The sequence below is a fragment of the Podarcis filfolensis genome (assembly GCF_964270895.1).
Source record: "Podarcis filfolensis genome assembly, chromosome: 2".
NCBI lineage: Eukaryota > Metazoa > Chordata > Lepidosauria > Squamata > Lacertidae > Podarcis > Podarcis filfolensis.
The window spans coordinates 110,865,793-110,991,111 of record NC_139605.1 but is presented as its reverse complement, the minus strand read 5'-3'; the positions used below and the strand labels follow the sequence as shown (position 1 = coordinate 110,991,111).

Genomic DNA, 125,319 nt, shown 5'->3' with positions numbered 1-125,319 from the left:
CCATTATTATTATTATTATTATTATTATTATTATTATTGCTATTATTAATATTAATATTAATATTAATATTAATATTATATCCCACCCATCAGAATGGCTTGCCCCAGCCACTTTGGGAGAGTTCAAAAATATATAAAAACAGAATTAAACGGCCTCGGTCCAGTATACCTGAAGGAGCGTCTCCACCCCCATCATTCTGCCTGGATGCTGAGGTCCAGCGCCGAGGGCCTTTTGGCGGTTCCCTCACTACGAGAAGCCAAGTTACAGGGAACCAGGCAGAGGGCCTACTCGGTAGTGGCACCCGCCCTGTGGAACGCCCTCCCACCAGATGTCAAAGAGAAAAATAACTACCAAACTTTTAGAAGACATCTGAAGGCAGCCCTGTTTAGGGAAGCTTTTAAAGTCTAATAGGTTATTGTATTTTAGTGTTTTGTTGGAAGCCACCCAGAGTGGCTGGGGAAACCCAGCCAGATGGGTGGGGTATAAATAATAAATTATTATTATTATTATTATTATTATTATTATTATTATTATAAACATTTAAAAAACTTTCCAATGGTCGTATAGTATATTCATTGTATACATTGCATAGTATTCATTGTATACATACGATTGTGTATCATCTGACCCGTCTACTGCAATTATTAAGTTTGCAGATGACACCACCATAATGGGTTTAATAACAGGTGGAAACGAATCAGCATATAGAGGGGACGTCCAGAAAATATCTACATGGAGCCTAGGGAACAACTTGCACCTTAATATCAGCAAGACAAAGGAGATGGTGTTGGACTTTCGGAGGAAGAGAGGAGAACTAGCCCCGCTGTACATCGGGGAGGGCTGTGTGAAGAGAGTCTCTTCCTTTAAATTCCTAGGAGTTTATTTCAGTGAAGACCTTACTTGGAAAATAAATACAACCCAGGTGGTTAAGAAAGCCCAACAGAGGCTCCATCTCCTCAGAGTATTACGGAAGAACGATGTCAACCAACATTTGATGATCTCCTTCTACTGGTCCACAATAGAAAGTGTCCTTTCATACTGCATCACGGTGTGGTACGCTGGTTTGACATCATCTGATAGGAAGTGCCTACAGAGGGTGGTGAATACAGCACAAGATATTACGCGCTGTCCCGTGAATCCACTGGATGAAATAGCGGAAGAACGTTGCCTCAGGAGAGTGAGGAAAATTCTCAGGGATGATTCACACCCTGGCCGGCACTTTCTTGATCTCCTGCCCTCAGGCAGAAGATATAGAAGCATGATTAGTCGCACCAACAGGGTAAAGAACAGCTTCTATCCATGGGCTGTTAGGCTGCTGAATGAAAAGATAACAACAGGGCAACTGACTTTCGGGTTTGGTGCGTGTGCGTCAGTAAACAAGGGGAATTAAGACTAAGAGAGCTGAGTGGGGGTGCTCGTGTACTTTCACTGTATACAAGTTGTACAAGTGACAATAAAGTACTTCAATATTCAATTTCAATATTTCAATAGTTACTTATCTCCTTGGCTCAGGGGTCACATAACTCCATACCCTCCAACATTTCTCCGATGCAAATAGAGACATCCTACCATACCCTCCGACATTTCTCAGATGAAAATAGGGGTGTCCTAGGGATAAGCAGGACATCTTGGGATCAAATCAGAAAACGGGACAGCCTTTGTAAATCTGGGGGACTGTCCCTGGAAAATGGACACTTAGAGGGTCTACTCACTCATTGGTAACATAGAGATAAACAATAAGTTTATATGCATTTTTAAAAGCAATTTTAAAGGAACTAATAAACATACAGATCACTCCCCCCCCAAGACAAACTGATTAACTCCTGGTTTTACTCTTGTCCAGTCACAGCTATGCAAAGGCCTGGATTTCTCATTTGTTTCCTAAGGTCATCTGTCCTTTTTTTACTCCTGAGGAGGGGAATGAGACAATAAAAGGATCTTCACCTCAAAGGACACGAATATACTTTTAAAATCAAATAAAAATTATGTTAGGGTGGCAAACTAAATTTTGTGAATATACTGTATTGAACTAGCCAAGATGACAGCGTCAATCAGAATGCAAACAAAACAAAAATTAAGAAAGAAATGGAAACGTGTTGAAGAATATATTGTACAAAATTATTCTATCAGAAATTTCTGGATAAGTATAGATTGAACCCATTAAGTTAATAAGTTGTTTTTAATAGATGAATGACAAAATGAACACAATTATTAGTGGGGCAGGTTTTAAGTAACAAGTTGGATATCACGCATGTGGGTGAAAGAAGTCACATGGGTATTTGGGTAAAAGGGGAGGTGGTTATAGGGTTAGATGTGGGGAATTTGTAGAAATAATGTATGTTACGTACAATGTTGAATGTGTATCACAATTAACATGTAACTTGAATTAATTTAAAATAGAATATTTGTTGAACATGATAAATAAGGCCATGGTATGTACAAGTTTACAATATGCAGAGGATAATATGCGCAAAGAAACTGGAGAGAGAGGAGCTGAGGGAGGGAAATGTAAATGGATATATTGATTGATAATTTGGTTGTTACAATTTTTCTATATATATATATATATAAATAAAATAAAATAAAAGGGGGAAAATTATTTTTTTAAAAAAAGAAGAAAGAATAGGGAAGTGCCAGCATCAGATTTAGGGTGGTGCGGGAGGTTCCCCCAGCCAAGGCAAGCAAAGAGGGTGTATAATAATAATAATTATAGTTGTTGTTTTACTAAAACCTATATTTATAAATGTACCTACTCAAAGTTAGGCCATGGTCAGATAGACAACTGAGTTGCTGCAACCATGGCATGGTGCACTTGAGAGCATGCACAGAACGGGAGGGTGCCAAATAAATATTTATGGTGGCAAATTTTGTCCTTGCTCCTGGCACCAAAATCTGCCCCTGGAAAGTGCCATAGCTCAATGGTAGAGCATCTTCTGCTTTGTATCAGAAGGTCCCAGGTTCAGTCCCTGGCATCTGCAGCTAAGACTGGGAATGTCTCCCTATCTGAAACCCTGGATTGCTCCTGGCTAGTTTGAGTACTTAGGTAACACAAAGATTGATACACCAATGGTCTGACTTAGTGTAAAAGGTGCTTCCTATGTTCTTGGATGGTCTCTCAGGTCCACATCTATCACTGCAATGACAAAGTCCAGGATTTCCATGTTGCGAGTGTGACCATGCTTCAAATATAACCAGAGATCAGATATCAAAGAAATCCCGTATTTTTCACTCTATAAGACGCACCAGACCACAAGACGCATCTAGTTTTTGGAGGAGGAAAACAAGAAAAAATATATTCTGAATCTCAGAAGCCAGAACAGCAAGAGGGATCGCTGCGCAGTGAAAGCAGCAATCCCTCTTGCTGTTCTGGCTTCTGTGATAGCTGCGCAGCCTGCATTCGCTCCATAAGACGCACACACATTTCCCCTTACTTTTTAGGAGGGAAAAAGTAGTCTTATAGAGCAAAAAATACGGTAGGTTTCATTGTGTTCAATGGTACTTATTCCCAGGAAACTGATTAGGACTGCAGCCTTATTCACAAACTGGGTAGTAGGCAGGGAGTTTAGAAAAGGGTAATTCATATTACCTTACTTTGTGTAATCACAATCTCAACAAAGCTGGCAAAGGTCAGTTGGCTAGATTTACTGAGGTATTGTTATCTACACAATTATGTCATTTTGTCAAGTTACTTCCAGTTTTGCACTCACATCCATTGTTCCATGGAATGACCCATTTTCTCCGATCAGAGACATTCACATTGTAAAGAGGATTAAAATATTTATTCCCCAAACATTCATGAATAGTACATTCAAACTGTCACATCAGATTTTAGACAACAGTGACGTAGCTTTAAAAAAAAACAACCAGTTGAGAAATTCAAGCAATTACTCTAGAGTGGAGAACAGAAGGAAAGAGAGAAAAGGAGACAAGGACCCAAACTGCTAGATAAAATAGCACTTCAAAAAAGAGAGAGAAAATGTTTCTTCTGAACATTTTATTGGCTTTCGAGAAATTGTTTTAAGTTTGGCAAAACGATTTTGTAGTGTTTAAATGCCATCTTATCTTCCTTTCAAAACTTTTACCGTTCCATTTACAAAGCAGACTATTCTGCAGATTCCTTTTAGCTAACTGAAACCAGAGCAATCAATAGCTTTCTGGAGCCCTTGAACCTAATAGGCCCCTTAAATGTTAGGAGAGAGGAACAAGGACATAGAGAACAGCAATGATTAACCCCAAAAGAGGTTACAGGGGGTAGTCTGAGTAGCTTTCTTACTTCACACAGGGTCTGGACCAGTTTAGAGGCAAACACACCTTACATCTTTGACCCTGGCTGGGCCTTCTACCAAATGAGAACCAAGCTGGCAGCACTGGCTTGTGAGCCAGACAGGCCTCAGAAAATATGCCCAACACTGCCAGCCTTTGATGCCAACCATGCTGAGATACGCTGGAATAAAAACACAAATCTATTTAAAGTTTTCTGCACAATAATAGAAATTAAAATATAACCGAATCCTCATTTTTCATAATTTAGATTTGGGCATGTGTGTGTTTTTTTGAGGTTTTTGTTGTTGTTGTTTAAAAGCTTCTCAATTTAGCCACACATCTAAATCTAACACCATCATTATATCTACAGAAACCTAGCTACAGGATGCTGTGAGCTACAATATCAATCAAGAATATGTTTGGGGGATACAGCAACAGTGCCATCTCACTGGCCGGTTCTGGATAGTCACTCAGTTTGGCTCGGAAAAAGCGGCATAAATTCTGTTTTGTTTGTCTGGGTACACCTCCTCCTTACAAAACATCTCATGAAACTCAAGAACCTTATGGAAACTGAAACACAACCTGTCATTTAGCCCACAATAATAATTAACAAAGCCACTCGGTCTAGAGTTGTTTCATAGATTTCGTCACAAGTCCACAATAAATAGTTTTAAACCAGAGATGGGGAACCTGTGGACTTTCAGATGTTGATGGACAACTCCTATCATCTCAACCATTGGCCATACTGGCTGGGACTGATGGGAATTAGACTCCAACAGCCCTTGAAGGATCACATCTTTCAAACCCCTCTTTTAAGGGTTCTAGACTTTGTTTTTTAGAAGGGGGTTAAAATCAAGGACGCATGCGCCTGTGGCACAGGAACATGTCATCTGGGAAGTTAGAAGGGAGCAATGAAACGGAATCAGGTTAAAAGGCGGTCAGGCAGACATGTTAATTTCCTGCAAGGAATCCTGAAAAGAACAAGTTTGACCTGGGATTATCAGCATAAACGCACTCAAGACCCTCACCCGGTACTTGGCATCGCATGTTAAAAGGGAGATTTCAGTGGCTAAAATACAAATTGGTGTCGTACAATTCAGAGTCTCTGCATCCATAGCTTGGCCACTCGTCTCTTTTCGGTGTCAGCCGCTCTGCCTCAAAGCTGATCAGCAGGAGGCAAAGGTTAACACAGCAGGCAGTGGAGGGAAGGGACAGAAAAGCAACCCCAAATCCTGTGCTTGTTATCTCTTGCTGCTTCGCCGTGTCTCTTTGCCATTGCTGACTGGGTTAGAGGACGACCCTGACGAGCTTCCGCTCTGGTGGTTGGGCTGGCTCCGGGTGATGCGGCCGCTGGTGGGGTGAGAGGGGGCACTAGGTGTGTGGGTGGAGCTGCCAGATCCAGTGGTGATCAACCCGTTGCCATTCTGGTTGTCAGTGACTAAAAGAAAGGGAGGGGAGGGGGGGAAAAGAAGAAGAGTTTGGATTTGATATCCCGCTTTATCACTACCCTAAGGAGTCTCAAAGCTGCTAACATTCTCCTTTCCCTTCCTCCCCCACAACAAACACTCTGTGAGGTGAGTGAGGCTGAGAGACTTCAGAGAAGTGTGACCAGCCCAAGGTCACCCAGCAGCTGCATCTGGAGGAGCGGGGAATCGAACCTGGTTCACCAGATTACGAGTCCACTGCTCTTAACCACTACACCACGCTGGCTCCCAGGATAAGGAGAACAGAAAAACCTTACTGGAACCCACAGAGATGCAGCCAACAAATCCATTGGTATTCCTGCTGGGATATAGTAAAAAGAGTCTTCTACTTGTTCTTTTAGGAACTAAAGTAGCTAGCAGATGGGAAATGTGGCGTTTTCAGTTGAATGCCAGATGCATTCAAGTGTGTGGAATACACAACGCTATATAGATCAGCTCTCACTGCTAGCTTTACAGGAGGGAGAGAAAGAGCGAAGTATTTATTTCATTTTAGAGAAGGGAAGCCTTTGTGCAACACTGTGATAGAATATACGGTCAGAACGTTTCTGCTGACAGATGCTGTTTTTAGAAGCTGTAGGTCTGATCCAATAAATAAGTAACTGATTCAATAAACAAATAATGTACCTAGTTTGGGTTTTAATTTAAAATTACCAGTTGCCAATTTAAAAAGAAAAGAGTACTAGCTTCAAAGGATTTTCCTTAGGGATGCAATAGGAAAGAGTTAAATCCCCCCCTCCACAGCTTGCTGTAATTCCAGCAATTATTAGCAACTGCCCCCCACTCCATTGATACTATTTGAATTTTAAAAACCCAAAACTGTACATTAAACAAAAAGATTTATTTAATGGGCAGTATTCAACTGCCGAAACCTGTCAGCGCAAGGGTTTCGTCTATGCAGTGTGGCTCCCCACCCTGGCCACGTTCCATTGTGCGTGCCGTGCACCCTCATCAAATTTGCCCCAGAGGGTTTGAGTAACCCCTAGGACAGATTTAGGAGGCACAATTTGGGGGCAGGGAGAGAAGGGGATAACATTCCATTGCAGAAGCATAAATCTTTGCGCTGACAGAACATTCATGTAATATCACATTGGGTACAACCCATTGCCATGTCCAATTTGACCCTTAGATAGGCCGTGAGTCAGATGTTGGCCGTTTCCAGGCTAAATAATACCACGAGGCACAAAATCCTGACACGCACGACTTGTGCTTCTCTCACCTGCAGGTATCCGTTTCGCTCAATGGTACTAGGAAGTGCAAGATCATTCGCTGCCTACCTGCTGATGACGTGGAAGGCCCTGGTGTGGTTTGGGAGGCTGTGGGCGCTGCGTTGTCATTCTGTGTCTGTCAAAGAAAGCAAAAGTCTACTGAATTTTTTTGACATATACAGAAGTTCCACAGATACAACAGCCATGGGCAGAGGAGGGGCGGGGGAAGGTTTACAGAAGTATGCTGAAATCAAACCTAACTACAGCTGTGTACACACCATATATTTAAAGTACATGACTTCCCCCAAGGAATCCTGGTAACTGTAGTTTACCTCTCACAGCACCCTTAAACTACAATATTCTTGAGGGTTGGGTGCATGTGCTTTGAACATATGATGTGTACACAGCCTGAGATGAATATATATAGAAGGAAGAGAAAAATGTTTTATAAGTCAATTGTGCAGAAAACAAGAGGTTATTGGAGGAGGGATCAGGGCTAGAGCGGTTACCATCTCCCCAAAAGACTTGCAATGTGTCCACACTCATCTAGGCAAAGCACCCTAGAGAGAGGGGGAGCACATCTACATGCTAAGGAAGTCGATTCCATCCCAGTCATCATAACTCACTCTCGAGTCAGAGCCAGTAAGGCAATCCAGAAGAACTGCCAAATCCATAACTGAGAAGACCTCCCTGTACCATTAAGAGTTAAACCAAATGGAAAAACCCTCCTCTTTGCAGCTTCACCCCCTCACTGTGATGGGTAAAATTTGTGCTTTCCACTCTTCTCTTAAGATACAAGAATCCTCCCAGGTTCTGCACCTGAGACCTTACGGGCTTGCTTCCTGAAAGATTAAGGTGTATAATCCTTAACACCCACCGTAGCTTCCATTTTCTCAGGGCAAGGAAATGCAACAGCTGCCTGTAGCAAAATACAATATAAAAATAAGCACTGGGGTATAGAGGAGAGCTGCACTGAGTGTAGGGTGGTCGCGAGAATTTGGAGTGATGCATTTCCCTGCGGTAAAGGGAGGCATAAACACCCCTTCTGATTGGGTCAGGAAGCCCTTCCTTCAAAATTCATTTCATCCCCCAGCGTTAGTTAAGAATCCTGATACTCACATTTTTGTTTTGCGACTGCTGGGCGACATATTCTGGGTTTGGCTCACTGAAATTTGGCACTTCTGAGTAAACCATACAAAACCTGGAACAGGAGGGGCAGCAGATAAAACGCAGCTGTCAGTCCACTGACAAATGTCTGTCCAGAGTAGCTGGGGAACCCAGCCAGATGGGCAGGGTATAAATAATAAATTATTATAATATTATTATTCTCCTCTTCCTACATGTATGCAGCTCTACATGGGCAGTGAGGGATGGTAACCACATGCCAATTAGCAGTAATAATTTAGGCCTGGCCCTAGATTAATGCCAGACATTAACAAACCCAAATTTTGACAATATCCTTTGAAGTTTATACTTTGAAGTTTATACTTTTATAAGAGCGGGGAAGCCAGGGCTGCAGGAGGGAAGGTAAAATAAAATCTCAAGCTGTCAAAATCAAAACCTGACAACATGCATATTTTTTTTCCAGGCTATGGGTAATCTAATGTCCATACTATTGAAAAGAAGAAGAAAATCAATTTCAGAAATGGGTAGCAGCAGCTGTGCAAGTTCACTCAAGAGAGTTTCCGTTAAAGGCAGCAGCACGTGGGAACAACCTGAAGATCCCAACTACAAGCCACTATCAACCCCAACCAATATTACTCATATAATTAAAAAGGTAAAGGGACCCCTGACAATTAGGTCCAGTCGCGGCCGACTCTAGGGTTGCGGTGCTCATCTCACTTTAATGGCCGAGGGAGCCGGCGTACAGCTTCCGGGTCATGTGGCCAGCATGACTAAGACGCTTCTGGAGAACCAGAGTAGCGCACGGAAACGCTGTTTACTTTCCTGCTGGAGTGGTACCTATTTATCTACTTGCACTTTGACATGCTTTCGAACTGCTAGGTTGGCAGGAGCAGGGACCGAACTACGGGAGCTCATCCTGTTGCGGGGATTCGAACCGCCGACCTTCTGATCGGCAAGCCCTAGGCTCAGTGGTTTAACCCACAGCGCCACCCGTGTCCTACTCATATAATTACTCGAGCATAAAAGCTCAGGAATGGTGGGTCTTTTCATAGAAACATCCTAGGGGGGAAAATGGGAATCATTTGTAAGGGAGGTAGGAAGGATGTGGCATTTTCCTTAGATTACAGATTAGTGGATGTCCTTTGAAATGCACAGAGGGGTATTTATCCTACAGAGTTAATTAAAAAATAATGAGCATTTGTAGTACAGTTATGGAGGGCAGACGGGACGCGGGTGGCGCTGTGGGTTAAACCACAGAGCCTAGGACTTGCCGATCAGAAGGTTGGCAGTTTGATTCCCCGCGACGGGGTGAGCTCCCGTTGCTCGGTCCCTGCTCCTGCCAACCTAGCAGTTCGAAAGCATGCCAGTGCAAGTAGATAAATAGGTACCGCTCTGGCGGGAAGGTAAACGGTGTTTCCGTGTGCTGCTCTGGTTCGCCAGAAGCGGCTTAGTCATGCTGGCCACATGACCCGGAAGCTGGACACCGGCTCCCTCGGCCAATAAAGCGAGATGAGCGCCGCAACCCCAGAGTCGGTCACGACTGGACCTAATGGTCAGGGGTCCCTTTACCTTTATGGAGGGCAGGGGGGAGAGATTCTTATGCAAGCAATGCCCCTCAATGTTCAATACATTTGCCAACTGTAGCCTGAACTGTTTATTATTATTATTTATTATTGTATAAATATTATTGCAGTCAGCATGCAAAATAGTCACCAGTCTTTTCTCTCTTGGAAGCTGCCTCCTTGACTTATGGTGGTGATAGCCCCTGGAGCAAATACTATCCTTTGGTGGAAATCTGGCTGTGTGTCTGAACTTCAAAAAACCAACCATGTACCAAACCTCCAATTCCAAAAAAGCAACATTGGCAAAAGCCAAATACAGGCCTTACTCTCCAACTTTCTGCAAGTCTCCTCCACGTCCAGTGTACAAGGTCAGGCAGCCTTTGAAAACAGATGCATACCTAGGAGAGAGAGACCCATAGTTAGGAACAGCACAACATCCCTCTCAAAGTGTTGGTGCTGACATTTAAAGCCCTAAATGGCCTTGGCCCAGTATATCTGAAGGAGCGTCTCCACCCCCATCGTTCAGCCCAGAGGTCCAGCTCCAAGGGCTTTCTAGCAGTTCCCTCACTGTGAAAAGTGAGGTTACAGGGAACCAGGCAGAGGGCCTTCTCAGTAGCGGCGCCCGCCCTGTGGAACGCTCTCCCATCAGATGTCAAGGAAATAAATAACTATCTGACTTTTAGAAGACATCTGAAGGCAAGCCCTGTTTAGGGAAGTTTTTTATGTTCTGTTGGGAGCTGCACAGAGTGGCTGGGGAAACCCAACCAGATCGGCAGGGTATAAATAAATAAATAAATAAATAAATAAATAAATAAATAAATATATTGTGGGATGTGTCTTGTGCAAGGAAGATAAGGGCTAAGAATGTGAACAGAAAGATTAAGCAGGTGAGCTGCCCCCACCTGGAATATAAATAATAATAATTATTATTATTATTATGCTATGTGATTGTAAGCGTATACCTGAAAAAGCCTAAAATGGGCCCAACCACCTGTTGCTTCTGGGGCTGAGGCTAAAGCTCCACTTGGATAAAGGAACATCCAATTTCCCCCACTTTCTCCTATCGCACTCCTATTGGAAAGGTTGTCCATACCCTTTGGTGAGTCGGATGATGTCTCCTGGCTGGATGAGGTTGCCAACATCGTCCCACACAGAGATGTTTATGCTGCCAGTTTTGTCGGCTACTTTACATGTCCGCACTTCATGGCCATCCTTGGTCTTGGTAACCCGGCCTGGTGGCAATAATGATAATAGTAAATTTTATTTATACACCGCCCTCCCCAGCCAAGGCCGGGCTCAGGGCGGCCAACAACCAATAATAAAAACAAGTTGAATGAATACAACTTAAAAACAAGATTAAAATACAATATTAAAATGCAGCCTCATCACAGGAGGAGAAAAGAAAATAGAAAGAGGGGGAAGGAATCAAATTGGCTCCAAGCCAAAGGCCAGGCGGAACAACTCTGTCTTACAGGCCCTGCGGAAAAAAATCAGATCCTGCAGGGCCCTGGTCTCATGAGGCAGAGCGTTCCGCCAGTGGTGAAAAGGCCCTGGGCTCTGGTTGAAGCTAATCTAACTTCCTTAGGGCCCAGGACCACTAGGGTGTTGCTATTTATGGAACGTAAGGTCCTCCGTGGGGCATACCGGGAGAGGCGGTCCCGTAGGTACGAGGGTCCTAGGCCGTGAAGGGCTTTAGAGGTCAAAACCAGCACCTTAAATCTGACCCCGTACTCCACCGGGAGCCAGTGCAGCTGGAAAAGCACTGGGTGAATATGCTCCCATGGCAGAGACCCCGTGAGGAGCCTCGCTGCAGCATTCTGCACCCGCTGGAGTTTCTGGGACATTCTGGTAGGAATGGTTAGCAAAATTCACGGTGACCAAAATTCAAGGCAGCTAAAAGGGTGTTTCTGCTTTCAGGCCAGAAGTACAGGCTGAGAAGCAGTGAGTGTTCCGTGCCAATCCCACCCCATGGAAACATTTGCAGAGCACACCTCTTTATCGCCAGAAGAAGAAGAAAATGAAACACTCCTGGAAAGGGGGAGAGGAAAGGGCACCCTCAAATTGTACGGCATTAACAAGAAAGGAACCTAGGAGTATTATTGACAATGCAAGTGATATGAATTTGCAATGAACGCTATATAATTGAGGTGACAATATTCTGACTTGCAACAGGGTGCATCAGTACGAGATGACAGTCCAAGAAACCCACAACACTCTATATAGCACAACACTTTTCTGAATCCAGATAAAAACACTGTGCTAAAAGCACAAGTGTTTTTTTTTAAAGGCAAGAGTAAAAGATCCTTAGATTCTTCCATAAGCTACACTCAGCCTGACAGGAATCCAGTCTGCGTCTGCATTTCAAAGAATCCTATTCAGAAATACTAATAGTGATCATGCAATGTCACCTTTCATTGGCTACTGATAGAAGGAAGTCCATGTGCAGCCCATAATTAATAGAATAAAATAATGTGATGGTTCTATGTCTTTTAATATGATTCTGTGAAACAAGGAAGCAGACGGACCTCTCAGCTATACGGCAATAGGTTTTTAAAGCATGTTAGCTGTTGTCATCCGCAGAGCACTCACCTGTTTCCAGAACAATGAATATAAGATTGAGGTTTTTCAAGCCTGGTTTAATATCCTTCACCAATGTTTCTGTCGTCATTTTGAATGGCTTTTGATTTCCAGTATCTTGAGTAAACAATTATTATTATTATTATTATTATTTCTTAATATCCAGCAAACAGAACAAACGAAAAAGGTGCTGACTGCAGTAGATAATAATAAAACCTTGTTATTTTAACCTTGAACAGAGGCACTGTTATTTTGTGACTTCCTCTAAGGACACAGAAAGCCATGTTTCAAATGTGTCCAAAAATCAGAAGTTCCACCATGTAGACACAAACGCAGCTGCTATTCCTAGCTTCCAGAATTAGACTGGAATTTTATCGATTTCAAGATGTTTTGTATTACTCTTTCCCCCTGTCATTCTGTGTGAAAAATTCCGCAAATCAACAATTTTGCACAGAATGCCAAGAATGATTTTTTAAGAAATCTGGTATATGTCAGTTGATATGAAAGAACAGGTGGCCAACCTGTGGACTTTCAGATATTGTTTCTGCCCCAGCCATCTTGGTCAGTCATCAGAAAATGCTGGGAGCTGTAGACCAGCAACATTTGGGGGTGGGGGAAGGTACAGGTTATCCACATGATATAGAAAGTAAAGGTAAAGGTAAAGATAAAGAGTGACCGACTCTGGGGTTGCGGCGCTCATCTCGCTTTATTGGCCGAGGGAGCCGGCGTGCAGCTTCCGGGTCATGTGGCCAGCATGACTAAGCCGCTTCTGGCAAACCAGAGCAGCGCACGGAAACGCCGTTTACCTTCCTGCCAGAGCGGTATCTATTTATCTACTTGCACTTTGACTGCTTTCGAACTGCTAGATTGGCAGGAGCAGGAACTGAGCGATGGGAGCTCACCCCATCGCGGGGATTTGAACCGCCAAACACCTGATTGGCAAGTCCTAGGCTCTGTGGTTTAACCCACAGCACCACCCACGTCCCTATAGAAAGTAGGCAAGACCAATTTATAAACAGAAAGGCAGTTATGAAAATATCCATCAAATGTGAGAAAAATATGCTATTTTGCTTAGTTCCAGCCACAGATTTTGGATTTTGCATTCATGGCATTTTGATTTTTGAAATAGATTAACATCAGATCAATTGCCCTAGTCGCATTTTTAAAAAATCTCGACAGACAGAAATGCCAATACTTTCTGGAGGTGTTGTTTTTAGTTTGTAAAAGAACCCCATCCTGACGCCACAATATTTTTAACCTTTAACTTTATAAGAGCTTCAACTGATTACAATCTTTGAACAGGAGCAGAAGATCACCCTCTTTTACACACTCCAAGATTTACAGCTAATAACATGATTTGAAGAGTGCCATTCAATGAACAAGTAGAATGTCAACAATTCCCTTCCATTTCTGTGCCTGCTCATGCGCAAATTCCAGCAACACTTAACGCACTATAGCTGCTGTTATTGCTATGGATGTGAATATTCTATGCAAATTATCAGCCCGCCCTGGTATCAGTTTAAAGGGTCCACACTGATCTTTATTACCTGTTTTGAGCACCGTACACGAAAGACTTCTTTGGCATGTGTAGAAGACTGGCTTCAAGAAAACGGGTATAGCATCCTTGCTCGCGTTACAGTTCACACACGCCTGGAAGGAAAAGACACCTTGCTTTTTTGCAGATCTTCAACCACCGATCTGATCAACACATGCAAAACTGATCTCCTGGCTATTTATTTTTGCTGTAGGTTTCCCTTCTGGCTTACGCAAAGATCGATCGGCTGATACCGTGATTGATATTCAAACGGGAGGAAAATAAGTTAAAAACTCCACGACCCTCAAGGTCCCTTTCAACTCTACAATTCCATGATTATATGATTGTAAGTAAGTAAATATACTGGTAAGCAGTTCCCCAACCGCCTCCCGCCTCCCCCACGGAACATGGATTCAACCAGCCCTGCAACATGCACCGATATTTTTCCCTGCCGTACGCAAAGTACAGGAGAGCTTATTAAACTCCCACATTCTCTTTACCAACCATTCCGAGTCTATTAATTACATTTCGAATAAAAGAGGATCACGACCACCACTTTTCCAGTGAAACAGACCTGGAGGAACGTTGGGTTGCAGACATTCCAGGAAGTATCCTGCTGCGTCCAGCGCAGCCAATCGCGTGGCGAGGCTTTCCTTCGACATGCAGGAATGTTCCAATCTTTCAACCAATTGGAGGCAAATAAAGTATTAAAGTGACAGTATCACCAACTGATGCATTTAAAAAATCGATAGCAGAGGGTGCTGTGAAATTCTTCGAGAAGAATTTCCAGCTATTTTGCACTTGATGCTCCGAAGGCTTGACTTTTCAAGTTAGTTGAACGAATCATGAATGAATGAATGCATTAAATAGATATATATTTCCAACGCAGGAAGATACTCATCTAAGCCATAGCTGTCAACTTTCCCCCTTTCTTGCGAGGAATCCTATCCTATTCCCTTTAAAAAAGGGAAACGTTGACAGCTATGATGTAAGCACTGGATTCTACATAAATATCATGGCCACTCATAGTATTTAATGAAAAATAAAGCAGAAGTGATGCTAATATGATGGCCTGGTTCTTTACTGGCATGTCTGAATTGATACACTTTTTGCACTGTGGTTGTTTTGTGTTGTCACACTTGTGTGTTGATTCACACAGCATTCATGATATGACAAAATGTGCATACATGACAATTCAGCAGATGGTGTACAGCCAGATCAGCGCATGCCACAACATTTTCAAAAGATGGTTGGTTTCTATCACTGTGAATTCCTCCTTCATTCTTGATAGAGGTACCTGGTTTAGAAACCATCACAGACCCTCCAAATGTCCCTATTTTCCAGGGGCACTCTCGGATTTACAGATGCTGTCCTGGTTTCTTATTTGATCCCAGAATGTCCTGCTTTTCCTTAGGTAAAGGTAAAGGGACCCCTGACCAGCAGGTCCAGTCGTGGCGGACTCTGGGGTTGCGGCGCTCATCTCGCTTTATTGGCCAAGGGAGCTGGCGTACAGCCCGGGTCATGTGGCCAGCATGACTAAGCCGCTTCTGGCAAACCAGAGCAGCGCATGGAAACGCCGTTTACCTTCCCGCCGGAGTGGTACCTATTTATCTACTTGCACTTTGATGTGCTTTCGAACTGCTAGGTTGGCAGGACCAAGCAACAGGAGCTCACCCCGTCGTGGGGATTCGTACCGCTGACCTTCTGATTGGCAAGTCCTAGGCTCTGTGGTTTAACCCACAGCTTTTCCTTAGGATATCACTATTTTCATCAGAGAAATGTTGGAACATATGATAAGATATGGTCACTATTTTCACTGGAGAAAAGTTGGAGGGCATGGAGTTATCTGACCCCCGAGCCATTTGAAGGCAGCCCTCTCTTTTCATTAGGTAAATTTTAAAAAGGTTGTACAATACAGGACTGAGACCAAATCACATGATTTTGTTCCTTCAGAAGATGCGGAAAGGGTGAAGTTGTTTAGAAACTTTAAAAGTTTCAACGGAGATTATGCAAGAGCTGGAAAAACCAGTTTCTTCCCCAGAACAAGGAATGTGGATAATGTCTAATTATTCCGATCTCAGAGGCTGCTCTTGTAAGGTCAAATGTAGGGTTCACCCCGATCGTGGAGGATTCGAGCCGCCGGCCTTCTGAACGAGCAATTCCAAGAAGCTCAACGGTTTAAACCACAGCGTCACCCGCGTCCCCCCCAAGATCTGCAGCCCCCGACGTCTCTCGAGTCAGCGGGATCAAACAGAACCGCGGCATTCTAAGCATCAGCCTCCATCTAGGCCCCGCCCCCAGACACGCCCATAGCGGAAAGGACCACGCCCCCACCCGCTCTTTTTCTCTGGTCTGGAGAAGGCGGAGGCAACCTAAACCACAAAGCCACACCATTGGCTAGAGCGGTCTCGGCTCGGGCTACTCCGCTGTGTGGGCGGGGTCGCGCATCCGGGTTGAATCTGGCGTGTTTCCGGCGGCGGTAGCGGTGGCGGCGGCGGGTTGGGGGGGAAAAAAGAGAAGAAAATAGAAGGGAAATTCGGGGTTGCGGAGCGACGGCAGGTTCCGAGCGGGGCCTAGCGAGTGCTTGAAGCGGGTGCAGGTGGCGGAGAGCGAGCCTGGTCTCGCGTATGCGGCGGGGTGACGTTGGAGGGCGGGCGTGTTTTTGTTTCTGAGGTAAGTGGGGGCGCCTGAGAGGAAATGAAAGGAGGAATGGGTGGGGAGGGGAGACCGCCGGAGCTCCCGTTGGCGGCGGTTATCTGAGGGGGCCGTCGCGAGGCGGGGAGCCCGCGTCTGAGGGGGCTGTTGGGAGTGTCGGAGACCCCGACTGAGGCTCCTCTTTCTCCCCCCCCCCACCCTTTGCACATTTCGCAAATGTTGGGCTGCCCCCACCTCAGTTTAGACTCGGTGGGGCTTACCTTCCCAGGAGGAGAGAAGCTGGCGAGCTGTGGCCGTTTCGTAGAACCGTGGAGTTGGAAAGGAGCCCCCGAGGGTCATCTAGTCCAACCCCCTTTTGGCCAGCTCGGGGCTCGAACTCACGGCCTGAGGTTGATCTAACTGTACCGACTTAGTTATCCCAGAGGCTTCGGGTCTGTCTGTGCGTAATACAGTGGTACCTCAGGTTAAGTACTTAATTCGTTCCGGAGGTCCAGACTTAACCTGAAACTGTTCTTAACCTGAAGCACCACTTTAGCTAATGGGGCCTCCCGCTGCTGCTGCACGATTTCTGTTCTCATCCTGAAGCAAATTTCTTAACCTGAAGCACTATTTCTGGGTTAGCGGAGTCTGAAACCTGAAGCGTATGTAATCCGAGGTACCACTGTATATCCCTGTTGGGAGTGTCGGAGACCCCGACTGAGGCTCCTCTTTCTCCCCCCCCCCACCCTTTGCACATTTCGCAAATGTTGGGCTGCCCCCACCCCAATTTGGACTCGGGTGGGGCTTACCTCCTTCCCAGGCTTGTGCTGCGAAGGGGAAAGCTGGGGTGGAGGAGAGAAGCTGGCGAGCTGTGGCCGTTTCGTAGAACCGTGGAGTTGGAAAGGAACCCCCGGGGGTCATCTAGTCCAACCCCCTTTTGCCCAGCTCGGGGCTCGAACTCACGGCCTGAGGTTGATCTAACTCTACCGACTTAGTTATCCCAGAGGCTTCGGGTCTGTCTGTGTGTAATACAGTAGTACCTTGGGTTAAGAACTTAGTTTGTTCTGGAACGAAGTGCAAAAAAATGGCTTAAAGCTTTCATGAAATATCACATAAAATCACCAGTTTGTTTCATAGGTTATTTTTAGAGTTAGAAGCACTAACTCTCGCTAAAAGCTGTACACAAGCAGTGACTTTGGCTTGGATGTTAAACTGGAGGAAGTAGTGCTTAAATAATGATAGGTGGTTGCTTTCAAGAATGGACTTGTCAATAGTTCATGTGTGTATGAAAAAAGTTGTTCTGCCTAGTTACTACTTATTTGTGTAGAAAGTATTGTTTCTGGAGCTATATTTATGTAAATGCCTCCTCCCTCCTGAAAAAAGGCCTCACTTGGCTTCTTTCAACTACAGTGGCACCTCTGGTTATGAACTTAATTTGTTCCGGAGGTCCGTTCTTAACCTGAAACTGTTCTTAACCTGAAGCACCACTTTAGCTAATGGGGCCTCCCGCTGCCACCGCGCGATTTCTGTTCTCATCCTGAAGCAAAGTTCTTAATCTGAGGTACAATTTCTGGGTTAGCGGAGTACGTAACCTGAAGCGTCTGTAATCCGAGGTACCACTGTATATCTATATGTAGTCTTGCAAACTGCCTTGAGAACTTGGTTGTGTAGTCGATACGCAATTTGGGTGCGTTTTGGGTTTTTTTTTAAGAAAAAAAGCAAGTCATCAGTATGTGGTCGTCGGGGTAATGGGGCGGGGGGACGCCTTGGCAGCCACGGTGTTCAGCGGCAAATGTTTTACTTGGGACTGAGTTGGCTTCAAATCACTTCGTGGGAGTTGATGGGAGCTTTAAAAGATGGGTTGGGTGAGGCAAGTAAGAAGAAGAAAGAAGCCCCGTGCCCTCTGCCCTAAGCACTTTGGAGAAACGGAGGGTCTTTTAATAGAGAAATATAAAGCACCAATGTAATGTGCATGATGTACATAGTCTTTTTTAAAAAAAAAAACCCAAACCACAGAATAGCAACAAGAAAGGCAGGTCCCTGCCCAGATCAGTTTACAGTAGATACACAAATGCATGCGCGTCCACATGTTTTAAGTTTAAAAAAACAATTGGTAGAGAATCCTCCACATAGTGGGATGATCTAGAAAAGTGACTGGCACTGCTTCTGAGGAAAGGAGCTTTTGGGAAGAATTCGTGTTCTGGTGAAAGAAATTCAGCACCTGATACAGTGGTGCCTCGGATTACAAACACCTCGGGTTACAGACTCCGCTAACCCGGAAGTAGTACCTCGGGTTAAGAACTTTACCTCAGGATGAGAACAAAAATCGCACAGTGGTGGCAGCGGGAGGCCCCATTAGCTAAAGTGGTACCTCAGGTTAAGAACGGACCTCTGGAACAAATTAAGTTTGTAACCAGAGGTACTACTGTAGTTGAAACTTAGAAGCCAAGTGAGGCCTTTTTTCAGGAGGAGGGAGGAGTATCATAGAACAGTAGATAAAACAGAATGATGTATGGGTGGTCCAGTATAAATTGTTACGAATGCACCATTATTTCATCAATGACGTTGCAGAATACACATGCAAACACAACAAAAACAAGTCTGGGGTGTCCCTTAGCATGTTGCAGATTTCTGATTGGTTCTGTTAGGGCTTGTCCACACCTCCATTTGCCCCCCATTCTCCCCCCAACCCCCCCCCCCCCAATTACTGTTTTCAAGGGATTGCTGTTTGTTCCAGTTCAGTGGTAAAGAGCATGTTTTCCCAGCAAAACCTGTGGAGCAAATGCAAAACGACTTGGACTCGTCCCTAAAAACACAGTATAAGTGGGAAACAGAAAGACCTGTGCTTTCTAGGCACAGGACAAGTGGAAGTGTGGATGAGCCCTTAGTTATTAAAGGATAAGGAAAGATGTTGCTGCACTCCCAACTTTTATCAGACCCAGCTTCAGTTACAGCTTCTGAAGAGCCAGTTCCCCACCTCTGGATTACAGACCTTGACTCTAGAGCAGTGTCCTCAAATTAGAATACCCACCTGTGTGGTTCAGCTGTTAGGTGACCTAGTTTTACCTGTTCAATGCAGGGGATCAAAAATGCCCAGCATATACTGCACACAAAAAAGAAATAGGAGTCCCTCATTTGCTTTCAAATGCTTTCAGCTCCAGAAAGCATGACAATAGGGTTGAAGGAAGTTGTAGTCCAGCAATATCTGAAGGGCCCTAGATTTCCTAGTCCTATGTTAGAAGGAACTAGTGGCGTGGGGAGTGCATATTAGAGCCGTGCATAATTGAGCAAGATACTGTGCTGAAGGATCTTATGGCAAGCCATTGCTTGAGGCTGGGAGAGGAGTCAAGGGCAGAATACCTAATGCTTCAAGGAAGTGTTCTCTCTCTAGTTTGAGCATAGATTACAACAGAGCTAATCGTTTTATAGGCTGTAAAGCAAATTTTTGCTGCCTAAATTCTGTTGTGCTGTAAGCAAACAGGGGAATAACCAGGACATTTCAAGGTCTATTCTCTCGCTTGAGCTATTGTATGTGGAAGTGCAACTGCAACATCTTCACAAGTCCTCTGCCCTGTAGATGTGCCCTTGATTTGTGAAATTGTTGCGCTTTAACAATTGGAATAATGAGGCTTGGAGGATACAGATAATGTCATCATTAAGCATGTAAGAAAATGGTCTGATTTGTAGCATATTATCTAAAACTGGTGAGATCTCCCTTATTTGTTGCACAAATGTTCACTGGAAAGCACAACATAACAGTAACCCATAAGTAAAACAGTGACACATGCATGGGGGATCTTTAACTCTTCTGAATGAATGCATAAGACATTACTATATCTCTTCGCCCCACCCACAAAACACCACACCTTAAGCATTTTTGGAGCAGGGTTAATGCCCGGGTTTAACTTAAATGCAAGACAGAGTTGTTCCACCAGGCCTTTGGTCAGGGCACAGCCTGACTCCCTCCTCTGGTAACCTGCACAGAGTTTTGCTTAATGGTTGCCATCAACTTGATTTTAATTAATTTTTATAGTCAAATATTTTTAGAATGTTGTTTTATTTGATTGTTTGATTATTTGAATGTTGTTAGCCGCCCTGAGCCTGGCTTCGGCTGGGGAGGGCGGGATATAAATAAAATTTATTATTATTATTATTATTATTATAAATGTGAATGGAAAGTGGTTAAGCAAAATTGGCAGCTGGGTTGCTGTTGTTGACACATTTACTATGGTCTTACAGAGCAACCACCTCCCCCCCCCCCGCCCCATAATCTGGTTCATCAGTGAGGGGCCGTGTCAACTCAGAGACCTGCTCTACTCCTGCAGAAAGCTTTGTGGGCATATATCCACCATTGGTGTATTCTTGGTGCTAGTAGTCAGTTTTGAACTCTGAAGCAGGGAATTCCAGGAGCAGGATGGAGGCTCTTTGGATCTGCTAGATCCAAGGCCCCATTTTTCCTTGGATAGACCCCAGGAACATTCCATCTGCACTAGCATGGAGTTGAAGTAACTAATTCTGTGGGGGTTGAAAATGTTGTTGTTGTTTTGCCCTAGCTGGTAGATGTTTGGACGGGGCAAGTCATCTACACACTCATCCTCACTTAGGATAGTATTCTTAAATCTACTGAACAGAATTCTGCTGTTGATGTGTAAAAAGTTACCATTCCCGTTTACTGCAACACTTTTTCACTGTCTTGGTACGTATGACAGCCGTAGGTGACTACATCATGACTTAAAAGTACAGAATATGATTTCTGTATTACTCTTGAATTAATGTGCCATATTTAAGGTTGGAATATAAATACTTCATCTTGTGTTAGAATATCCTTGCTTTGAATTAAACTTCATGTGCTAATCTAAAAAGTTATTTTCATGAAGCATTAGCTATCAACTTTAGGTAAAAGTTATTTAGCAAAGCCTGCGTAATACTAAAGTTGTGATTATGTTCTTATTTTCTGTCAACAGCTAATCTTTACTAAAGTTCTAGAGATACTTTTTCACACCACTCATTTAGTAACTTTAGTGAGAATTGATGTGCAAATAAGAAAATTGATGTGCAGTTAAGAGATGACCTAATGTGTAATATTAGAGCATTTTTCCTAGATCTGTTTGCTGTATGGCCTGATGTGTAATGTTTGATCCTTGTTTCCAAAACTGTTTGCTGAGAGAATAAAGTTTTATTTGAAAATGGCCTTCAAGATGACTGACTGACTGACTGACTGACGTAATTCCTGGCTGTGGCTTTTGTGGCACAAACCTCTGTTTTCACTGCTAGTTCATCATCTTATGTGTAAGGCAAGTGAGGAACAGCTGTCTAGCACAGATTCCTCTGTCTTTCAAAACCTCTTCTGTTGCCTTGTTACACTTTGTTTTGGTAGAGGTTTTTGCTAGTACAAGGTGACTCGGAATCCTTAAGCAGCCATTAGGATCATAGCAGTGGTGCTTTACAGCTTTGGTTTTTTAAAATTATTTATTTGTTTTGGCCCACTTGTCATCGGAATGGACAAATCTTCAGAATGTTTGAATCTGGGGTTAACCACCCTCTGTCTAGTGTCTTATCTTGTACCCTTCCATGCTGAAAATAAGTTATTTGTATGGTGCAGTAATGCAGCATAGCCACTTTTGAAAAGCTGCAGTTCAGGGTTCAAAATCCCCATGCAGCCATGAAGATCACTTGGTGATCTTGGACCAATCACTTTTTCTCAGCCTAACCTACTTCACAGGGTTGTTGTGAGAATAAATTGGGAAGGATGAGAAGTACTGTATTTTTTGCTCCATAGGGTGCACCGGACCATAGGGCGCACCTAGTTTTTAGGGGGGGAAATAAAGAAAAAACATTTTATTTCACACACCCCCCAGCCCCAAAGAGCAAAGAAGCCAAGACAGCGAGTGGGATCCATCTGCTGGCTGTCTTGGCTTCCTCTTTAGCCGCGCGCAACCTCCAGCCGGGAGAGGCTGCGCGCAGCTTTGGCAGAAGCCAAGACAGCGAGCGGGATGGATCCCGCTCGCTGTCTTGGCTTCGTTTTTAGCCGCGGGGCTGGGGAAGCCCGAGCTTCCCCCGACCCCAGCACCCAGAACAGGTCCGGGAGTGGCGGCAAGGTTGCGCGCAACCTCGCCTTTGCTCTCGGAGCTTGCCGGGCTGGGGGCGGGGGAAGCCGGAGCTTCCCCAGCCCCCAGAATGGGTCCAGGAGTGGCAGCAAGGTTGCGAAGCCTTTGGAGCGCAACGCGAGGTCCCGCTGCGCTCCAAAGGCTTCAGGCGGCTATCCCTGAAGCGTGGAGAGGGAGAGGGGTCGGTGCTCACCAACCCCTCTCCCTCTCCATTTGCTCCATAGGACACAAACACATTTCCCCTTCATTTTTGGAGGGGAAAAAGTGCGTCCTATAGAGTGAAAAATATGGTATGTATGTCAACTTGAACTGCTTGGAGGAAAGATGGAATATAAATGCAATAAATAAATTGCTGCTTCCCAGGGACAGAGAGCATGGCAGGTTGCAAAGGCAAAGGAGTAAGTGATCTGCTTGCACCAGTGCCTATGGACCTGCATCCAGTTTTATAGTCTAATCCAGCTGTGCCAACCTTATGTTTGGTTATGGCCCAGGAAAACCTGTCTCAAAGGTTAGCATAGTAGTGTTTCATAGAAGGTTACACTTTATTTTGGGGTGGACAGTGGTTAATGGCTACTTAAAATGTGTTTTTAAATGCCCCCTGATTTAGCATTTCAAATCTATTATAGAAAGGAACTTTATTGCATGGAAATCGTACCAGCTGATCAACCTTATTGGGCAATATTGCTTCATATCAAGCTTTTTGCTCTTGGGAAATTGGTGTTAAAATGCCGAAAACATAATACAGTACTAGTACATAATGAATCGTTTGCCCTGCCCAAGGGCATGGAAATGAACTACATTTTAATAACATGCCTTGCTGTCTTATAATTTTGTGCATGAAGTAAATTACTAGTGCAAAATTATGTCCACATGGCTTATGATACAGTTGATGAAATATTTTTTGTTGGGTATAAATAGCTTAATGTATGTTCTTGTCGTTGTTAATAGTAGTATAGAGCAACTACATGTCTTGCCGCAATGCTTGTAATCTGTAATATAATTTCACGTCTGGTGTTGTCTCTCCTTTTGTATGTTCCTGTGGCTACAGATCATGGCTGCAGAGAAGAATGACAACTTAGTCTGAATGAGGAAGAGCAGGAAGAAGATGGGCCACTGTGATATACTCTTTGAAAAGAGCAATCGAAAGTCATCTTTGTCTTATTGCTGTTCAGGAAGGAATTCTTCTACAGAAGGTAAAGCAACTTTGTCAGAGCTCAAAGGGTGTTTGGGGATAACACATCTGCATTTCTCTTTGTAATGAAATCTAACAGTGGCTGTGCATTCAACCAAATGGATTGATGGATTCAGTTTGTGACATATCCTGTTCTTATGGGAAAGGCAAAAGCCAAAACAAAACCCCAAGCCGGGTGCTGTTGTCCTGTATTTGTATGCACATTCTATTTTTATTTTGTCATTAGAAGCTTTTAGAAGCTTTTGTCATTAGAAGCTTTTAGAAAGCTTTGGAGAGATTTACCAATCGAAATAAGATATTGAAAGGATCTTCAATTCTACAACTATGGTGCATTCATTTATAATCTATGCTATGCAGCCCAAACACCAATGGCTTCTCTGCATTACATTGTTTGACAAACAATGGTGGATGACAAAAGTTCGTACATGTAGGACTATTTTGGTCACTTTTGGGAAGCTACATAAAATGCAGATTTCAAATTCAGCTCTTTCAGAAGCACCTGAAAACTTACTCTATAGATTCTCTGTTTCTGGAACAGGACATGTTTGAGTCCTATGGGTGTTTTCTGTACCATAATTGGCAATAACAAAGATTCCTAGCTGAAAGCCTTATTGCTTTAAAGCAAACAGCATCTGCTGAAGGTTGTTGCTTCTGTGCCAGAAAAACAATATTTCCTGTAGTACTAATTCCTAAGTGATGGCTGAGAGCCTGCCAGGGAGTACAAGAGAACTGCTAGGAGGTTAATCGCTGTGGATGTTGCTGTAAGAAAAGGGCACAATACACTAAGTTGTGGCAAAATGAGAGAGAAAGAAATTGAGCACGTGCCTAAAATTCCGTTAAATTGACGGTATAGCAGAGTTGATGGGTAGATATTTTTACGTTTAGGAAAGAATAGAATTTTAGGGAGAAAAGGCTGACTTTGAGACTTTGCTGCTCCTTTTCTGTGGAACACTCTCTTGCTGTTATTTTTAAAAGAAGTTCTTAAAGGAAACAAAGATAGAAGCCACTGAAGAGATGCAAGCAATGGAGAAGGAGGAAGCAAAGAAATCTGTCAGGAGCATAACATGAGATAAGAGACAAAATGTAGGAAGGAACAAGGCAGTGCAGAGCTTTAAGAGCTATTGGACACCATAATAGGGAGTTAGGTAAGAGACACATATTGGAGGGCACATAGTCATTGCTAGGCAAGGAAACTCAGGTGTGCAGCAGCATTTTGAATAGTGAAATAAAGCAGAATATGGAAGACCAGTTGAACAAAATACTGCTTTAGCTCACATAATTTTAATACTTGAATTACAACTTGGTGATGAAAAGAGAATCAGCAATCTTTTTTTCCTTTACAGCACTCCCTGGTGCTGTGATCCCATATTACCATTTCCCCCCCCCTTTTTTGATCTCGTTGCTCTTGGGTGAAAGTAAGCAAAGACAGCGGGCCTGGCAGAGCTTATGTTCAAACTATACATAAGCAGCTTCAAGTAGCTGTTTTGTTGACTTAGGAGGCTTATGTTTGACTAGTTGCTGATCTGCCTCCCTTCTTTAGAAATCTTCGACTTGGGTGTCATGATTGCTTTCAGAAGCATAATGTTCTGGAAGGTAATTAAAGGTTACGCTTTGGGGGGAGTAATCTGCCTGGCACTGTGAAAATAATATGCTTGGGCTGCAGAAACACTAAAATGATCTGTCATTCGTTGCGAAAACAAGCTCCTGGTCTCTGTGTTTCGTGCCAGCATTTTTCCTGAGAAAAACACTCTGTATGAACGAAGTGCAAAAAGATGACTTAAAGCTTTCATGAAATATCACATAAAATCACCAGTTTGTTTCATAGGTTATTTTTAGAGTTACAAAGACCAACACACTCTAAAAGCTGTACACAAGCAGTGACTTTGGCTTTGATGTTAAACTGGAGGAAGTAGTGCTTAAATAATGGAAGGTGGTTGCTTTCAAGAATGGACTTGTCAATAGTTCATGTGTGTATGGAAAAGTTGTTCTGCCTAGTTACTACTTATTTGTGTAGAAAGTATTGTTTCTGGAGCTATATTTATGTAAATGCCTCCATGTGTTGCCCTCCTGAAGCAGTTCGTGACAAGATGGCTTTCTTGAACTGACTTCTGCTTGTCTTGAATGTAGCTTCTGATTAGTTAAGATGATTTTTATATTGTCTTGATCTGCTTGTTGTGAAATGATGACCGCTACTACAGATGAGCTTTTGAGGTGCCAATTCCAGTTGTTATAAATATGGTCCTGTGAGCTAGATCTGAGTAATGAACTTTACACAAGGTTTATTATATTTATTTATTTAATTTCTGGACTGTTTTCTGTAAGACATTGGAAAGCAATTTGAGAATAAAACAATATATAAATGTAAAACAGTTTTGAGTCCAATACAAATGTAGATGGGCGTTTTCCTCCTGTCTCCCCAACTAAAGAAGATAAATTAAATACAGCATTCACAGGACAATAGAAGATATGCAAATTTACTTGTCCTAAGCTGTTGGAAGGGCTATTCATACTTTTTTTACTTCCATCTTTTTTTAAGTACCGTATTTTTTGCACCATAACACTCACTTTTTTCTCCTAGAAAGTAAGGGGAAATGTCTGTGCGTGTTATGGAGGGAATGCCTACGGGTGGCGGGGGGGGGGGGATCTGCTGCAGTCGTGAGCAGAGGATCCATGGTTCCCCTTCGTTCCCTCCTCCGTGGCTCACTTTGAAACAGCAAAGTGGGAGAAGAGCCGCTGAGTGGGGAGGAGAGAGGGACAGAGAGCCTGCTTCTTTAAAGGAGCAAAGCGGGAAAGGAGGGAGAAAAGCAGAGCCTGCTTGCTTTAAAGGAGCAAAGCGGGAGAGGAGAGAAGCCTTCTCCCCTTATACCCCTCTTCTTCATTATTAGCAGCATTCTTCTCCACCCAACCCACGCGTGCTCCTTCTCCCCTTAAACCCCTCTCCTGCATTATTAGCAGCATCCTTCTCCACACACCCCATGTGTGCTCCTTGTCCCTTGAGTGCTTTTCCTTCCCTCCCCACTTAAAAAGTGGTTACAAAGCACGGATCCACATGGATCCTCAGGATTTTTGCACTGGGTCACCCCAAATTCACCATCAGATCACATAGCATGTCCATGGCTACATCTTGCACCAAAAAAATCACGCACCCACTGTTGCCTGGGGCCGCAGTGGTGCAAAAACGTGGTTACAAAGCATGGATCCACATGGATCCTCAGGATTTTTGCATTGGGCTACTCCAAACTCACTGTCAGATCACATGTCTGTGGCCACAGCATGAACCACAAAAATCATACATCCACTGTTTCATTTAGAATATTTTTTTTCTTGTTTTCTTCCTCTAAAAACTACGTGCGTGTTATGGTCGGGTGCGTGTTATAGAGCGAAAAATACGGTACTTGAATTTATTTACTGGTAGACCACTATATCATTTTGCTGGTAAATTCATGTCTGCTTACCATGACCAATTACCATTAAATTCTTTAGAAAAAACAGACTCTAAAAACACAAGAACACAAACGATTTAAGGTGTACTGTTGGGAGATTGTGTAGAGAAGCTACAGATATTATCTGTATGTCTACTTCTTCTGTCTGACAACAGAGTCAAGTCATCCTTGTTCTTCGAGTTGATAACCCTATAGAGCCCCACATTCCCATAAGCAAGAGGTAAAGTCATTGACACTTATAAACTCTGAGGACTGCTTCATAGCATTAATCTATTTGTAGGTGGAGGTTGTATTGTGTAATGTGTGCAGGGCAGTGTGAGTATATTTACCAGGAAGAATAAATTGTTTAGTTTACTCAGTGCAAGAGACCTACATTTCAGAATTTTTGCTGTGAGCTGGTGCAGTCAATATTATCGTCAAACGATGAATTATTGGAGTCAGAATGACTTTAGTCCTGTACTTGAACATTTCAGAGTGCTCTGTCTTATATTTCTGTAATTGATAACATGCCTGTGTAATAAGCAAGAGAGACTATCCTCACTTTGAAATCTGGGAGGCAGAGCACTTTAAGACACTGGAAGCAGGCGCCAGTAGTAGTGTCTGTTACATAATGACTATCTGTGCCAAGCGACATCCAGACTGCAAGGTGTGCTGTGCATAAAAGGGAAATTAGCATGTGGAAGTCTCATTAGGGCAATAATTATATAGAAGTTCTTTCAGTTCTTTCAGTTTTTTATAAAAATGGAAAAAGATTAACATAGAATAGTATCCCACCTTTCATTTCTTTTAAAGGAGGCTTGGGGTTGCAACAACTTTGCCCTAACCTTGAACTAGATTTTTCTCTAGGGTATCACAGCCCATTGATGTGCACTTGACTGTTACATACATTCCTAAACAGTGAGCCGCATTGCTTCTAAAAATGTATTTGGAGGTTTTGTGTGCATTTTTTGTTTCACACATTGGTAAGATTTGCATGTAATGTGAAGCCAAACGATGCTTATGTCAGGACTGGACTTAGTGCAAATGTACAAGCGCAAGGGCTCTCAAGGGAGAAGATCGTGACCACCTTGCTCCCCCTCTGTACTTGACGCTGCAAGCTAAGCCATGGGTTGACTTAGCATGTTGTCCAATCCTGAACTTGTGATTTGTCTCTTTCTAGACAAACTGGGTATTCATCAGTATGCGGATGATACCCAGCTCTACCTCTCTTTTAAATCAGAACCAGTGAAGGCGGTGAAGGTCCTGTGTGAGTGTCTGGAGGCGGTTGGAGGATGGATGGCGGCTAACAGATTGAGGTTGAATCCTGACAAGACAGAAGTACTGTTTTGGGGGGACAGGAGGCGGGCAGGTGTGGAGGATTCCCTGGTCCTGAATGGGGTAACTGTGCCCCTGAAGGACCAGGTGCGCAGCCTGGGAGTCATTTTGGACTCACAGCTGTCCATGGAGGCACAGGTCAAATCTGTATCCAGGGCAGCTGTTTACCAGCTCCATCTGGTACGTAGGCTGAGACCCTATCTGCCTGCGGACTGTCTCACCAGAGTGGTGCATGCTCTGGTTATCTCCCGCTTGGACTACTGCAATGCGCTCTACGTGGGGCTACCTTTGAAGGTGACCCGGAAACTACAACTAATCCAGAATGCGGCAGCTAGACTGGTGACTGGGAGCGGCCGCCGAGACCATATAACACCGGTCTTGAAAGACCTACATTGGCTCCCAGTACGTTTCCGAGCACCATTCAAAGTGTTGGTGCTGACCTTTAAAGCCCTAAACGGCCTCGGTCCAGTATATCTGTAGGAGCGTCTCCTCCCCCATCGTTCTGCCCGGACACTGAGGTCCAGCTCCGAGGGCCTTCTGGCGGTTCCCTCACTGCGAGAGGCCAAGTTACAGGGAACCAGGCAGAGGGCCTTCTCGGTAGTGGTGCCCGCACTGTGGAACACCCTCCCAACAGATGTCAAAGTGATAAACAACTACCTGACATTCAGAAGACATCTGAAGGCAGCCCTGTTCAGGGAAGTTTTTAATATGTGACATTTTAGTGTATTTTTCATCTTTGTTGGAAGCCTCCCAGAGTGGCTGGGGAAACCCAGCCAGATGGGTGGGGTACAAATAATAAATTATTATTATTATTATTATTATTATTATTATTATTATTAACGACAAGCTGCAAACCAAGAACATAGTTTGTTTGCAGCTCATGCTTTATGTTGAGCAAGACAACTCTGGATTTGGAGGACACACTAAACTAGACCATGGCTTGGCTCACAGGACAGCAGGAGCATCCAACAGTTGCGGTCTCCTCTCTGGAAACTCACATGCTCACACATTTTCACTATGCCATAATTTGGCATTATTTTATTTATTTATTGCATTTATATCCCACCTTTCTTCCAAGAAGCACAGGTCTCTCCGTCTCCATTGTATTGCTACAACAACTGTATGAGGTAGGCTAGGCTGAGAGACAATTAAAAGGGGATGACAGAAAAAGGGGGATATTTTATGTGCAAACTTGGTCATTAATTCTTCTGGTTGACATTCTTAGTATGTCTCTGGGTGCTCCAATAGAAACCGCAGTCTCTTAAAAATGACAAAAGCTTTTTCTGTTTAATTTACATTACAATGCCCAGAAAGCCATACATTAAGTAGCATGCTCTTTTTCTGAATTAAAATTGGAGGCGTGCATAACTACACATGGAAAATGTCTGTAAGAGTAAGATTCACTCATGTCCTATGCTTTTGCTTGAGTCACACTTTGCCTGAGCGTGCCTCCTAATTGAAAGAATGCAAAACCAAAGCATGTAGAGACACAGTGAAAAGTCTCATTTGATAATAGGCCCCCTCTTTCCTCCTGTGTTGCTAATGACTGGATCATTTAGTAAGGGGTGGGCATCCTGTGTCCAAAGGCATATGAGCCCACCACCATGCTGAAGCAAGGCAGACCCGAATCTGATTATGCCTGAAATGGAGACCTCTTTAAACCACTTATACACCAACTTGGGTCCCGCGATACAAAAAGGGATATAAATGTAAGGGGGGAAATGATAGAATAAAACTGTTTGTGTGTTAAGGGCCATGTTCCTTTAGAAATAATCTGTTAGTGACCATAGGTTGGCAGTGAGTGGGGTCACCCCTTCTCTCTGCCCTATAGAGGTAGGGACAGATCTCACTTGAACTGATTGCATGTAGAGGGGTTTTGAAATCAGACAGAAGGCCACAGGTTGTCCTGATTTAGTCACACCCAGTGCAGATAAGTAGCTAGCTTAGAGCATGGTGTTAGTAATGCCAGAGCCATTGATTTGATCCCCCATGCCGGCCTTTTTGCGCTGAACAAGGGCTTCATGCAATCTTTCTGAGATTACCTGGAGATTCACCCTACATTTTCAGAGTTCCGGGGCTGAGAAATAGTATGCAGCAGTGGCACTATTCAACCCAGTGCCTTTTAAATTATTTCTGTTAAATAAATAAAATACAATTACCTGCTATTCTCCTTGATGTAGCAAACCAGGGCTCTTGTACCCTAAAACAGCAGGAGAGAACTGAAGGGGAAGGATTCCAGACTAGGATAGGAGAAACCACTGCTATATATATATTTTTTATTCAGAGCTCTTAATGTGACAGGCAGTCGGTCTGGCTCTGGCAACCATATTTCTAGAAATACCTCAGATTTTTAACCAACTGCTAGATTGTTGGCTTTCATATACAGCGGTACCTTGGGTTACATATGCTTCAGGATACATACACTTCAGGTTACAGACTCCGCTAACTCAGAAATAGTACCTCGGGTTAAGAACTTTGCTTCAGGATGAGAACAGAAATTGTCCTCCGGCAGCGCGGCGGCAGCAGGAGGCCCCATTAGCTAAAGTGGTGCTTCAGGTTAAGAACAGTTTCAGGTTAAGAACGGACCTCCTGAACGAATTAAGTACTTAACCCGAGGTACCACTGTACTAGATTCCCATCAGCAAACCACAAGTGTCATCATTCTTTTTGGTTGTTTTTATTATTGTGTGTATCAGCCTCACACTTACTGTATTCAGGTTTTTAAGGGGCCTTTTGTGTGTATTTCAAAATTTGTATCTCAGAAGTCTCTCAAACTGTGAACTCTACTATTGGTAGCCTAAACTCTTTCTTCTTTTTTGGTGATTAGACAGCTCATCATTTTAGCTTACAAGCTATCTCCTAAAGCAGTAAACTGATAGGCTGCATGGGAATTGTAGACTTCTAGCACTAGGTTGCAATGAATAACAGAAATGAGTAAGTCAGCTGTCTGTTGCTATTCCTTTAGCAGTTGAAGTTACTGACAATGCTGTTATTTGAAGATCAAGCAACAGCAATATTTCAGATAACAATTGCTTCAGAAAGATACCCAAATCCCTGCACTCCACTCACATGAGTAGACTGTGGTTTTTAATTGTGCTGTCTAATCCCTCTCCCTCCTGTTGTTGGCAAGGAAATGGAATTTTAAAAGCCTTACATAGCATAAGGTGCATTAGCTGATTGCAGCCACATGATACAATTTGACTACAGAAAACAGGATAATACTGTTCTATTCGTGAAAATTTGTGTAACAGGCAATATGCCTCCATGTAATACCAAAATAAGTTACAATTAAACCCATGCTTCAAGAAAAGGCAGAAACGTGAACAGTTTCTGAGTCCATATGAGACCAGAGATGGGGAAAGCTACCTATGCCTATGTGATAGTTAAAACTTGGCAGCATTTCAAGTATAGGTGTTGTGGTACCACTAAAAGGAAAGCTAAATAAGCCTCTTTCCCATAATAGGTTGAAAGGGTGGTTCTCAACTTTCCACCTTCCTAGCCCGTCAATGCATTATAATAGCATATAAGGCAGGATTTAATTTCTCCTTAAATTAACTGTCATAGAACTGCTCTTAGCTTTCTGTACGGAATGGGAGAGGGTTGGTCCAAAATAACACTGGAAAATCCATTTGGGCATTAAGCAGATATTCACTGCTTCTTTGCAGATTTTATCTTAATAAAATGTCTGTTTATTTCTAATGCCAAACCCAGTCAGTGTTTTTAAGTATGCTTTCAAATCCAGGGGCTATTGTCCTGGGTAATTTTGCATTTGTTTTTCTAGAGAAAACTTTGCTTTGGATACTACAACATGTGTCACATGTTTCTCCTCCTCATCTTTTATTTTATTTTATTCCTGCTCATCTTTTATTTTCTTGTGCCACATATCAACCTGATAAACTCCCATTTCTTTTTAGCATGCACGCAGCATGTATTATGCATTTTAGTTCCCCTGTATTGCACAGGTAAAACTAGACTGTCTAACAGCTGAACCATTCAATTGGATATTTTGATTAATAGTTTGTGAACGTCGCATCAGCATCAAAACATGTATGCCAGAGAGCTACAGGTTCCCCACCAGTGATGTAATCTCTCCACAGTTAAAAGATGTCTGCATTTTCTACTGAATAGTGTGTACCAGTCTAGGTTTCACAGTTACTGACCACTGATGTCTGAGCTTGTATACGATAAACGATACGATATACAATATCTTTATTGTCATTGTCCCATGCAGAACAATGAAATTGAAAAACTACATAAAACTACATAAAAACTACATAAAACTACATAAAAACTACATAAAACATTCATTGTAGTACCAGAGATCCTGCACAAGCATTGTACATTGATAGACTTCCACTGGACTTTGAACTAATTACATTTTTAATTGCTCTGAAAACCCTTCAGAGCTTCCTAGCATTTGGTAGATCTGAAGGAAGCCTTGCTACCTAAATATTTTGAAGGCTATACAATCTTAGGAAACTGTTATCCAGGTACCAAATGGTTGTTGCTTTGTTCTGTTCAGTTTTGCTACTATCCTACATGCAGAACAAACTATGCCAGTTCTCATTTATGTGAAGTTGAATTTCTCCTTACTGTGAGTTTTTCTTGTTTTTTTTTTCATTTGGAAGTATTAAAGGTCAAGGAACCTCTCACTATGGTTTGGCTAAATATTATACCTGCTTCTAAAGATAGAGCAAATCAAAGTGACATCTTGGGATCACACGAATGAATCATTTGCAAAGCTGGAAAAGAAGACATGGAAACTTATTTGGAACTAATAAGAGAATTCTTAGGCGGGACGTGGGTGGCGCTGTGGGTTAAACCTCAGCGCCTAGGACTTGCCGATCGCATAGTCGGCGGTTCGGATCCCCGCGGCGGGGTGAGCTCCCATCGTTCGGTCCCAGCTCCTGCCCACCTAGCAGTTCGAAAGCACCTTTAAGTGCAAGTAGATAAATAGGTACCGCTTTATAGCGGGAAGGTAAACGGCGTTTCCGTGTGCTGCTCTGGTGCCGGTTCGCCAGAGCAGCATCGTCACTCTGGCCACGTGACCCAGAAGTGTCTGCGGACAGCGCTGCCTCCCGGCCTCTAGAGTGAGATGAGCGCACAACCCTAGAGTCTGTGAAGACTGGCCCGCACGGGCAGGGGTACCTTTACCTTTACCTTTTTAAGAGAATTCTTTGTTAGCGTATTTTTAATCAAGGGGTCTGTTCCTGTGTAAAGTTAGTGAAGCCTACATTCACTGAGTGGGATGCGGGTGGCGCTGTGGGTTAAACCACAGAGCCTAGGGCTTGCCGATCAGAAGGTCGGCATTTCGAATCCCCGCGACGGGGTGAGCTCCTGTTGCTCGGTCCCTGCTTCTGCCAACCTAGTAGTTCAAAAGCACGTCAAAGTGCAAGTAGATAAATAGGTACCGCTCCGGCGGGAAGGTAAAGGGCGTTTCCGTGCGCGGCTGTGGTTTGCCAGAAGCGGCTTAGTCATGCTGGCCACATGGCCCGGAAGCTGTATGCCGGCTCCCTCAGCCAATAAAGCAAGATGAGCGCCGCAGCCCCAGAGTCGGCCACAACTGGACCTAATTGTCAGGGGTACCTTTACCTTTACCTTTACATGCACTGAAGGGCAGTGGCTCTGTAGTTCCAGTAGTAGAAGTGAGTAATGCTGGCAACTGCAACTTCCTACTTGTGGCACTGTGACAGAACAAGCTGTAGCCACTGCAATTTATTTTCCTGCCCAGCCATCAGAGGTACGTGCAGTTTGTATTCTGAATCTGGTTGTCCAAATTGACTGTGTCCGAGCCTTGTGGACCACTGTAGGATGTGTGTGTATTCATATGCCTTTCCCTGGGCAGCTGTCTTTTTATTATGGAACTAGGAAACCTCACTAAAAGCAAAAAAAACCATAGCTTACAAGAGTAGGGAAGAATGCTTGTACCTGTTATGCGGTAATACTACCTGGTTCTCAGTTTCAAAGTGTATCAGAACTTAGGCAAAGGTTAGATTCCCTCTGTAGGACTAAATTGTGTTTCTCCTCCCAGAGAAGTAGACAGATTTATTTCTTGATACACTTTCGGAATGTCATAACACTGAAAGTAGGTTCAAATGGTGGTGGGAATTTATTTACTAGGTTATTTTCTTAGACCGAGATCTCTAAGAAATGTAGTAGTGGCTATTGCAGTGATAACAAATCACGACTTCTGAGATTCAAGTCTGTTTGAAGCCTAGATAAAATACTATTTGTGTTAAGATACTTTTTAATGATTGGATTGACAGTCTTGGTAAACAGAATATGAACTAGAATGTGGGTTTGTGGTTATCATGTTTAGTTCCCAAGCAATAATATTTTTTGTTGCATCTTCTGTTGCCATTTGAATCATCAAGATGATTTAGGTTGTGTGGAAATCTTTAAAGGTATTTATGGGTTATAAAATTCAGCCAAACTATTGAACAGGTCTCATTTGTGATTTGAACTTGAGTATACTGAAAAATCCCTAGGTGTGCTGTGACTTTCAGACATGATTCATTTGGATGCTCCTTTAAAAACTTACGAACACCCTATAATTTGGGCAGCTGCCATCGGCTTTCCAGACAAATTGTTCTAGCCTGGATAGACTGTTTGGCCATGAGCTGTATATTCCTGCCGTTTTGTGTGTGCCTCTTCCCCTCTTGTTCACTCAGGGTGACCTTTCAAAGCTCATCTTTGTGTATCTATGCTATTCAGAGATAAGTAGTGAGAAGTGGCCTAAATATTGAACATGATCACTCAGCAGCAAGCCATGTTGCCATAGCCATCTCATTAGAAATGTTCCTTTTTAATCTGAGCATCTAGTATAAGCAGTATCACTGAATGTACAGACTGAACCCTTTATTTCTGATTATCAGCAGTGCATAACTTACTACAAGAGGCAAATTAAACTGGTGATCATGCTGCTAAATTGATAATGTGGACTCCTCATGTCATCTGCTTTCTGGTTTTGGGTGAGTCACTTCTCCCTGTCTTGGGTTTCCCCAACTGCAAAATGGGTTTAATTGTGTTCTTATTTGTAAAATGCATTATTTTGATGCCGTTCTGTGTCCATGCTTGAATATTGTTTTTTGTAATAATTTTCTAAAACAATCTATACATAAGCATACAATACATACATTTTAATAATAATAATAATAATAATAATAATAATAATAATAATAATAATAATAACAACAACAACAACAACAATAATAATATATTTATACCCTGCCCATCTGGCTGAGTTTCCCCAGCCACTTTGGGCAGCTCCCAATCGAGTGTTAAAAACAATACAGCATTAAATATTAAAAACTTCCCTAAACAGGGCTGCCTTTTAAAAATTGGATAGCTGCTTATTTCCTTGACATCTGATGGGAGGGAATTCCACAGGGTGGGCGCCACTACCGAGAAGGCCCTCTGTTTGGTTTCCTGTAACCTCACTTCTTGCAATGAGGGAACCGCCAGAAGGCCCTCGGCGCTGGACCTCAGTGTCCGGGCTGAACGATGTGGGTGGAGATGCTCCTTCGGGTATACAGGACAGAGGCCATTTAGGGCTTTAAAGGTTAGCACCAACACTTTGAATTGTGCTTGGAAACGTACTGGGAGCCAATGCAGATCTCTCAGGACTGGTGTTATATGGTCCTGGTGGCCACTCCCAGTCACCCACCCACCCACCCACACCTGTTAATCTTATGGAACATTTCATTAGTTATTAAGAATATATTTGTCGGCACTGCAAACCATGTATATATTATTTCAACATTTGTTACATTTTATCACAGCTATGAAAAAGCATTAAAAGATTGTATCCTGTAATTCTTCTCTATATATGTCATAAAAAGGAGACAATTTTTTTTCCAAATTGTTCTTGCTTTGGACTCCGTTTTCTCATTCTGAGCAGTTTAGTTAAATTCATCCCTGAACTATACCATACTTTCATAATTATTTTACTATCAGTGCTCGAGCACTTATGCCATAGGGCAGCTAGCAATATAAGTTTCTATTTATAAGACTCATTAACATATTGGTACCTTTGGGCCTTTTGGAGTTCATTTATTTTGTCAGTTGGCTCTAATGTAATGATTCTTTCATTCTTCGCAATATCTCTTGCTTTTGTAATATTACGCTGTATTCATAAATTTATATTTCCTGTCAAACGGAACATACTGTGGTACATAAAAGACTAGTTGGGATATTTGAGGAGATAATATTTTCTTCATTTGCTTCAGGCTTGCAATGTTGCATTAATCATATTGGGTTTTATCAGTTATTGAATATTGTTTTTTGTGCTACTTATGTTCCCATGTTTGAATGCTTCCTGACAATATTTGTTTAGAATCTTAAAACTAAGGTCATATTGGCCAATAGGACTACATTTTGCAAATGAAGAAAGTCTCTGTTACTCCTTTGATGTCATAATTCAAGCAGCTAAAGATATAGCCAACAAGCTGCCAACTTATAATGAAGAGTGCAATGTCATCTCTGCAGCAACTTTTCCCCTAGAAGCGGGTCTCTGAGTGAGCAGAAATGAGCAGTCTGCTCTTGAAGCATTCCAGGAGCCATGCAAGTCACTTGAAAGTAGCATTGCGGAAAGGTGTACCATTAATCCTTTCTCGGCCAATGGCTATATGCTTCCCTTGGGGAAGATAAAGATCTTGATAGAGGCTGGCCCTTACACTGGAAATTTGTCACTTGTCTCTATCAAGGTGCAAGAGTTTTTAAATGAATCGGACAGGGCAGTTTGTAGGACTGCAATAATAGCTCACAGTTCAGCTCAGTGCTTGTGAGGGAACAAAGGAGTAGGGAGAGTTTTTGTGTTAAAAACTGGAAGGTATGTAACTAGACTTAGAGGAGATGGTGTGACAGGATCTGTTCTGTCCCATCCCCCCAATTTCCATCTTATTCTTCTGACAATCCTCTGTTTCAGCATTATAGATTACTGATGGAGGACTGTAGCTCAGAGGTGGCACTGAGGTCAGAGGTTCTATCCCACCAAAATTGGGTAAAATAAACTTTCTGAAACGCTGAAGAACTACTGGAGGTCAGTGTAGCCGATACTCAACTGGATAGACCGATTGTCTGACTTGGCAGCTTTCTGTGTTCCTAATTTGATGGAGTACGAAACTTGGTGGACAATCTCCCTCTGTTTGCAGGTGGACAGGGTGGGATGGTGTTGAGCGCAGAATTGGGAGGTTACAAGATGGAAGGTGAACATGGCTGGAGAACGCTATATAATTAGCCATGAGAGTTCATGCTCTGATCCGGTTCTTGGAGGAGCTGTCAGTCACTCCCAAACCATGTGTTTCAAGAAATAAATAATTCAGACTCTTGGGAGACTCGGGTGTGCCATCATTCAGTTAGCCTCCTCGGGGCAGGTAATTATGCCGTGTGTCTAACTACATCAAGAGTGATTGATCCAATCTTGCTTGATATAGGGATGCACCCAAATTACCTGCCCTCAGAGGACGTCACACTCAACTCTCTATTGGAAGTAGCCTGTGCAATTTTGCTTCTCCCCCCCCCCCGCAAGGTTTGCAAGCTCATTTACAGCTCCTAGAGAAGGCTGTGAATTAATTACACTGAGCCCCCCCCATCAGCTGTCTTAGCTATGGAACTTTTCTTCTTTTTCCCCTCCTGCCATACCTGCTCTATAATTTGGTGTGAACTTAGACACACCTTGCCATCGCTCATATAGGCAAGATGTTCCACAGAAAAAAACAACAAAAAAAACAAGGTGTGGAATTAAAAAATGCAAGTGAAGAGATGAGTAATTCTGCATTGTAGAGGGAAGTGTCTAATTTGGTGTTAGTGGGTGGGTCAAACCACCCAAATCTGAATGGGCTGAGTGGAGTTGTCTCTTTGCTGCACCACACCCTGCTCTTCAGGGATTTGAAGCTTTTCTGTCAATCCCTGACTTAGAATGCAGCCTTATCAGGTTAGCTGGCAGGCAGGCAGCCTAGCCAAAAGAATGACTTTTAACTGACTCCACAGAAGCAGCAATCTGAATATGCTGGCGTCTCTTGTGGCAAGACTCCAAATCTTCTGTGCTCAACTGTTCTTCGTTTCCCCTCTCCTGCTTTTTCTAGGGTTTTGGCATCGGTGATGAGAAATGGGGTATGATGTAGCTCGTTTTCAAGGGGATGTTGATGAAGATCTTATATGTCCCATCTGCAGCGGGGTCTTGGAGGAGCCAGTGCAGGTAGGTCAGCGTAAAAATTTTGTAGTTTATTGAAAAGCTGAAGGTTTTCTATGTCAAAGCTGTATTAGATCTTTGTCAAAGCTGCATGACTGAGGGAGAATACATGTGATAGTACTCTTTGTTTTAATTTTTAAAGCTATAATCTAGTCTGATTTATTAAGCCGAAGAAAAAAAGTTTAAAAATGCACACTATATCTATGCAAATTCCACTGGAATCTGTTAAACATTGTGAGCTTTGTTTGGAGTTCAGGCTCAAATTTAACAGCCCATGTTAATCACTGAATACTAATTGGGTAGGTAGTTTATCTATATAAAAGGCAGTAGACTTCACGATAGGCTATGCACTTCATGGTATTAAAATATAGGCTATCGGAGCACGTGATTTCTCTACTATCTGTTGCAATTTTTTTTGGATTTTCCAAAATGATAGACCTAGGACTGTGAATGTTAACTAGTTAACAATTTATACACATAAGGAGAATCCTGCTGAATTTTTGCCAAAGGCTCCTCTGTTTCTCTCGGTGACCAACCAGGTGCCTTTCAGAAACATACAAGCAGGACCTAGCATATGTTCAAGCCAACCCCACATATGATTGTCACATGTGACCACATGCATCTATTTTGCTTTTCCTATGGTAATATGTCAATCAGCTCTAAGCCTGTCTTGTTCTCTTATCAGTAGTAAACAAATCACTTCTATCTGTAGCTAAAGTGAACTGGATAGGTAAAGGATTGATTTCTTTGCTGGCAAGGTATTCTTGAAAATATGAATTAAGCTAAACAGCTAGCTGCTGAATTTTAGATTGACTTGTTCGGCTTGCATATGAAAGAAGCACTGGGTGGCCGCAAAAGTGCTTTGGAATATCATTAAAAGGAAAAAACACTTAGTTTGAATTCAGCTCTCTGGCTTGCAGGTAGCTGGTAACTAGATGACGATGAACCTTCAGATACTTGTATAACTAGGCATACTGGGAGTTGTCATTCCACATTCAGAACAAAAGCTTCTGTTTCTTGAGAGGCTGGAACTGCTGGAGCATGAGTTTATTTTTGCACAGGGAACTGGCAGAAACTATTCTTATCTTAGTAGGTCTCCTTATGTAACATTTGCACAAAGAAGCATTAACCAAAAATATGACCTTGCTGCATGTTACATGGCTGGCTTTGGTGCTTGCTCCATATGCAGGTATGGGACCCTAATCCTGAAGGGGCTTTGCTTTTGCTTTATTCAGATTTTTATCCCCCCCCCCTTTCACTTCAAAATGAAGTCCCCAAGGAGCCTAATATAAACAAACATTAAAAGCAAATATCATTTTTTATTAAAAAAACCAAAACATTGCTTAAACTTTTTTTTTTTAAAAAGCAAAACGTGGGGGTGGTAGAAAATCAAAAAGCGAGAAACAATTTTCCGGATGAAGCAAAAAGAAATCACACAGTCTGCCCAGAGCCTGCTAAAACAAAGTCTTCAGAAAGCAATGGAAAACGAGCAATCGGGGCGAGATGGATCTCGCCAGTCACATCTTGTGCACTGAACAGAGAAGGCATTTTCTCTTGCTAATTAGTGACCCTGTAAAATGCATCAGTCAAGTTTAAATGCTGTTCCAACCTGTCAGAGGAGACAGAAGCTTGTATTCAACGAAATAATTGCTGTCATGGAATGACTTCCACAAGCACAGCAAAGCCCCCCGAATCTGTTCTGGGGGTTCCAGAACAGATTTCAGAGTAGTCTGGTGGGAGGAAGGAGGAGAAGGAAGGGAAGTTCTGTTGCGAATACAATGATTTTGTTGGATACAACCTACCAGAACTAGCTGATTCGCAGTAGCCATGAGAGATCAGTCTACCTAAAATATTCAAGTGTTTTGTTGTGGTATGCGTGCAAAATATTTTAGTGTTAAACGGTATTTCTGATCGCACTAGAAACATTATTCTTAGCAAGCTAGTTAAGCATGTTAAACTCAAATTGTTTCCCTCTTGTGCAAGAGACAGACTGTTTTGCGTTTAAATTTGAAGCGACACTCTAAAAACTGCCTCAGAATGCACATTGCATCTAATCCATTGTGAAACGGTTCATACAATGGAGAGCAACATGTGCTATTCAGCTGCACATCTTGATTTTCTCTGAACAGGAAGTCATTAAGCTTAGGAGAATGGGAGAGGAAATAGACCGAGAGCTTCTGAACTTTCCTAACTCCCTTTTAGATTGAATATGTGTTGTGCATTACCAGTTACCCAGCTGCCCCCGCCACCCGAGTGGTGTTATCTCTCAGCCTCTCTTCATATGGGGTCAGGGTGTAGGCTGGAGGCCTTTGCCTGTATTTCTGTTTATATGGGGATGAGTCAGTGAGCAAATGCAGCATTGTTAGCCTCTAATTGCTTGCTAAGGTTAAAATGTCCCTGTTAATCTTCTGTGTCTCCCATCTGCAATAGAGATTTGCTGAAGGGTTTCCTGGAGCATGCGCTTTGTGTGAATTGCTCACAAAGAATTTTATTTTGTTGGGTGGGGGGGTAATTATTTGTTCTATTGTTACTTGATGTATTGCATTCATTAACCTTTGCAATAACTATTACTGCCTAAAAAACGACAAACATCTGTACTGCTGAGGACACACTTATTATTCTGTACCTAGACATCCTTCCTGAAAATAAATAAAAATATACAAAAAGTCCCTGTTAAAAAATAATTGTAGACTATTAGTAAAAGTACAGAAATCTGTTTTGTTTGCCAAGATTTGAATACACTGTATTACAGCCATCATAAGGCAATAACTTTACTTCTTAGCAGACTAATTCATGAGTGATGTTTATGGGTCTCCCAAGCCAGTTGTATCACTTCCACAAGTGTTGGTCTTGTGGTCCAAATGCAGCAATGCAAACACTTGATGAATGACCATTTTGTGATTTCAGCAACAGTGTATTTTAAACCTTCTGTTGGCTTATGGTGCTCAACAGGTTGACCATTCTCAGCTACATCACTGGCTTATTTGGAAGCATATGGCACATGCTGAGTGTAGGAGAGCTTAGTGTAGCAGATGTCCAGGAAAAACCTGAGAGCACACAGGAAGAAACTAAGAAAATTGGCTGGATTCAGCTAATGAATCTTGCTAGCAGAAGCCAACTCAAGGACTTCTGCCAGCACAACAGGGCTTCCCCCCTTTCTCTACCCCCTGACCCCCCAAGTTGGCTCGGGGTGGGGGGTTGGGGGAAACCCAAGAACAGCAGATAGGCTGGAGGAGGTGAGAAGAGGGGAAATTGCTCCATCAGCACAAGCATTTCAACTTGCCAGATGGAACATTCTCCTTAGCACTATGCTGAATTCCTCCCCATTATCATAAGACAGAAAGCACGATGAGAATCAAGCAATTGCGAATTAGTTTATAGGAAATTAAACTTCTGCCTTCTGTCAGTTGGCAATGCCTGGGAGGCATAGCTGTGAGACGAGTAGCTGAGCTGGTGAAGTACATTTGTGCATGAATAAATCATCTCTGGAAGAAGAGTTATAACTACAACTGTGCCTTATTTGGAGGATTGTCTATGTTACGCCCACAGGCAGTGCAATGAAAACAGCTGGTTAAAGGGAGAGGTACTGTGCTACTTTACCCTGTGAAGTGAATTTTTCACATCATCAAGATTTATTTTAGCAATTCATTCTTGAGTTGAACACCTTGCACAGTGGTGAATGTACATCTCCTTCCATTGATCTCTACTTGCACCACACCAGCACTGAAATGGCAAAGTATGATTTGCAATAGGCTTGATATGAGATAGAGAGAGAGATAGATCACTACCTCAAAGGCAGTAGATGATTTTCATATCCTTTGGTTGATGGCAGTTGTCCTGTGTTTCTGCTTCAGTGTCTTGTAAGTTATAGCCAAAGTGAGCTATCTTCATCTGCTGTTAGTAGCTTAGATTGGCTTAAATTATTGGTCGAAGTTCTGTTCTTCTTCCAACTCTTTCTCTCTTATTTGTGAAAAACATGGAAAACAGATAAGAGCACAGGCCACAAACCAGTAGCGTGAACCTGATGTAACCTGCATTGGCATACCTTGCTCTGTTCTTTGCACAGGCCCCTCATTGCGAGCACGCCTTCTGCAATGCCTGCATCACCCAGTGGTTCTCCCAACAACAGACTTGCCCCGTGGACCGAAGTGTGGTGACCGTGGCTCACTTGCGGCCTGTTCCTCGGATCATGCGTAATATGCTATCTAAGCTGCAGATCACATGTGACAACGCTGTTTTTGGTTGTACCGCTGTAGTGCGACTTGACAACCTGATGTCTCACCTCAACGACTGTGAACACAATCCAAAGCGGCCTGTGACTTGTGAGCAGGGATGCGGGTAAGTATTCAGCTAGGTCTGACCCGATGCATTTTAATGTCATAGTTCAGTGCTTTGTCTAAGGCAGGCATGTCCAAAGTCTGTTTCGGGGGCCTAATCCGGCCCGCCAGTTGGTTTAATCTGGCCCCTGTGGCAGTTTATCTCATGGGGTAAAAACCCAACAATTTCAATCCTTAAAAAAAGCTCAAGAACTTTGGGGTAAAATCATAAAAAAGCAACAGCTTTGGTCGGCCCTCACGCATGTTCACTTCATCAAATCTGGCCCTCTTTGGAAAAAGTTTGGGCACCCCTGGTCTAAGGGTTTTATATAGCCAATAGGGACGGGACGTGGGTGGCGCTGTGGGTTAAACCACAGAGCCTAGGACTTGCCGATCAGAAGGTCGGCGGTTCGAATCCCCACAACGGGGTGAGCTCCCGTTGCTCGGTCCCTGCTCCTGCCAACCTAGCAGTTCGAAAGCGTGTCAAAGTACAAGTAGATAAATAGGTACCGCTCTGCCGGGAAGGTAAACGGCGTTTCTGTGCACTGCTCTGGTTCGCCAGAAGCGGCTTAGTTATGCTGGCCATATGAGCCGGAAGCTGTATGCCGGCTCCCTCGGCCAGTAAAGCAAGATGAGCATCGCAACCCCAGAGTTGGTCACGACTGGACCTAATGGTCAGGAGTCCCTTTACCTTTTACTATAGCCAGTAGAGCTTCATTCCCATGCCAGCGTGAACTGGAAAAATCAGCAGGAGAGAGACATTGGTTGTGTGGTCCACCTGGTCAAGCTTAATATGAGACAGCTTTTATGATGCGTGAGGCACAGTTGAGTTGCACAGTACTGGCAGCTGGTAACTTGAGACTACTGACTTCAGTCCCAGTTTGCTTTAAAGTATAGATTTTTGCTTCCGCATTGTTTGCAGGTCAGCTAACCATGAGTTTCTATTAGAAGACACCCATTGCTTAATCACCTTTCTCAATTCCTGCTGTTCCTTCTCCATGCAGCTTGGAAATGCCCAAAGATGAGTTACCGAATCATAACTGCATCAAACACTTGCGGTCAGTGGTGCAGCAGCAACAGACAAGGATAGCTGAGTTGGAAAAGACTTCAGCAGAACATAAGCACCAGCTAGCGGAGCAGGTAACAGCTTCTTTTGCAGCAGTCTTTGTGGCTCCTTTAAGTAGATAAACAATTCCTCTTTTCCAGGCAAGCTCAAATAACTGATAAGAGTTTGCGTTGCCATGAGAAATGGCTAAAGGACTAAATTACCTCTCTTGTTAGTTCAGAATTTGCCAGAGGATGAAAAATCAATGGGGTGTGTGTGTTGTTGTTAGAAGATAGGGAATATTGAGTTGAAGTATTGTGTGTTATAGCTGAGTCCTGATCTTAAGGAAGAAGGGAAGATTTCAAAAGACTCTTGCCCAGATGGATTTCAAATATTTTTTAGACTCTGGATACTTCTCAAGTTCTGAGTGGCTGTAAAATATCCAAAAGGGGCATTCACTATGTGACAGTTGGTTTTTCTTAAAATACAGAGGCTAAAACCATTCAGGTACTGAAAGTTCCTTTTGTAGCTTTGAGCAGTAATGCAGTCTAGTACTACAGGACATTATCATTGAATGGTATTTATATGGTGTACAGTGGTACCTTGGTTCTCAAACGTAATCCATTCTGGAAGTTGGTTCCAAAGCCAAAGCATTCCAAAACCAAGGCATGCTTTCCCATAGAAAGTAATGCAAAATGGATTAATCCATTCCAGACTTTTAAAAACAACCCCTAAAACAGCAATTTAACATGAATTTTACTATCAAATGAGACCACTGATCCATAAAATGAAAGCAATAAACAATGTACTGCGGTCCCACAGTCAATCAGTAGCTGAACTGGGTTCCACACAGTCACAAAAACAAAACAAAAAAGTCACAAAAATGCAAAATAAATAGCAAAAACAGACAGACCTCAGCATAACACTCAAAACAGAAGCGTGGCACTCAAAACAGAGCATGTTCAGCTTCCAAAAAAAGTTCGCAAACCGGAACACTTACTTCTGGGTTTGCAGAGTTTGGGTACCAAGTTGCTTGAGTACCAAGGCGTTTGAGAACCAGGGTTCCACTGTTCTATGTGAATGCATTTTTTTGTTCTAGTGCTGGAACCTCTGGATCCTATTGGCTGAGCTAATGAGACCCCTTTTAGAATATCAGTGATCCAAGTGGCAACTCCTGAGTCAAATTTGACTCCTTGAATGGTGCTTTCTGGCCTCCTCAGTTGCCAACCCCAGAGGTAAAAAAGGGATTTGAATGAGCAATAAATTTGACACTTGAAAGGGGAGGGGGCATGGCATGCCTCCTCCCTCGTAAAGTGTTCCTTCAGTAACACTGTTTGTGTGCTAATAAAATGCAGCCATATGGAATGCTAACATGCAGCCTCCTCTGAAGCATCCGTTTAACTGGAAACTCAAATCTCAGTGACTCGAGGGGCAGGGCCACTGTGGCAAGATGAGAAGTGGTCCCAGAAGATAAACCTATTTGGGCCAGGGAGCCCTGAGCCTGGGTTGCCAACTAGCTGTATATTGGCAAGGTGGGAAATTGGAGGAGAAAAGGGGAATGATGCCGCCTCAGAGCTAGAGAGGCTAAAGGAAGCAGGACTGATGAGTTGGCAGGAAGAAAATGGGGAGCTTGAAGTGACACAGAGCTGAAGAAAGGAGGGGTCAAGGAGAAGGTAAGAACAAACTCCATGCAGTGCTGGCTTTGCCACCGAGTTGTGGCAGGCTTATGATGCCTTCAAAAACTGTTGGCTCATACAAATGGCTAAAGTTTGCCTCTGAATGCAAGTTGCACGTACCAAGCTACAGGGGAGTACTTTTGCCTCCAAGTCCTGCTTTGTGGGTTTCCCAAAAACATCTGGCTGACTTGTGAGAAGCTAGATGTACCTTTGGTCTGATCCTTGATGGCCATTGGTTGTGCTTTTACGCCTGTCATGAAACTTTTGAAGGCATGAGAGCCCTGCCGGAAAAAAAGGTCTTATTTTCAGGAATCACGGGATGCCTACAGGGCATATTTATTATATCCCACTTTTCCTTTAGAAAGTTCAGGTCATCGTAATGTAGGGTTCTCATGTTCTCCCTATCCTGGAGAAATGGGAGATAGGTCCACATTCACTTAGCTTCAACCACGCTATGCGTTTTATGTTCCCTGAATCTTCACTAGGTCCATACCTAGCATCCCATTACCGTCTCGTAATGGAGAGATCTAAATGTCGGGGCCTTTTTTTTTAACTAGGTCTTTCTCAAAATCTTATTTGAAAAACTGCGGCTTTCATCTTCTTGTTTACTCTGTTTCTTTCAGAAACGTGACATTCAGTTGTTGAAAGCATATATGCGAGCGATACGTAGCGTCAATCCCAACCTGCAGAATTTGGAGGAGACTATTGAATATAATGAAATCCTAGAGTAAGTGCTGGAACTGAGTTTTAAAAGAGGGTGGAATGGCGAGGGTATTTTTTTGACATGCGCAAGGCCAGCATAGCTAAGATAATGTTGGAAAGTGATTGAAAAAGTGACTGGAGAAGACCTCACTGTCTTGTAATCTCTCTCTCTCTCTCTCTCTCTCTCTCTCTCTCTCTCTCTGTGTGTGTGTGTGTGTGTGTGTTCGCATTGCAAATTTGCACATTTCTAGGGATACAGTAATATACAGAGTAGGCAAGGAGATGCTTCCTATTATGCCAACTTGCAGGTGTTTGTGGGGGTAGCTGCAGGGGGAAGAGAGGAAGGGGTGGAGTTCCACTCATGCAGTGTCTCATATCACCCAAGGTGTTTCTAAACATTGGATTCCTGGAGTGTTACAGGAGCTTGAATCCATGCTGCCTGGCTGATGTGCATACAGGAGCAATAGGTGGAAAAGAAATGTTTACTATTTTGCATTTTTATTTTGAAGGCTTAGGTCAGATACCGTGTTCATAAGATGGATGGAAACAATCAAAATTAAAAATGAAATCAGTTCCATTCTAGTCTTAAACCCTTACACTGTCTCTAGAAAATGTTACAATAGCTTCTCTGTGGCAATTTTTTAGGGAAAGAAAAATCCACTGTTGTGTGTCTGCTTTTTAACATCGTGTTATATGTACACCATTGGTCAATTCCAACTTACATGATGAAGCAAAAGGAGTGTGTAGAGCAGGGTTGTTTGCAATTAAAAAGGAGAACAAACAATGGGCTATAGTAAAATATCTCATTATGTATGATGTAATGTAGAAGGGAGAAAAGGATTTAAACACCTTTCCTAAATATGGAGCCTTATTCAATATAACTCTCTTGTCTTCCAAAGTGTTGATTCCCTGAAATCCATACCAGCTGACAGTGCAGGCCCTGGACCAAGATATTATGTGCCTCTTTCAGTCTTAACCATGGGAGACGATAAGCTGCTAACAGTTTAAAGTAGCTGCAATCTCCAGTTGCAGAGTGCATTATAGGGATCAAATCTTGAAGCCTCACATTTCTCACTTCAGGGTAGATTGGAAATGAAATAATGGATTTGGTGGCAGAGCTGAAAATTGAATTCCCCTGCCTTAAGCCTTGAGACTAAACTAATAACCTGTGGTTCTCGTGGCCTTTGGAAAACCCTAGCGCCCCTTGGAAGCTTCCGAAAAGTTCAAGAACAGAAGAAGTGCTGCCTATAATACCATTTGCTCATTACTGATCTTCCTGTGTGATATACAACCATAGAGAAGTGGGGGGTCAGGGGTAGCTGGGTGTGTTTTGAGGATCACATGGTTTACCTGAGGCAACTGGAGACCCATCAGGTCTGGCCAAGGTTCCGAGTAAACTGAATGAGCCTCCTAGAACACGCCCCGGAATTATGTATAATGTGCAAGGGGTTTCTTGGAGGACAGATCAATGAGGAAAGTGTTCTCTAAAGATGGAAAGTTGGAAAACCGCTGAGCAAGTCTCTTCCCATTCCATTGTGTTTTCCTCAAAGTTGGAAGCAAAATGCCATGCATTCGTTGCATTTATTTTTCACCTTTTACACACACACACACACACACACACACACACACACACTTTAAAGTGAGTTACAACCCCAGTTAATATCTGCAGAAGTGCTCAGAATAAGCTGGCAGCTTCTGCGTCAAGACTACTATTGTAGTTTGGCCCAAGGCCAGAGGTTAGATCAGCAATACAATTTAGGATTCCTCACCTTCAGGCTTGTAGGCAACGCTCTGTGTTTCCCCTGATATTTCTCTTACATTGACTTGTGTTTTTTTTCAATTGCTTCTAGGTGGGTGAACTCCTTGCAGCCAGCCCGAGTGACACGATGGGGCGGTATGATTTCTACACCAGACGCCGTACTTCAGGCTGTCATCAAGCGCTCGTTGGTGGAGAGTGGCTGCCCCACATCCATCATCAACGAGCTGATTGAAAACGCCCACGAACGGAACTGGCCCCAGGGCCTGGCCACGCTAGAAACCCGCCAGATGAACCGGCGCTATTATGAAAACTATGTGGCCAAACGCATTCCGGGCAAGCAGGCTGTGGTGGTGATGGCCTGTGAGAATCAGCACATGGGTGAGGAGATGGTGCTGGAGCCAGGCCTGGTTATGATATTTGCACACGGAGTGGAGGAGATCTAAAGACTTAGCAGAGATGATGTACGAATGTGCTTGAGAGAGAAATATACCGTGTCCAAGCTGACTGATCTTGCCCCGCTGTGCCGTGTCAGGGCATTATTTCTCTCTGTTGATTAACACACCACTTCCTAATTATACTGGGCAGGTGCCCAGCAACTTATGCAAGATGCCGTGCTGCATTTCCCCCACCCCCACCCCCTTGTGATAATCCCCCTCCGGTTTGATGTTGGCGCAGGTTTCCAAATGTCTTCATAAAAGCACAAGAAACTCCTCTGTGCTCCGGTAAGTGGGCTTCTGCCGTAAACGTCTTTAGAGAAGTTTTCAATCTCCTGACATGAGTGCACTGGCCCAGATGACTTGGTTTCTCTTCAAAGCATCTCTGTGCAGGGCACACGCTTTTCCCATCTTGGCCCCATAGCATCTTACTTTCACGCAGTACCTTTAAGGCACAACTTTGCAGCCTTTTTGGGGGGTGGGATGGGGTGGATGGACAAGGATGGGGTACATGAGAAGGCAGATGCCAAACTGGGAATAATGCCAAATAAAATATACATACCAGTAGTGATGTTTTTGGCGTACAATGTGTTATGGAGCCAAAAACCCGACAGGACAATTTCTGCAACTTCCTTGAGATGCGTGGCCTTACGTTGCACAGGAGACAACCCTTCCTTTTCAGATAGGGCCTGGTTTTCAACAGAATTAGCATTTTTAGCAATGTGCTGCTGTTGCTGCTGCTGGTGGTGCAGAATTAAATGCACATCTCCTCGCAGAACCCAGATGTCATCTTCCTCCCCGTACTCTCAAAGTGCCGCTGGTGAGGTCAGGTTCTTTGCTGACTTCAATCCTTTCTCATAGGATGCAAGCCTTCAAGCAGATGCTCTGCTCAGTTTGAACAGAACCAGACTCCTCTGAATTGTGTGTGTGCCATTTAAGGTTGTCTCAACTTCGTGACCTTGCAAAGAAAATGGAAAAAAAATGAAATTAACCTGGATGAAACTGTCTTGTCATTGTACGTTGGCTGTTTTGATAAATCTGTGTTTTGTTTTGTTTTTGACATCTTGATGATTGTGTCCAGTATTTTTTTGTACTACTTTTGCCTTTATATGTTTCCCTTATTTTATTTTTTAAATACAGTGGTCAGGAATGTCTTCAGGTCCAAGTTTAGTTTACCTGTTAAATTTAATTTATTTGCAACCGTTTTTTACAGCCACTTTCTTTTTGTGTGTGTTGCTTTGAATATTTCTTCCTTGCTTTTAAGCATTGTGCTGGAGTTGGTGGGGCAAGGAATAAAAGCATCAATAAAAGAGCAGTTGGACCTTGCTCTGTATCAAAACACTGACAGTACCATCCCTTCTGAACAGCTTTCATTTTGTTAAGACTCCCTGAATATCCTCAGCTGAGCAGAAACTTTGAACCAAGGTTTAATTCCCTTTCTTGTGCTATTGCTGCCTGAAATGGTTGCTGTTAATATTTCACATAAGGGATTTGCAACAGTAGATGACCATAGCTGCTGCCTTCAGCATAGAGTTTGGACCACTTTGCAAGCAGTTACCATCTGCAAATGTTTGGGACAGAAAGAACTCCTGGATACTATCAACAGGAACGATGGCTGCTTGAGGAATGTTTCCTCTTCTGCCGCACTGTAAATGGATGCAATGGAATATATCATCTAAGAAGTGTTTTCCCAGTCCTGTATTATAGTAAGTGGCCTGGTTCTTCATGGTGATCCTATGGTGGAGAATCAGCGTATATTGGGAATGTGGTTTTCACAGCAATTGATAGCCGGCAACCATTGCTCTTTTTGTGGAAAGTGTGTTGGGGTGTGTGGGGGGGGAGAGGATAGAAGAGTATAGGAAGACACGATTCTTAAACCCCTTCAAAAATAATCTCCATCCCTCTTGTGGAACTTCAATCATTCCTATGAATAAAGTGCATGAATAATGCAGCTTAGCTTTTGTTTATGATCTTGAATATTCACCAAGCAGATGCTGTTTCCAGTTTCATTCTGTGGGAAATGCTTGTGCTTTGGAGATACTTAAGTCTGCAGCAATCATTCTGTTTGTGGCCTTTGCTTTTTCACAGACCTGTTCATTAGTTGCTCTGCCGTGTCCTCTGTTTTTCTCCTCCTTCCAGTTTTTCCTCCTTTGTTGGCACACTGCTTATGCTCTGCTCCCAAGTAGAACTTTGCTTCAGAAACCGAGCCTGTTACCATTTCCTATGGTGTTTCAGCTTTTACAACTGTTAACTGTATGAGCTGCCACTTAAAAGTAACTTTACAGTTCATTTATTCGTACACCAATTTTGTAAGTGATGATTTAAAAACACCTGGAATGTGCTTCAAAAGTCAGATCAGTTTTAGGGATGGAATGGGTTGTGCTCGTATACATGTCAGTGATAATGACATGTTTAGAAAGGGGAATATGCTGGTTGGAATTAATTTCTAACTCTGTCCCTGTTGCTCAGGAATTGAAAAAGCTGCTAAATCCAACCTAATAACTGTATCTTGAGCGAAACTGACTTCACTGTTTTCTCCTAACACATCTTGTTTACCTCCCCTCAATGTCCTGCTGTCACTTTTGTGCTCTGAAACGTACCATAGAGTTTGTTATGTCTCCTGGCAGTACGCAAGTTGCTGATCGCATTTTGTGTTTTGCTGTTCAATTGTGTTGACTGCACTAATAAATTGCCTTTTTCCTGACTCCTTTACAAGCTTCCTTCAGACTCAGGTGTGTTGCACCCTGCATGAAAACTTTGCAAAGCTGCTTGGTTCCTTTTTTGCATTAACCTCTCAGAAAGCTGCTTGGTTCCTTAGTAACATACTCAGGTACGACATGGGCGTGGAAAAATGCATGACTGCTGCCATGTCACAGCCAGCCAGCTCTTGTTTATCACCACTTCCTTCCTTAACCCACAAGGCACTGTAAGGGATTCAGAGCTATTTTAAACAGGGGTGAGAGATGGGCAGCCCAATAAGAACCCCTTTATCACAGCAAATCCAGTGTTAACCCATGCATACTGTTTTGCCCAATGTAGCATAAACTGACAGCTTGTAGCATAAGCTGACAACTTGGGTTTGTGGGGAGAAATGTTACTTGGATTTTAATCGACAATCAACCCCAGGTAATTGCTGGAGAACTTGGGTCCTTTTGCACGAACCATTGAGCCACAGCCCAGAGGAATTATATGGGGGGAGAGCAAAAATAGCTAGTATAAATTTACTCTGTAAGCTAAGCAATTGTAAGAAGAAAAGTCGGGCAAGAAGCAGTGTTCACCCCTGATGTTGACAAGACAACAGCTTCCATTTTGAACCCTGTGGAAGCAGAAGGAGGGGGTTGCTGGGAAAGTTGGATCCCCCAAATCGGGTATAAGGGGTTGGGAAGGATTTTTAACCCTTACTGAGTTTTGACCATTGGGATATATCGTGTTCACACAGGTGTGCCCGCAAGCTCTGGGAAGAAGTGGAGAGAAATGGACAAATGATCTTGTTTTGATATGAGCAACTATGGGGTTTGTAGCAGGTGCTCGGAATGTGTTAGGTAGGTAGATGGAGAATGGTGAAATGAAGCCATCTGCAGAGGCTTAAAAAACTGGGAGGCCCTTAGGCCCTGGAAGAGACTTTCTTCCCCAGTAGGTTTGCCAGAACTGACCTCTACGGAAAGGGAACAACAGCTCCTGCCAAATTCAAGCCAAATTCTTCAACACAGTTTTAGTTATTAGCTGCCTGTTGACATGTTGCCCGGTTTGCGTTACTTTAGCACGTTAATGCCAAATGAATTCTAGCGAAACGAAACCATTGCTTTCTGCTATAAAGGTTTGATCTGTTTTTCTGCCACAGCTGCCTTTGGGTACTGTCAATTAAACTGCTGACAAACACTAACTAGGGTCAAGCTTAAAAAGAAGAAAGCGTCAGTGGGTACCTTGATCATTTGAAACAATGTGTGTGAAACAGGTTTTCTCGCTTCCCTTATGTATATATATTTCCATTTATATCCGGTACAGCCTGAATTTGTTTTCTGCCATTTCAATGGAAAAGGTAATTTTCATTCTTTCTCCGCTTAGAAACCGGGTCTGTCTCTCCCTGGATGTGTGAAATAATAGTGGGTTAAGATGAATACGTTCTTAGAAGATCCTTGCTGTAGCTCCTAAGATGGGATTCTGATGGCTCTACTTTCCCATCTCTTAGCAAATGGGTACCTTATCATGATTTCTCAAGTTGAGGCCATATGCAGCCACCTGGGAGCTTAGTACAGGCATAAAAGCATGGAGACTGAGGACAGGGTAGAAAATAAGGCAGAGAGGTGAGGCCACAGGAGCAATGGATGTAGCCACCCAGTGCCTTTTAGTTTCTCACTAGGAAGTTGGTGTGTGCTTTGTAAAGTGGAACTTGAGGCTTCTGAATGATGTCTTGGCAGTTCTGCCTTTTAACTTCATGCTTTTGGGTTTTCAGATGATCAGGAATTGGTATCTCGACTCCAGAAGTACGTACAAATGATACCTCTTTTCTTTTGCATCCAGTACCTTCCAAGTGGCGGCATGGGAATGGCGGAAGGCCCCCCCAAATAAAAAGGTCCTGCCTTATGACTCCTGCAAATATTCAGTTGAAAGCTACAAGCCGCTATGCCTGAGTTAAGTGTCGCGATCAAGCACTGCAAAGAGACTGGCACGTGCCTTTAAAACAGGATTGGGGGCGCCAGTTGCCTTCCTACAACTGCCATCACCCTGACCATTGGCCACGTGGGCTGGGTGGGGTTGGGAACACAGCAACATCTGCACTGTTAGGTGCTCCCAACAATTTATAGGGCACCCCTATAAATAAATAAAAAGGGACGCGGGTGGCGCTGTGGTTTAAACCACAGAGCCTAGGACTTGCTGATCAGAAGGTCAGCAGTTCGAATCCCCGTGACGGGGTGAGCTCCCGTTGCTTGGTCCCTGCTCCTGCCAACCTAGCAGTTCAAAAGCACGTCAGAGTGCAAGTAGATAAATACCGTATTTTTCGCTCTATAACACGCACCTGACCATAACACGCACGTAGTTTTTAGAGGAGGAAAACAAGAAAAAAATATTCTAAACGAAACAGTGGATGTATGATTTTTGTGGTTCATGCTGTGGCCAGACATGTGATCTGACGGTGAGTTTGGGGTAGCCCAATGCAAAAATCCTGAGGATCCATGTGGACCCATGCTTTGTAACCACGTTTTTGCGCCATTGCAGCCCCATGAAACAGTGGGTGCGTGTGTTTTTTGGTGCAGGCTGTAGCCATGGATATGCTATGTGATCTGATGGTGAATTTGGGGTGACCTAGTGCAAAAATCCTGAGGATCCATGTGGATCCGTGCTTTGTAACCACGTTTTAAGTGGGGAGGGAAGGAAAAGAACTCAAGGGACAAGGAGCACGCGTGGGGTGTGTGGAGAAGGATGCTGCTAATAATGCAGGAGAGGCTCCTCTCTGGCTTTGCTCCTTTAGAACAAGCAGGCTCTGCGTCTCTCCCTCCTCCCCGGCAAGGAAACCATGATAGTAACCACTCTGAGACAAATCAAGAAAAATTGCGACCAACACTCTCCCCCAACAAGCGCAGTGAGGTCAAAACACACACACACGCAGAGAGAGAACTGGCCCTAAAGTCACAGGGGTGCTGGGGGAGTGAACGGGAAGCAAGAAAAGGAGAAGGAGCCCTCACACACACAGAGACACACAGAGTGTCGATTCTAAAGTCGCAGGGGCGCAGGGAGAGTGAACGGAAGCAAGAGAAGGAGAAGGAGCCCTCTCTCTCACACACAGAGTGTCAATTCTAAAGACGGAGGGAGAGCGCAGGGGCGCAGGGAGAGTGAACGGGAAGCAAGAGAAGGAGAAGGAGCCCTCTCTCACACACACAGAGTGTCAATTCTAAAGACGGAGGGAGAGCGCAGGGGCGCAGGGAGAGTGAACGGGAAGCAAGAGAAGGAGAAGGAGCCCTCTCTCACACACAGACACACACAGTGTCAATTCTAAAGTCGCAGGGGCGCAGGGAGAGTGAACGGAAGCAAGAGAAGGAGAAGGAGCCCTCTCTCACACACACAGACACACAGAGTGTCAATCCTAAAGTCGGAGGGAGAGCGCAGGGGCGCAGGGAGAGTGAACGGGAAGCAGGAGGAGGAGAACGATAGCTCAAGCACACACACACACAGCCCCTACAGTGGCTAATCCAAAATCGGACAGCAAAAAACTGCAGGCAGGGACAGAGAGCATGGGGTTGTTTTAAAGCAGCCAACCCCGCTCTGCTTCTCTCCCTCCTCCCGGCTAGGCTGGCTGAAAAGCTTTGCTGCTACTTAGCAGCTCAGTGGGGAGGAGAGAGGAACATAGAGGACGGGGTTGTTTTAAAGCAGCCAACCCCGCTCTGCTTCTCTCCCTCCTCCCCGGCTCCGCTAGCTGACAGGAGCCGCTTACTGTTTCAAAGCGAGCCACGGACTGCTCACAACTGCAACAGATTCCCCCGCCATCTGTAGGCATTCGCTCCATAACACGCACAGACATTTCCCCCTACTTTCTAGGAGGAAAAATCTGCGTGTTATGGAGCGAAAAATACGGTAGGTACTGCTCCGGTGGGAAGGTAAATGGTGTTTCCGTGCGCTGCTCTGGTTCGCCAGAAGCGGCTTAGTCATGCTGGCCACATGAACCACAAGCTGTACGCCGGCTCCCTCAGCCAATAAAGCGAGATGAGCGCCGCAACCCCAGAGTCGGCCGCGTCTGGACCTAATGGTCAGGGGTCCCTTTACCTTTACTATAAATAAATAAATCGGTTTTTTTCCTCTTGGCCAACACATGAGAAGTGTCATAGCAACAAGGCTGAAGATGTGGCTGTGTTTGGATTCTCTGATATGCTCTCAGTGCTGTGGAGTTCACAAAACATTGCCTGGACCACCCAGTCCTGTCCTTGAGCCCTGCCTGTTCATTGGAAGCAGCTATCCCAGAACTGGGAAAAAATCAAGTATTTCAATTTGGGGGGGGGGCTGATTGGAGGACATGTGTGATGTATCATGCAACTTAACACATTGGATTTGGCCTAATTCACAGTCCTTCAACCCTCCAGTAAGCTTAGCATGAGGAAGGTTCAGTGGTGCAATGCACGCTTTTGAAGACAAAAAAAAAAAAAAGCTTTAATAATCAGCAATTGTGTAATGCTTTCTAAAAGGTTCCAAAATGTTCCAGGTGCACCCTTGATAATACCTGAGATTTACTCTTAACTCTTGTTGTCTATGAGTAAATCTTTAGTAGCATATCCATCCTTCTGAAAATGGCTCTACAGTGGTACCTCGGGTTACATACGCTTCAGGTTACAGACTCTGCTAACCCAGAAATAGTACCTCGGGTTAAGAACTTTGCTTCAGGATGAGAACAGAAATCGTCAGCAGCAGAAGGCCCCATTAGTTAAAGTGGTACCTCAGGTTAAGAACAGTTTCAGGTTAAGAACGGACCTCCGGAACGAATTAAGTACTTAACCCGAGGTACCACTGTACTTGTTTGTATATTTTTCATCATAAAAAACTTACATGAATAGGAAGGACTCATGAGGCCAGGGATGTGACAACTTCAGCTGTTATGTACTGCTGCCCTCTACTGGGAATACTGTTAAGTACACCTCAATTTTTATTTAAAACATTTCAAAGGCACTTTTGATAAAAAGTCCCAAGGAGCAACTAACAAAATACCATATTTTTCAGTGTATAAGATGACCCCATGTATAAGACGACCCCCTTTTTTAAAAAACGCAAAATTAAGAAATTAAATTGTTTAGGTTTTTTTTGGGGGGGGAGGTCACTTTCGCCAATCGCTCACCCACCTGCCCGCCACTGCCAATCTCACACCTCACCGCAGCCACCACCAACAGCCCTCCCGCCCACTTGCCACAGCCGCCAATCGCCTGCCCGACTCGCCAGAGCCACTAATTGCCTGCCTAGTCGCCACAGCCAATTGCCAGCAGGCCTTGCCGCAGCCACCAATCACCCGCCCAATCGCTGCTGTCAATCTCCTTGCTGCTGCCATTAATCGCACGTCCCCCTTCTGCATTCACCATCTATGTATAAGACGACACCCAATTTTTGTCCTTTTTTTATAGCAAAAAGCATCGTCTTCTACACGGGAAAATAAGGTATCAAAAAAATCCACAATACCCACTAAAACATTTACAAATCTCAAAAAGAGAAGCAGTAAGCAACAAAATTACAGCACATCCATAGGCAGGCCGTGTAGTTCATGGAACCAACCAAAAAAGTTTTTTAAATGCTTCAGATGTAGAACAAAGCAGGGGCAGACTTTGGGCTTTAAAATTTCAGCGACGCCCTGTGTGATGCCAAAATTCAGTACCCCCCCCACCTCTCATTCTAAGTCATTGTTGCATTTCCCCCTTAGGCACTCAGCTTGGTGCCCAGCGCAGGCGAACCAGCCACACTCCCCTAAACGCCTCTCGCCAAGGGCATCGGGGTATATGTGCAAGGGGGCACTTGTAGAAGCTGAGTTAGGAGGCGTGAGTTATGTGTGAGTTGGCGCTGTGGGTTAAACTACAGAGCCTAGGACTTACCGATCAGAAGGTCGGCGGTTCGAATCCCCGCAATGGGGTGAGCTCCAGTTGCTCGGTCCCTGCTCCTGCCAACCTAGCAGTTCGAAAGCACCTCAAAGTGCAAGTAGATAAATAGGTACCGCTGCGGCAGGAAGGTAAACGGCGTTTCCGTGCGCTGCTCTGGTTCACCAGAAGTGGCTTAGTCATGCTGGCCACATGACCCGGAAAAACTGTCTGCGGACAAACGTCGGCTCCCTCGGCCAGTAAAGCGAGATGAGCGCCGCAACCCCAGAGTTGGCCACGACTGGACCTAACGGTCAGGGGTCCCTTTACCTTTATGTTTTGTTACAGAAAAATAGGAGTGATTGGCTTTTGCTGCCCAAGTCCATGAGTCCCCTAAGTCCATGAGATAAATGGATGGAGGCAGGAGGCAGTGAAAGCAAGGCAGATCTTTATTATTCTGTTGCGACAGAGTTCCCTCCCCTCCTAGCAAGGAGGCAAGAGAGACCCAGAATCAAGAAGAAACATCTCATTTCAGGGTTTGCATTTTGGTGTGGAGAAGAAGCACATCCCCTCTGCAAAGTCAGAAATTACATCACACACAAGGTGGGATTACTGTGGCTCAGGCAGGCCAAAGTGTGATATTGCTGAGGATTTAGCAGGTTTTACATAGTTCCAGACACAGTTTACACAAAACATTAGCATTTGATAAGACAATCAGGATGCCAGTCAGACATTCCTCAGTGCAGAGCAGGCTTCCTCAAACTTGGCCCGCCTGATGTTTTGAGACTACAATTCCCATCATCCCTGACCACTGGTCCCGCTAGCTAGGGATCATGGGAGTTGTAGGCCAAAAACATCTGGAGGGCCGAGTTTGAGGAAGCCTGATGTAGAGCACCTGGGCAAACAATGGCATTTAATATAAAGGAGGTTCATAGATACAGGAGAGGAATCCCTTCAGGAACTTTCCCTGATTGCTCTCTGCCTTTCTCAACCTGTGGGCCCCCAGATGTTGTTGAACTACAACTCCCATCACCCCTAGCTACCAAGGCCAGAGGTCAGGGATGATGGGAGTTGTAGTCCAACATCTGGAAACCCACAGGTTGAGAACCGCTGGCCTACATGTTCTCAGGCAAAGGGAATTAAGGAGGTAGAGGGAATATTGAGAGCCTTTAGGAGAGCCAAGATGGCTTTTGGATTGCTCTCCTGTACTATTTTAGACACGTGGTTTATATACATGTGTATGTGTGTGTGTTTACCTTGTGCAATTATCAACATTTATTCAATGTTTGAGACCTTAGAATTCCTATAACACTTTCAATGTATTTTTACACACACACACACACACACACACACACACACACACACCATTAAAAGAATTGGTGCAGACTTCCACGACTTCGGGGCAGTTGCATTTAAGCCAGTTATTTCAGAAAGCTTACCAAAATACAGCAGCCTTTGCCTTTTCCCAAATGGGCCAACGACACTTGAAGGACCTAACCATCTAGGTAGGTCCCCATCTGATACTGTAGCCTTATGAGGCTTTGCCCTCGGGTGGGAAAAAATATTGCGCCCGGGAAAGGGAAAATGGGAGTCAAACAGACACTCAAGGTATAGTTTTGGAGAAAAAGCTTTATTTCTACCATCCATGAACTGGTAGAAGGAGCAAGTGTGATAGTTCACAAACAAGCACGGGTTCACAGCCATTTGGACAGAGTATATATTCCCCTTCCAGTTCCCTCCCCTTTCTCCTCCTTCAGGAGTCCTGCCCCATGAGTTCCTCTGAGCATGAACAGAAAGCTCCTGTCTTTGGGACTATTGTGGACTCTTGGCACCCTTCCCAGGAAAGGGGAATGAGAGCGGTTCAGCATGTCCAACATATGTTTCTTTTCTCTTGCTCTATTGGCACAATTCCTGGAAAGAAAAGTTGCAAGTTGAATGTACCTTTTGGCAAGGTCAGCTAGCCTGAGAAGCGACCTTTGTTACAGCAGAGCGAAATATTTCTGATGCTTAGCTAATGCCTTTTAGCTGCTGAGAAAATGATTTTGAGAAGCTTTGAGCCTGCTTTGGGGGGGTGGTGACTTCGGGCCTAGGTGGGGCACCTGTCCTCACCTTCCTTCAATACTAGGAGCATCAAGGACGCTGCCAGAGTCAAACGACAGCAGGAAAAAGGATTTTTTATTTTGTGAAGCAATTGCTTGGACACAAAGGCACAGACCATCTCATGCTCGGAGTCTGGCCCCGAATTCTAAGCGAGCCAGCTTTTTATACATTTGCAGAATACAATACCACCTGATTTCTTGTAAACCACCTGTTTTCTGGGAAATCGAAAGTTATAGTAAGTTCCTATTACCAAGTGAGGTCTTGCCTCCCTCTTTCCTGCCATGGCCCACTACACCACAGCCATTTGCATTCCTGAGTTTGCTTATCTCTTTACAACCTTGAATAATAAACATTTGAGCCTGTTCCATCAATGCCAGCCTTGTTGTACTGACAGACTTCCCCTTTCTCAGAAAGGCCTTGGGGGGGGTTGCTATGGCCCTACACTCCCTACTCTTATTTTGGGAAAGATTTTGCTCAGAGAGCAGAATCTCATCCTCCCGTGGAAGACTACCATGATACGAGGAGTAGTTATCTCCTGTCAAGTTAAGTGTTGCACAGAGACCACCATGTCAGGCGAAGACATAATCTAGAGCAGATTCCATCTGGTTTCATTCAATTGCTGTGGTATCAAATAATAACACGGTATGTTGTAAACGGATACCTTTGCGTAAATATAGGATATCACATAAAATAACACATGTCGTGTTGCGTTCGCAAAGTAAAGGAAGGATTGAACTCTGATTAATAAGAATACACACAGAGACTTGAACCAGCAAGACTCTGGGAAGGGTGCGTATAATCGTGTCTCTCTGTGCTTGTCCGTCAGATCTCCGCAGCCCCCGGACCAGGCCGTTTTATTCACAAAAGAACTTTTTACAGAGTGTTCGTAAGAACCAATCAGATTTCTTCTGAGCATTTCCACAAACCCACGTGGGGAGAAAGTTAACCTATAAACTTCAGTACATAACATGGACCACAAGCAAACAAAGAGATGTGGAAAAATTAATCTCAGTTCAAGATTGTGGCACTCTGCTCCCTGGGTCCATGCAACCAGCTGTTTTGGCACCACTCAACAATGACAGCCAAGACTGAGCCTGCAAGCTCTAAGGTAGCAAGCATGCACAATTTATTGAAATTGACAACGGCTCCAAAAAAATGGGCAGGAAGCAGTTGTTCAAGAGGCAGTGTCCCTAAGCGAAAAACAGGAAGCTTCAAGGTTGGTGGAGCTTTGAGAGCATTAGTAAAGTGTGGGAATGCCTTGGTGCAGGGGGTGAAATGGTGAGTATCAGGCCCTGAAGTCGTAGTACAGATACCACCTTGCAGCAACAAGAAGCTGGACTTTTTGCCAGCAAAAACCACTCGTTTACAAGGGCCAAGTCACCATAAGAATTTGCATTTGGGGGGTGTTGCGAAGGGACACAGTGCAGTGTCATCTGGAACCAACTTACTTCAAAGCCTTCTTGATTTGTCAGCTAGCCAGGATCGACAGACGGAAAGAGCACATAGGTAGGTCCTTTGGCCCCACACCTGCCAGAGTAGTTCCCCCTGCCAACATGCTCTCATCTTTGCACTATTGCAATGCACAACCAAATATGAAATAGTGTGCAGAGCTTGGGAGAAGGGCACACGGACCAGGGCGGGAGGCAGGGAGCGCAGGAGAACAGCAACAGATCTACTTATTCCAATGTAGGGCCATAAGAACACCCCCCCATGGACTTTCTTTCACGGTAAATGTTTATTATTCAAGAGCAGCGAAAAATCCTGTGTTCTGAGAGGGGAGATTGCCCTCCCCTTCCCTATGCAGCTAAAGAGGAAAGGAATTTGTAACTCTGCTGGGGAAAGTTTCCTTGCTCAGAAGCTAGTTTCCCAGTGTTTCATAAGCCTTAAGTAGGTCTCCATTTGAGAGAAAAATGTTATTAAAGGCAGAAGCTTCCCTAGCCAGCAATTGTCTATCTGAGTCCAATTTTAATTTTGATTTGGTTGGACAGAAGAGTTGTAAGGCTCCTGATATCAGTCTCAGGCTCCTGATATCAGACTTCCTGGCCTCTTCTCTTGGGAAATTCCAGGCAGGGCATGAAGGCACTTAGCTCTTCCCCCCTCCCAGAATTGATATTCCAGGACAAACCTTTTTTATATCAGAACTTTAAGGCGCTATTAGAATTGAAAGAGGGGAAAACCCAGCCGGATGGGCGGGGTCTAACTAAATTATTATTACGGTATTTTTCGCTCTATAGGGCGCACCTGACCATAGGGCGCACCTAGTTTTCAGAGGGGGAAATCAAGGAAAAAAATATGACCCCCCCATCTCTGGGAGCAGCCAAGTTACAGGGAGAGGCCTTCTCAGTGGTGGCGCCTTCTTCATGGTGATCCACTACTGCTTTAAGGGAGGTCTTGGAATAAGTAGATTTGTTGCTGATCCAAAACACCCACCCACCCCACTCACACATGAAAACAAAGACCACCACAGCCAACTACAAATGAATAAACACACCCTCGGCCACCCGACCCCACCCCCACCCATCTTTCCCCCCCTCCACCTCTTTCCCCTTTCCTTCCTAATGTCTCAACAAATGAAAATGATTTGTAAAAATGTTACATGGGGGAAAAAACATGAGAGAGAGACATTGCACACTTTTGTAAATCAACAAAATCTTTAATAAATAAATAAATAAATATTATTTTTAAAAAATCATAAAAAAGAGGCCTCCTCATCTGAAGGACATCAAAGCCCACCTGAAGTCCCAAAATCCCTGAAGTCCTGATCCACGCAGATCTATGCGTTTATGGAGCGATCTGCGTGGATCTGCATCTGATAGTTTACGACTTCCTGTTGTAGGGAATCACATGTATAACCGTATGTTTGGGGACATCAGGTGGCCTTTGATGTCCTTCAGGTAAGCTTTGGGTGTATGGCTTTCCTCCATCTCCACTGCGCAGGATTCCTCTGGAATGACAAGATCACTTGCACAGCTTTCCTCTATCTCAACTGTGCAGGATTCCTCTGGAATGACAAGATCACTTGCACAGCTTTCCTCCATCTCAACTGTGCAGGATTCCTCTGGAATGACAAGATCACTTGCACAGCTTTCCTCCATCTCAACTGTGCAGGATTCCTCTGGAATGACAAGATCACTTGCACAGCTTTCCTCCATCTCAACTGTGCAGGATTCCTCTGGAATGACAAGATCACTTGCACAGCCTTCCTCCATCTCAACTGTGCAGGATTTGACATGATCTTCCGCATGGGTTTCCTCCATCTCCACTGCGGAGGATTTCTCTTGAATTACCAGGTCCAGCAGAGAACCACACTTTGAACAAGTAGTAAGACTCTCGCTTTTCACCGCACTTCTTGGGGTAATCACCACTACAATTTCTATTTGAGATGTATCTGTTGCGGTGGTCCTGATGCAGCATCTCTCCATCCCAACCAATGCTGCACTCAGCAGCTGGAAACCCGCAGCGATATAGCCTAGATAAATAGAAGGTCCAATATGCTGCTCGCTGGGAATTTGAGGCAATTCAAAAGTTTCAGGGAAGTCAATTCCCCCATTTTGTAAGACAGCAGACATGTTCCATATCACGGAAATCAAGACGAGTATCCCTGCTGGTAAGTTCAGCAGAGCTCCAAGCCCAAAAAAGGTTAAGAGAAAATCCTTATGTTTTCTGGCTTCGAACACATTGCAGAGGGCGAATGACTGTAATCCAAGGGCCGCTGAATTCATAATGGCAGCTAAGGCCATTAAGTCCTGAGCAATAAAAATTTCCCTCGGGAGGTTTGGATGTTGTTCATGGAGCTCTTCACAATGGTAATAATGGTTTCCGTCGTTAGAAGGGTCTTTCAAAAAACAGACCTGCCAGATTCCAATCCATATGTTTCCAGATCCAATTCCCTTGGCGTTTTCCACACGCCACACTCTCCAGTTGACAAGGGCTGTTGAGGCAATGCACGTCATCCAGGCCATAATATCCATCAGGAATGCACACAGCTGGAGGCAGGACACTAATCTCAGCCACCTGACCACCAGGGAGCCTTCTTTCACCCGCAGGGGGGGTTTGGAGAGGAGGGGAGCAGGGGAGACCTTGGAAGACATCCTGGAAACAAAAGAGAAGACAACATGCAGTGAGAGAGGGAATAACAAACATGTCTAGTCATTGAAGGACATCTTCCCTCCTGCATTCTTCCTTCCATGCACAGAAAGCAGCAGCAAAAGAAAGAGTTCCCCTGCTCTCTCTCTCTCTCTCTCTCCCCCCCCCCCCCGCTTAGGTATAGACCTCTGATCCACACATACTTTCTTCCAGCAAACTGCTACTGATTTAATATACTCTTGCACTGTTCCTGTGAAAATGGCCAGAACCTCAGCAACCTGTTGTAGATGGGAGCTGCTCATGTTTCGCTGTTCTGCTATCTGCTACTGCACCTATCCTTTTCCACCGAGCATAAACACAGCTATGGCATAGTGAGGAATGTTTAATCCATAAACTTACGTGAAATGCCTTCCTCAGCTAGAGTCTAGCGTGCCAGGAACAGAGCAGGTATTTGCTAGGTATTCCTGAGCCTCAAGAAGACTGAGCTGTTGGCCACTGAGCTGACGTTCGCCTGAGCAGCCGGCCAGCCACAGCAGCAACTGCTCTGCAGAATTCTTAGGTCAGTTACAGTTACAGTTAGAATCCTGACAACAACACAAATCATAACTCCAGGGTACTGGTCATTTGGAACATCAGGAAAGTGGAAAATGGGAGGGAACTCAGTTCCCTTCTTTCCCAATGCAGAGTGTCTATTCCAGGACACTGCGCAGTTAAAACACGTTCTTCCTGAAGCCAGATTCAGAGCAGTTCCAGCAGTAAAAATGGTGATGTGTGTATCTCAGTACAGATTTGTTTGATGGTCCTGAATGCCTTTCATAAAGGATCTCCATGTACAAGAAAGGCTAATAGCATGAGGCCCTGAACAATAAGAATTGCCTTGGCAAAATTATTGAAGACTCCTTACAAACCTATCGTTCTTCTTCCCCATCCCATCTTGTTTGGACATTATAGTAAGGGAGAAGATCTTAGCTCTTTTCCTTTGCACTGGGATTACATGAAATTTGTGCCAGGGGACCCCATCACTCACACCAATACGGGCAACACCATTTTCAGAACCTAGGTGCCCATGATTTAAAATCGCTTTCCTAAGACACTTTAGTCAAAATATTTGTGTTGCTTTCTTTCCGTTCCTTTCTGTGTTGATGCTCCGAATGTGAGCTGTTCAGCTGCATGCAGTTACCACTGAAGTGTGTGTGTGCGTGTGTGTGTGTGTGTGATTAACATTCGGCCAAGCAATGGGCCTAAATCCATCTATTTCACCTGAAATAACTTTGGGAGCCAGCCTTTAAAAATCTAAAGTAGATATCAAATTCAGAGGAATTAAAAGCTGTCATCTTTTTGACTATTTTAAACACCTTAGAACATACACAAATGTTAATGTTTGAAGGAAGGCAGCAAATGGAGCATTGGAGCCATCCATTCATCCCAGGAGGTGTGACCATTGATAAGATGAAGCACTTTCACATCGCATGGCAGTGTGCAGTGCTTTTAAAAAGGTAAAGGTAAAGGACCCCTGACAGTTAAGTCCAGTCACGGCTCTGGGGTTGTGCCACTCATTGGCTTTACTGGCTGAGGGAGCTGACATTGGTCCACAGACAATTTTTCTGGGTCATGTGGCCAGCAAGACTAAGCCGCTTCTGGCGAAACCAGAGCAGCGCACAGAAACGCCGTTTACCGTCCTGCCGGAGCGGTACCTATTTATCTAATTGCACTTTGACGTGGTTTGGAACTGCTAGGTTGGCAGGAGCTGGGACCGAGCAACGGGAGCTCACCCCGTCAAAGACGCAAGTCCAGTTCTGTATCTGCATGACATCATCCACACCCAAATGCTCTCCCATTCTGTTTCCCCCACTTAATCAGGATACACCATCTCCATTGAAAACTCTGCTCAGTGACACCCATCCAATAGAAAAGTCCTGACCGTCTTCATGCAGATACACTTCCGTGCAGGGGTTTGGCCGACAAGTTCTTCCCAAGTGTGGGGATGTTTTCAGGGGCTCTTTGCTTTTCCCTGCCTCCCCTTTCATCCTCACCTGAGGAGATCTTGGCCATTCTCTTCACAGGGACCTCCGTTCTCAGGCCGGATTTCTGTTTTCCTTCATTCCTCCTTCTCCCGGTCTGGTTCACTGAGCAAATTAGAGAGAGGAGGTTTCATGCAAGTCAAGGTGTGCAATGGAGCTTCAGGGCATGTGGAAGGAAGAAAAGGTTCAGGAACAAGCAACGCAGCAGCCCCCCAAGCGTAAAAACACATTTGGACATACCGCTCATGAGATTCCGCCCCCCCCCCCGCAGATATAAATGCAGAACAACCTGTTCTCCTATTAATATACAAAACGGGGTATTTCATATGATAAGAACAGAGGAAGCTGCCTTATACGGAGCCAGACCAATTTTGGGAAAGTGCTACATGGGCCAGTCCACCAATTGGCTACCAATGGGAACACAAAATGGCTGCCAAATGGTGTGGTATGAAATAAATTTGCCTGGCTGTGGGGCGTGAAGGCCGCACCCTGCAAGACCCTTTCCACGTGGCCTAGGCCCAGACTCGCTAGCCCCACAGAAGAGGCTCCTCATGAAGCCAGAGGAACATGGCCTGGCTGTGGGGCATGATTCGAAACCTCCAGTCCCAGTCCAGTGCTCTAACCACTAAACCACACTGCCCCCCATTGCAGTCTATAACAGCCTGGAGGGCCACAGATGCCCCATATTCTCTGGCTCTGAGATTGCCCAAAGTTTCCTTTCTCTCCCTTGTTGTGCAAAAAGAAAAATGCCCATGACAAAATGTGACATTTTTGGTTCTTTGGAGACCTCTCTCTCTCTCTCTCTCTCTCTCTCTCTCTCTCTCTCTCTCTCTCTCTCTTCATTTAAAGGCGCCTCAACCTTTTTCCCACCCAACTTCCTCCTGCACACACACTCCCCCCCCAGCTTCAAGATTTCCATGAAGAACTAACTAACTAACCAACCCATGATTGGAGTTTACGAGATTAAGGAGATAATTTATTTTTATATAATGAAAATAGATGGGAGGATAAATTAATTGCGCAAGGCAAGAATATATAGGATGGCAAATATCAAAAGAAACAAAGATTATGATTTGGGTTCTTAAAATAACACCAACACATGCCTTCCCAGTGGATTTCAGAACAAATATGCCTCCCAGAACTACCATTCCCAGAATTCCCTGGGAAGTTGTGGGCATCTCTTTTGAGAGGCAATGGAGTGCGCCTCTGGGGTGTGAAATCAAAGGTTTTCAGCAGGCGCTAGAAGGAAAAACGAAGGAGACGCCGGAGAGAAGCCAAGTTACAGGGAACCAAGTTACAGGCAGAGGCCTTCTCAGTGGTGGCGCCTTCTTCATGGTGATCCACTACTGCTTTAAGGGAGGTCTTGGAATAAGTAGATTTGTTGCTGATCGCAAACACCCACCCACCCCACTCACACATGAAAACAAAGACCACCACAGCCAACTACAAATGAATAACCACACCCTAGGCCAACCCCAACCTCTCTCACCACCAAAGGAACACAAGCGAACAGCAAAGAACCTGCACAAACAACGCGGACACAAAACCCTACGTATAGTAAGGAAAATAGAAAAATCGCCACCTGACCCACCCCATCTTCCCCCCTCCACCTCTTTACCCTTTTCTTCCTAATGTCTCAACGAATGAAAATGATTTGTAAAAATTTTACATGGGGGGGGGGACATGAGAGACAGAGATTGCACACTTTTGTAAATCAACAAAATCTTAAATAAATAAATAAATAAATAAATAAATACTAGTTTTGGGGAGAGGAGTGCAAGTAGCTAGCCATGCCTAGGGCACAAAATAGCCTGGCACCAGCACAAGACCAGCATGAGATTCCCCCCCCCCCCCGCAGATATAAATGCAGAACATCCCGTGCTCCTATTAATATACAAAGTGGGGTATTTCATATGATAAGAACAGAGGAAGCTGCCTTATATGGAGCCAGACCAATTTTGGGAAAGTGCTACATGGGCCAGTCCACCAATTGGCTACCGATGAGAACACAGCAAAAGACAAAATGGCTGCCATATGGTGCCGCACCCTGCAAGACCCTTTCCACGTGGCCTAGGCCCAGACTCGCTAGCCCCACAGAAGAGGCTCCTCATGAAGCCAGAGGAACATGGCCTGGCTGTGGGGCATGATTCGAAACCTCCAGTCCCAGTCCAGTGCTCTAACCACTAAACCACACTGCCCCCCATTGCAGTCTGTAACAGCCTGGAGGGCCACAGATGCCCCATATTCTCTGGCTCTGAGATTGCACAAAGTTTCCTTTCTCTCCCTTGTTGTGCAAAAAGAAAAATGCCCATGACAAAATGTGACATTTTTGGTTCTTTGGAGACCTCCCCCCCCCCCCTCTCTCTCTCTCTCTCTCTTCATTTAAAGGAGCCTCATCCTTTTCCCCACCCAACTTCCTCCTGCACCCCCCCCCAGCTTCAAGATTTCCATGAAGAACTAACTAACTAACCAACCCATGATTGGAATTTACGAGATTAAGGAGATAATTTATTTTTATATAATGAAAATAGATGGGAGGATAAGTTAATTGCGCAAGGCAAGAATATATAGGATGGCAAAAATAAAAATAAACAAAGTTTATGAGTTGGGTTCTTAAAATAACAACAACACATGCCTCCTCAGTGGATTTCAGAAGAAATATGTCTCTCTTTTTTAAAAAAAATTTTTCCTGCAAGTTCAGACGTCGAGGGCTAATTCTTTTTCCGATGATAGAAACACTTCTGTTTCCGCTGGAAAACCTTTCAGGGGAGCATTTGCAACATTTTAGCACCATTTTTGAGTGAATTGCGGAACGTCAGATTTTTGCTGAAATTGTGACCGCGCGGCTTAGGGATTTTTTTCAAAAATAAGTTGTTCAGACGTCGAGAGCTAATTCTGTTTCCGATGATAAAAAGCCATCTGTTTCCACCGAAAAACCTTTCAGGGGATCGTTTGCAACAGCTTGGCACCATTTTTGAGGGAACTGCAGAACGTCAGATTTTTGCTGATATTGTGACCGCGCGGTTTAGGGATTTTTTTCAAAAAAAGTTGTTCAGACGTCGAGGGCTAATTCTGTTTCTGATGATAAAAACCCATCTGTTTCCACTGAAAAACCTTTCAGGGGATCGTTTGCAACAGATTGGCACCATTTTTGAGTGAATTGCAAAACGTCAGATATTTGCTGAAATTGTCACCGCGCGGCTTAGGGATTTTTTCAAAAAAAAATGTTCAGACGTCGAGGGCTAATTCTGTTTACAATGATCAAGACTATATGTTTCCACCGAAAAACCTTTCAGGGGATTTTTTGCAACAGTTTGGCACCATTTTTGAGGGAATTGCAGAACGTCAGATTTTTGCTGAAATTGTGACCACGCGGCTTAGGGATTTTTTCAAAAAAAAGTTGTTCAGACGTCGAGGGCTAATTCTGTTTCCGATTATAAAAACCCATCTGTTTCCACCGATAACCCTTTCAGGGGATCGTTTGCAACAGCTTCGCACCATTTTTGAGTGAATTGCAGAGCGTCAGATTTTTGCTGAAATTGTGACCGCTTAGGGATTTTTTCAAAAAAAAGTTGTTCAGACGTCGAGGGCTAATTCTGTTTCCGATGATAAAAACCCATCTGTTGTACATTTAAGGCGCCCTCACCAAGAATCCTGGGAACTGTAGTTTGTTAAAGGTGCTGGGAACTGCAACTTTCTCAGCGTTCTGGAAACCATATTGAGCTCTTTGGAATTTTCAGAGACTTGGGGGGGGGGCTGTTAACAGATGCTGCGGAAATGAATTCTTCTTGTGGTTTTCCATTTACGAGATCCATCCCAGTATATAAGCACTACGGTTTGGGAGGAGGCCAGTTGTTTGGAAAGCACAAGGACAACAGAAAAAGACACCCAGACTTTTGTGGACTGTGATAAAAACCCATCTGTTTCCACCGAAACACCTTTCAGGGGATCGTTTGCAACAGTTTGGCACCATTTTTGAGTGAATTGCAGAACGTCAGATTTTTGCTGAAATTGTGACCGCGCGGCTTAGGGATTTTTTCAAAAAAAAGTTTTTCTGCAACTTTAGACTTCGAGGGCTCATTCTTTTTCCCATGATATAAACCCTTCTGTTTCCACCGAAAATCCTTTCAGGGGAGCATTTGCTGCAGTTTGGCACCATTCTTGAGTGAATTGCAGAACGTCAGATTTTTGCTGAAATTGTGACCGCGCGGCTTAGGGATTTTTTCAAAAAAAAGTTGTTCAGATGTGGAGGGCTAATTCTGTTTACAATGATCAAGACTATCTGTTTCTACCGAAAAACCTTTCAGGGGATTTTTTGCAACAGTTTGGCACCATTTTTGAGGGAATTGCAGAACGTCAGATTTTTGCTGAAATTGTGACCGCGCGCCTTAGGGATTTTTTCAAAAAAAAGTTGTTCAGACGTCGAGGGCTAATTCTGTTTCCGATGATAAAAACCCATCTGTTTCCACCGAAAAACCTTTCAGGGGATCGTTTGCAACAGCTTGGCATCATTTTTTAGTGAATTGCAGAATGTCAGATTTTTTCTGAAATTGTGACTGCACGGCTTAGGGATTTTTTCATAAAAAGTTATTCAGACGTCAAGGGCTAATTCTGTTTCCGATGATAAAACCCCATCTGTTTCCACCGAAAAACCTTTCAGGGGATCGTTTGCAACAGCTTGGCACCATTTTTGAGTGAATTGCAGAACGTCAGATTTTTGCTGAAATTGTCACCACGCGGCTTAGGGATTTTTTCATAAAAAGTTGTTCAGACGTCGAGGGCTAATTCTGTTTCCGATGATAAAACCCCATTTGTTTCCATCGAGAAACCTTTCCGGGGATCGTTTGCAACAGCTTGGCACCATTTTTGAGTGAATTGCAGAACGTCAGATTTTTGCTGAAATTGTGACCGCTTAGGGATTTTTTCAAAAAAAAGTTGTTCAGACGTCGAGGGCTAATTCTGTTTCCGATGATAAAAACCCATCTGTTGTACATTTAAGGCGCCCCCACCAAGAATCCTGGGAACTGTAGTTTGTTAAAGGTGCTGGGAACTGCAGCTTTCTCAGCGTTCTGGAAACCATATTGAGCTCTTTGGAATTTTCAGAGACTTGGGGGGGGGGGGGCTGTTAACAGATGCTGCGGAAATGAATTCTTCTTGTGGTTTTCCATTTACGAGATCCATCCCAGTATATAAGCACTACGGTTTGGGAGGAGGCCAGTTGTTTGGAAAGCACAAGGACAACAGAAAAAGACACCCAGACTTTTGTGGACTGTGGCAGATGAGGACAGAGAGAGACTGCGAATTGGGGAGAATGTATCTTATTCTAAGTAAAGCTTAATTCCACAGAAACAGAAAAGATGTTTGACTTTCTAGGAAATGGCACTGCTGTTCAGATTGCAAGTTACCCAACCTCACAAATACTTAGGGTCATGCAAACAGACCGATAGCCCATTCTAGTCCAATGCACTGATGTCCACAAAAACCGGACGGATGATTCAAGGAAGCTTCCAGGCAGGGCATGAAGGCACTTAGCTCTTCCCCCCTCCCAGAACTGATATTCCAGGACAAACCTTTTTTATATCAGAACTTTAATGCGCTATTAGAATTGAAAGAGGGGAAAACCCAGCCGGATGGGCGGGGTCTAACTAAATTATTATTACGGTATTTTTCGCTCTATAGGGCGCACCTGACCATAGGGCGCACCTAGTTTTCAGAGGGGGAAATCAAGGAAAAAAATATGATTCCCCCCCCATCTCTGGGAACAGCCAAGTTACAGGGAACCAGGCAGAGGCCTTCTCAGTGGTGGCGCCTTCTTCATGGTGATCCACTACTGCTTTAAGGGAGGTCTTGGAATAAGTAGATTTGTTGCTGATCCAAAACACCCACCCACCCCACTCACACATGAAAACAAAGACCACCACAGCCAACTACAAATGAATAACCACACCCTAGGCCACCCGACCCCACCCCCACCCATCTTTCCCCCCCTCCTCCTCTTTCCCCTTTCCTTCCTAATGTCTCAACAAATGAAAATGATTTGTAAAAATGTTACATGGGGGAAAAAACATGAGAGAGAGACATTGGACACTTTTGTAAATCAACAAACTCTTTAATAAATAAATAAATATTATTTTAAAAAAATCATAAAAAGAGGCCTCCTCACCTGAAGGACATCAAAGACCACCTGAAGTCCCAAAATCCCTGAAGTCCTGATCCTCGCAGATCTATGCGTGTATGGAGCGATCTGCGTGGATCTGCATCTGATAGTTTACAACTCCCTGTTGTAGGGAATCACATGTATAATCATATGTTTGGAGACATCAGGTGGCCTTTGATGTCCTTCAGGTAAGCTTTGGGTGTATGGGTTTCCTCCATCTCCACTGCGGAGGATTCCTCTGGAATGACAAGATCACTTGCACAGCTTTCCTCCATCTCAACTGTGCAGGATTCCTCTGGAATGACAAGATCACTTGCACAGCTTTCCTCCATCTTAACTGTGCAGGATTCCTCTGGAATGACAAGATCACTTGCACAGCCTTCCTCCATCTCAACTGCGCAGGATTTGACAAGATCTTCCGCATGGATTTCCTCCATCTCCACTGCGGAGGATTTCTCTTGAATTACCAGGTCCAGCAGAGAACCACACTTTGAACAAGTAGTAAGACTCTCGCTTTTCACCGCACTTCTTGGGGTAATCACCACTACAATTTCTATTTGAGATGTATCTGTTGCGGTGGTCCTGATGCAGCATCTCTCCATCCCAACCAATGCTGCACTCAGCAGCTGGAAACCCGCAGCGATATAGCCTAGATAAATAGAAGGTCCAATATGCTGCTCGCTGGGAATTTGAGGCAATTCAAAAGTTTCAGGGAAGTCAATTCCCCCATTTTGTAAGACAGCAGACATGTTCCATATCACGGAAATCAAGACGAGTATCCCTGCTGGTAAGTTCAGCAGAGCTCCAAGCCCAAAAAAGGTTAAGAGAAAATCCTTATGTTTTCTGGCTTCGAACACATTGTAGAGGGCGAATGACTGTAATCCAAGGGCCGCTGAATTCATAATGGCAGCTAAGGCTTATGTCGTCTTCCCGCAACCGCTGCACCACGCTCTCCTCTGTGTCTTCCTGCCACTCCACCCGCATCGTCTCCTGTTTAACTATTTTTTCCCTCCAGCTCTGGGGGGGTTGAAGGAGAAAGAGCCTAAAAAAACCCTTCTTGCTTTGTTTCGAATATCATTATTCTGTGTGCCCCCCCTCTGGGCATTCGCGGAACAATCACCCTCTCCCTTACATACAGGCAAAAAATGTCCAGAGAGTCAGATTTCACAAGATACTGAACACTTCCAGCCACTTCAGCCCCTCCCTTTGCAGACAAAATCATCTGCCCCCCTTTCCCCAACTACAGGGATGGCCAAGGGGGGCGGGGTTCAAAGTCTTTTATTACTCCCCTCCCAAAAAATCATATCTGTATATTTTTACTTACAGCTCAGAATGATGGATGTGCTTTTTGTTGAAATTGGGTCAAAGCATTTCACCTTCTCCTGTGTCTAGGACTTTTTGCTGTATCAATTTGTGCATTTTTTCTTTCTTTCTTTCTTTCATTTTTGAATGTGGATAACGGAGTTTGTTTTAATAAAAGTCCACAGGGAGTTTCACATGAAAGGCTACTTCGGCAGCTCGTTAAAAAACATATGGCACATCAAAAAACGTAGGGAGAAATCAATCCAATGGAAGACTTTTCACTGTGCAATGGAACTTTCTTTTCTTTCAGTGTGTACCCCCAAAATCTGTTCTGGCATTTCCCCCAACCCTTCAAAACAAATCTGGGGATGGCACAGGGTTTATGTGGGGAGACAGTACGTACATGTACTGTCTGTAAGCTCCCCTTCCTCCTGTTTCAGCCTCCCTCTTTTCTCCCAGACAGGAGTCACCCGTTATCTCATCGCCTGAGCTACATTCCTCAAAAGGGGCCTCCTGACTATAAAATCTCCTTCTAAGGGGGGGGGGGGGTTTCGGACACCTCACACCCTTTTTAAAACTTTATTCCAACTCTGAAACCAAAACATCTTTCTATACCAAAAAAGCAAAGCTAGGCTAAACTTCAACCCATCACCATCCACCAGAATTTTAAATGCCCTCCAATGCTTTGCAGACTCATTGCCTTCCACATAGCCATAAAATTGGGAGAGTTGAAAGGGATCCTGGGGTCATCTAGTCCAACCCTCCAAAATACAGGGTTTACAGCAAGATTTGTACTACCAAAGAGACACACGCATTCAAGTACAGATGCACAACTGGAAAGGAAACATCTATGCTCCTATCCTGAATGCTGCCTATCACACCCTAAGGAGGAGGAAGATAGAAGTATCCAACCTCGTATAGATCTCAGATCCTGAAATAAGGGTTAATTCAATTGATACAACCACTCACAAATAATAAAACAGGCATAGATTGGATTTAATAGGAATACAAAATGAACAATTTTTTCTTTCCATAACTTGTATAAGAATAGGAAGCCTAATTAAGATTCTTAAAATAACCACACTTAGGAAAGTTAGACGCGGAGTACCTTTAGCAAACATTTCCCCCCTATTGCAGTTTTCTTGTTAAGGGAAGCTTACTCAGGAGTAAATTTACCTGGCACAGAAGTAAGAAGGGGGGGGAAGTGAAAGAGACAGGGGGAAGGGGGGGGCTTGGAATTTCCCAAGAGAAGAGGCCAGGAAGTCTCACAGAGACTGATATCAGGAGCCTTACAACTCTTCTGTCCAACCAAATCAAAATTAAAATTGGACTCAGATAGACAATTGCTGGCTAGGGAAGCTTCTGCCTTTAATAACATTTTTTCTCTCAAATGGAGACCTACTTAAGGCTTATGAAACACTGGGAAACTAGCTTCTCAGCAAGGAAACATTCCCCAGCAGAGTTACAAATTCCTTTCCTCTTTAGTTGCATAGGGAAGGGGAGGGCAATCTCCCCTCTCAGAACACAGGATTTTTCGCTGCTCTTGAATAATAAACATTTACCGTGAAATAAAGTCCATGGGGGGGGTTTCTTATGGCCCTACATTGGAATAAGTAGATCTGTTGCTGTTCTCCTGCGCTCCCTGCCTCCCGCCCTGGTCCGTGTGCCCTTCTCCCAAGCTCTGCACACTATTTCATATTTGGTTGTGCATTGCAATAGTGCAAAGATGAGAGCATGTTGGCAGGGGGAACTACTCTGGCAGGTGTGGGGCCAAAGGACCTACCTATGTGCTCTTTCCGTCTGTCGATCCTGGCTAGCTGACAAATCAAGAAGGCTTTGAAGTAAGTTGGTTCCAGATGACACTGCACTGTGTCCCTTCGCAACACCCCCCAAATGCAAATTCTTATGGTGACTTGGCCCTTGTAAACGAGTGGTTTTTGCTGGCAAAAAGTCCAGCTTCTTGTTGCTGCAAGGTGGTATCTGTACTACGACTTCAGGGCCTGATACTCACCATTTCACCCCCTGCACCAAGGCATTCCCACACTTTACTGTAGATAGTTATGCAAATGAAGGATCGAAAGTGACGTTCAGTGATTGGATAGTTTTAGAAAATGGCAACAGTTATGATTGTTCTGGAGCTCTATATAAGCAGCCTGACTGAGTTCCTCAGTTCAGTTCTGTTCCAGCTTACAAATAAAGAGCGCTTTGGAAGAATGGCTGCATCGTTTGATATGTTCACCCACAACTTAACAGTCCATACAGTCCATATCATTGGGGAGTCAAAGATCACTTTATATTACAAATCTTTTAGCTAATAGATTGGGAAATATAGCCAATAATCAAAGTAAACTACAACAAAATCCTTAAATTCCTCTACCTATAATCACATTAAGACTACTAAAGAATACAATGAAGATCAATAGACAAACATACTGGAGTTAATTTCAAAACATCGAAGATAATCTATTAGGAATTATAAAACAATTGTATGCAGAAAATGATAAAAAATTGGAATGTCTATTGATGATATCCTATAGTATTAAAAGGAAAAAAATCCCAAATTTGTCTATTTATTCAAGGTACTACCAATAAACACTCCTCCAGAGAAATGAAAGAGCTGACAAAAAATTGTAAATCTATGAGTATACATAGGAAGGAAATCCAGACGAGGGACAAGCTAAAGGGAACAAGGACACAAATGCTAGAGAACACGTAGAAGAGGCATCCATGTGATTCCCTTACACTTTCAAGAGTAAACTATCAGATCCAGATCCACGCAGATCTCTACAGTTTGTTAAGGGCGTCGGGAACTGTAGTTTCTTCGGGGCTCTGGAAAGCGCAGAGGGAGCTGGGAACCGTAGTTTAAGGGTGCTGGGACCTGTAGCTCCCAGGATGTGCATATGCACGCGTTTGCTTTAAACGCTATTCCGCAACCCAAAAGAAGGTTTATCATGAGGACTACACTCTTGTGCACAGAATTGAAATTACAGAACCCTTGGTTTATATATTCCTAAAAAATTGAAAGTGTAGGTTTGCTTGGAAGGGACTTGAGTGTTGTGATGTACCAGGTTGTTTTTAAGTGCATATCTATATAACATATGGGACCAAAGGGGGTGGGAAATATGTCTACGTCTGAACTGTATTTAAATGCGGAGAAAATATTTGCAGTTCCTACGGAAACTACCGGGGGGGCATCTTTAAAGTTGTTAAATATTACAAATATTAGGCCTGAACGTATCCTTTCGACTTGACAGCTCAGGGAAGATACCAAGCTTTATGAATCCTATAAAATCAACCCCTTTGCCAAGTTCCTCCATTCCAGCACCATTTTGCCCTGGGAAAAAAGACTCTTTCCCCTTCCAACTCCCCAAGCTTGAAGACATGTGTACACACCTCCTGCCCCAGGAAATGCCCAGAGGTGACAATTGCTGGGCTCCTTGTTCTCCAAGGGAAGCCAAATCTCATCCCCAGACTTGCCTCCGGCTCCAGACATGCCAAGGAATTTCTGTTATACTTTGGGTGGTGGGTACTTAAGACATGTTTGCCGATGATGCTAAGCTTATACTGTACTTGGGTGTTGCCCTGACATAGCTGCCTATCCTAATCTTGTGTAACCCTCCCCTTTTGTGACATGTTAGTAATGTGGCAATGATGTATTGATGATGCTGTGCAAACTGTATTCTGTCATATGGTGGGAAAGTTTTCAAAGTCAATGTGGCCCCATGCTCTGGGTTCACTGGTTACTGTTGAACCTGTTGCGCAACAATAAAGGCTCTGAGTCTACTGACTGCTGCTTTGCTCCAAATTGCTTGCTTGCTGGAATTTCCTTCTTTTACTGACCACATGGACCTGTGGGGGGACCTGTACCCCGAGAATCTGGCCTGTTGAGTAGTCTCTCAACCCGGAATTTTCCTTACCAGTGTGGAATTTCTAATGGAGCTATCTCCCCACTCCCCCCAAAAATATTGTTCCTTAGACTGCCCCTGTGGCTGGCTTTTTGGTTTTTTAAGAAAAGCACATTTCACATCAAATTTAGCTGCCGATTAAGCTGGAGGAAGGGAGGGGTCACTCTCTATCTCCTAAAACTCTCCAGTCCACCACCACCCTTTTCTGGGCACAATTATTTTAGATAGCCCACCCCTGTTTCCTTCCTAGGCAGAGTTTAGGCCTGTTATTATTGTGAGCTTTGCAATGGTCATGGGGGATAATTTGCAGGAAATGTGTGGCTTACTGTGTTTCTTTTTTAAAAAAGATCTGTTTGCAAAAGGTATGTATAGAAAATCAATCAATCGATTACTAATAGGTCCGCAAAACACCTGGGGAGGTACTGCTGCTAGAAACTATTCCCCCTCCACGCCCGTCCCACTTCTAATGCAAACCCCCTTCCTCAGTCAAGATGGGATTTCAGCTAAAAGAGAGTTGGACAACTTGGGGGTTTCAGCAGGAAATTCAAGGCAGCCCCCTGCCTGAATGAGACTGGATTCCCCTGCTAAAACAAAAAAGGGGGACTGTTTAGGAGACAAACCCGCTTCTGAATCAGGAAGGGGTTTGCTTGGAATCCCGCCCAACTGAGCAGAATTTAAGCCCTGCTCATCGGCTGACGTTGAAAACCAGATATCGCCCGGCGCTGGGCAGGATGGCACACCAAGCCTCCTCACATCTGTTCAAAGGAGGCTGCAAAGCGGGGGTCATGTTTGTATCATTTCGCGGTCTTCTTTATTTCTATGCTCTTTTAGATGTGGCTTCTTAGCCGAGTGGGGGATTTGAGCCCCGGTGCCTCCCAGGTCCTAGTTCGGCAGTCTAACCACTAGGCCACACTGCCTCTCCACCTTCCTGCTTGAAGCAGCCCTTAATTGGGGACCTATATTCCTGCTTAAACCAGCTTTCTTTACAGGACTGTGAACTTTGCTTTGCAACCCTGGTAGCTGCACCGTACATTCACTCACACATGAAAACAAAGACCACCACAGCCAACTACAAATGAATAACCACACCCTAGGCCACCCGACCCCACCCCCACCTATCTTTCCCCCCCTCCACCTCTTTCCCCTTTCCTTCCTAATGTCTCAACAAATGAAAATAATTTGTAAAAATGTTACATGGGGGGAAAAACATGAGAGAGAGACATTGCACACTTTTGTAAATCAACAAAATCTTTAATAAATAAATAAATAAATAAATAAATAAATAAATAAATAAATATTATTTTAAAAAAATCATAAAAAGAGGCCTCCTCATCTGAAGGACATCAAAGCCCACCTGAAGTCCCCAAATCCCTGAAGTCCTGATCCACGCAGATCTATGCGTGTATGGAGCGATCTGCGTGGATCTGCATCTGATAATTTACGACTTCCTGTTGTAGGGAATCACATGTATAATCGTATGTTTGGGGACATCAGGTGGCCTTTGATGTCCTTGAGGTAAGCTTTGGGTGTATGGCTTTCCTCCATCTCCACTGCGCAGGATTCCTCTGGAATGACAAGATCACTTGCACAGCTTTCCTCTATCTCAACTGTGCAGGATTCCTCTGGAATGACAAGATCACTTGCACAGCTTTCCTCCATCTCAACTGTGCAGGATTCCTCTGGAATGACAAGATCACTTGCACAGCTTTCCTCCATCTCAACTGTGCAGGATTCCTCTGGAATGACAAGATCACTTGCACAGCCTTCCTCCATCTCAACTGCGCAGGATTTGACAAGATCTTCCGCATGGGTTTCCTCCATCTCCACTGCGGAGGATTTCTCTTGAATTACCAGGTCCAGCAGAGAACCACACTTTGAACAAGTAGTAAGACTCTCGCTTTTCACCGCACTTCTTGGGGTAATCACCACTACAATTTCTATTTGAGATGTATCTGTTGCGGTGGTCCTGATGCAAAATCTCTCCATCCCAACCAATGCTGCACTCAGCAGCTGGAAACCCGCAGCGATATAGCCTAGATAAATAGAAGGTCCAATATGCTGCTCGCTGGGAATTTGAGGCAATTCAAAAGTTTCAGGGAAGTCAATTCCCCCATTTTGTAAGACAGCAGACATGTTCCACATCACGGAAATCAAGACGAGTATCCCTGCTGGTAAGTTCAGCAGAGCTCCAAGCCCAAAAAAGGTTAAGAGAAAATCCTTATGTTTTCTGACTTCGAACACATTGCAGAGGGCGAATGACTGTAATCCAAGGGCCGCTGAATTCATAATGGCAGCTAAGGCCATTAAGTCCTGAGCAATAAAAATTTCCCTCGGGAGGTTTGGATGTTGTTCATGGAGCTCTTCACAATGGTAATAATGGTTTCCGTCGTTAGAAGGGTCTTTCAAAAAACAGACCTGCCAGATTCCAATCCATATGTTTCCAGAGCCAATTCCCTTGGCGTTTTCCACACGCCACACTCTCCAGTTGACAAGGGCTGTTGAGGCAATGCACGTCATCCAGGCCATAATATCCATCAGGAATGCACACAACGGGAGGCAGGACACTAATCTCAGCCACCTGACCACCAGGGAGCCTTCTTTCACCCGCAGGGGGGGTTTGGAGAGGAGGGGAGCAGGGGAGACCTTGGAAGACATCCTGGAAACAAAAGAGAAGACAACATGCAGTGAGAGAGGGAATAACAAACATGTCTAGTCATTGAAGGACATCTTCCCTCCTGCATTCTTCCTTCCATGCACAGAAAGAAGCAGCAAAAGAAAGAGTTCCCCTGCTCTCTCTCTCTCTCTCCCCCCCCCACCCACCCGGTTAGGTATAGACATCTGATCCACACATACTTTCTTCCAGCAAACTGCTACTGATTTAATATACGCTTGCACTGTTCCTGTGAAAATGGCCAGAACCTCAGCAACCTGTTGTGGATGGGAGCTGCTCATGTTTCGCTGTTCTGCTATCTGCTACTGCACCTATCCTTTTCCACCGAGCATAAACACAGCTATGGCATAGTGAGGAATGTTTAATCCATAAACTTACGTGAAATGCCTTCCTCAGCTAGAGTCTAGCGTGCCAGGAACAGAGCAGGTATTTGCTAGGTATTCCTGAGCCTCAAGAAGACTGAGCTGTTGGCCACTGAGCTGACGTTCGCCTGAGCAGCCGGCCAGCCACAGCAGCAACTGCTCTGCAGAATTCTTAGGTCAGTTACAGTTACAGTTAGAATCCTGACAACACCACAAATCATAACTCCAGGGTACTGGTCATTTGGAACATCAGGAAGTGGAAAATGGGAGGGAACTCAGTTCCCTTCTTTCCCAATGCAGAGTGTCTATTCCAGGACACTGCGCAGTTAAAACACGTTCTTCCTGAAGCCAGATTCAGAGCAGTTCCAGCAGTAAAAATGGTGATGTGTGTATCTCAGTACAGATTTGTTTGATGGTCCTGAATGCATTTCATAAAGGATCTCCATGTACAAGAAAGGCTAAGAGCATGAGGCCCTGAACAATAAGAATTGCCTTGGCAAAATTATTGAAGACTCCTTACAAACCTATCGTTCTTCTTCCCCATCCCATCTTGTTTGGACATTATAGTAAGGGAGAAGATCTTAGCTCTTTTCCTTTGCACTGGGGTTGTGCCACTCATTGGCTTTACTGGCCGAGGGAGCTGACATTGGTCCGCAGACAATTTTTCTGGGTCATGTGGCCAGCAAGACTAAGCCGCTTCTGGCGAAACCAGAGCAGCGCACAGAAACGCCGTTTACCGTCCTGCCGGAGCGGTACCTATTTATCTACTTGCACTTTGACGTGGTTTGGAACTGCTAGGTTGGCAGGAGCTGGGACCGAGCAACGGGAGCTCACCCCGTCAAAGACGCAAGTCCAGTTCTGTATCTGCATGACATCATCCACACCCAAATGCTCTCCCATTCTGTTTCCCCCACTTAATCAGGATACACCATCTCCATTGAAAACTCTGCTCAGTGACACCCATCCAACAGAAAAGTCCTGACCGTCTTCATGCAGATACACTTCCGTGCAGGGGTTTGGCCGACAAGTTCTTCCCGAGTGTGGGGATGTTTTCAGGGGCTCTTTGCTTTTCCCTGCCTCCCCTTTCATCCTCACCTGAGGAGATCTTGGCCATTCTCTTCACAGGGACCTCCGTTCTCAGGCCGGATTTCTGTTTTCCTTCATTCCTCCTTCTCCCAGTCTGGTTCACTGAGCAAATAAGAGAGAGGAGGTTTCATGCAAGTCAAGGTGTGCAATGGAGCTTCAGGGCATGTGGAAGGAAGAAAAGGTTCAGGAACAAGCGACGCAGCAGCCTCCCAAGCGTAAAAACACATTTGGACATACCGCTCATGAGATTCCGCCCCCCCCCCGCAGATATAAATGCAGAACATCCTGTTCTCCTATTAATATACAAAATGGGGTATTTCATATGATAAGAGCAGAGGAAGCTGCCTTATACGGAGCCAGACCAATTTTGGGAAAGTGCTACATGGGCCAGTCCACCAATTGGCTACCAATGGGAACACAAAATGGCTGCCAAATGGTGTGGTATGAAATAAATATGCCTGGCTGTGGGCGTGAAGGCCGCACCCTGCAAGACCCTTTCCACGTGGCCTAGGCCCAGACTCGCTAGCCCCACAAAAGAGGCTCCTCATGAAGCCAGAGGAACATGGCCTGGCTGTGGGGCATGATTCGAAACCTCCAGTCCCAGTCCAGAGCTCTAACCACTAAACCACACTGCCCCCCATTGCAGTCTATAACAGCCTGGAGGGCCACAGATGCCCCATATTCTCTGGCTCTGAGATTGCCCAAAGTTTCCTTTCTCTCCCTTGTTGTGCAAAAAGAAAAATGCCCATGACAAAATGTGACATTTTTGGTTCTTTGGAGACCTCTCTCTCTCTCTCTCTCTCTCTCTCTCTCTCTCTCTCTCTTCATTTAAAGGAGCCTCAACCTTTTCCCCACCCAACTTCCTCCTGCACACCCCCCCCCCCCAGCTTCAAGATATCCATGAAGAACTAACTAACTAACCAACCAACCCATGATTGGAATTTACGAGATTAAGGAGATAATTTATTTTTATATAATGAAAATAGATGGGAGGATAAATTAATTGTGCAAGGCAAGAATATATAGGATGGCAAATATCAAAAGAAACAAAGATTATGATTTGGGTTCTTAAAATAACACCAACACATGCCTGCCCAGTGGATTTCAGAACAAATATGCCTCCCAGAACTACCATTCCCAGAATTCCCTGGGAAGTTGTGGGCATCTCTTTTGAGAGGCAATGGAGTGCGCCTCTGGGGGGTGAAAACAAAGGTTTTCAGCAGGCGCTAGAAGGAAAAACGAAGGAGACGCCTGAGAGAAGCCAAGTTACAGGGAACCAAGTTACAGGCAGAGGCCTTCTCAGTGGTGGCGCCTTCTTCATGGTGATCCACTACTGCTTTAAGGGAGGTCTTGGAATAAGTAGATTTGTTGCTGATCCCAAACACCCACCCACCCCACTCACACATGAAAACAAAGACCACCACAGCCAACTACAAATGAATAACCACACCCTAGGCCAACCCCAACCTCTCTCACCACCAAAGGAACACAAGCAAACAGCAAAGAACCTGCACAAACAACGCTGACACCAAACCCTACGTATAGTAAGGAAAATAGAAAAATCGCCACCTGATCCACCCCATCTTTCCCCCCCACCTCTTTCCCCTTTTCTTCCTAATGTCTCAACAAATGAAAATGATTTGTAAAAATTTTACATGGGGGGGGGGGACATGAGAGAGAGACATTGCACACTTTTTTAAATCAACAAAATCTTAAATAAATAAATAAATAAATAAATAAATAAATACTAGTTTTGGGGAGAGGAGTGCAAGTAGCTAGCCATGCCTAGGGCACAAAATAGCCTGGCACCAGCACAAGACCAGCATGAGATTCCGCCCCCCCCCGCAGATATAAATGCAGAACATCCCGTGCTCCTATTAATATACAAAGTGGGGTATTTCATATGATAAGAACAGAGGAAGCTGCCTTATACGGAGCCAGACCAATTTTGGGAAAGTGCTACATGGGCCAGTCCACCAATTGGCTACCAATGAGAACACAGCAAAAGACAAAATGGCTGCCATATGGTGCCGCACCCTGCAAGACCCTTTCCACGTGGCCTAGGCCCAGACTCGCTAGCCCCACAGAAGAGGCTCCTCATGAAGCCAGAGGAACATGGCCTGGCTGTGGGGCATGATTCGAAACCTCCAGTCCGAGTCCAGTGCTCTAACCACTAAACCACACTGCCCCCCATTGCAGTCTATAACAGCCTGGAGGGCCACAGATGCCCCATATTCTCTGGCTCTGAGATTGCCCAAAGTTTCCTTTCTCTCCCTTGTTGTGCAAAAAGAAAAATGCCCATGACTAAATGTGACATTTTTGGTTCTTTGGAGACCTCTCTCTCTCTCTCTCTCTCTCTCTCTCTCTCTCTCTCTCTCTCTCTTCATTTAAAGGAGCCTCATCCTTTTTCCCACCCAACTTCCTCCTGCACACCCCCCCAAGCTTCAAGATTTCCATGAAGAACTAACTAACTAACCAACCCATGACTGGAATTTACGAGATTAAGGAGATAATTTATTTTTATATAATGAAAATAGATGGGAGGATAAGTTAATTGCGCAAGGCAAGAATATATAGGATGGCAAAAATAAAAAGAAACAAAGTTTATGAGTTGGGTTCTTAAAATAACAACAACACATGCCTCCTCAGTGGATTTCAGAACAAATATGTCTCTCTTTTTTTAAAAAAAGTTTTCCTGCAAGTTCAGACGTCGAGGGCTAATTCTTTTTCCGATGATAGAAACACTTCTGTTTCCGCTGGAAAACCTTTCAGGGGAGCATTTGCAACATTTTGGCACCATTTTTGAGTGAATTGCGGAACGTCAGATTTTTGCTGTAATTGTGACCGCGCGGCTTAGGGATTTTTTTCAAAAAAAGTTGTTCAGACGTCGAGGGCTAATTCTGTTTCTGATGATAAAAACCCATCTGTTTCCACTGAAAAACCTTTCAGGGGATCGTTTGCAACAGATTGGCACCATTTTTGAGTGAATTGCAAAACGTCAGATTTTTACTGAAATTGTGACCGCGCGGCTTAGGGATTTTTTCAAAAAAAAGTTGTTCAGACGTCGAGGGAAAATTCTGTTTCTGATGTTAAGACCATCTGTTTCCACCGAAAAACTTTTCAGGGGATCGTTTGCAACAGCTTGGCAACATTTTTGAGTGAATTGCAGAACGTCAGATTTTTGCTGAAATTGTGACCGTGCGGCTTAGGGATTTTTTTTTAAAAAAGTTGTTCAGACGTCGAGGGCTAATTCTGTTTCCGATGATAAAAACCCATCTGTTTCCACCAAAAAACCTTTCAGGGGATCGTTTGCAACAGTTTGGCACCATTTTTGAGTGAATTGCAGAACGTCAGTTTTTTGCTGAAATTGTGACCGCGCGGCTTAGGGATTTTTACAAAAAAAAGTTGTTCAGACGTCGAGGGCTAATTCTGTTTCCGATGATAAAAACCCATCTGTTTCCACCGAAAAACCTTTCAGTGGATCGTTTGCAACAGCTTGGCACCATTTTTGAGTGAATTGCAGATCGTCAGATTTTTGCTGAAATTGTGACCGCGAGGCTTAGGGATTTTTTCAAAAAAAAGTTGTTCAGAAGTCGAGGGCTAATTCTGTTTCTGATGTAAAGACCATCTATTTCCACCGATAACCCTTTCAGGGGATCGTTTGCAACAGCTTGGCATTATTTTTGATTGAATTGCAGAACGTCAGATTTTTGCTGAAATTGTGACCGCGCGGCTTAGGGATTTTTTCAAAAGAAGTTGTTCTAACGTCCAGGGCTCATTTTGTTTCCGATGATAAAACCCCATCTGTTGCCACCGAAAAAGCTTTCAGGGGATCGTTTGCAACAGTTTGGCACCATCTTTGAGTGAATTGCAGGACGTCAGATTTTTTCCTGAAATTGTGACCGCGCGGCTTAGGGATTTTTTCAAAAAAAAGGTTTTCAGACGTCGAGGGCTCATTCTGTTTCCGATGATAAAAACCCATCTGTTTCCACCAAAAAATCTTTCAGGGAATCGTTTGCTACAGTTTGGCACCATTCTTGAGTGAATTGCAGAATGTCATACGTTTCCTGAAATTGTGACCGGGCGACTTAGGAAGATTTTCAAAAAAAAGTTTTTCCGCAAGTTAACAGGTCGAGGGCTAATTCTGTTTCCGATGATAAAAACCCATCTGTTTCCACCGAAAAACCTTTCAGGGGATCGTTTGCAACAGCTTGGCACCATTTTTGAGTGAATTGCAGAACGTCAGATTTTTGCTGAAATTGTGACCGCGCGGCTTTGTGATTTTTTCAAAAAAAGTTGTTCAGACGTCGAGTGCTAATTCTGTTTCCGATGATAAAAACCCATCTGTTTCCACCGAAAAACCTTTCAGGGGATCGTTTGCAACAGCTTGGCACCATTTTTGAGTGAATTGCAGAACATCAGATTTTTGCTGAAATTGTGACCGCGCGCCTTAGGGATTTTTTCAAAAAAAAGATGTTCAGACGTCGAGGGCTAAATGTGTTTCTGATGTAAAGACCATCTGTTTCCACCGATAACCCTTTCAGGGGATCGTTTGCAACAGCTTGGCATCATTTTTGATTGAATTGCAGAACGTCAGATTTTTGCTGAAATTGTGACCGCGCGGCTTAGGGATTATTTCAAAAGAAGTTGTTCTAACGTCCAGGGCTCATTCTGTTTCCGATGATAAAACCCCATCTGTTGCCACCGAACACGCTTTCAGGGGATCGTTTGCAACAGCTTGGCACCATTTTTGAGTGAATTGCAGGACATCAGATTTTTTCCTGAAATTGTGACCGCGCGGCTTAGGGATTTTTTTCAAAAAAAGTTGTTCAGACGTCGAGGGCTAATTCTGTTTCCGATGATAAAAACCCATCTGTTTCCACCAAAAAACCTTTCAGGGGATCGTTTGCAACAGTTTGGCACCATTTTTGAGTGAATTGCAGGACGTCAGATTTTTTCCTGAAATTGTGACCGCGCGGCTTAGGGATTTTTTCAAAAAAAAGGTTTTCAGACGTCGAGGGCTCATTCTGTTTCCGATGATAAAAACCCATCTGTTTCCACCAAAAAATCTTTCAGGGAATCGTTTGCTACAGTTTGGCACCATTCTTGAGTGAATTGCAGAATGTCATACGTTTCCTGAAATTGTGACCGGGCGACTTAGGAAGATTTTCAAAAAAAAGTTTTTCCGCAAGTTAAGAGGTCGAGGGCTAATTCTGTTTCCGATGATAAAAACCCATCTGTTTCCACCGAAAAACCTTTCAGGGGATCGTTTGCAACAGCTTGGCACCATTTTTGAGTGAATTGCAGAACGTCAGATTTTTGCTGAAATTGTGACCGCGCGGCTTTGTGATTTTTTCAAAAAAAGTTGTTCAGACGTCGAGTGCTAATTCTGTTTCCGATGATAAAAACCCATCTGTTTCCACCGAAAAACCTTTCAGGGGATCGTTTGCAACAGCTTGGCACCATTTTTGAGTGAATTGCAGAACATCAGATTTTTGCTGAAATTGTGACCGCGCGCCTTAGGGATTTTTTCAAAAAAAAGATGTTCAGACGTCGAGGGCTAAATGTGTTTCTGATGTAAAGACCATCTGTTTCCACCGATAACCCTTTCAGGGGATCGTTTGCAACAGCTTGGCATCATTTTTGATTGAATTGCAGAACGTCAGATTTTTGCTGAAATTGTGACCGCGCGGCTTAGGGATTATTTCAAAAGAAGTTGTTCTAACGTCCAGGGCTCATTCTGTTTCCGATGATAAAACCCCATCTGTTGCCACCGAACACGCTTTCAGGGGATCGTTTGCAACAGCTTGGCACCATTTTTGAGTGAATTGCAGGACATCAGATTTTTTCCTGAAATTGTGACCGCGCGGCTTAGGGATTTTTTTCAAAAAAAGTTATTCAGACGTCGAGGGCTCATTCTGTTTCCGATGATAAAAACCCATCTGTTTCCACCGAAAAACCTTTCAGGGAATCGTTTGCTACGGTTTGGCACCATTCTTGAGTGAATTGCAGAATGTCATACGTTTCCTGAAAGTGTGACCGGGCGACTTAGGGAGATTTTCAAAAAAAAGTTTTTCCGCAAGTTAAGAGGTCGAGGGCTAATTCTGTTTCCGATGATAAAAACCCATCTGTTTCCACCAAAAAATCTTTCAGAGGATCGTTTGCAACAGTTTGGCACCATTTTTCAGTGAATTGCAGAACGTCAGATTTTTGCTGAAATTGTGACTGCGCGGCTTAGGGATTTTTTCAATAAAAAGTTCTTCAGACGTCGAGGGCTAATTCTGTTTCCGATGATAAAAACCCATCTGTTTCCACCAAAAAACCTTTCAGGGGATCGTTTGCAACAGTTTGGCACCATTTTTGAGTGAATTGCAGAACGTCAGATTTTTGCTGAAATTGTGACCGCGCGGCTTAGGGATTTTTACAAAAAAAAGTTGTTCAGACGTCTTGGGCTAATTCTGTTTCCGATGATAAAAACCCATCTGTTTCCACCGAAAAACCTTTCAGTGGATCGTTTGCAACAGCTTGGCACCATTTTTGAGTGAATTGCAGATCGTCAGATTTTTGCTGAAATTGTGACCGCGCGGCTTAGGGATTTTTACAAAAAAAAGTTGTTCAGAAGTCGAGGGCTAATTCTGTTTCTGATGTAAAGACCATCTATTTCCACCGATAACCCTTTCAGGGGATCGTTTGCAACAGCTTGGCATCATTTTTGATTGAATTGCAGAACGTCAGATTTTTGCTGAAATTGTGACCGCGCGGCTTAGGGATTTTTTCAAAAGAAGTTGTTCTAACGTCCAGGGCTCATTTTGTTTCCGATGATAAAACCCCATCTGTTGCCACCGAAAAAGCTTTCAGGGGATCGTTTGCAACAGTTTGGCACCATCTTTGAGTGAATTGCAGGACGTCAGATTTTTTCCTGAAATTGTGACCGCGCGGCTTAGGGATTTTTTCAAAAAAAAGGTTTTCAGACGTCGAGGGCTCATTCTGTTTCCGATGATAAAAACCCATCTGTTTCCACCAAAAAATCTTTCAGGGAATCGTTTGCTACAGTTTGGCACCATTCTTGAGTGAATTGCAGAATGTCATACGTTTCCTGAAATTGTGACCGGGCGACTTAGGAAGATTTTCAAAAAAAAGTTTTTCCGCAAGTTAAGAGGTCGAGGGCTAATTCTGTTTCCGATGATAAAAACCCATCTGTTTCCACCGAAAAACCTTTCAGGGGATCGTTTGCAATAGCTTGGCACCATTTTTGAGTGAATTGCAGATCGTCAGATTTTTGCTGAAATTGTGACCGCTTAGGGATTTTTTCAAAAAAAAGTTGTTCAGACGTCGAGGGCTAATTCTGTTTCCGATGATAAAAACCCATCTGTTGTACATTTAAGGCGCCCCCACCAAGAATCCTGGGAACTGTAGTTTGTTAAAGGTGCTGGGAACTGCAGCTTTCTCAGCGTTCTGGAAACCATATTGAGCTCTTTGGAATTTTCAGAGACTGGGGGGGGGGGCTGTTAACAGATGCTGCGGAAATGAATTCTTCTTGTGGTTTTCCATTTACGAGATCCATCCCAGTATATAAGCACTATGGTTTGGGAGGAGGCCAGTTGTTTGGAAAGCACAAGGACAACAGAAAAAGACACCCAGACTTTTGTGGACTGTGGCAGATGAGGACAGAGAGAGACTGCGAATTGGGGAGAATGTATCTTATTCTAAGTAAAGCTTAATTCCACAGAAACAGAAAAGATGTTTGACTTTCTAGGAAATGGCACTGCTGTTCAGATCGCAAGTTACCCACAATTACTTAGGGTCATGCAAACAGACCGATAGCCCATTCTAGTCCAATGCACTGATGTCCACAAAAACCGGACGGATGATTCAAGGAAGCTTCCAGGCAGGGCATGAAGGCACTTAGCTCTTCCCCCCTCCCAGAACTGATATTCCAGGACAAACCTTTTTTATATCAGAACTTTAATGCGCTATTAGAATTAAAAGAGGGGAAAACCCAGCCGGATGGGCGGGGTCTAACTAAATTATTATTACGGTATTTTTCGCTCTATAGGGCGCACCTGACCATAGGGCGCACCTAGTTTTCAGAGGGGGAAATCAAGGAAAAATATACGATCCCCCCCCATCTCTGGGAACAGCCAAGTTACAGGGAACCAGGCAGAGGCCTTCTCAGTGGTGGCGCCTTCTTCATGGTGATCCACTACTGCTTTAAGGGAGGTCTTGGAATAAGTAGATTTGTTGCTGATCCCAAACACCCACCCACCCCACTCACACATGAAAACAAAGACCACCACAGCCAACTACAAATGAATAACCACACCCTAGGCCACCCAACCCCACCCCCACCCATCTTTCCCCCCCTCCACCTCTTTCCCCTTTCCTTCCTAATGTCTCAACAAATGAAAATGATTTGTAAAAATGTTACATGGGGGAAAAACATGAGAGAGAGACATTGCACACTTTTGTAAATCAACAAAATCTTTAATAAATAAATAAATAAATAAATAAATAAATATTATTTTAAAAAAATCATAAAAAAGAGGCCTCCTCATCTGAAGGACATCAAAGCCCACCTGAAGTCCCAAAATCCCTGAAGTCCTGATCCACGCAGATCTATGCGTGTATGCAGCGATCTGCGTGGATCTGCATCTGATAGTTTACGACTTCCTGTTGTAGGGAATCACATGTATAATCGTATGTTTGGGGACATCAGGTGGCCTTTGATGTCCTTCAGGTAAGCTTTGGGTGTATGGCTTTGCTCCATCTCCACTGCGCAGGATTCCTCTGGAATGACAAGATCACTTGCACAGCTTTCCTCTATCTCAACTGTGCAGGATTCCTCTGGAATGACAAGATCACTTGCACAGCTTTCCTCCATCTCAACTGTGCAGGATTCCTCTGGAATGACAAGATCACTTGCACAGCCTTCCTCCATCTCAACTGCGTAGGATTTGACAAGATCTTCCGCATGGGTTTCCTCCATCTCCACTGCGGAGGATTTCTCTTGAATTACCAGGTCCAGCAGAGAACCACACTTTGAACAAGTAGTAAGACTCTCGCTTTTCACCGCACTTCTTGGGGTAATCACCACTGCTATTTCTATTTGAGATGTATCTGTTGCGGTGGTCCTGATGCAGCATCTCTCCATCCCAACCAATGCTGCACTCAGCAGCTGGAAACCCGCAGCGATATAGCCTAGATAAATAGAAGGTCCAATATGCTGCTCGCTGGGAATTTGAGGCAATTCAAAAGTTTCAGGGAAGTCAATTCCCCCATTTTGTAAGACAGCAGACATGTTCCACATCACGGAAATCAAGACGAGTATCCCTGCTGGTAAGTTCAGCAGAGCTCCAAGCCCAAAAAAGGTTAAGAGAAAATCCTTATGTTTTCTGGCTTCGAACACATTGCAGAGGGCGAATGACTGTAATCCAAGGGCCGCTGAATTCATAATAGCAGCTAAGGCCATTAAGTCCTGAGCAATAAAAATTTCCCTCGGGAGGTTTGGATGTTGTTCATGGAGCTCTTCACAATGGTAATAATGGTTTCCGTCGTTAGAAGGGTCTTTCAAAAAACAGACCTGCCAGATTCCAATCCATATGTTTCCAGAGCCAATTCCCTTGGCGTTTTCCACACGCCACACTCTCCAGTTGACAAGGGCTGTTGAGGCAATGCACGTCATCCAGGCCATAATATCCATCAGGAATGCACACAACGGGAGGCAGGACACTAATCTCAGCCACCTGACCACCAGGGAGCCTTCTTTCACCCGCAGGGGGGGTTTGGAGAGGAGGGGAGCAGGGGAGACCTTGGAAGACATCCTGGAAACAAAAGAGAAGACAACATGCAGTGAGAGAGGGAATAACAAACATGTCTAGTCATTGAAGGACATCTTCCCTCCTGCATTCTTCCTTCCATGCACAGAAAGAAGCAGCAAAAGAAAGAGTTCCCCTGCTCTCTCTCTCTCTCTCCCCCCCCCCCCGCCCGGTTAGGTATAGACATCTGATCCACACATACTTTCTTCCAGCAAACTGCTACTGATTTAATATACGCTTGCACTGTTCCTGTGAAAATGGCCAGAACCTCAGCAACCTGTTGTGGATGGGAGCTGCTCATGTTTCGCTGTTCTGCTATCTGCTACTGCACCTATCCTTTTCCACCGAGCATAAACACAGCTATGGCATAGTGAGGAATGTTTAATCCATAAACTTACGTGAAATGCCTTCCTCAGCTAGAGTCTAGCGTGCCAGGAACAGAGCAGGTATTTGCTAGGTATTCCTGAGCCTCAAGAAGACTGAGCTGTTGGCCACTGAGCTGACGTTCGCCTGAGCAGCCGGCCAGCCACAGCAGCAACTGCTCTGCAGAATTCTTAGGTCAGTTACAGTTACAGTTAGAATCCTGACAACACCACAAATCATAACTCCAGGGTACTGGTCATTTGGAACATCAGGAAGTGGAAAATGGGAGGGAACTCAGTTCCCTTCTTTCCCAATGCAGAGTGTCTATTCCAGGACACTGCGCAGTTAAAACACGTTCTTCCTGAAGCCAGATTCAGAGCAGTTCCAGCAGTAAAAATGGTGATGTGTGTATCTCAGTACAGATTTGTTTGATGGTCCTGAATGCATTTCATAAAGGATCTCCATGTACAAGAAAGGCTAAGAGCATGAGGCCCTGAACAATAAGAATTGCCTTGGCAAAATTATTGAAGACTCCTTACAAACCTATCGTTCTTCTTCCCCATCCCATCTTGTTTGGACATTATAGTAAGGGAGAAGATCTTAGCTCTTTTCCTTTGCACTGGGGTTGTGCCACTCATTGGCTTTACTGGCCGAGGGAGCTGACATTGGTCCGCAGACAATTTTTCTGGGTCATGTGGCCAGCAAGACTAAGCCGCTTCTGGCGAAACCAGAGCAGCGCACAGAAACGCCGTTTACCGTCCTGCCGGAGCGGTACCTATTTATCTACTTGCACTTTGACGTGGTTTGGAACTGCTAGGTTGGCAGGAGCTGGGACCGAGCAACGGGAGCTCACCCCGTCAAAGACGCAAGTCCAGTTCTGTATCTGCATGACATCATCCACACCCAAATGCTCTCCCATTCTGTTTCCCCCACTTAATCCGGATACACCATCTCCATTGAAAACTCTGCTCAGTGACACCCATCCAATAGAAAAGTCCTGACCGTCTTCATGCAGATACACTTCCGTGCAGGGGTTTGGCCGACAAGTTCTTCCCGAGTGTGGGGATGTTTTCAGGGGCTCTTTGCTTTTCCCTGCCTCCCCTTTCATCCTCACCTGAGGAGATCTTGGCCATTCTCTTCACAGGGACCTCCGTTCTCAGGCCGGATTTCTGTTTTCCTTCATTCCTCCTTCTCCCAGTCTGGTTCACTGAGCAAATAAGAGAGAGGAGGTTTCATGCAAGTCAAGGTGTGCAATGGAGCTTCAGGGCATGTGGAAGGAAGAAAAGGTTCAGGAACAAGCGACGCAGCAGCCTCCCAAGCGTAAAAACACATTTGGACATACCGCTCATGAGATTCCGCCCCCCCCCCCCGCAGATATAAATGCAGAACATCCTGTTCTCCTATTAATATACAAAATGGGGTATTTCATATGATAAGAGCAGAGGAAGCTGCCTTATACGGAGCCAGACCAATTTTGGGAAAGTGCTACATGGGCCAGTCCACCAATTGGCTACCAATGGGAACACAAAATGGCTGCCAAATGGTGTGGTATGAAATAAATATGCCTGGCTGTGGGCGTGAAGGCCGCACCCTGCAAGACCCTTTCCACGTGGCCTAGGCCCAGACTCGCTAGCCCCACAAAAGAGGCTCCTCATGAAGCCAGAGGAACATGGCCTGGCTGTGGGGCATGATTCGAAACCTCCAGTCCCAGTCCAGAGCTCTAACCACTAAACCACACTGCCCCCCATTGCAGTCTATAACAGCCTGGAGGGCCACAGATGCCCCATATTCTCTGGCTCTGAGATTGCCCAAAGTTTCCTTTCTCTCCCTTGTTGTGCAAAAAGAAAAATGCCCATGACAAAATGTGACATTTTTGGTTCTTTGGAGACCTCTCTCTCTCTCTCTCTCTCTCTCTCTCTCTCTCTCTCTCTCTCTCTTCATTTAAAGGCACCTCATCCTTTTTCCCACCGAACTTCCTCCTGCACCCCCCCCCAGCTTCAAGATATCCATGAAGAACTAACTAACTAACCAACCAACCCATGATTGGAATTTACGAGATTAAGGAGATAATTTATTTTTATATAATGAAAATAGATGGGAGGATAAATTAATTGTGCAAGGCAAGAATATATAGGATGGCAAATATCAAAAGAAACAAAGATTATGATTTGGGTTCTTAAAATAACACCAACACATGCCTGCCCAGTGGATTTCAGAACAAATATGCCTCCCAGAACTACCATTCCCAGAATTCCCTGGGAAGTTGTGGGCATCTCTTTTGAGAGGCAATGGAGTGCGCCTCTGGGGGGTGAAAACAAAGGTTTTCAGCAGGCGCTAGAAGGAAAAACGAAGGAGACGCCTGAGAGAAGCCAAGTTACAGGGAACCAAGTTACAGGCAGAGGCCTTCTCAGTGGTGGCGCCTTCTTCATGGTGATCCACTACTGCTTTAAGGGAGGTCTTGGAATAAGTAGATTTGGTGCTGATCCCAAACACCCACCCACCCCACTCACACATGAAAACAAAGACCACCACAGCCAACTACAAATGAATAACCACACCCTAGGCCAACCCCAACCTCTCTCACCACCAAAGGAACACAAGCAAACAGCAAAGAACCTGCACAAACAACGCTGACACCAAACCCTACGTATAGTAAGGAAAATAGAAAAATCGCCACCTGATCCACCCCATCTTTCCCCCCCACCTCTTTCCCCTTTTCTTCCTAATGTCTCAACAAATGAAAATGATTTGTAAAAATTTTACATGGGGGGGGGGGACATGAGAGAGAGACATTGCACACTTTTTTAAATCAACAAAATCTTAAATAAATAAATAAATAAATAAATAAATAAATACTAGTTTTGGGGAGAGGAGTGCAAGTAGCTAGCCATGCCTAGGGCACAAAATAGCCTGGCACCAGCACAAGACCAGCATGAGATTCCCCCCCCCCCCGCAGATATAAATGCAGAACATCCCGTGCTCCTATTAATATACAAAGTGGGGTATTTCATATGATAAGAACAGAGGAAGCTGCCTTATACGGAGCCAGACCAATTTTGGGAAAGTGCTACATGGGCCAGTCCACCAATTGGCTACCAATGAGAACACAGCAAAAGACAAAATGGCTGCCATATGGTGCCGCACCCTGCAAGACCCTTTCCACGTGGCCTAGGCCCAGACTCGCTAGCCCCACAGAAGAGGCTCCTCATGAAGCCAGAGGAACATGGCCTGGCTGTGGGGCATGATTCGAAACCTCCAGTCCCAGTCCAGTGCTCTAACCACTAAACCACACTGCCCCCCATTGCAGTCTGTAACAGCCTGGAGGGCCACAGATGCCCCATATTCTCTGGCTCTGAGATTGCACAAAGTTTCCTTTCTCTCCCTTGTTGTGCAAAAAGAAAAATGCCCATGACAAAATGTGACATTTTTGGTTCTTTGGAGACCTCTCTCTCTCTCTCTCTCTCTCTCTCTCTCTCTCTCTCTCTCTCTCTTCATTTAAAGGAGCCTCATCCTTTTCCCCACCCAACTTCCTCCTGCACCCCCCCCCCAGCTTCAAGATTTCCATGAAGAACTAACTAACTAACCAACCCATGATTGGAATTTACGAGATTAAGGAGATAATTTATTTTTATATAATGAAAATAGATGGGAGGATAAGTTAATTGCGCAAGGCAAGAATATATAGGATGGCAAAAATAAAAAGAAACAAAGTTTATGAGTTGGGTTCTTAAAATAACAACAACACATGTTTCCTCAGTGGATTTCAGAACAAATATGTCTCTCTTTTTTTAAAAAAAGTTTTCCTGCAAGTTCAGACGTCGAGGGCTAATTCTTTTTCCGATGATAGAAACACTTCTGTTTCCGCTGGAAAACCTTTCAGGGGAGCATTTGCAACATTTTGGCACCATTTTTGAGTGAATTGCGGAACGTCAGATTTTTGCTGTAATTGTGACCGCGCGGCTTAGGGATTTTTTTCAAAAATAAGTTGTTCAGACGTCGAGAGCTAATTCTGTTTCCGATGATAAAAAGCCATCTGTTTCCACTGAAAAACCTTTCAGGGGATCGTTTGCAACAGCTTGGCACCATTTTTGAGGGAACTGCAGAACGTCAGATTTTTGCTGATATTGTGACCACGCGGCTTAGGGATTTTTTTCAAAAAAAGTTGTTCAGACGTCGAGGGCTAATTCTGGTTCTGATGATAAAAACCCATCTGTTTCCACTGAAAAACCTTTCAGGGGATCGTTTGCAACAGATTGGCACCATTTTTGAGTGAATTGCAAAACGTCAGATATTTGCTGAAATTGTGACCGCGCGGCTTAGGGATTTTTTCAATAAAAAGTTGTTCAGACGTCTAGGGCTAATTCTGTTTCCGATGATAAAAACCCATCTGTTTCCACCGAAAAACCTTTCAGGGGATTTTTTTGCAACAGTTTGGCACCATTTTTGAGTGAATTGCAGATCGTCAGATTTTTGCTGAAATTGTGACCGCGCGGCTTAGGGATTTTTTCAAAAAAAAGTTGTTCAGACGTCGAGAGCTAATTCTGTTTCTGATGTTAAGACCATCTGTTTCCACCGAAAAACTTTTCAGGGGATCGTTTGCAACAGCTTGGCAACATTTTTGAGTGAATTGCAGAACGTCAGATTTTTGCTGAAATTGTGACCGCGCGGGTTAGGGATTTTTTCAAAAAAAAGTTGTTCAGATGTGGAGGACTAATTCTGTTTACAATGATCAAGACTATCTGCTTCCACCGAAAAACCTTTCAGGGGATTTTTTGCAACAGTTTGGCACCATTTTTGAGTGAATTGCAGAACGTCAGATTTTGGCTGAAATTGTGACCGCGCGGCTTAGGGATTTTTTCAAAAAAAAGTTGTTCAGACGTCGAGGGCTAATTCTGTTTCCGATGATAAAAACCCATCTGTTTCCACCGAAAAACCTTTCAGGGGATCGTTTGCAACAGCTTGGCATCATTTTTTAGTGAATTGCAGAATGTCAGATTTTTTCTGAAATTGTGACCGCACGGCTTAGGGATTTTTTCATAAAAAGTTGTTCAGACGTCGAGGGCTAATTCTGTTTCCGATGATAAAACCCCATCTGTTTCCACCGAAAAACCTTTCAGGGGATCGTTTGCAACAGCTTGGCACCATTTTTGAGTGAATTGCAGAACGTCAGATTTTTGCTGAAATTGTTACCACGCGGCTTAGGGATTTTTTCATAAAAAGTTGTTCAGATGTCGAGGGCTAATTCTGTTTCCGATGATAAAACCCCATTTGTTTCCATCGAGAAACCTTTCCGGGGATCGTTTGCAACAGCTTGGCACCATTTTTGAGTGAATTGCAGAACGTCAGATTTTTGCTGAAATTGTGACCGCGCGGCTTAGGTCTTTTTTTCAAAAAAAGTTGTTCAGACGTCGAGGGCTTATTATGTTTCCGATGATAAAAACCCATCTGTTTCCACCGAAAAACCTTTCAGGGGATCGTTTGCAACAGCTTGGCACCATTTTTGAGTGAATTGCAGATCGTCAGATTTTTGCTGAAATTGTGACCGCTTAGGGATTTTTTCAAAAAAAAGTTGTTCAGACGTCGAGGGCTAATTCTGTTTCCGATGATAAAAACCCATCTGTTGTACATTTAAGGCGCCCCCACCAAGAATCCTGGGAACTGTAGTTTGTTAAAGGTGCTGGGAACTGCAGCTTTCTCAGGGTTCTGGAAACCATATTGAGCTCTTTGGAATTTTCAGAGACTTGGGGGGGGGGCTGTTAACAGATGCTGCGGAAATAAATTCTTCTTGTGGTTTTCCATTTACGAGATCCATCCCAGTATATAAGCACTACGGTTTGGGAGGAGGCCAGTTGTTTGGAAAGCACAAGGACAACAGAAAAAGACACCCAGACTTTTGTGGACTGTGGCAGATGAGGACAGAGAGAGACTGCGAATTGGGGATAATGTATCTTATTCTAAGTAAAGCTTATTCCACAGAAACAGAAAAGATGTTTGACTTTCTAGAAAATGGCACTGCTGTTCAGATCGCAAGTTACCCAACCTCACAATTACTGAGGGTCATGCAAACAGACCGATAGCCCATTCTAGTCCAATGCACTGATGTCCACAAAAACCGGACGGATGATTCAAGGAAGCTTCCAGGCAGGGCATGAAGGCACTTAGCTCTTCCCCCCTCCCAGAACTGATATTCCAGGACAAACCTTTTTTATATCAGAACTTTAATGCGTTATTAGAATTGAAAGAGGGGAAAACCCAGCCGGATGGGCGGGGTCTAACTAAATTATTATTACGGTATTTTTCGCTCTATAGGGCGCACCTGACCATAGGGTGCACCTAGTTTTCAGAGGGGGAAATCAAGGAAAAAAATATGATCCCCCCCCATCTCTGGGAACAGCCAAGTTACAGGGAACCAGGCAGAGGCCTTCTCAGTGGTGGCGCCTTCTTCATGGTGATCCACTACTGCTTTAAGGGAGGTCTTGGAATAAGTAGATTTGTTGCTGATCCAAAACACCCACCCACCCCACTCACACATGAAAACAAAGACCACCACAGCCAACTACAAATGAATAACCACACCCTCGGCCACCCGACCCCACCCCCACCCATCTTTCCCCCCCTCCACCTCTTTCCCCTTTCCTTCCTAATGTCTCAACAAATGAAAATAATTTGTAAAAATGTTACATGGGGGGAAAAACATGAGAGAGAGACATTGCACACTTTTGTAAATCAACAAACTCTTTAATAAATAAATAAATATTATTTTAAAAAAATCATAAAAAGAGGCCTCCTCATCTGAAGGACATCAAAGACCACCTGAAGTCCCCAAATCCCTGAAGTCCTGATCCTCGCAGATCTATGCGTGTATGGAGCAATCTGCGTGGATCTGCATCTGATAGTTTACAACTCCCCGTTGTAGGGAATCACATGTATAATCGTATGTTTGGGGACATCAGGTGGCCTTTGATGTTCTTCAGGTAAGCTTTGGGTGTATGGCTTTCCTCCATCTCCACTGCGCAGGATTCCTCTGGAATGACAACATCACTTGCACAGCTTTCCTCTATCTCAACTGTGCAGGATTCCTCTGGAATGACAAGATCACTTGCACAGCTTTCCTCCATCTCAACTGTGCAGGATTCCTCTGGAATGACAAGATCACTTGCACAGCTTTCCTCCATCTCAACTGTGCAGGATTCCTCTGGAATGACAAGATCACTTGCACAGCCTTCCTCCATCTCAACTGCGCAGGATTTGACAAGATCTTCCGCATGGGTTTCCTCCATCTCCACTGCGGAGGATTTCTCTTGAATTACCAGGTCCAGCAGAGAACCACACTTTGAACAAGTAGTAAGACTCTCGCTTTTCACCGCACTTCTTGAGGTAATCACCACTACAATTTCTATTTGAGATGTATCTGTTACGGTGGTCCTGATGCAGCATCTCTCCATCCCAACCAATGCTGCACTCAGCAGCTGGAAACCTGCAGCGATATAGCCTAGATAAATAGAAGGTCCAATACGCTGCTCGCTGGGAATTTGAGGCAGTTCAAAAGTTTCAGGGAAGTCAATTCCCCCATTTTGTAAGACAGCAGACATGTTCCATATCACGGAAATCAAGACGAGTATCCCTGCTGGTAAGTTCAGCAGAGCTCCAAGCCCAAAAAAGGTTAAGAGAAAATCCTTATGTTTTCTGACTTCGAACACATTGCAGAGGGCGAATGACTGTAATCCAAGGGCCGCTGAATTCATAATGGCAGCTAAGGCTTATGTCGTCTTCCCGCAACCGCTGCACCACGCTCTCCTCTGTGTCTTCCTGCCACTCCACCCGCATCGTCTCCTGTTTAACTATTTTTTCCCTCCAGCTCTGGGGGGGTTGAAGGAGAAAGAGCCTAAAAAAACCCTTCTTGCTTTGTTTCGAATATCATTATTCTGTGTGCCCCCCCTCTGGGCATTCGCGGAACAATCACCCTCTCCCTTACATACAGGCAAAAAATGTCCAGAGAGTCAGATTTCACAAGATACTGAACACTTCCAGCCACTTCAGCCCCTCCCTTTGCAGACAAAATCATCTGCCCCCCTTTCCCCACCTACAGGGATGGCCAAGGGGGGCGGGGTTCAAAGTCTTTTATTACTCCCCTCCCAAAAAATCATATCTGTATATTTTTACTTACAGCTCAGAATGATGGATGTGCTTTTTGTTGAAATTGGGTCAAAGCATTTCACCTTCTCCTGTGTCTAGGACTTTTTGCTGTATCAATTTGTGCATTTTTTCTTTCTTTCTTTCTTTCATTTTTGATCGTGGATAACGGAGTTTGTTTTAATAAAAGTCCACAGGGAGTTTCACATGAAAGGCTACTTTGGCAGCTCGTTAAAAAACATATGGCACATCAAAAAACGTAGGGAGAAATCAATCCAATGGAAGACTTTTCACTGTGCAATGGAACTTTCTTTTCTCTCAGTGTGTACCCCTGAAATCTGTTCTGGCATTTCCCCCAACCCTTCGAAACAAGTCTTTTTTTTTCCATATAATTTTTATTAACAAACCAATCAAATCACATTAATTCCAAATTACAAAGCCAAATTTTTAATTTTTTGTTGGGGGTACCCATACTTCGAGCTCAGAAAAGGATCCAAACGTCTCTCTTGCTGCTGCTTTAATATTCACAGTTCTGTCTAAATAGTATTCACAGTTCTGTCCAATCTTCTCTCTATTGTTTTCTTCATCTTCTTGTTGTTATCGTATATTCCTTTCTTTGTGACCTCAGATAGTCTCCACAAGCGGGTTAAAAACAAACGTTGTTATATCCTGTGTGGATTTTCCATTCCTCCAAGAGCCATATTCAAACAGACAGACGCCATTTCAACACTTCCATACAAAGCATTTTTAAAGTCTGCCCATTAATCCTCGCAGGCCTGTCACTCTCTCCTCAGACTTCTTAGGGGGTTCTGCCAGGTCAAACTCACATTCCGATATAATAACAAAGCTGTGGTCTCCTCCCCCTCGATCGTAAATCCACCAGGCCTGCTTCCTAACGAGTCTCTTTTTATAACTGCATCATTCCAAAGGCCTTTCATTTCTTTCCAAATATTTCACAAGCCATGTCTTTGATTAGTAATTCATTTCCACACAGTTCTTAATCATTCTGCTTATATTCAGTAATTGCAACGATTCTTCCTGGGGGGGGGGATTGTTAGGTAATCACATAAGATAAAAAAAGAAAAGTCCCCCCCCATTCCGTCCCGTTCCAACATACTGACCCTTTGATGTGTCTTCTTCTTGATATCTTTTCCTGTTAAAACCAGCCGTCGCTCCACTTCACAGAGGTCACTTCAATTATCAGTCTTAACTCCTGTTCTTCACTTGAAATATGTGCATTTGCTTCTCTCTCTAATTGTTTATTTTGAGTTGCTGCAAACAGGCCGCGTGATCAGAGACAGCATCCGGGAGAGCCGTCCCACACGAGTGCTGTGCGCCTTGTGCCCTCACCCCCTTCTTTCGAACTCGAGGGTGATTTATGGCAACCGCAGGCGAGGCAGTGTTCCCCATTCCCTTGGGGTAACAAGGGAGGCTGCATACTCCCATATCAGCCTCTTAATTACCTCGTGTAGGCCGGAGAGATGGTATTGCTGGCCATCTTCCAATGTGCCCCTAGTGGGACCCCCTTTCGAAACAAATCTGGGGAGACAGTACCTACATGTACTGTCTGTAAGCTCCCCTTCCTCCTGTTTCAGCCTCCCTCTTTTCTCCCAGACAGGAGTCACCCGTTATCTCATCGCCTGAGCTACATTCCTCAAAAGGGGCCTCCTGACTATAAAATCTCCTTCTAAGGGGGGGGGGGTTTCGGACACCTCACACCCTTTTTAAAACTTTATTCCAACTCTGAAACCAAACCATCTTTCTATACCAAAAAAGCAAAGCTAGGCTAAACTTCAACCCATCACCATCCACCAGAATTTTAAATGTCCTCCAATGCTTTGCAGACTCATTGCCTTCCACATAGCCATAAAATTGGGAGAGTTGAAAGGGATCCTGGGGTCATCTAGTCCAACCCTCCAAAATACAGGGTTTACAGCCAGATTTGGACTACCAAAGAGACACACGCATTTAACTACAGATGCACAACTAGAAAGGAAACATCTATGCTCCTATCCTGAATGCTGCCTATCACACCCTAAGGAGGAGGAAAATAGAAGTATCCAACCTCAGATCCTGAAATAAGGGTTAATTCAATTGATACAACCAGTCACAAATAATAAAACAGCCATAGATTGGATTTAATAGGAATACAAAATAAACAATTTTTTCTTTCCATAACTTGTATAAGAATAGGAAGCCTAATTAAGATTCTTAAAATAACCACACTTAGGAAAGTTAGACGCGGGGTACATTTAGCAAACATTTCCCTCCTATTGCAGTTTTCTTGTTAAGGGAAGCTTACTCAGGAGTAAATTTACCTGGCACAGAAGTAAGGGGGGGGGGGACTGAAAGAGACAGGGGGAAGGGGGGGGGTTGGAATTTCCCAAGAGAAGAGGCCAGGAAGTCTCACAGAGACTGATATCAGGAGCCTTACAACTCTTCTGTCCAACCAAATCAAAATTAAAATTGGACTCAGATAGACAATTGCTGGCTAGGGAAGCTTCTGCCTTTAATAACATTTTTCTCTCAAATGGAGACCTACTTAAGGCTTATGAAACACTGGGAAACTAGCTTCTGAGCAAGGAAACATTCCCCAGCAGAGTTACAAATTCCTTTCCTCTTTAGTTGCATAGGGAAGGGGAGGGCAATCTCCCCTCTCAGAACACAGGATTTTTCGCTGCTCTTGAATAATAAACATTTACCGTGAAAGAAAGTCCATGGGGGGGTGGGTTCTTATGGCCCTACATTGGAATAAGTAGATCTGTTGCTGTTCTCCTGCGCTCCCTGCCTCCCGCCCTGGTCCGTGTGCCCTTCTCCCAAGCTCTGCACACTATTTCATATTTGGTTGTGCATTGCAATAGTGCAAAGATGAGAGCATGTTGGCAGGGGGAACTACTCTGGCAGGTGTGGGGCCAAAGGACCTACCTATGTGCCCTTTCCGTCTGTCGATCCTGGCTAGCTGACAAATCAAGAAGGCTTTGAAGTAAGTTGGTTCTAGATGACACTGCACTGTGTCCCTTCGCAACACCCCCCAAATGCAAATTCTTATGGTGACTCGGTCCTTGTAAACGAGTGGTTTTTGCTGGCAAAAAGTCCAGCTTCTTGTTGCTGCAAGGTGGTATCTGTACTACGACTTCAGGGCCTGACACTCACCTTTTCACCCCCTGCACCAAGGCATTCCCACACTTGACTAATGCTCTCAAAGCTCCACCAACCTTGAAGCTTTCTGCTTTTCTCTTTGGGACATTGCCTCTTGAACAACTGCTTCCTGCCCATTTTTTGGAGCCGTTGTCAATTTCAATAAATTGTGCATGCTTGCTACCTTAGAGCTTGCAGGCTCAGTCTTGGCTGTCATTGTTGAGTGGTGCCAAAACAGCTGGTTGCATGGACCCAGGGAGCAGAGTGCCACAATCTTGAACTGAGATTAATTTTTCCACATCTCTTGACTTCCAAGTTTTTCTTGCTTGTGGTCCATGTTATGTACTGAAGTTCTCACCCTGGGCCCGCAGGGGGATACTGTAGATAGTTATGCAAATGAAGGATCGAAAGTGACGTTCAGTGATTGGATAGTTTTAGAAAATGGCAACAGTTATGATTGTTCTGGAGCTCTATATAAGCAGGCTGACTGAGTCTTTGGTAGACACTGAAAAGAAATGGAGATGGTGCCTGCCTGATATTCAATGGAAGGTGCCACAACATAAAAAGCCCAATTCTTACATTGTGTAGAACAGGTCTCCTGCATTTGCAGGATACAGCCAGCACCAATGTATTCAGTTCAGTTCTGTTCCAGCTTACAAATAAAGAGCGCTTTGGAAGAATGGCTGTGTCGTTTGATATGTTCACCCACAACTTAACAGTCCATACAGTCCATATCATTGGGGAGTCAAAGATCACTTTATATTACAAATCTTTTAGCTAATAGATTGGGAAATATAGCCAATAATCAAAGTAAACTACAACAAAATCCTTAAATTCCTCTACCTATAATCACATTAATACTACTAAAGAATACAATGAAGATCAATAGACAAACGTACTGGAGTTAATTTCAAAACATCGAAGATAATCTATTAGGAATTATAAAACAATTGTATGCAGAAAATGATAAAAGAATTGGAATGTCTATTGATGATATCCTATAGTATTAAAAGATGACATCCTATAATATTAAAAGGAAAAAATCCCAAATTTGTCTATTTATTCAAGGTACTACCAATAAACACTCCTCCAGAGAAATGAAAGAGCTGACAAAAAATGTAAATCTATGAGTATACATAGGAAGGAAATCCAGACGAGGGACAAGCTAAAGGGAACAAGGACACGAATGCTAGAGAACACGTAAAAGAGGCCTCCATGTGATTCCCTTAAACTTTCAAGAGTAAACTATCAGATCCAGATCCATGCAGATCTCTACAGTTTGTTAAGGGCGTCGGGAACTGTAGTTTCTTCGGGGCTCTGGAAAGCGCAGTGTGTCAAGGGAGCTGGGAACTGTAGTTTAAGGGTGCTGGGACCTGTAGCTCCCGGGATGTGCATATGCACGCGTTTGCTTTAAGCGCAATTCCGCAACCCAAAAGAAGGTTTATCATGAGGACTACACTCTTGTGCACAGAATTGAAATTACAGAACCCTTGGTTTATATATTCCTAAAAAATTGAAAGTGTAGGTTTGCTTGGATGGGACTTGAGTGTTGTGATGTACCAGGTTGTTTTTAAGTGCATATCTATATAACATATGGGACCAAAGGGGGTGGGAAATATGTCTACGTCTGAACTGTATTTAAATGCGGAGAAAATATTTGCAGTTCCTACGGAAACTACCGGGGGGGCATCTTTAAAGTTGTTAAATATTACAAATATTAGGCCTGAACGTATCTGTCAGAGACTGCCTCTAGGTCCCGGCTCACAAAGGACCAACGCTAGCCGGTAGAACGGTATAAAGTCTTTATTGAAGTATAGTTTCCATTTCCAAATCTTAGCGTGCGTCTCTACGTCTATTCCCTAGATCGGCGAAGTCCCATCTGAATCTCCGCCTCCTGTACACCAGTTCAAGACCCTAGCCTTGCTCCACCTTTTGCGTCTCTCCTTTCGCCTCTGGGTCCTACCACCCCCCGGGGTTCCTTCCTTCCTGGATGCCTCGGATGCGGACCCTTCGGATTCCTCCCCCTCCCTTCGGCGGGCTTTAGGACCTGGCTCCCTTTCCGGGCTGCTCATTGCGCCTCCCTCTGTTACATTTGAACTTGGCGCGCGCGCGCTGTCTCCGACCCTCCTCTCTACCGTTTCCTCGCTCTCCGACGCAGGCGTGGCTGCTGCCGGAGAGCTGCCTGTCGCTGGTGCCTGGAACTCCTCCCCCCTGCTGCTCTCTGGTGGCGTAGCTGGTCCGGATTTCCAGCTGCTGCTCTCCGGTGGGGTAGCTGGTCCGGATCTCCAGCTGCTGCTCTCTGAATCCCCTCTGGTCCCTCCTTCCTGAGGTGCCCCTCTTGGCAACCCCCCAGCTCTGCCCACGGGAGCCCCTTTCTGTGAATCCTCCGATTCGCTGGAGAGACTTAGGGACCTTGGTCGGCTATCGTCGCTAACTTCTCCCTCCGATTCCTCTCCATCCGTCCCTTCTGCTCCTGAACCCCTGACATCCATCCCCCCCTCGAAGCCCCCCCTTCCCTCCTCCCCTCCTTCCGGTGTGGGTTCTGGGTGCTCCGTCGTGGCGGGGGTGAGTGCCGGATACAGTTCTTCCCCCGTGTCGTACATCACATCGGGCAGGTCTGGCTCTTCCTCCGTGCGCTCGTCGACGTCGATCTCCTCTGCTTCCATCTCCCTGCCTTCGTGTTCAAATCCCACGTCCTCCCCCAACACGTCCATGTCCATCTCTCCCCCGTTCCCCTCTGAGGGTGATGCCTGCCAGGGACCCCCCAGCCACTTCCTGCGCCACTGCTCCTCTGGTTGAGTATCCCACCAATAGGAGCGGTCTGAGGCAGAACCCGAGGTTGAACCCTCCGGAGAGCGTATGTGTGGTGCCGTCTCCTCGTCCGAGTCGAACCCCTGGAACGTGCTGCCTGAAAGTGTGGGTGTGAAGAGCCAGTCGTCGAAATACTCGGCTGGCATGGGCCTGTGTGGGAAAATGGCATGGAACTCTTCCTTGAGAAGAGGCTCGTCCAAGGCATAGCCCGGCACCCAACTGTTGGCGCTGGCCGGGGTATCCTCTCTGGCAAGAAGGTATTCTACTCCCTCTTCCCCCCATCTCGAGTCTAAAATCTCTGTGGCTTCGTTGATGCGCTCCCCTCTTGGCGACCCCCCTTCCCTGGGTCCTTCTCTGGGCGGATCTGGTGCTGTGCCTGGCTCCTGAAATCTATGCGGTGCTTTGTAGGGCGTGAGCACCGATCTATGGAACACCGGATGCATTCTGGAACCCTCCGGAAGCGCTAACCGGAAGGCCACTGGATTGACCTGTGCCTGGACTTGGTAAGGCCCTAGCTGCTTATGCCCTAGCTTCTTCTTGGCCAACGATTTGGTCGGCACTGCTTGCGCTGCTAACCAGACCCAGTCTCCCACCTGTATGTCTTCCCCTACTCTCCTGTGTCTGTCAGCCTGCAGTTTGTATGCGTGCTTGGCCAGTTCCAACTGCCTCCTAAGCTGTTCGTGGACTTCCTGCAACTCTGACGCTAAGTCTTCCGCTGCCTGCGGCTCCCCCTCCCCCACCCTCTCTAAACCTGGGAAGGTTCTGGGATGCCTCCCGTTGTTGGCGAAGAACGGCGTCACCCCCGTCGACACGTGCTTCGTATTGTTGTAAGCGAACTCTGCGAGGGGCAGGTAGTCCACCCACGTGTTAGGCTGCTGATTGGCGTAGCATCTCAGGTACTGCTGCATGATGGCGTTGACCCTCTCCGCTTGTCCGTTGGTCTGCGGGTGTCTCGCCGACGCTAGATTGATCTTGACGTTCAGGATGCCCATCAACTTTTGCCAGAAGTTCGAGATGAACTGCCGCCCCCGGTCGGATAGAATAGATCGTGGCAGACCGTGGACCTTAAACACGTGGTCTATGAACAGCCTGGCGGTCTGTTCTGCCGTGGGCACCTTCGCACACGGGATGAAGTGTGCCATCTTGGTAAACATGTCCACCACCACAAGCACTGCCGTCTTTCCCCTCGAACTGGGCAGATCCGTGACAAAGTCCAGGGCCACCCGTTCCCACGGCTCAGACGGCGTCTGCAACGGTTCCAGCAATCCCGCCGGCGGTTTGTGCACTGACTTGGCTCTTTGGCAGGTGTCGCATCTCGAGACGTAATCCGCTACTTCCCCCCGCATCTTGGGCCACCAAAAGTCTCTGGTCACTAGTTCTACAGTCTTTTCTCTGCCAAAGTGCCCGGCAGTGGGGGCGTCGTGTAGCTGCTGCAGCACCCTCGCGCGGAGGTCATTCCCCGGCACGTAGAGTGCTCCCTTGCGGATGAGCAACCCGTCTCTGATCTGGAACTCGTCGTCCTTCACCGTGCCCTTGTGCACCTCCTCCATCTTGGCTTGCGCGAAGGGGTCCTCCTGCAACGCTCGACGTACGGCGTCCAGATCCACGGTCGCCGAAGCGCAAGCCCACGCTTCCGGTGCGAAAATGTGCTTGGCTGCCGACGGTGCCTCCTCCTCGAGGTATTGCGGCTTTCTGGACAAGGCATCCGCCATGATGTTGTTGTCACCCGGGATGTACTCTATCTTGAAGTCGAAGTCCGCGAAGAACTCTGCCCATCTAATGTGCCTCTGATTCAGGAACCTCGCCGTGCGCCAGTACTCTAGATTCTTGTGGTCCGTGCGGACCTGCACTGTGTGTCTGGCTCCGATAAGGAAGTGCCGCCACGCCTTGAACGCTGCATGGATGGCTAGCAACTCCCTGTCCCAGATGGTGTAATTCTGCTCCGACTTGCTGAGCTTCCTTGAGTAGAAGGCGCACGGCCTCCAGTCCCCCTGCTGGTCTTGTTGCAACAGTACAGCTCCCACGGCTCTGTCTGAGGCGTCTGTCTCCACCCTCATTGGTCTGCTGGGATTCACATGCAGCAGCTGCTCCTCGGACGCGAAGAGACGCTTGAGTTTCTGAAAGGACTGCTCCGCTTCCTCCGTCCAGAGAAACTTCTTCTTCTTGGAGCTGAGCGTGTCGGTGATGGCCGCCGTTTGCATAGCGAACCCCTTGATGAACTTGCGATAAAAGTTGGCAAAGCCGACAAACCGCTGGACTTCCTTCCGATTGCGCGGGCTTTTCCAGTCCAATACTGAGCGAACCTTGGCGCTGTCCATGGCGAGCCCCTTGTCCGACAGTTTATAGCCCAGGAAATCCACCTCCGTCACGTCGAACTGGCACTTCTCCAGCTTGGCGTACAGCCTGTGCTCCTTTAGTCTCTGCAGAACTTCCCTGACATCCCTCTCGTGCGCCTCTCGCGACTCAGAAAATATCAGGATGTCGTCCAGGAAGCATACGCACTTCTTGTAAAGGAGTCCCGCCAACACGTGATGCATAAAGGCTTGAAAACAGTGAGAGCCATTTTGTAATCCGAAGGGCATAACTCTGTATTCGTAGGTGCCCAGTGGTGTGAACATGGCCGTCTTCCACTCGTCGCCCTCCCGCACACGAATCAGGTTGTACGCGCCTCGCAGATCCAACTTGGTGAAAACGCGTCCTTTCCTTACCGTCGCGAGCAGGTCGTCTATTTTGGGCATGGGGAAGGACGAGGGCTTGGTTTTCGAGTTCAAAATTCGAAAGTCCACTACAAGCCTCTTCTGGGGCGTGTCTCGCTTCTTCACAAAGAATACTGGGCTGCCCCCTACAGCTTTCGACTCCCGGATGAACCCGCGCTTCAAATTGTGGTCTATGAACTCCCTAAGTTCCTGCAGTTCATCCTCAGACATGGAATACAGTTTCCCTGTTGGCAGCGTCGCCCCCGGCAGGAGATCAATCTTGCAGTCATAGGGTCTGTGGGGGGGTAGCTTGTCCGCTTCCTTCTCGCAGAACACCTCCAAAAATTCAGAATACTTGAGAGGTACTGCTTGCAGCGTGCCCAAATGTAACTGTGGGTCATCCTCCTCCCCTTCTGGTCTAGGCAGAATGCAGTGTTCCGCACAGTAGGAGGAGCCAAAAGTCAGTTGGCGTTGGTACCATGCCAATGCTGGGCTGTGCCTGTGTAGCCAACTCATTCCCAGAACTACTGGCGTGTCCGACAATTGGGTGACGTTGAAGCTGATTATTTCTCGGTGATTCCCAATTTGCATCACCATAGGTGGTGTCTGCTGTACCACCTGCCCCCCTAGCAGTTCCCTGCCATCCACTGTGACAACGTTCAGGGGCAGTGTGGCTGGCAGTAGCGCTATGTTGTGTTGTTGAAGGAATTCCAGTGCGATAAAGTCCGCATTACTGCCAGAGTCAATCGTAATCGGCACTTCTAAAGTGAGACCACTGGGCAGCTGGAGCGATGCGGTGAGCTGCACCACTGGTTTGGGCGGGAGGGGATCCGTGGGCTTCAAAATCTCTGGGGACTTCTTTACTGACTCGCCTGGCTGGCCCCCAGTGCTTCTGTTTCCAGCCAGACTCCTTCGTTTCCCTGCTGTGGTTCACTTTGCTGAGTTGCTCCCATTACTGTCATTGAAGCTGCAGTGTGCTTGTGGAGCCTCTGGGGACACTCTTTCGCCATGTGCTTAGGACTTTCACAGATGTAACACTTCCTGTTCCCTCTAGGCTGCTTTGTTTTGACTGCTCCCGGTGTTAAGGCTCTGGTGGCTGATTGAGCTCTAGCACCGCCGATCTCCATTGGCTCCTCCCCCCCTGCTTGCGGAGGCGTTGATTGCGCACGCGCGACATCCCTGGGCAAGAGGGAGGGCGCTCTGGCTGGTGTGCGTCCCCAACGCCCTTCTTCTCTGTCCCATGGGCGGTCCTCCAGCCTCACCCCCACTGCGAGCGATCTGTCCACCACTTCCTGGGTGCTTTTGGGTCTCTCCCCCCGCGCTATCTCATCCTTGATTTGGGGGTTCAATCCTTCCCAATAAAGATCTCTAACGGGGGGGGAATCCTTGTCCCACCCCAAGGCATTGACCAATGCAAAAAAGCGGGAGTGATACTGCCTCACGCTGGCTTTCCCTTGTCTCAGCCCAAATATGTCCTTACGGGCAATGTCAATGTCTATTTTCGATAGAAAGCAAGAATCCATCGCTTTAATGAATGCAGCTGAACTCTGGAGCGCTGGGTCCATATCTCTCCACAGATTGCGCAGACATGCTTTCGCGTCTCCATGCAAATGAGACAAGATAAACCCCACTTTTTCCTGCTCATCTCTAAACTCTTTTTCCAGCAGTTTCAGCGCAAACTGCACGTCTGCTCGGAAATTGGGGTACTGCTGTAAATTCCCATCGAAGTGAGATACAATGCTGCCTCCTCTCCTCCCCAACCCGATCCCCTCGGATCTGGACCCCGTTTGTGCCTGCTTAGTAAGCACGTCCAACCTGGCTTGGAGATCTCGGCATGCAGCAGCCGCTTCATCCTCTCTTTTCCTGGAGGCGAGTATCTCTGCGCTGAGCTGCGTTACCGCTTCTTGCAGGGAAGCAATTTGCTCTTCAGTAGACATGTCGCTTGACTCTTGTGAGCTCCCAAGGCACCAGTCCTCTTTCCTCCCTGCTTCGCTCCCCACACGCCGCTTGAGTCAAAGAGAACTGATGAAAACTTCATGAGATGGGACTTACTGTCAGAGACTGCCTCTAGGTCCCGGCTCACAAAGGACCAACGCTAGCCGGTAGAACGGTATAAAGTCTTTATTGAAGTATAGTTTCCATTTCCAAATCTTAGCGTGCGTCTCTACGTCTATTCCCTAGATCGGCGAAGTCCCATCTGAATCTCCGCCTCCTGTACACCAGTTCAAGACCCTAGCCTTGCTCCACCTTTTGCGTCTCTCCTTTCGCCTCTGGGTCCTACCACCCCCCGGGGTTCCTTCCTTCCTGGATGCCTCGGATGCGGACCCTTCGGATTCCTCCCCCTCCCTTCGGCGGGCTTTAGGACCTGGCTCCCTTTCCGGGCTGCTCATTGCGCCTCCCTCTGTTACATTTGAACTTGGCGCGCGCGCGCTGTCTCCGACCCTCCTCTCTACCGTTTCCTCGCTCTCCGACGCAGGCGTGGCTGCTGCCGGAGAGCTGCCTGTCGCTGGTGCCTGGAACTCCTCCCCCCTGCTGCTCTCTGGTGGCGTAGCTGGTCCGGATTTCCAGCTGCTGCTCTCCGGTGGGGTAGCTGGTCCGGATCTCCAGCTGCTGCTCTCTGAATCCCCTCTGGTCCCTCCTTCCTGAGGTGCCCCTCTTGGCAACCCCCCAGCTCTGCCCACGGGAGCCCCTTTCTGTGAATCCTCCGATTCGCTGGAGAGACTTAGGGACCTTGGTCGGCTATCGTCGCTAACTTCTCCCTCCGATTCCTCTCCATCCGTCCCTTCTGCTCCTGAACCCCTGACAGTATCCTTTCGACTTGACAGCTCAGGGAAGATACCAAGCTTTATGAATCCTATAAAATCAACCCCTTTGCCAAGTTCCTCCATTCCAGCACCATTTTGCCCTGGGAAAAAAGACTCTTTCCCCTTCCAACTCCCCAAGCTTGAAGACATGTGTACACACCTCCTGCCCCAGGAAATGCCCAGAGGTGACAATTGCTGGGCTCCTTGTTCTCCAAGGGAAGCCAAATCTCATCCCCAGACTTGCCTCCGGCTCCAGACATGCCAAGGAATTTCTGTTATACTTTGGGTGGTGGGTACTTAAGACATGTTTGCCGATGATGCTAATCTTATACTGTACTTGGGTGTTGCCCTGACATAGCTGCCTATGCTAATCTTGTGTAACCCTCCCCTTTTGTGACATGTTAGTGATGTAGCAATGATGTATTGATGATGCTGTGCAAACTGTATTCTGTCATATGGTGGGAAAGTTTTCAAAGTCAATGTGGCTCCATGCTCTGGGTTCACTGGTTACTGTTGAACCTGTTGCGCAACAATAAAGGCTCTGAGTCTACTGACTGCTGCTTTGCTCCAAATTGCTTGCTTGCTGGAATTTCCTTCTTTTACTGACCACATGGACCTGTGGGGGGACCTGTACCCCGAGAATCTGGCCTGTTGAGTAGTCTCTCAACCCGGAATTTTCCTTACCAGTGTGGAATTTCTAATGGAGCTATCTCCCCACTCCCCCCAAAAATATTGTTCCTTAGACTGTCCCTGTGGCTGGCTTTTTGGTTTTTTAAGAAAAGTACATTTCACATCAAATTTAGCTGCCGATTAAGCTGGAGGAAGGGAGGGGTCACTCTCTATCTCCTAAAACTCTCCAGTCCACCACCACCCTTTTCTGGGCACAATTATTTTAGACAGCCCACCCCTGTTTCCTTCCTAGGCAGAGTTTAGGCCCAATATGCTGCTATTACTGTTATTATTGTGAGCTTTGCAATGGTCATGGGGGATAATTTGCAGGAAATGTGTGGCTTACTGTGTTTCTTTTTTAAAAAAGATCTGTTTGCAAAAGGTATGTATAGAAAATCAATCAATCGATTACTAATAGGTCCTCAAAACACCTGGGGAGGTACTGCTGCTAGAAACTATTCCCCCTCCACGCCCGTCCCACTTCTAATGCAAACCCCCTTCCTCAGTCAAGATGGGATTTCAGCTAAAAGAGAGTTGGACAACTTGGGGGTTTCAGCAGGAAATTCAAGGCAGCCCCCTGCCTGAATGAGACTGGATTCCCCTGCTAAAACAAAAAAGGGGGACTGTTTAGGAGATAGATCCAGAGAAACCCGCTTCTGAATCAGGAAGGGGTTTGCTTGGAATCCCGCCCAACTGAGCAGAATTTAAGCCCTGCTCATCGGCTGACGCTGAAAACCAGATATCGCCCGGCGCTGGGCAGGATGGCACACCAAGCCTCCTCACATCTGTTCAAAGGAGGCTGCTAAGCGGGGGTCATGTTTGTATCATTTCGCGGTCTTCTTTATTTCTATGCTCTTTTAGATGTGGCTTCTTAGCCGAGCGGGGGATTTGAGCCCCGGTGCCTCCCAGGTCCTAGTTCGGCAGTCTAACCACTAGGCCACACTGCCTCTCCACCTTCCTGCTTGAAGCAGCCCTTAATTGGGGACCTATATTCCTGCTTAAACCAGCTTTCTTTACAGGACTGTGAACTTTGCTTTGCAACCCTGGTAGCTGCACCGTACATTTAAGGTGCCCCCACCAAGAATCCTGGGAACTGTAGTTTGTTAAAGGTGCTGGGAACTGCAGCTTTCTCAGGGTTCTGGAAACCATATTGAGCTCTTTGGAATTTTCAGAGACTTGGGGAGGGGGTGCTGTTAACAGATGCTGCAGAAATGAATTCTTCTTGTGGTTTTCCGTTTACGAGATCCATCCCAGTATATAAGCACTACGGTTTGGGAGGAGGCCAGTTGTTTGGAAAGCACAAGGACAACAGAAAAAGACACCCAGACTTTTGTGGACTGTGGCAGATGAGGACAGAGAGAGACTGCGATTTGGGGAGAATGTATCTTATTCTACGTAAAGCTTAATTCCACAGAAACAGAAAAGATGTTTGACTTTCTAGGAAATGGCACTGCTGTTCAGATTGCAAGTTACCCAACCTCACAATCACTTAGGGTCATGCAAACAGACCGATAGCCCATTCTAGTCCAATGCACTGATGTCCACAAAAACCGGACGGATGATTCAAGGAAGCTTCCAGGCAGGGCATGAAGGCACTTAGCTCTTCCCCCCTCCCAGAACTGATATTCCAGGACAAACCTTTTTTATATCAGAACTTTAATGTGCTATTAGAATTAAAAGAGGGGGAAACCCAGCCGGATGGGCGGGGTCTAACTAAATTATTATTACGGTATTTTTCGCTCTATAGGGCGCACCTGACCATAGGGCGCACCTAGTTTTCAGAGGGGGAAATCAAGGAAAAAAATATGACGCCCCCCCCATCTCTGGGAGCAGCCAAGTTACAGGGAACCAGGCAGAGGCCTTCTCAGTGGTGGCGCCTTCTTCATGGTGATCCACTACTGCTTTAAGGGAGGTCTTGGAATAAGTAGATTTGTTGCTGATCCAAAACACCCACCCACCCCACTCACACATGAAAACAAAGACCACCACAGCCAACTACAAATGAATAACCACACCCTCGGCCACCCGACCCCACCCCCACCCATCTTTCCCCCCCTCCACCTCTTTCCCCTTTCCTTCCTAATGTCTCAACAAATGAAAATGATTTGTAAAAATGTTACATGGGGGAAAAAACATGAGAGAGAGACATTGCACACTTTTGTAAATCAACAAACTCTTTAATAAATAAATAAATATTATTTTAAAAAAATCATAAAAAGAGGCCTCCTCATCTGAAGGACATCAAAGCCCACCTGAAGTCCCAAAATCCCTGAAGTCCTGATCCACGCTGATCTATGCGTGTATGGAGCAATCTGCGTGGATCTGCATCTGATAGTTTACAACTCCCTGTTGTAGGGAATCACATGTATAATCGTATGTTTGGGGACATCAGGTGGCCTTTGATGTCCTTCAGGTAAGCTTTGGGTGTATGGCTTTCCTCCATCTCCACTGCGCAGGATTCCTCTGGAATGACAAGATCACTTGCACAGCTTTCCTCTATCTCAACTGTGCAGGATTCCTCTGGAATGACAAGATCACTTGAACAGCTTTCCTCCATCTCAACTGTGCAGGATTCCTCTGGAATGACAAGATCACTTGCACAGCTTTCCTCCATCTCAACTGTGCAGGATTCCTCTGGAATGACAAGATCACTTGCACAGCCTTCCTCCATCTCAACTGTGCAGGATTTGAAAAGATCTTCCGCATGGGTTTCCTCCATCTCCACTGCGGATGATTTCTCTTGAATTACCAGGTCCAGCAGAGAACCACACTTTGAACAAGTAGTAAGACTCTCGCTTTTCACCGCACTTCTTGGGGTAATCACCACTACAATTTCTATTTGAGATGTATCTGTTGTGGTGGTCCTGATGCAGCATCTCTCCATCCCAACCAATGCTGCACTCAGCAGCTGGAAACCCGCAGCGATATAGCCTAGATAAATAGAAGGTCCAATATGCTGCTCGCTGGGAATTTGAGGCAATTCAAAAGTTTCAGGGAAGTCAATTCCCCCATTTTGTAAGACAGCAGACATGTTCCATATCACGGAAATCAAGACGAGTATCCCTGCTGGTAAGTTCAGCAGAGCTCCAAGCCCAAAAAAGGTTAAGAGAAAATCCTTATGTTTTCTGGCTTCGAACACATTGCAGAGGGCGAATGACTGTAATCCAAGGGCCGCTGAATTCATAATGGCAGCTAAGGCCATTAAGTCCTGAGCAATAAAAATTTCCCTCGGGAGGTTTGGATGTTGTTCATGGAGCTCTTCACAATGGTAATAATGGTTTCCGTCGTTAGAAGGGTCTTTCAAAAAACAGACCTGCCAGATTCCAATCCATATGTTTCCAGAGCCAATTCCCTTGGCGTTTTCCACACGCCACACTCTCCAGTTGACAAGGGCTGTTGAGGCAATGCACGTCATCCAGGCCATAATATCCATCAGGAATGCACACAGCTGGAGGCAGGACACTAATCTCAGCCACCTGACCACCAGGGAGCCTTCTTTCACCCGCAGGAGGGGTTTGGAAAGGAGGGGAGCAGGGGAGACCTTGGAAGACATCCTGGAAACAAAAGAGAAGACAACATGCAGTGAGAGAGGGAATAACAAACATGTCTAGTCATTGAAGGACATCCTCCCTCCTGCATTCTTCCTTCCATGCACAGAAAGAAGCAGCAAAAGAAAGAGTTCCCCTGCTCTCTCTCTCTCTCTCCCCCCCCCCGCCCGGTTAGGTATAGACATCTGATCCACACATACTTTCTTCCAGCAAACTGCTACTGATTTAATATACTCTTGCACTGTTCCTGTGAAAATGGCCAGAACCTCAGCAACCTGTTGTGGATGGGAGCTGCTCATGTTTCGCTGTTCTGCTATCTGCTACTGCACCTATCCTTTTCCACCGAGCATAAACACAGCTATGGCATAGTGAGGAATGTTTAATCCATAAACTTACGTGAAATGCCTTCCTCAGCTAGAGTCTAGCGTGCCAGGAACAGAGCAGGTATTTGCTAGGTATTCCTGAGCCTCAAGAAGACTGAGCTGTTGGCCACTGAGCTGACGTTCGCCTGAGCAGCCGGCCAGCCACAGCAGCAACTGCTCTGCAGAATTCTTAGGTCAGTTACAGTTACAGTTTGAATCCTGACAACACCACAAATCATAACTCCAGGGTACTGGTCATTTGGAACATCAGGAAAGTGGAAAATGGGAGGGAACTCAGTTCCCTTCTTTCCCAATGCAGAGTGTCTATTCCAGGACACTGCGCAGTTAAAACACGTTCTTCCTGAAGCCAGATTCAGAGCAGTTCCAGCAGTAAAAATGGTGATGTGTGTATCTCAGTACATATTTATTTGATGGTCCTGAATGCATTTCATAAAGGATCTCCATGTACAAGAAAGGCTAATAGCATGAGGCCCTGAACAATAAGAATTACCTTGGCAAAATTATTGAAGACTCCTTACAAACCTATCGTTCTTCTTCCCCATCCCATCTTGTTTGGACATTATAGTAAGGGAGAAGATCTTAGCTCTTTTCCTTTGTACTGGGATTACATGAAATTTGTGCCATGGGACCCCATCACTCACACCAATACGGGCAACACCATTTTCAGAACCTAGGTGCCCATGATTTAAAATCGCTTTCCTAGGACACTTCAGTCAAAATATTTGTGTTGCTTCCTTCCTGTTCCTTTCTGTGTTGATGCTCTGACTGTGAGCTTCTCAGCTGCATGCAGTTTCCACTGTAATGTGTGTTTGTGTGTGTGTGTGTGTGTGTGTGTGTGTGTGTGTGTGATTAACATTCGGCCAAGCAATAGGCCTAAATCCATCTATTTCACCTGAAATAACTTTGGGAGCCAGCCTTTAAAAATCTAAAGTAGATATCAAATTCAGAGGAATTAAAAGCTGTCATCTTTTTGACTATTTTAAACACCTTAGAACATACACAAATGTTAATGTTTGAAGGAAGGCAGCAAATGGAGCATTGGAGCCATCCATTCATCCCAGGAGGTGTGACCATTGATAAGATGAAGCACTTTCACATCGCATGGCAGTGTGCAGTGCTTTTAAAAAGGTAAAGGTAAAGGTAAAGTTAAGTCCAGTCACGGCTCTGGGGTTGTGCCACTCATTGGCTTTACTGGCCGAGGGAGCTGACATTGGTCCGCAGACAATTTTTCTGGGTCATGTGGCCAGCAAGACTAAGCCGCATCTGGCGAAACCAGAGCAGCGCATAGAAACGCCGTTTACCATCCTGCCGGAGCGGTACCTATTTATCTACTTGCACTTTGACGTGGTTTGGAACTGCTAGGTTGGCAGGAGCTGGGACCGAGCAACGGGAGCTCACCCCGTCAAAGACGCAAGTCCAGTTCTGTATCTGCATGACATCATCCACACCCAAATGCTCTCCTATTCTGTTTCCCCCACTTAATCAGGATACACCATCTCCATTGAAAACTCTGCTCAGTGACACCCATCCAATAGAAAAGTCCTGACCGTCTTCATGCAGATACACTTCCGTGCAGGGGTTTGGCCGACAAGTTCTTCCCGAGTGTGGGGATGTTTTCAGGGGCTCTTTGCTTTTCCCTGCCTCCCCTTTCATCCTCACCTGAGGAGATCTTGGCCATTCTCTTCACAGGGACCTCCGTTCTCAGGCCGGATTTCTGTTTTCCTTCATTCCTCCTTCTCCCGGTCTGGTTCACTGAGCAAATTAGAGAGAGGAGGTTTCATGCAAGTCAAGGTGTGCAATGGATCTTCAGGGCATTTGGAAGGAAGAAAAGGTTCAGGAACAAGCGACGCAGCAGCCTCCCAAGCGTAAAAACACATTTGGACATACCGCTCATGAGATTCCGCCCCCCCCCCCCAGATATAAATGCAGAACATCCTGTTCTCCTATTAATATACAAAATGGGGTATTTCATATGATAAGAACAGAGGAAGCTGCCTTATACGGAGCCAGACCAATTTTGGGAAAGTGCTACATGGGCCAGTCCACCAATTGGCTACCAATGGGAACACAAAATGGCTGCCAAATGGTGTGATATGAAATAAATATGCCTGGCTGTGGGGCGTGAAGGCCGCACCCTGCAAGACCCTTTCCACGTGGCCTAGGCCCAGACTCGCTAGCCCCACAGAAGAGGCTCCTCATGAAGCCAGAGGAACATGGCCTGGCTGTGGGGCATGATTCGAAACCTCCAGTCCCAGTCCAGTGCTCTAACCACTAAACCACACTGCCCCCCATTGCAGTCTATAACAGCCTGGAGGGCCACAGATGCCCCATATTCTCTGGCTCTGAGATTGCCCAAAGTTTCCTTTCTCTCCCTTGTTGTGCAAAAAGAAAAATGCCCATGACAAAATGTGACATTTTTGGTTCTTTGGAGACCTCTCTCTCTCTCTCTCTCTCTCTCTCTCTCTCTCTCTCTTCATTTAAAGGAGCCTCATCCTTTTTCCCACCCAACTTCCTCCTGCACACACACTCCCCCCCCCAGCTTCAAGATTTCCATGAAGAACTAACTAACTAACCAACCAACCCATGATTGGAATTTACGAGATTAAGGAGATAATTTATTTTTATATAATGAAAATAGATGGGAGGATAAATTAATTGTGCAAGGCAAGAATATATAGGATGGCAAATATCAAAAGAAACAAAGATTATGATTTGGGTTCTTAAACTAACACCAACACATGCCTGCCCAGTGGATTTCAGAACAAATATGCCTCCCAGAACTACCATTCCCAGAATTCCCTGGGAAGTTGTGGGCATCTCTTTTGAGAGGCAATGGAGTGCGCCTCTGGGGGGTGAAATCGAAGGTTTTCAGCAGGCGCTAGAAGGAAAAACGAAGGAGACGCCTGAGAGAAGCCAAGTTACAGGGAACCAAGTTACAGGCAGAGGCCTTCTCAGTGGTGGCGCCTTCTTCATGGTGATCCACCACTGCTTTAAGGGAGGTCTTGGAATAAGTAGATTTGTTGCTGATCCCAAACACCCACCCACCCCACTCACACATGAAAACAAAGACCACCACAGCCAACTACAAATGAATAACCACACCCTAAGGCCAACCCCAACCTCTCTCACCACCAAAGGAACACAAGCGAACAGCAAAGAACCTGCACAAACAACGCTGACACCATACCCTACGTATAGTAAGGAAAATAGAAAAATCGCCACCTGACCCACCCCATCTTCCCCCCCACATCTTTCCCCTTTTCTTCCTAATGTCTCAACAAATGAAAATGATTTGTAAAAATTTTACATGGGGGGGGGGGACATGAGAGACAGACATTGCACACTTTTGTAAATCAACAAAATCTTAAATAAATAAATAAATAAATAAATAAATAAATAAATACATACTAGTTTTGGGGAGAGGAGTGCAAGTAGCTAGCCATGCCTAGGGCACAAAATAGCCTGGCACCAGCACAAGACCAGCATGAGATTCCGCCCCCCCCCCGCAGATATAAATGCAGAACATCCCGTGCTCCTATTAATATACAAAGTGGGGTATTTCATATGATAAGAACAGAGGAAGCTGCCTTATATGGAGCCAGACCAATTTTGGGAAAGTGCTACATGGGCCAGTCCACCAATTGGCTACCAATGGGAACACAAAATGGCTGCCAAATGGTGTGATACGAAATAAATATGTCTGGCTGTGGGGCATGAAGGCCGCACCCTGCAAGACCCTTTCCACGTGGCCTAGGCCCAGACTCGCTAGCCCACAGAAGAGGCTCCTCATGAAGCCAGAGGAACATGGCCTGGCTGTGGGGCATGATTCGAAACCTCCAGTCCCAGTCCAGTGCTCTAACCACTAAACCACACTGCCCCCCATTGCAGTCTATAACAGCCTGGAGGGCCACAGATGCCCCATATTCTCTGGCTCTGAGATTGCCCAAAGTTTCCTTTCTCTCCCTTGTTGTGCAAAAAGAAAAACGCCCATGACAAAATGTGACATTTTTGGTTCTTTGGAGACCTCTCTCTCTCTCTCTCTCTCTCTCTCTCTCTCTCTCTCTCTCTCTCTTCATTTAAAGGAGCCTCATCCTTTTTCCCACCCAACTTCCTCCTGCACACCCCCCAAGCTTCAAGATTTCCATGAAGAACTAACTAACTAACCAACCCATGATTGGAATTTACGAGATTAAGGAGATAATTTATTTTTATATAATGAAAATAGATGGGAGGATAAGTTAATTGCGCAAGGCAAGAATATATAGGATGGCAAAAATAAAAAGAAACAAAGTTTATGAGTTGGGTTCTTAAAATAACAACAACACATGCCTCCTCAGTGGATTTCAGAACAAATATGTCTCTCTTTTTTAAAAAAAAGACGTCGAGGGCTAATTCTTTTTCCGATGATAAAAACCCATCTGTTTCCACTGAAAAACCTTTCAAGGGATCGTTTGCAACAGATTGGCACCATTTTTGAGTATATTACAAAACGTCAGATATTTGCTGAAATTGTGACCGCGCGGCTTAGGGATTTTTTCAAAAAAAGTTGTTCAGACGTCGAGGGCTAATTCTGTTTACAATGATCAAGACTATATGTTTCCACCGAAAAACATTTCAGGGGATTTTTTGCAACAGTTTGGCAACATTTTTGAGTGAATTGCAGAACGTCAGATTTTTGCTGAAATTGTGACCGCGCGGCTTAGGGATTTTTTCAAAAAAAAGTTGTTCAGACGTCGAGGGCTAATTCTGTTTCCGATGATAAAGACCATCTGTTTCCACCGAAAAACCTTTCAGGGGATTTTTTGCAACAGTTTGGCACCATTTTTGAGTGAATTGCAGAACGTCAGATTTTTGCTGAAATTGTGACCGCGCGGCTTAGGGATTTTTTCAAAAAAAAGTTTTTCTGCAACTTTAGACTTCGAGGGCTCATTCTTTTCCCCATGATATAAACCCTTCTGTTTCCACCGAAAATCCTTTCAGGGGAGCATTTGCTGCAGTTTGGCACCATTCTTGAGTGAATTGCAGAACGTCAGATTTTGGCTGAAATTGTGACCGCGCGGCTTAGGGATTTTTTCATAAAAAGTTTTTCAGACGTTGAGGGCTAATTCTGTTGCCGATGATAAAACCCCATTTGTTTCCATCGAGAAACCTTTCCGGGGATCGTTTGCAACAGCTTGGCACCATTTTTGAGTGAATTGCAGAACGTCAGATTTTTGCTGAAATTGTGACCGCGAGGCTTAGGGATTTTTTCAAAAAAAAATTGTTCAGACGTCGAGGGCTAATTCTGTTTCTGATGTAAAGACCATCTGTTACCACCGAAAAACCTTTCAGGGGATCGTTTGCAACAGCTTGGCATCATTTTTGAGTGAATTGTAGAATGTCAGATTGTGGCTGAAATTGTGACCGCGCGACTTAGGGATTTTTTCAAAAAAAGTTGTTCTAACGTCCAGGGCTCATTCTGTTTCCGATGCTAAAACCCCATATGTTTCCTCCGAAAAACCTTTCAGGGGATCGTTTGCAATTGCTTGGCACCATTTTTGAGTGAATTGCAGAACGTCAGATTTTTGCTGAAATTGTGACCGCGCGGCTTAGGGATTTTTTTCAAAAAAAGTTGTTCAGACGTCGAGGGCTAATTCTGTTTCCGATGATAAAACCCCATCTCTTTCCACCGAAAAACCTTTCAGGGGATCGTTTGCAACAGCTTGGCACCATTTTTGAGTGAATTGCAGAACGTCAGATTTTTGCTGAAATTGTGACCGCGCGGCTTAGGGATTTTTTCAAAAAAAAGTTGTTCAGACGTCGAGGGCTACTTCCATTTCCGATGATAAAAACCCATGTGTTGTACATTTAAGGCGCCCCCACCAAGAATCCTGGGAACTGTAGTTTGTTAAAGGTGCTGGGAACTGCAGCTTTCTCAGGGTTCTGGAAACCATATTGAGCTCTTTGGAATTCTCAGAGATTTGGGCGGGGGGCTGTTAATAGTTGCTGCGGAAATGAATTCTTCTTGTGGTTTTCCATTTACGAGATCCATCCCAGTATATAAGCACTACGGTTTGGGAGGAGGCCAGTTGCTTGGAAAGCACAAGGACAACAGAAAAAGACACCCAGACTTTTGTGGACTGTGGCAGATGAGGACAGAGAGAGACTGCGAATTGGGGAGAATGTATCTTATTCTAAGTAAAGCTTATTCCACAGAAACAGAAAAGATCTTTGACTTTCTAGGAAATGGCACTGCTGTTCAGATCGCAAGTTACCCAACCTCACAATTACTTAGGGTCATGCCAACAGACCGATAGCCCATTCTAGTCCAATGCACTGATGTCCACAAAAACCGGACGGATGATTCAAGGAAGCTTCCAGGCAGGGCATGAAGGCACTTAGCTCTTCCCCCCTCCCAGAACTGATATTCCAGGGCATACCTTTTTTATATCAGAACTTTAATGCGCTATTAGAATTAAAAGAGGGGAAAACCCAGCCGGATGGGCGGGGTCTAACTAAATTATTATTACGGTATTTTTCGCTCTATAGGGCGCACCTGACCATAGGGCGCACCTAGTTTTCAGAGGGGGAAATCAAGGGAAAAAATATGATCCCCCCCATCTCTGGGAACAGCCAAGTTACAGGGAACCAGGCAGAGGCCTTCTCAGTGGTGGCGCCTTCTTCATGGTGATCCACTACTGCTTTAAGGGAGGTCTTGGAATAAGTAGATTTGTTGCTGATCCAAAACACCCACCCACCCCACTCACACATGAAAACAAAGACCACCACAGCCAACTACAAATGAATAACCACACCCTCGGCCACCCGACCCCACCCCCACCCATCTTTCCCCCCCTCCACCTCTTTCCCCTTTCCTTCCTAATGTCTCAACAAATGAAAATAATTTGTAAAAATGTTACATGGGGGGAAAAACATGAGAGAGAGACATTGCACACTTTTGTAAATCAACAAACTCTTTAATAAATAAATAAATATTATTTTAAAAAAATCATAAAAAGAGGCCTCCTCATCTGAAGGACATCAAAGACCACCTGAAGTCCCCAAATCCCTGAAGTCCTGATCCTCGCACATCTATGCGTGTATTGAGCAATCTGCGTGGATCTCCATCTGATAGTTTACAACTCCCTGTTGTAGGGAATCACATGTATAATCGTATGTTTGGAGACATTAGGTGGCCTTTGATGTCCTTCAGGTAAGCTTTGGGTGTATGGCTTTCCTCCATCTCCACTGCGCAGGATTCCTCTGGAATGACAAGATCACTTGCACAGCTTTCCTCCATCTCAACTGTGCAGGATTCCTCTGGAATGACAAGATCACTTGCACAGCTTTCCTCCATCTCAACTGTGCAGGATTCCTCTGGAATGACAAGATCACTTGCACAGCTTTCCTCCATCTCAACTGTGCAGGATTCCTCTGGAATGACAAGATCACTTGCACAGCCTTCCTCCATCTCAACTGCGCAGGATTTGACAAGATCTTCCGCATGGGTTTCCTCCATCTCCACTGCGGAGGATTTCTCTTGAATTACCAGGTCCAGCAGAGAACCACACTTTGAACAAGTAGTAAGACTCTCGCTTTTCACCGCACTTCTTGGGGTAATCACCACTACAGTTTCTATTTGAGATGTATCTGTTGCGGTGGTCCTGATGCAGCATCTCTCCATCCCAACCAATGCTGCACTCAGCAGCTGGAAACCTGCAGCGATATAGCCTAGATAAATAGAAGGTCCAATATGCTGCTCGCTGGGAATTTGAGGCAATTCAAAAGTTTCAGGGAAGTCAATTCCCCCATTTTGTAAGACAGCAGACATGTTCCATATCACGGAAATCAAGACGAGTATCCCTGCTGGTAAGTTCAGCAGAGCTCCAAGCCCAAAAAAGGTTAAGAGAAAATCCTTATGTTTTCTGGCTTCGAACACATTGTAGAGGGCGAATGACTGTAATCCAAGGGCCGCTGAATTCATAATGGCAGCTAAGGCTTATGTCGTCTTCCCGCAACCGCTGCACCACGCTCTCCTCTGTGTCTTCCTGCCACTCCACCCGCATCGTCTCCTGTTTAACTATTTTTTCCCTCCAGCTCTGGGGGGGTTGAAGGAGAAAGAGCCTAAAAAAACCCTTCTTGCTTTGTTTCGAATATCATTATTCTGTGTGCCCCCCCTCTGGGCATTCGCGGAACAACCACCCTCTCCCTTACATACAGGCAAAAAATGTCCAGAGAGTCAGATTTCACAAGATACTGAACACTTCCAGCCACTTCAGCCCCTCCCTTTGCAGACAAAATCATCTGCCCCCCTTTCCCCACCTATAGGGATGGCCAAGGGGGGTTCAAAGTCTTTTATTACTCCCCTCCCAAAAAATCATATCTGTATATTTTTACTTACAGCTCAGAATGATGGATGTGCTTTTTGTTGAAATTGGGTCAAAGCATTTCACCTTCTCCTGTGTCTAGGACTTTTTGCTGTATCAATTTGTGCATTTTTTCTTTCTTTCTTTCTTTCTTTCATTTTTGAACGTGGATAACGGAGTTTGTTTTAATAAAAGTCCACAGGGAGTTTCACATGAAAGGCTACTTTGGCAGCTCGTTAAAAAACATATGGCACATCAAAAAACGTAGGGAGAAATCAATCCAATGGAAGACTTTTCACTGTGCAATGGAACTTTCTTTTCTCTCAGTGTGTACCCCCGAAATCTGTTCTGGCATTTCCCCCAACCCTTCAAAACAAATCTGGGGATGGCACAGGGTTATGTGGGGAGACAGTACGTACATGTACTGTCTGTAAGCCCCCCTTCCTCCTGTTTCAGCCTCCCTCTTTTCTCCCAGACAGGAGTCACCCGTTATCTCATCCCCTGAGCTACATTCCTCAAAAGGGGCCTCCTGACTATAAAATCTCCTTCTAAGGGGGGGAGGTTTCGGACACCTCGCACCCTTTTTAAAACTTTATTCCAACTCTGAAACCAAACCATCTTTCTATACCAAAAAAGCAAAGCTAGGCTAAACTTCAACCCATCACCATCCACCAGAATTTTAAATGTCCTCCAATGCTTTGCAGACTCATTGCCTTCCACATAGCCATAAAATTGGGAGAGTTGAAAGGGATCCTGGGGTCATCTAGTCCAACCCTCCAAAATACAGGGTTTACAGCAAGATTTGTACTACCAAAGAGACACACGCATTCAAGTACAGATGCACAACTGGAAAGGAAGCATCTATGCTCCTATCCTGAATGCTGCCTATCACACCCTAAGGAGGAGGAAAATAGAAGTATCCAACCTCGTATAGATCTCAGATCCTGAAATAAGGGTTAATTCAATTGATACAACCACTCACAAATAATAAAACAGGCATAGATTGGATTTAATAGGAATACAAAATGAACAATTTTTTCTTTCCATAACTTGTATAAGAAGAGGAAGCCTAATTAAGATTCTTAAAATAACCACACTTAGGAAAGTTAGACGCCGGGTACCTTCAGCAAACATTTCCCTCCTATTGCAGTTTTCTTGTTAAGGGAAGCTTACTCAGGAGTAAATTTACCTGGCACAGAAGTAAGAAGGGGGGAAAAAACTGAAAGAGACAGGGGGAAGGGGGGGTTGGAATTTCCCAAGAGAAGAGGCCAGGAAGTCTCACAGAGACTGATATCAGGAGCCTTACAACTCTTCTGTCCAACCAAATCAAAATTAAAATTGGACTCAGATAGACAATTGCTGGCTAGGGAAGCTTCTGCCTTTAATAACATTTTTCTCTCAAATGGAGACCTACTTAAGGCTTATGAAACACTGGGAAACTAGCTTCTCAGCAAGGAAACATTCCCCAGCAGAGTTACAAATTCCTTTCCTCTTTAGTTGCATAGGGAAGGGGAGGGCAATCTCCCCTCTCAGAACACAGGATTTTTCGCTGCTCTTGAATAATAAACATTTACCGTGAAAGAAAGTCCATGGGGGGGGGGTTCTTATGGCCCTACATTGGAATAAGTAGATCTGTTGCTGTTCTCCTGCGCTCCCTGCCTCCCGCCCTGGTCCGTGTGCCCTTCTCCCAAGCTCTGCACACTATTTCATATTTGGTTGTGCATTGCAATAGTGCAAAGATGAGAGCATGTTGGCAGGGGGAACTACTGTGGCAGGTGTGGGGCCAAAGGACCTACCTATGTGCTCTTTCCGTCTG

General features: G+C 44.9%; 2 protein-coding genes and 2 long non-coding RNA genes across 10 annotated transcripts; 1 reads left to right on the top strand and 3 right to left on the bottom strand.

Moving 5' to 3' along the window:
• Positions 1–3,980: 3,980 nt before the first annotated feature.
• NABP2 (nucleic acid binding protein 2) lies at positions 3,981–14,429 on the bottom strand. Of its 3 annotated transcripts, none has more exons than XM_083599517.1 (8): positions 14,326–14,429; positions 13,765–13,867; positions 12,230–12,334; positions 10,734–10,872; positions 9,967–10,038; positions 8,073–8,154; positions 7,023–7,089; positions 3,981–5,702 (listed from the first exon to the last, which is right to left on the bottom strand). In XM_083599517.1, the coding sequence occupies exons 3-8, from the start codon at positions 12,306–12,308 to the stop codon at positions 5,506–5,508; spliced, it is 636 nt and encodes a 211-aa protein (XP_083455643.1). In that variant the 5' UTR covers positions 12,309–12,334; positions 13,765–13,867; positions 14,326–14,429; the 3' UTR covers positions 3,981–5,505. The 3 variants fall into 3 exon arrangements, with proteins under 3 accessions (XP_083455643.1, XP_083455642.1, XP_083455644.1); XM_083599516.1 differs by having other exon boundaries at positions 14,252–14,389; XM_083599518.1 differs by having other exon boundaries at positions 14,277–14,384.
• Positions 14,430–16,162: 1,733 nt separating this feature from the next.
• On the top strand, positions 16,163–51,269 carry RNF41 (ring finger protein 41). 4 transcript variants are annotated; one of them, XM_083599449.1, is made up of 8 exons: positions 16,163–16,424; positions 23,541–23,685; positions 35,317–35,412; positions 38,527–38,639; positions 42,700–42,971; positions 43,954–44,089; positions 46,294–46,397; positions 48,223–51,269. In XM_083599449.1, exons 4-8 carry the CDS (start codon positions 38,550–38,552, stop codon positions 48,572–48,574), a joined length of 954 nt encoding a protein of 317 aa, XP_083455575.1. In that variant the 5' UTR covers positions 16,163–16,424; positions 23,541–23,685; positions 35,317–35,412; positions 38,527–38,549; the 3' UTR covers positions 48,575–51,269. The 4 variants fall into 4 exon arrangements, with proteins under 4 accessions (XP_083455575.1, XP_083455576.1, XP_083455577.1 ...); XM_083599450.1 differs by lacking the exon at positions 35,317–35,412 and having other exon boundaries at positions 16,207–16,424; XM_083599451.1 differs by lacking the exons at positions 16,163–16,424; positions 23,541–23,685; positions 35,317–35,412 and adding an exon at positions 36,831–37,034.
• LOC310756020 lies at positions 42,243–43,945 on the bottom strand. Of its 2 annotated transcripts, none has more exons than XR_014544651.1 (2): positions 43,641–43,945; positions 42,243–42,593 (listed from the first exon to the last, which is right to left on the bottom strand). It is a non-coding gene; the product is annotated as an uncharacterized lncRNA (long non-coding RNA). The 2 variants fall into 2 exon arrangements; XR_014544652.1 differs by lacking the exon at positions 43,641–43,945 and adding an exon at positions 42,679–42,816.
• An 11-nt stretch (positions 51,270–51,280) lies between the features above and the next one.
• On the bottom strand, positions 51,281–56,336 carry LOC310756034. Its single transcript, XR_014544669.1, has 3 exons — positions 55,331–56,336; positions 52,001–53,377; positions 51,281–51,358 (listed from the first exon to the last, which is right to left on the bottom strand). It is a non-coding gene; the product is annotated as an uncharacterized lncRNA (long non-coding RNA).
• Between the last annotated feature and the right edge of the window lie 68,983 nt (positions 56,337–125,319).

What these genes read in the sequence shown, in the direction of transcription:
- NABP2 (XM_083599517.1), bottom strand. Translation starts at nt 12,308, where the DNA reads ATGACGACAGAAACATTGGTGAAGGATATTAAACCAGGCTTGAAAAAC. An exon ending in ATCATCCGACTCACCAAAGG is followed by an intron (nt 10,039 to 10,733) that starts GTATGGACAACC and finishes TCTCTCTCCTAG; the next exon opens with GTATGCATCTGTTTTCAAAG. An exon ending in AGCAGTCGCAAAACAAAAAT is followed by an intron (nt 7,090 to 8,072) that starts GTGAGTATCAGG and finishes TTTCTTTGACAG; the next exon opens with ACACAGAATGACAACGCAGC.
- RNF41 (XM_083599449.1), top strand. Translation starts at nt 38,550, where the DNA reads ATGGGGTATGATGTAGCTCGTTTTCAAGGGGATGTTGATGAAGATCTT. An exon ending in AGCACCAGCTAGCGGAGCAG is followed by an intron (nt 44,090 to 46,293) that starts GTAACAGCTTCT and finishes TGTTTCTTTCAG; the next exon opens with AAACGTGACATTCAGTTGTT. An exon ending in GAATATAATGAAATCCTAGA is followed by an intron (nt 46,398 to 48,222) that starts GTAAGTGCTGGA and finishes AATTGCTTCTAG; the next exon opens with GTGGGTGAACTCCTTGCAGC.